Source organism: Jaculus jaculus, chromosome 8, assembly GCF_020740685.1.
Source record: "Jaculus jaculus isolate mJacJac1 chromosome 8, mJacJac1.mat.Y.cur, whole genome shotgun sequence".
NCBI lineage: Eukaryota > Metazoa > Chordata > Mammalia > Rodentia > Dipodidae > Jaculus > Jaculus jaculus.
The window spans coordinates 58,278,237-58,416,604 of NC_059109.1; the positions used below are offsets into that span (position 1 = coordinate 58,278,237).

The 138,368-nt window shown below is 42.9% G+C and overlaps 1 protein-coding gene, 1 non-coding gene and 2 pseudogenes across 2 annotated transcripts; 2 read left to right on the plus strand and 2 right to left on the minus strand.

Moving 5' to 3' along the window:
- Positions 1-11,074: 11,074 nt before the first annotated feature.
- On the minus strand, positions 11,075-118,748 carry Rtf1 (RTF1 homolog, Paf1/RNA polymerase II complex component). Its single transcript, XM_004660899.3, has 18 exons — positions 118,536-118,748; positions 82,341-82,451; positions 75,469-75,616; positions 71,647-71,851; positions 47,910-48,024; positions 46,342-46,453; positions 31,558-31,693; positions 30,626-30,803; positions 25,493-25,575; positions 23,800-23,887; positions 23,597-23,704; positions 22,637-22,714; positions 22,012-22,133; positions 21,821-21,878; positions 18,678-18,755; positions 17,805-17,900; positions 13,614-13,725; positions 11,075-13,361 (listed from the first exon to the last, which is right to left on the minus strand). Exons 1-18 carry the CDS (start codon positions 118,746-118,748, stop codon positions 13,255-13,257), a joined length of 2,148 nt encoding a protein of 715 aa, XP_004660956.1. The 3' UTR covers positions 11,075-13,254.
- Positions 70,640-70,746, minus strand: LOC123463126. The gene has a single exon (XR_006638736.1). It is a non-coding gene; the product is annotated as a U6 spliceosomal RNA (small nuclear RNA).
- LOC105944183 lies at positions 77,113-77,563 on the plus strand (annotated as a pseudogene).
- LOC105944184 lies at positions 88,566-96,296 on the plus strand (annotated as a pseudogene).
- Positions 118,749-138,368: the final 19,620 nt, after the last annotated feature.

The following is a 138,368-nucleotide window of genomic DNA, read 5'->3' on the forward strand; positions in this document are numbered from 1 at the left end:
TCTAAAATTTAACTAAACAATGTACACATTTAATGAAAAACAGCACAGAGTATTTATGCAAGAGTATGACAACCAGATCTTCTAACAAAGTCACTGTCCCTTAGGATGTGTGGTGCCCCACACCCTCCCTTAATCCTGTTAACTAGTAGATTAAGATTTCTGGTCTGTTGAGGGTTCCAAGTCAGCTTGTGGGCAAGTGAGACCCTTCCCTAAAATTCAACAGAACAGGAAACAAAGTTACTATAAATCAAGAAGCAACAAATATCAAGCCCAAAATATAGCTTATTTAAGAACGTCAAATCTGACCATCCATCAGATTTAACATATAATTTATCCTGATATGGAATGTGCAATTAGTACTTCCAGTTCAGGTCTATACACCAGGCTTATTTGGTTGGTACTGACCTGGTGTAACCCCAGTTACCTTTTAGGATGATTTTGGTCTCAGTTATGCTGCACTCCTGCTTGGATCCCTTATTTTTGTTGCTCCAAAATTGTTTTAGATATTCAAGGGTTTTTTTGTGCTTCCAAATGAATTTTAGGATTGTTTTTTCAATATTCATGAGGAATGCCATTGGAATTTTGATGGGGTTTGCATTAAATGTGTAGATTGATTTTTGGTAAGATTGCCATTTTCACAATGTTGAGTCTTCCAATCCAAGAACAAGGGACAACTTTCTATTTCCCAGTGTCTTCTGCAATTTCTTTTTTGAGTACCTTAATGTTTTAATTGTAGAAACCCTTTACTTCTATGGTGGTTTGATTCAGGTTTCCCCCATAAACTTAGGTATTCTGAATGCTAGGTTCCCAGATGATGGAGATTTGGGAATTGATGCCTGCTGGAGGTGGCATATCATTGGGGGCAGGCTCATGGGTGTTATAGCCAGTTTCCCCATGCCAGTGTTTGGCACACTCTCTTGTTCTTGTTGTCCACCTTATGTGGGCCAGGGGTTGATGTCCACCCTCTGCTCATGCCATCATTTTCCCTGCCATCATGGAGCTTCCCCCTTGAGCCTGTAAGCCAAAATAAATCTCTTTTTTTCCCACAAGCTGCTCTTGGTTGGGTGATTTCTACCAGTAATGTGAACCTGACTGCAACAGTAAAGTGGACCGAGAGTGGGATTGCTGCTAGACACCTGACTGTGTGGCTTTGGCCTTTTGGAGCTGATTTTCAAGAGGACTATGGGAGGATTTGAAACCTTGGCCTAAGAGATGCCTTGCAGTGCTGTAAATACAGTTTATGGACTATTCTGGTCAGAGTTGAAAGACCTGAATGCAGTAAGAACTATGGACTGTGAGGTTTGGCTTATGAGTGTGAAAAAGAGTTTTGCCTGGACTGGGCTAGCAGTTTGTGTGAAAAGCTTGCTGTTATGCGCATGTCCTGAGAAGTTGTGTAGGGTTGCTTTGTGTAGAAATGAACTGGTGTGGGCAAAGGGATATGGCACAGAAAGAAAAATCTTAGGGTGGACTGTTGCCCATTCAGCTACAATTGAGAGATTACAACCATTAAGATTGAGCCAGCTGACCTGCACTGGGGCAACAGAAAGAATGTACACTCTTTTGAAGGGGCCTGAGTGCTTAATGAGTGTCCTGTTCTTCAAAGTCTGCTTTATTCACCCCTGGATTAACAAATTGGCACCCTACCTGGTATTGTGGAGTATAAGAAATGCTGGAAAGAGGGTCATTGAGTTTGCAACACAGTCTTGTGTTTTGGAAATAGCCATGGGCAATGTGAAACAGGTTTGCTGGATTCCTGCATGGAGACCACATGGGCCTATGAGATGAACTGTGTATTGCAGTGGAGACCCAGTGGAGATGCCAGGACCATGAGATGGCTGTGAAGGAAAGCTGCCAGTCCTGATGAAGTTTTCAGGACTGTGAGTAGCCTAGCTGGAGGGGCAGAATTGGGATACTAGAGACTTGTTGCTGGTTAGAATTATTGGTCTTGGAAATTTGTCACTGGCTAGGGTTGTTGGACTTGGAGCTACAGAGTTTGGTGTTTTCCTTGGTTGTTTTAAATCTTGTATTGGCTAAATGTTTCTTTGCTATGCCCAATGCCATCTTTTACAGCGTGAATGCTTATTCTGTGCCATTGTGGGTTTTTTGAGGTTATGTTTTGGTATTATGGCTCAGTTAAAAGATCTTAGACTATGGGAATGTATGAACATCACTGGAATTGATAAAAACTAGGGGACTTTTAAAGTTGGACTGAATGCATTGTATTTTACATCATGTATAGATATCAGTTTATGGGGGCCAGGGGCGGAATGTGGTTTGATTCAGGTGTCCCCCATAAACTTAGGTATTCTGAATGCTAGGTTCCCAGCTGATGGATATTTGGGAATTAATGCCTGCTGGAGGTGGTGTATTGTTGGGGGCAGACTTATGGATGTTATAGCCAGTTTCCCCTTGCCAGTGTTTGGCACGCTCTCCTGTTCCTGTTGTCCACCTTATGTTGCTCAGGGGGTGATGTCCACCTCTGCTCATGCCATCATTTTCTCTGCCATCATGGAGCTATCCCCTTGAGCGTGTAAGCCAAAATAAATCTCTTTTTTCCCACAAGCTGCTCTTGGTTGGGTGATTTCTACAAGTAATGCAAACCTGACTGCAACAATTTCTTTTGTTAGGTTTATTCTAAGATACTTTTTTTTTTTGGTTTTCTGAGGTAGGGTCTCACTCTAGCCCAGGCTGACCTGGAATTCACTATGGAGTCTCAGGGTGGCCTTGAACTCACGGCAATCCTCCTACCTCTGCATCCCGAGTGCTGGGATTAAAGGCGTGCGCCACCATGCCCGGCTTAAGATACTTTTTTTTGATGCAATTATGAATGAGAGTGATTCTCTGATTTCATCCTCTGTGTGTTTTTTGTTAGCATATAGGAAGTGTACTGATTTTTTTGTGTTTATTTTGTATCCTGCTATATGGCCATAAGTGTTTATCAGCTCTAACAGTTTGCTGGCAGAATATTTAGGGTCCTCTATGTATAGAATCATATCATCTGCAAATAATGATGGCTTGATTTCTTCCTTTCCCATTGATATCTGTTTTATGTGTGTCTCCTGCTTTATTGCTATCGCTAAGACATCTAGTACTATATTAAATAAAAATGGGGACAGTGGACATCTTTGTTTTTTTTCTAAATATAGTGGAAGATCTTCAAGTTTTTCTCCATTTAGTATTAAGGCTGAAGGTTTGTCATGAAGGGAACAGAAAGTTGGGGGGGGACTTAATAGGATGGTATTGTATATATGTAAGTAGAACAGATTAATGGGGCTGAAAAGGTCTAAGTGAAGGCAGGGGAAGAGAATGAGTCAAGGAAAGGTGGAGGGAGGGGTAATCAAAATCTAAGAGGATATAAATAAATCATATGGAAACCTATTTTTTTGGCAATGGAACACTCAGAAGCCATAGTTGTTACAAGAAAATTTTCAGTTCCTGGGATGGGATACCTTCCAGTGAGTTGTTGGCCAGGGAGGTTCCTGATGCCCCCAAAACATTACAGCCCATTGCCGAGGCTCTTTGTTTCCCACCAGGAATATATAGTAAGACCCTATTGGTAAAACTCCACATACTTGGACTGCAGAGTCACTGAAAAATCCTGCTGGAGCTGAGCTGAAAACCTCCTCCATGGAGACCAGCTGATAGAAAGCTGGAAAAAAGTTGCTGAATGCAGTTCACTGGGAGAGAGAGAGAGAAAGAGAGAGAGAGCGAGGGAGCGAGGGAGTGGGAGAGAGGAGAGAGAGATTGAGAGAGAGGCATCACCAGTGAAGATACACAACAGTGGACATTGCAAGTCTAAAATTTGGCCAGCCAGGCCCAATGAGCCAACAGCTGCAATAATGCCATGTCTGTTATGGGGGAAACCAACTACTCTCTAATTGGACTGGAGGCCCGCTCCATGGGAAGGTATATATCCCTGATACTGACAACCTACAACAAGGGTAGTCATGAGCCTTAGGATTGTAATGTCTGCTGGTGTCTGGCTAAGTGTGTATACTATGCTTACCAAACTACCCAGTAAGCACTTCTCTTGTTGTTCATACCTATCTCACTTTTGGTTATAGAAACTTCTCTTTCCAGATGGCAGTGACCTTGGATGACTCTAAAGGCACCATGGTGCTAAGAAGTGACAGTGGAGGGCTCAGCACTGAAATATCTCTATCACACCTTCCAAAGCTCAGGGTCCATTGTGGAAGAGGTGGCAGAAAGAATGTAAGAGCCAAAGAAGGGTAAGACTCCTTACAATATGATCCTCCAGACACAAAATGGCCTGGATATCCATGACATCACAGTGCCTGATACCACCTACAGAAGACCATCATAACAGGAGGAAAAGATGATGACATCAAAATAAAAGAAAGACTTATTGAGAGGGGGAGGGCCTATGATAGTAGAATTGCAAAGGGGAAAGTGGGTGGAGGGATGGAATTACCATGGGATATTGCTTATAATCATGGAAGTTGTCAATAAAAAATATCCTTTATTATGTTGAGATATGTTCCTTCTATTCCCAGTTTGTGTAAGCCTTTTATCATGAAGGCATGTTGGATTGTGTCAAATGTATCCAATGAGATGATCATGTGGTTTTTGTCCTTCAATCCATTTATATAATGTATTACATGTATTCGATTTGTGTATGTTGAACCATCCCTGCATCTGTGGGATAAAGCCTACTTGGTTAGAGTGTATGATCTTTTTGACATATTCTTATATTCTGTTTGCCATTATTTTTTTCCCCGAGGTAGGGTCTCGCTGTAGCCCAGGCTGTCCTGGAATTCACTATGGAGTCTCAGGGTGGCCTCTAACTCATGGCACTCCTCTCATCTCTGCCTTCTCGAGTGCTGGGATTAAAGGCGTGCGCCACCATGCCCAGGTTTTTGTTGAGAATATTTGCATCTATGTTCATGAGGGAGATTGGTTCTGTAATTTTCTTTTTTTGTTCTGTCTTTGTCTGGTTTTGGTATCAGGGTGATGCTGGCTTCATAGAAGAAGTTTGGTAGGACTCCTTCCTTTTCTATTTTATGGAAAAGTTTGAGAAGCATTGGTATTAGTTCTTCCATGAAGGCCTGCGGGGCTCCTTCCCAGTCAGGTAGTGCCGAGGGAAGGACCAGGCCTACTGGTTCTTCCCTAGGGGTTGAGAAGGATGATGAGCATCGGACGACTCAGACCTCTCCTGGCCACTGGAGAAAAACCACACTGAGTCGGGAGTCTTTCCGATGCAGGAACTCACAGAAACAACTCGCTTTATTACTCTGAACAGTTGCCTATATCATGTTGGGGACAAAGGTGGGGATTTTAGGATGGGGGAAGAGGTAAGGGCCAATAGTAAACTGTAACTATTGAAATGGTAATTACAATTGCCACGCGGAGGTGGCAGGCCAGAAGCCATTAGGCATCTTGCTGAGTCCCAGCTGGCCAGAGACAGGTCGCCAAACTTTAGCTAGACTCAGCAAGTCCCACTAGGTCTCATGCCTGGGCCTTTCAGAGCACAACAAAGGCCTGATAAAAATCACCAGTGAATCCATCTGGGCCTGGATTTGTTTTTTAGTTGGAGGATTTTTTTTTTTTAAGAGGGGGAGTTTTTTTTTGTTGTTGTTGTTTTTGTTTCTCTGAGGCAGGGTCTCATTCCAGCTCAGGCTGACCTGGAATTCACTATGTAGTCTCAGGGTGGTCTCGAACTCACAGCAATCCTAGTTGGAGGATTTTTGATAACTGCTTGGATCTCCATACTTTTTATAGATCTACTTAAGTGGTTAATCTCATCTTGGTTTAATTTTGGTAGGTCATATAAATCAAGGAAATCATCCATTTCTTTCAGATTTTCAAACATTGGAGTATATGTTCTTATAGTATGTCTATATGGTTTTTAAATTTTTTCTGCTATCTGTGGTGATGGTGCCTTTTTCATTCCTATTTTGTTAAGTTGTATTTCTTGTCTATTTCTTTTGGTCAAATTTGCTAAGGGTTTATCAATCTTGTTCATCTCTTCAAAGAACCAACTTTTTTTTTTTTTTTTTTTGAGGTAGGGTCTCGCTCTAGCCAAGGCTGACCTGGAATTTGCTATATAGTCTCAGGGTGGTCTCAAACTCATGGCGATCCGCCTACCTCTGCCTCCCGAGTGCTGGGATTAAAGGTGTGCCACCACGGCTGGCTCAAAGAACCAACTCTATTTCATTGACTCTGTGTGTTTTTTGGTTTCTATTTCATTAATTTTTGCCCTAATTTTTATTATTTTTTCCCATCTACTGATTTGTAGCTTGCCTTGTTCTTTTTTCCAGGCATTACGATGAAGCATTAAGTTGTTTAATTGCACCTTTCTAATTTCTTAATATAGGCACTTAAAGCTATAAATTTCCCTCTTAGGACTGCCTTCATTGTGTTCTAAAGGTTTTGGTATGTTGTGTTCTCATTATCATTTGATTTTATGAATCTTAACCAGTAAGCCATTTCTCCAGCCCTGTTTTTGGTTTTCTGAGGATCTCGCTCTAGCCCAGGCTGACCTGGAACTCACTATGTAGTTTCAGGGTGGACTTGAACCCATGCCAATCCTTCTACCTCTGCCTCCCAAGTGCTGGGATTAAAGGTATTCATCTCCTTGCCTGGCAGACAGAATAATAGGTGCACCAGAGCTTCTAGCTTCTGTAAATGAGCTAGACATGTGCTATCTTGTGCATCTGGCTGTACATGGTACTGGGGAAACTCGGGTCATTATGCTTTGCAGGCAAGTGCCTTAACTACTGAGCAATCCCTCCAGCCCAGTATGTGTCATTTCTTTACACTAGGGGTAACCATGGGGATAATAACTCTCTTGAATCTCTTTATTATTCATTTCTTATTTGAATTTCTGTCTTTGCTTTTGTACTTTTCCTCTGCTATTCTTCCTTGAGCTATAACCACTTACAATCTCTTAACTTTATTCCATGTGTAGGCTTAGGGCTGATGTATTATGCCTCCCACATGAGTGTTTTTTCTAAGCCCTTTTTTAAAAAAAATTTGTTCTATGTTTATTTATTTATTTATTTGAAAGTGACAGACAGAGAGAGAGAGAGAGAGAATGGGCACGCAAGGACCACCAGCCACTGCAAACGAACTCCAGATGCGTGTGCCCCCTTTGCATCTGGCTAACGTGGGTCCTGGGGAATCAAGCCTCGAACTGGGGTCCTTAGGCTTCACAGACAAGTGCTTAACCGCATGGGCTTTTAGACCCTGTCTTCCAGTATGTGTGAAACTGCTCCAGCTTTTTCCTATATCCCATTTTTCCCTAAATAAACTTCATAAATTATGGTTTTTCCCTAAATAAACTCAATAATTCTTTTGTTGTTGTTTTTGTTTTTGAGGTAGGGTCTTGCTCTAGCCCAAGCTGACCTGAGTTCACTGTGTAGTCTCAGGCTGGCCTCGAACTCAGTAATCCTCCTACCTTTGCCTCTGGAGTGCTGGGATTAAAGGCATGCACCATCACACCTAGCAATAACTTATCCTTGTTTAGTTCAATTTTTAAATCGATTTTTTGTTAAAATAGGATAAGGACCCAAAAACTGGAGTTCACAAGTCTGGAAGACCCTTCCTGAACCACCATATCCTTCATCAACATAGTAAATAGGCAAGTTAAGCAAAACTTATTTTAGAAAAGTGAAGTAAAAGTAAATCCACATAGAGACTTGGGAGTTTATTGAAACCTTGGGGATGTAAATTAGGCACTGAGTTGGGACAAGCCATACTGATTAAGTTTATATGTATATCGAGGACCCTGATTGGTTGGCTGGTCAAGACAGTGTAGGTTCAGCTGGGCATGGTGCTACATGCCTTTAATCCCAGCACTGGGGAGGCAGAGGTAGGAGGATCACCATGAATTCGAGGCCAGCCTTGAACTACTGAGTGAGTTCCATGTCAGCCTGGGCTAGTGAGACCCTACCTCAAAAAAAAAAAAAAAAAAAAAAGAAGAGAGAGAGAGAGAGAGAGACAGTGTAGTTTCAGAATGGGCCCCAGGCTGGAAAAGCTTACAAAAAATTCTTTTGAAGGGCGGAGATAGCTTAGTTAAGGCACTTGTCTTCAAAGCCTAAGGACCAAGGTTTGTTTCCACAGTACTCATGTAAGCCAGATACACAAGGTGGTGCATATGCCTGGAATTTGTCTGTAGTGGCTAGAAGCCATGGCATGCCCATTCTCTTTCTCTGTAACAAATAAAAATAAAATACTGGGCTTGAGGAATGGCTTAGTGGTTAAGGCACTTGCCTGCAAAGCCAAAGGATCTTGGTTCCATTCCCCAGGACCCACATAAGCCAGATGCACAATGTGGCGCATGCATCTGGAGTTTGTTTGCAGTGGCTGGAGCCCCTGGCGTGCCCATTCTCTCTTTCTCTCTCAAATAAATAAAAACACAAATTTTTAAGTCTTAGGAGAAAGAAAACAGGGAGTACAACAGAGCTGCCCCAGGTTGCCACTTTGATGAGTCAGGTTTAGGTCCAGACTAGAATAATTTTCTACTCTCTCCAAGACAGGCTGATGTCTGGTCTTTTGGGCTTGTGTTTCTAGCTAACTACCTACAAAAGGCTAGTTTGCGCCTAATCTCTACCAGTACTGGGGTGAAACCCAGGACTTTGGGCAGGCTAGGCAAGCTTTCTACTGTTGAGCTACATTCTTGGACCTCATATATGTTTTTTCTTTCTTGGAGATAGCGTCTTAAAATCTAGGCTGGCCTCAAACTCACTATATAGCTGAGTATGACTTTGAATTTCTGATCCTCTTTCTTCCAACACCCCAGTGCTGGGATTACAGGCCTGTACCACCACACAGGGTTAATGCAAGGTTGGGCACTAAACCTAGAGCTTCATGCATGTTAGCTAGACAAGCATTCTATCAACTGAGCTACAGCAGGCCCCTCACTTTTTTTCCTTAAGGCAGGGTCTCAGTCTGGTCCAGGCTGACCTGGAATTCACTATGTAGTCTCAGGGTGGCCTTGAACTCATGGTGATCCTCCTAGCTCTGTCTCCCAAGTGCCATGTCTGGCTAGCCTCTCCCTGCAATCTTTTTGCCTCCTAAACCTCTACAGTGCTGGGTTTACAGTCCAGCTCAGATTGCCCTTTTCAACGATGGACTACCTGTGTATCACATGGAAACTTGATCCTTGATGAAGCTGGACTCTTCCCCCTTCAAGTAGGGAGGGCTGCACAGACTGCAAGCCCTAAGATGTGCTCCTGTTTCGATGGCTGAGATCTACACCAGGCTAATAAAATTCCACTCCAGGCTCTAGTGACCCAAAACTGGGGCTGACTGGGCAGCCTTACAGAAAAGGCAGGCCGTAGTGAACCCTCTTAGGGCTGCTGCATAGCTCCACAATACTCCAGTGACCACTTTTAGTCCGAGAAATGCATTAATTCTGAGTCCAATGACTTCCTGGCCTGTTAGAGTGACTTGGCCATAGGAACCCATAGTTACCCAAAGAACAGGCTCATCATATGGGAAGATGGGGAGAGGAAGTTGACTACCTCCCACCTCTCCTCTCCCCATGCACCAGACTGTCTTCCAGAGTTAGGCAGCAAGTGCCTACCCTATAGCATCCAGATGCTGAGAGCTAGTAAGGTTGATTGCCTGCTCAGAATCTCTGATTTAGAAAGCCCACTGTACCCAACAGCTAGGCAGTGGATGATAAACTAGATCCATCTGTAGACTAAATCCCAGGGACCAACCTTTCCAACCTCAGGGAGGCTTGCACCTGGTTCCTAACATCGCACCATCTTTCGCCACCCTGTGTCTCAGAGGATGATGAGTCTTTTTTTTTTTTTTGGTTTTCCAAGGTAGGGTCTCACTCTAGCCCAGGCTGACCTAGAATTCACTATGGACCTATGGAGTCTCAGGGTGGCCTCGAACTCATGGCAATCCTCCTACCTCTGCCTCCCGAGTGCTGGGATTATAGGCATGTGCCACCACACCCGGCTATGATGAGTCTTCTTGCTGCCTAGTTACACTACTACCAGCAAGAATCATCACCGTGGGGAGGACACACAGATCTCACCCCGTGGGGCAAACTAGAGGTGATGAATTATTTTAAGTCCCTGGACTCCTGCTTCAGTTACATAAGCAGAGACAAGAAGCAGTACCTAGGCTATGCGAAAGCTACTAAGACCAGGTTCTCGTCAGGCTTAGGCTGCACAGTAAGCACCTACCTGTTTCAGCTAAAGCTTGTTGTTGTCGGTCAGGACAGCTGGAAGTCACCAGGACAAGTGGAGGTCCCCTTGAGACAAGTATCATACTTTCCTTGTAGAGCCAGGCTGCAGAGCTGGGAGAAGAGGAATAGGAACAAGACAGGCTCTCCAGGATTTTTTTTTTTTTTTTTCTTAAGAATATCTTACTTATTTGAAAGAGGGAAAGAGGATGGAGGGAGGGAGGGAGAGGAAGAGGGAGAGGGAAGAGAGAGAGAGAAGAGAATGGGTGCGCCAGAGCCCACAGCCACTGCAAACGAACTCCAGACACATGCGTCACCATGTGCATCTGGCTTACGTCAGTCCTGGGGAACCGAACCTAGGTCCTTTGGCTTTGCAGGCAAGCATCTTAACCACTAAGCCATCTCTTCAGCCCAAACAAAGCTTTAAGAGGTGCCATTTAGGATGCAAGCTTTGGACTAAATTTAATCCCTTGTTAAAATGCTGTTTATTTACAAACATCAGTACAGCTTGAGTGACAAGTCAGGACTTCACAGAAAGAAATAAAAGCATTGCCTGGAAGGAGCAGGAAACACTCCCCACCCCTCTTAGAAGACAGACATCAGACCAATATACAGCATGAACTAGGCATATGGACATTGGCTCTCTCACTTCTTGGGACTGAAAAACATGTAAAATGGCCTTGGGTGCTGCACCCTGCAACAGTGAAACTATGCTGGGGTGGTAAGAGTGGCCACTGAAGCTGTTAACCAGCACAAGAAATGCTGAGGCCTGTCTCAGCTGAGATCCCAATTATCAGTTAACTTTCAGTCTTCTTTGGTTGGCTTTTCTCCCTGCTCTGTGCTTGAACATCTCAGCATGAAGGTTTCAGCAGCTGCAGTTCAAGAGGTAGTGGCAAAGTGGCTACAGTGTGATGCAGTTTTAATAAAAACTTTATTACACAGTCATAATGTAATTGACACTTCTTCAAACCCAAATAATACAGATCTACATGGTGAATCAGAATGACTCCAGCAAGTTATATGGATTCTATGATTTTATGTCTTTTAAGACAAGAAGAAAAACAAAACAAAACAAAAAGTCCAAGTTTGACAAGGAGAGGTCTCAGCAGGTCTCTCCAAGACTCTGGCAGAGTCCAGGCGGTGTTTAACAGTCTGTGATTCCACATTTACACAACAGTCTATAAAGAGCTTCGGTCAATAGACTATTCAAGTATATATGATTGTACTGAGTATGTGACCATTCCTTTGCCCAACCAAACTGCCACCGCTACAACAGGGCTGTTACAGTCACTTTTTACCAATTTTACAAGTCACAAAACCACCTGTTGCTTTTTTTTTTTTTTTTTTTTTTGGTTTTTTGAGGAGGAGTCTCACTCTAGCTCAGGCTGACCTGGAATTCACTATGTAGTCTCAGGGTGGCCTTGAACTCATGGTGATCCTCCTACCTCTGCCTCCCGAGTACTGGGATTAAAGGCGTGCGCCACCACGCCCGGCCCTGTTGCTGTCTTGTTAAAAGTAAAAAATGTAAACTAATTTAAAGCAACTGAGGCTTTACTCAATCCAGAAGAGTTATTAAATTCATTTTTAATGTTTAAATACAACTTAATTCAATGGTTTCCCATCACCCCCTTCCTTATACAAAAGTAAAGTGAAGAAGTACAGAGCAGAGCTTCTCAGTTCCTCTCCTCTTATGGAATCAGCAGCTCTCAGCTGTCTTTAGCTTAGTTCTTGGTGTATGTATAGTCAGTTGTACTTTGTTCTGAAAAGATTTGTTAAATGCCACTTTTATTTACACTTGGAGCTTTACACCTGAGAATGATTATCAAGCAGTCAGCTTATCTTTTCCCAAACATTTCATAACGACATACACACCTCTTTGCTGGCTTTAGCTGCACAACAGTGTATATGCTTACTGCACATATATATGCACACACGCGCACACACACACACACACACAATTGCACATGCTGGTAACATTTGCAACCTAAATATTTTTGTTCACTCTCCACATTCATGTTGAATAATTTTTCTTAAAAACAAATCGTTATTCTTGTCAAAACATCAAAATAGTCACTAGGAAGAAACAGGTACACTTGGTGGGAACAAGACACACTATGTTCAGCCAGGAAGCTTTGGGCTGTGTCCACAGGGGGAGCAAGACACACTTTGGCTGCCCGCTGCCCTCCCTGGGACCTGCCGTGGGCTTCCCATCCACCTGCCAGGACACAGCCTACAGGGCAAGGGAGCTAAACTGGCATTTTCCCTGGGGCAAAGCAGTGACCGGGAAGAAGGGTATAGGGAAGTCACACAGCTACAAGCAGTCAGGCCTGTTTAGTAAGAAGAATCACATTTAATGAGTTTCTTCAGTTTCAGATGCTCCAGTACAGCTGAAAAAAATCTGAAACAGCTATAGACCCATGACAGACTGATACAAAGAGTACTGCGTTTTAAAAAAAAGGATAAAAAACCCACACTTACACACACATACATACACACACTCTCTCAAATTAGACCCCCTCCCTCCCCATAAATGTACACTTTTTGGAAACTAAACTGGTTTTGAAAATGTCTCTTCCACAGAGATGGGAAGAAGATAAAGATGAGGAGAGGAAAGAAGATTGCAAGTCCCCACTCCCTCTGCAAGGGTTCGGTAGGTGCCGAATGTCCAATAGTTGGGCCCAAGACAGTCTGAAGAGGACATTGCCCAGTGCTGCTGCTATGGCCACTAGGGGCTCCAGCAAGAATCCCAGCTCCATGGTAATACTGAATGCGTGCAGAGTGGCCAAACTGTGCTGGTTAAAAAAACAAAAACAAAAACAAAAACAAAACAAAAACCTGCAAACACAAATCTGAAGACATGAAAAGACCGTGACAACCCAGATCCACTTTGGGTGGACCCTTGGGGTTGCTGGGAAATGGTGCAGACAAAGAAGGTCTATACAGCAAATGGTTTATATTACAGATGACTGGCAGTTTAGAGTCTCTTCCCAGTTCTACTGCTGCTCCAGCCCAAAGAGGGCAACTCAAAGGAAAAGAGGAAAGGCGGGACGCTGATGGGGCATGCAGGGTCAGAAGCAGCAGGATCAGTGTGTTCAAATAAGTCCCCGTCGTTTTTTGTAGTCTTCCAAGTTCAGAGATCTCCTTGGCGCTCCATCCTTGGCTGGTGGGGCCTTAGAGGTGATGGCCAAAGCTTTTGACTCTGTGGGGAAAAGGAAAAAATCAGCAAATTAAAGACATAAACAATCCTTCTTCTAGTCCTGGGTTTCACTCCTTCAGGCACCCTTACAGGCTGCAGACATCTCTCTCTCAAGGCATGCCTGTAGCCTCTCTGACCATAGTCTCTAACAGTATTGGTAAGTGGGCACCCCTTTCTTTCCTACTATCAGGCCTCCAAGCTGAGTGTGTCATGGATCCACATGGTCTTAAGTCACCCTCTCCCCCCCTCACATACCTGAGCTGGGAACCTGCAAGTCAATCTTCACATCAAAATCATGTACTTTGAACAAGTCTTCTGAGAGGTCACTGGCTGACTTAGAATTCAAATCTTTATCCTTTCCCTGACCCTGCAATGAAAAAAGGTAACTAACTATAAGAACATAAATGAAAGTAGATTTCATGAAACAGCAATAACTAATGGTCAAAGCTCTTGCCTAAATCCATTAGTTTCCCATTAAGTCCTTTGTTTTTTTGATTTTTGTTTTTCAAGGCAGGTCTCACTCTAGCCCAGGCTGACCTGGAATTCACTATGTAGTGTCAGGGTGGCCTTGAACTCACAGCGATCCTCCTACCTCTGCCTCCCAAGTGCTGGGATTAGAGGTGTATGCCACCATGCCTTTTCTTATGGTACTGATGGATAGAACCCAGGTCCTTGAGCATACTAGGCAAGCACTCTGCTCACTAAGCTCCATCTCTAGCCCTAAGGCCTCTTTCAGTCTTTCTCTCAGGAAAGAAACCAGGCATAGACTAATGCACTTGCTCTCTTGATGCCTTCCTTAGCTTTAAAAAGGAGAAGGAAGTATCATGTTTGCAATATATGAGAAGGAAGGGAATGCCTAAGACAATAGATGACCTCTCATCCAAGATTTCAGGTATACCTGATACAGACAGGAAGACACCTAAGGCACAAAAATGCATCTCTCTCTCCCCCTTTCTGAGATAGGGTCTCATGTATCCTAAGTTGGTACTGAACTCACTATATATAATCAAGAGTGACTTTGAGGGCTGGAGGGATGGCTTAGCAGTTAGGGCATTTGACCGCAAAGCCAAAGGACCCAGGTTTGATTCCCCAGGACCAATGGCAGCCAGATGCACATGCATCTGGAGTTCATTTACAGTGGCTGGAGGCCCTGGCTTGCCCATTGTCTCTCTCTTTCTTTCTCTGTCAAATAAATAAATAAATAAATAAACAAACAAACAAACAAACAAACAAACAGAATGATTTTGAATTTCTGATGTTGTTTTCACTTACTGAGTGCTGGGATACCACCCTGCCTAATTTGCACAGTGCTAGAGATTGAACCCACGACTCCATGCATGCTAGGCAAGCACTCTTAACATCTCCAGTCCCTACGTATTTATTTATTTATATATTTTATTTTAGAGAGAGAGAGAGCAAGACACAGGGGAGATTGAGAGAGAACTGGTGCAGCAGGGCCTCAGCCACTAAAATCGAACTCCAGACACTTGCGCCACCTAGTGGGCATGTGTAACCTTGTGCTTACCTCGCCGTTGTATTTCTGGCTTACGTGGGATCTGGAGAGTAGAACATGGGTCCTTAAGCAGGCAAGTGCCTTAACTGCTCAGCCATCTCTCCAGCCTTTTTTGTTTGTTTGTTTTTGTTTTACCCAGGTAGTGTCTCACTCTAACTCAGGCTGACCTGGAATTCACTATGTAACAGTCTCAGGGTGGCCTCGAACTCAGTGATCCTACTTCCTTGGCCTCCCAAGTGCTGGGATTAAAGGTGTGTACCACCATGCCCGGCTTTTTTTTTTTTTTTAATTGACAGGGTCTTTCTTGTGTAGCTCTGGTTGGCCACCAAACTTACTATGTAGTCAGGGTTGGCATTGAACTTATGATCCTCTCTAGCCTCCACATCCCGAACGCTAAGATTATAGGTGTGGGCCATCATATCTGTAATCCTAGCACTCAAGTGAAGCAGAGGAAGGGGTGTCTGCAGATTTGAGGACAGCTCGGGTTACACAGTGAGATCATTAAGAAAACAAAATGATGGCTGGAGAGATGACTTAGCAATTAAGGTACTCGTTCACAAAGCCTAAGGACCCAGGTTCAATTCCCTAGAACCCAAATGCATATGGTAGCACATGCATCTGGAGTTTGTTTGCAGTGGCTAGAGACCCTAGTATGCCCATTCTTTCTCCTTCTCATAAATAAATAAGCCAAAATGAGGTGGGTGTGGTGGTGCACACTTTCATTTATTATATTTTAGAGAGACCAAGGGTGGGGAATGGACACGTGTGCCACCTAGTGGGCATGTGCGACCTGGCATATAAGCATCTGGCTTATATAGGATCTGGAACATGGATCCTTAGGCTTTGCAGGCAAGCACCTTAGCTGCTAAGCCATCTCTCTGGCCTGATGCACACTTTTTAAAAAATTTTTTTTTGTTCATTTTTATTTATTTATTTAAGAGTGACAGAGAGAGAAAGAGGCAGATAGAGAGAGAGAGAGCGAGTGAGAGAGAATGGGCGCGCCAGGGCTTGCAGCCACTGCAAATGAACTCCAGACGCGTGCGCCCCCTTGTGCATCTGGCTAACGTGGCTCCTGGAGAACCAAGCCTTGAACCCAGGTCTTTAGGCTTCATAGGCAAGCGCTTAACCACTAAGCCATCTCTCCAGCCCCACACTTTATTTTTTAAAAATAGTTTTGAGGTAGGGTTTCAGTCTAGCTCAGGCTGACCTGGAACTCACTACGTCGTCCCAGGGTATCCTCAAACTCATGGTGCTCCTCCTACCTCTGCCTCTGGAGTACTGGGATTAAAGGTATGTGCTACCACACCTAGATCCTGGTGCACAATTTTAAGCACAGCACTCCAGAGACAGAGGTAGGAGGATTGCTGTGAGTTTGAGGCCACCCTGAGATGACGTAGTGAATTCTAAGTCAGCCTGGGCTAGAGTAATAAGCTATCTCAAATATACATATTGTGGTGGTTTGATCCAGGTCTCCCCCATAAACTTAGGTGTTCTGAATGCTAGGTTCCCAGCTGATGGGGATTTGGGAATTAATGCCTCTTGCAGAGAGTGTATTGTTGAAGGCGGGTTTATGAGTGTTATAGCCAATTTCCCCTTGCCAGTGTTTGGCGCATTCTTGTGTTTTAGAAATGGCCATGGTCAGTGTGAAGCAGGTTTGCTGGCTGCCTGCCTGCATGGAGACCCCATGGGGCCATTAGGATGAACTGTGGATTACAGTGGAGACCCAATGGAGATGCCAGGACCATGGCTGCTAAGGAAAGCTGTCAGCCCCAGATGAAGTTTTCCAGGACTGTGAGTAGCCTAACTGGAGGGGTGGAATTGGAGCTCCAGAGACTTGTTGCTGGTTAGAATTATCTGACTTGGAGATTTGTCACTGGTTTGAGTTATTGGGACTTAGAGCTACAGAGTCTGGTGTTTGCCCTGTTTAAATCATGTATTGCTTGAATGTTCCTCTGCTATGCCCAATGCTTTCTTTTGCAGTGTGAATGTTTATTCTGTGCCATTGTGGATTTTGGGGGGATTTTTTTTTTTGGTATTATGGCTCAGTTAAAAGATCTTGAACTATGGGAACATATAAACATCATTGGAATTGATAAAAATTATGGGGGCTTTTAAAGTTGGATGAATGCATTGCATTTTACATCATGGATGGTTAACAGTTTATGGGCCAGGGATGGAATGTGGTGGCTTGATTCAGGTGTCTCCCATAAACTTAGGTGTTCCAAATGCTAGGTTCCCAGCTGATGGAGATTTGGGAATTAATGCTTCTTGCAGGTAGTATATTGTTGGGGGCAGGTTTATGGGTATTGTAGTCAGTTTCCCCATGCCAGTGTTTGGTACACTCTCCTGTCCTTATTGTCCACCTGATGCTGATCAGGGGGTGATGTCCACCCTCTGCTCATGCCATCATTTTCCCTGTCATCATGGAGCTTCCCCTTCCAGCCTGTAAGCCAACATAAACCTCTTTTTTCCCACAAGCTGCTCTGGGTTGTGTGATTTCTACCAGCAATGTGAACCTGACTGTAACACATACATATATTCATACATACATACATACTTATATACATAAAAATGTAGTGCAGAAGTATAGAGGGCAGTGATCTAAAGACACAGCTAACATCGAGGTAAGTGATTGGTGGGTTTAGATTTAGGTTGTCTCATCAAATCAAAATTCAGTACCAAGTAGGGCATGGGCATGGTGGCTCACACCTATAATTCCAGCACTTGGGAGGCTGAGTAGGGAGGTTTGTTGGGAGTTCTGAGTTCCAGGGAAGGTATCTGTGAATCGGTAAATAATGGAGAAAGGTCTGCCAAGCATAACTGCATGTTCCTCCCTGTAGAATCATCAGGCCCAAACCAGAACCAGGTCAGGAACGACTCAGGGTCCCAGCCAGCTGATCAGCTCCATGGCCAGAGAGTCGCACTGTACTTGCCTTGCTCATTTCCTTTGGAGCATCTGGTAACACTCCAGAACCATATTTCGCGTTTAGCTGGGCCAAGATGGCAGCTTGAACAGCTGGGTCTCTGGACTGGGAGAAAAAAAAATTTTTTAAGAAGCTGTTCAACATTTACAGGGTTTACTGCCAGATTTTCCTCAATTTACTACCACTAATATAAATACCACAGTAGATCCATCAGCAGCTCACTGGAAGTTTCCTCAAAGCAACAGAAAAGAGCAATTAAAAGCTTCAAAACTAATCTCATGCCAGCACAGGATAGACTGAGCTTCTCTACAATGAAAATCCAGAATACACAATGGTGCCTCACATGGGAAATCTGCATCTGACTTCATGTGTAGTCAGAACAAAGACACACTAAAAATATGATCAAAAATTAACTTCAGGTGAAGTGTATATTTAAGTATATATGAAACAAATGAGATTCCTTTGTAGACTTGGGTCTCATCCTCAAGATGTATTTGCAAATATTCTAAAATCCAAAACAATTCAAACTGTGACAGACTTTTCTGGTTGCAAACATTCTGGACAAATGCTGCTCAAGGTGTGCTAACGTCTGCTACACTGAAATCTCAGCCTGGCACAGAGGGCTGGTTTCTAGGTTCCTAAAAGTTCATGCCACCGTGGCACACAGGGCTAAATCTAGAGGCTTCCACAAGTCCATGCCAGGTTTTCACTACCTATAGCAAGAGAAAAAAAGAAAGTACCCAGACCCAAGAGCTCGAGGCAAGCAAATCTCAGCTAGAAAAGCCTTATTTTTAACTTCTTTATTAATTTCCTAATGGAATTCATTTTATGTCCTAGAATCTAGGTCCCAACTAGGCACGTCCTCTTTAGGCACTAACTCACATTAGAAACGATGGTAGGTTTGCACTGCCGCCTGGTGAAAGGATCCATTTGCTGGTTTTTCATATTGTGGCTTTCGGCCTAAAACAGAAAGGATACATCAGACCTTTTCCCTCCTCTCATTCATCCTAAGATGACAGAAATAACGTCACCGCAAGAGTTTAGAACTCTTCAGGAACACAAGAGCAGAGGCTAAAGGTGCAGCTCAGTGACTGAGCGCTTGTGTAGCATGCAACCCCAGCGCTGCAAACAGTAACAAAATAACACCCACCCACCCAGATGAGGCGACAACTAAACTCAGAAGCCAATAAAAATGAATGCAGGAAGTTGGGGGAGGATCACTGTGATTTCGAGGCCACCCTGAGACTACATAGTGAATTCCAGGTCAGACTGGGCTACAGCAAGACCCTACCTTGAAAAACAAACAAAATGAAACAAACCAAAACAAAAAAAGAGGGCTGGAGAGATGACTAGGTGGTTAAGGCCTGCAAAGCCAAAGCACCCAGGTTCAATTCCCCAGGACCCACATAAACCAGATGCACAAGGTAGTGAATACCTCTGGAGTTCGTTTGCAGTGGTTGGAGGCTCTAGCATGCCTGTCTCTCTCTCTCCCTCTCTGCCTCTTTCTCTCTAATAAATAAATAAATAAAATAAAAAATAAATGAATGAATGAAATGCGTGTGTGTGCAGCAGAGAGACTACACGTATTCTAAGTATACATGTTAGATGAGTAATTTCTTTGGATAGAGGACCTCACATAGCAAGAATAAGCCCAAACTATTTATGTTGCCAGTGATGACCTTGAACTTTGGATCCTCCTTCCAAGTGTTAGGATCACAGGAGTGCGCCACCACTCCCAGCTTCATGTGGTGCTGAAGATCAAACTTGGAGCTTTGTGCATGGTTGAAAAGCACTACTGAGTTATACTCCCAGACCCTATTTTAATAGTTTAAAATCTAAGCTTAGGCAACATGCAGGAAATATTTAATGTTTTATTTATTTAATCTGTGTGCACATGTGTAAAGGTCAGAAGACAATTTTGGATTTCAATCTTTCAGGTACTGTGGTGCTTTAATTCAAGTGTTCCCCATAAACTTAGGTGTTCTGAATGCTAGGTTCCCAGATGATGGAGATTTGGGAATTAATGCCTTCTGAAGGGAGTGGAGTGTTGGGGGCAGGCTTATGGGTGTTATAGCCAGCCCCCCTTGCCACTGTTTGGCACACTCTCCTGTTGCTATGGTTCACCTCATGCTGGCCAGGAGGTGAGGTCCACCCTTTGCTCATGTTGTTGTTTTCCCCTGCCATTGTGGAGCTTCCCCCTTGAGCCTGTAAGCCAAAATAACGACCCCCCTCCCCAAGCTGCTCTTGGTTGGTTGACTTCTACTGGCAGTGCGAACCTGACTGCAACAGGTACCATACTAAAAGAGGCTGGACCTCTCGTTTGCCTGGCACTTCCAAGGAGGTAGACTCATTTGCTGGCCAGTAAGCTCCAGGGATCCATTGGTCTCCTCCTCCACAGTGCTGGGATTTCAGAGGACACTGAGCCTGATTTCTGTGTTGTTTTGATCTAGGTAGGTCTTACTTTAGCCTCAGCCTCACTCTGTAGCTCTAGGCTGAATTTACAGAGCTCTTCTTACTTCAGTCTCCTGAGTGCTGGATTAAAGGGGTATACTACCAAACCTGGCATGTTTAAAAAATTTAATTTGAGCCAGGCGTGGTGGCACACGCCTCTAATCCCAGCACTTGGGAGGCAGAGGTAGGAGGATCGATGTTAATTCTAGGCCACTCTGAGACTACATAGTGAAATCCAGGTCAGCCTAGGTCTCTAGAGCAAGACCCTACCTCAAAAAACCAAAATTAGTGTGTATTTTGTGAGTATTCATGTGTTTGAGTGTGTCACATCAAGTGTGTGGAGGTCAGAGAACACTTTCAGGATGGTCCTCACCTTCCACCTCTTTTTTTTTTTTTTTGGTTTTTCAAGGTAGGGTCTCACTGTGGTCCAGGCTGACCTGGAATTAACTCTGTCATCTCAGGGTGGCCTTGAACTCATGGCAATCCTCCTACCTCTGCCTCCCGAGTGCTGGGATTGAAGGCATGCACCACCACGCCCGGCTTCCACCTCAATTTTGAGGCAAGGTCTATGTGAAATCTCCCGTCTCTGCTTCCCTTCCTCATCCGAGGTAATTTGGGATCACAGAAGCCCGCCACAGCTTCCAGATTTTAACACAGTCTGGGGTTCTGAACTCAGGTACTCAGAGTTGTACAGCAGAGTGCTTTACCGACTGAGTCACCTCCACGGCCTACCCCTAGGCTTGTGTTCTTTATGCTTACATAGCACAAGTACTTTACTGACTTTTATCTCCCTAGCCCCACTTTTATTTAATTAATTAAGCAACCAATCAACTAATTAATTAATTTGTGTGTGTTTGTGTGTGTGTATGGGCATGCCAGAATTTCTTGCTGTTGCAAACACCAGATAAACTGATGTGCCACTTAAAAGAAAATTTTTTTAATTAAAAAGTTTGCTGGTCATGGTGGCGCACACCTTTAATCCCAGCACTCAGGAGGCAGAGGTAGGAGGATCACTATGAATTCGAGACCACCCTAAGACTAAATAGTGAGAGGTAGGGTCTCATCACTCTAGCCCAAGCTGACCTGGAAGTAACTCTCTACTTTCAGGGTAGCCTTGAACTTATAGTGATCTTCCTACCTCTGCCTTCTGAGGGCTGGGATTAAAGGCATGCACCACCATGCCCAGGTAAAAAACATTATTTATTTATTTATTTATTTATAAGAAAGACACAGAGAAAAAGAGAGCACACACGTGCACACCAGGGCCTCTAGCTATCATGTCCAGCTGGATCTGGCCTTTTGAAGGTATTGGGGAATTGAAATTGGGCAGGCAAGCTTTATAAGCAAGTATCTTTAATCACTAAGCCACCTCCCCAAGCTCCAAATGATATTTTATTTTTTGAGGTAGGGCTTCACTCTAGCCCAGGCTGGCCTTAAACTTGCAATGTAACTGAGCCTGGCCTTGAACTCCTGACCCTCCTGCCTCCAACTTCTAAGGCATGTATCATTGTGCCTGGCTTCATATTATTTTGTAGAATTGTTTTCTGTGACCTAGATAAAGTTGTCTTACTCACCACCAAGGCCTTCTCAGACTCCACAATGTTCCACTCCCGATTCCGCTGGTTGATGTAACTAAAAGGTGAGTAAAAAGGATGATTCAGTGGACTGAAAGGCCACAGAAATCTGTGGAGTCTGAAAGCTCAGTGTGTACAAGGCTACAGGCTGACCTGATGATTCTGGGCAATGTTAGGCTCAGTAACATTACCTTATAGCAGATATATTTTTGGTCCGCTGGCGGTCCAAGGCCTCTGCCCGCTCCTCTAGCTCATTCAGCTGGTCTTGGATTTGTTTGGCCTTGTCCTGATCTCCCATGTCCTCAGCCATGGCCTGAACACAGAGAGAAATGTGAGCTGTTGCCTCTACCTCCCAAGTGCTGGGATTACAGGTGTGTGCCAACATGCCCAGCCAAGATGTGCTTTATTATTTTTATTTTTATCATAGTAGCAACACTTTCCCATGGAGCTACCTGGTTCAGGGTCCCTGGTGACAATGACATGTGACATTAACATTAGAACCCAGGTCATATGACTAAACTAGCATGGTTCACCATTCTATGTAAAGAATGGAAAATAACCTGCCATAGGGATACAGCAGCATTTTATTAGACATGAAACACAAGTGACTCATAAAAAAAGGGAAAATATAGCTGCATTTACAGAAAGAAAAGTTGTCAAGGAACACTGCCTGGGTGTCAAGAATACCTTGTGGTACCTATAATTAAGCCCAGAACTTTCTTCCAATCCTGCCACCACTATCTTGACAGAGGATGGACAAGTTTCATTTCCCTAGCTCTAGAGAACAGGCAAAGAGACTTGAGCACAAATACTCACCTTTTCCTTTAGCAGCTGAGTCTTCTTCATAGCATAATTTGGTGGCGCTTTTCTGAACCTTTCTTTCTCTTTCACAATCTGTGCAGAGAGGAGATGTCAGTATCAGCAGTGAAGTATTCCTAAACTGATTTTTTCTGGTTTTTCAAGGTAGGGTCTCACTCTGGCTCAGGCTGACCTGGAATTCACTATGTAGTTTCAGGGTGGCCTTGAACTCATGATGATCCTCCTTCCTCTGCCTCCCGAGTGCTGGGATTAAAGGTGTGCGCCGCCATGCCTGGCTCCTAAACTACTTTTGTACACAGGCTAGGTGAGATCATTTTGGAGGCAAGCAGCTAGTTAAAGGGAATGCTCTTCCTCTAGCAGTGTCACGCCCAGAGAGCAAGTGAGTTCCTTTCAAGGGACATTACACTGCTTCTACGTTCATGGAGATTCTTCTTGGACAGCCTGAAGGAACATGCAACAATAAATAGCTGAAGCCCAAAGGCCAGGTAATGTAAGGCTAGCCACTGTCCAAGAGAATAGAAATCAAAGAATTTCACCAAAATGTTTTTTCTTTTTTTGGGTTTTTCTGAGGTAGGGTCTCATTCTAGCCCAGGCTGACTTGGAATTCACTATGTAGTCTCAGGGTGGCCTCAAACTCTTGGCCAACCCCCTACCTCTGCCTCCTGAGTGCTGGGATTAAAGGCATGTGCCACTATACCTGGCTGAATCTTACCAAAATGTTTTACAGAAAAAACAGCTCTGTAAAGTCTAAGAGAGTAACATTCCTGAACCCTGACTCCCCAAGTGTGCAATGTCATGTGATGATGAAAATGTACAGAGGAAAACTATAAATGATAATATCAGTATTTCCTAGATTCATGTTTTGGTAAGTGTTAAGATATGGGGAATGAAAAGAATAGTAATAATCTTCTCTAAACGTGGTATGTTGGTGAACCTCCAGAGTCTGAAGTTTCTTACCTCTTCAATGTCTTGATCATTGAACTTATAATTGAGAGCTTCTTTAATAGACAATTCCTTTTTATTGATTTCATCGAGAGTGGGCAACTGCATGCCAGCTGAAAACATCTGAACCAAAATGGGACAGAAAAGTTGTCAGTAAGGGATTTAAGAAAGAGACTCACTGTTCAGAAAGAATTGCTGGGCAGTTTCCTGCCACTTACTGCTTCTTTCCACTTCATAAATTCACTTTCAGTGAATTCTTGGTTTGAGACGAACTCCAGGCGGAACACTCGCTGGTCATTGCCATGCCTACATAAAAAAGAGAGATATCTCCAAGAATGTGCTTGTTGACCACAGGACCATCTTAGCAACCTTACCAGACTGTGTACTACTTAACTACATGTTTCTCAATCCTGGCTACCCTTCGAAATCATCTAGGAAGACAGAAAAATTCTAATGCTAAGGTACCAACCTAGATCCACTGAGTGAGCACTTCTGGGAATAAGACCCAGGTAAAAACAAACCGCCAGGCTGTTTTAAGGGGCAGCCAGGAGTGAGCTCACCAAGCTAGCACAGCAAATCAAGGGACTTGGGGCAATGCTTTAAAAGTTAAGTGACAATAAAATCCACCAGTCAGACAACATCAGGAATATGCAACATTATACAGTTATCAGACTGACAAACTATTCTCTGAAAAGGAAGAACAATGTTTCTAGTGACCACCGTCTTTGTAAAGTTAAGGGACTGTGCCATTCTCGTAGGGATTCTCTAGACACTCTAGCCCCATTGACTCTTGTTAAATAAACCAGGAGTTGATGGGGTTAGGATGTGGTCAGGGAATGGAGAGATGGTGGTGACCAACTGAGGCCTGGGGGCAGCCATGTGTGATACCAGGTAGCTGCCATGTGATGATCCTGGTAAACTACTTGTATTCCTTCCTACATAGGTGTTGGCAGGGGAAGGGATCTAAGGATGCTTTGTTCTCTCCTTTGTCCTGATAAGTAGAACACTGTCTGACACACAGTATACATTCAGTAAATATCTGTTGAAGGAATGGTACTTCTGTTTTACTGAAGAGGAAACAAAGTCCAGAAAGATGAAGCTAGTTAAATAGAGAGAGCTGGGACCAGAGAGAACAAGCTTCCTTAGTATCCTCAAAAGAAGCACTCACTAGTTTTGGCAGAAGGGTCTGTGAGAGCCCAGTATCTCCTTCAGTGTCCTACCACATCATACCCCATGTTAACATGTGATTTCCCCTATAGGCAAAGACAACACAAGCTTCCCTTTGAGTACCTTGTAAGGGCCACATAGTGCTCACTATTACAAGAAATATCACACAATGACCAAAAGACTGTTTATCTGAAGAGGGAGCCAAAGTTGCCATAAAAATGCTCTTAAAGCTGGTTGTGGTGGGCACACTCTTATAATCCCAGCCCTTGGGAGGCCAAGACAGGAGGATTGAGTTTGAGGGCAGTCTGGGTTACAAAACAAGAGCATGCCTCAAAAGAGAAGAGACAGAGAATCAGAGAGATAGTCAATTGTTTATTTATATATATATATTTTGAGACAAGGTCTCAGTACACAGCCCTGGGTGGTGTGGAACTTACTATATAGACCAGGCTGGCCTTAAGCTTACAGTGATACTCTTGCCTCTGCTTCCTGAGTGCTGCGATTATAGGCGTGCACCCAGCTTAGAAAGTGTCTCTTAGGGCTGGAGGAATGGCTTAGGGGTTAAGGCGTTTACCTGCAAAGTCAAAGGACCCAGGTTCGATTCCCCAGGACCCATGTAAGTCAGATGCACAAAGTTGTGCATGCATCTGGGGTTCGTTTGTAGTGGCTAAAGGCCCTGGCACACCCATTCTCTCTATCTGCTTCTTCCCTCCCTCTCCCTCAAAAAAAAAAAAAGTCTCTTACCTTAGCTGTAGCCCTTTGTTTGTTCTGGTGCCACCCAGCTGGTAAACTTTGGCAGTTTCTACCACACCTGTGATTTCAGCCACCTAAGTGAAAGAAGAGACCAAGTCAAAACAGACTTTTCCAGAGCTTTCTACACTGTTCTTTTGCTTCTGTGAGTTGTGCAAGAGGGGCCCCAGAGTACCTGACTCAACCTTAGGAGTCAGATGGCTCAGGACAGTAATTGCTATGCTCAGGCTAAGCAAACTTCAGAAAAAGGCAGTTAGTGTGGCAGGGCCCATTAGAAAATTTTGTTCATGTTACTGAGGGGTGCACTTTGGACTTTAAAGATCACTTCATTTTCTTGGTGTTGAGGGTTGAACCTACAGCCCCCACGTGTGCTAGGAATGTGTTCTACCACTGACCCATATCCCCAGTATGCCAGCCCCTGCTTGCCCCAACACATTTTGTTTCCAGGTAGGGTCTCACTCTAGCCAAGCTAACCTGGAACTTACTCTGTAACTGCAATCCTACCAACTCAGCCTCTCAAGTGCTGAGATTAAAGGCATGCATCACCATGCCTCCTGCCTTGTTCCCTACCCCAGCACAGGTTTTTTTTTTTTGTTTTTGCTCAACACTCAGCTTTATTCACTTATTTATACATATAACAACTCTAAACTACCCACTTTTTGCTTTGTCAAAAAAATGAAAAATCTAGGAGCACTGACTGATTCCTCTTTAGGAGAAAAGGGTTATATGTACAGCTACGGAGAGTTACACTTCCTCCCTTACATACAAACAAAATAAAAAAGTGCTTCATTGATCAAAAAGGGCTAAGGTAGGATTTTATTATTTTGGCCAGACTGTTATTAAACTCCAAGATTCAGATGATGAGTCTAGCTCAGTCTCTCAAGACCCAAGACTTCACTGAATCTGAATTTTGAGCTCAATTTCTTTTTGTTGCTATTTATTGAGACTCAACTGTAGTCTAGGCTGGCCTCAAACTTGAAATCCTTTTGCCTCAGCCTCCTCCTTAGTGCTAGGATTATAAGCATGGCATGTAGCACCATGCCTGGCTTCTAGGACAAATTTTTGTTTGTTTGTTTTTCGAGGTAGGGTCTCACTCTAGCTCAGGCTGACCTGGAATTCACTATGTAATCTCAGGATGGCCTCGAACTCATGGCAATCCTCCTACCTCTGCCTCCTGAGTGCTGGAATTAAGGACAATTTTTTTTTAAATTTATTTTTATTTATTTATTTTACAGAGAAAGAGGGGGAGAGAGAGAGAGAGAGAATGGGTGCACCAGGGACCCCAGCCACTGCAAATGAACTCCAGATGCATGCGCCCCCTTGTATATCTGGCTAACGCGGGTCCTGGGGAAATTGAACCTGGGTCCTTTGGCTTTGCAGGCAAATGCTTTAACTGCTAAACTATCCCTCCAGCCCAAGGACAATTTTTATTAACCAAATGTCAAGACTATGGAGATTAGCTTCATGGCTACTAGTTCTCATATGAGGAGATAAATATATTAAAACCACATAACTGGGGCGGAACAGATGGCTCGGCAGTTAAGCACTTGCTTGTGAAGCCTAAGAACCCCAGTTTGAGGCTCAATTCCCCAGGACCCATGTAAGCCAGATGCATAAGGTAGTGCATGCATTTGGAGTTTGCTTGCAGTGACTGGAGGCCCTGGTGCGCCCATTCTCTCTCCCTCTCAAATAAATAAATGAAAATTAAAATGTTTAAGGGGCTGGAGAGATAGCTTAGCAGTTAAGGTGCATGCCTGTGAAGCCTAGGGACCCAGGTTCAATTTTCCAGGTCCCACATAAGCCAGATGCACAGGGGTCTAGAGTTTGTTCACAGTGGCTAGAGGCCCTGGCGTGCCCATTCTCACACTCTATCTCTTTCTCTCTAATAAATAAATAAAAAGAAATCTTTAAAAAAATTGTTTAAAACCAGGCAACTTAGAACAAAAACAAAAAGCAACAGAAGAATAAAATGGTAACACATATCTGCAATCCTATCTCATAGAAGATTTGAGGGAGGAACATAGTGAATTCAAAGACAGTGTGGGCTCAATAGTAAAATCCTGTCTCAAAACAAACAAACAAACAAAACAAAACAAAAAAAATAAAACTGGGTGTGATGGTGGCCAGCTTTAATCATAGCACTTGGGAGGCAGGAGGGCTGCTATGGGTCTGAGGCTACCCTGACACTACATGGTGAATTCCAGGTCAGGCTGAACTAGAGTGCGAGACTCAACCTGGGGTCAGGGGAAATCCCCACACTTGCAGGCTAAGGTAGAAGGACTGCTGTGAGTTCAAGACCAGCCTAGGGCTACAGAGTGAATTCCAGGCCAGCATGGACTAGAGTAAGACTCTGCCTCTCCCCTCCCAAAACCCCCCCACAATACTACCAACAACAAAACCAACCAAACACACACACACAAAAGTTAACCAAAAAAGAAAAGGAAAGGAGGGCTGGAGATGGTTTAGCAGTTAAGCTGCTTGCCTGCAAAGCCAAAGGACTCATGTAAACTAGATGTACAAGGTGGCGCATGTGTCTGGAGGCTGTGGCGTGCCCATTTTCTCTCTCTGCCTCTTTCTCTTGCTGTTAAATGAATAAATAATAAAATAAGATTTAAAAAAAAGGAGAAAAAAAAAGGCTGGGCCAGACGTAGTGACGCACACCTTTAATCCCAGCACTCAGGAGGCAGAGGTAGCAGGATCACCTTGAGTTCAATGCCACCCTGAGATTACATAGTGAATTCCAGGTCAGACTGGGCTAGAGTGAGATACTACCTAAAAACAAAACAAAACAAAAAAACTAGCCTGGCGTGGTGGTGCATGCTTTTAATCTCAGCACTCAGGAGGCAGAGGTAAGAGAATCACTGTGAGTTCGAGGCTACCTTGAGACTGCACATTGAATTCCAGGTCACCCTGAGCTAGAGTGAGAGAGACCCTACCTAGAAAAACAAAAATAGAAAGAAAGCAGGGTGTGGCGGCACAGGCCTCTATTCCTTGCACTTGGGAAGCTAAGGTATGTCCATGAGTTCAAGGCCAGCCTGGGCTAGAGTAAGACTTTATCTCAAAAACAAAAAACAAACAAAACATTGAAACAGCTATGTTCTAGAACCCAACAACTATGCTGGAACCCAATATATAGTTGGAGTCATTTTAATTTTTTAAATATTTATTTGAGGGAAAAAAAGAGTATGGGTGTACCAGAGCCTCTAGCTACTGCAAAGAAACTCCAGACACAAGTGCTATTCTGTGCATCTGGCTTATGTGGGTACTAGGGAATTGAACTTGGGTCCCTAGGCTTACAGGCAAGTGCCTTAACCACTAAGCCATCCCTCCAGCCCTCATTTTATTTTTTAACTTCCATGAGTCTATAGGTGATCTGGCATATAACATGGGAAAATTTTATTTTTCTTCTTTTTATTCCAAGGGAGGGTCTCACTTCAGCTCAGCCTGACCCGGAACTCATGCTGTAGTCTCAGGCTGCTCTAATTCATAGCCATCTCCTAACTCTGCCTTTGGAGTGCTGGGATTAAAGGCGTGTGCCACCATGCCCAGCTTCTATTTATTTATTTATTTACTGTTCTTTTTCAAAGTAGGGTCTTACTCTAGCCAAGGCTGACCTGGAATTCACTGTATATTCTCAGGGTGGCCTCGAACTCACGGTGATCCTCCTACCTCTGCCTCCTGAGTGCTGGGATTAAAGACGTGCACCACCACGCCTGGCTTTATTTTCTTTTCTTTGAGAGAGAAAGAGACAGAAAGAAGCAGATAGAAAATGGGCACTCGAGGACCTCTAGTCCTTCATATGAACTCCAGATGCATGCACTGCCTGTGCATCTGGCTTACTTGGGTCCTGGGGAATCGAACCTGTGTCCTTTGGCTTTGCAGGCAAGCACCTTAACAACTAAACCATCTCTCCATCCCCCAGCTTCTCCCCCCCACCAAATGTATTTATTTATTTGAGAGAGATAGAATGGGCACACCAGGGCCTCTAGCCACTGCAAATGAATTTCATAACCATGCGTCATCATGTGCATCTGGCTAATGTGGGTCCTGGGGAAACCGTACCAGGGTCCTTTGGCTTTGCAGGCAAACACTTTAACTGCTAAGCCATCCCTCCAGCCCCCAGCTTCTTTTTATAATAATTTTTTTTTTGGTTAGTCTACGTGGGATATGCATGTGTACATGTCCTCACAGCACCCTAAATGCTTGCCTGAGGAGACAACAGTAAACCATCCTACTGCTCTTCTGCTTAGTCTTGTTTTGAGCCATAGTCTCCTTTTTACTAATTCCAGGGGCCCCAAAGATTCTCAGATTTTGCTTCGCTGACTGACAGGGGTTATGGATGCATGTGGCCATGGCCCAGCCGTTTTATGCAGGAACTGGAGATTTGAACTCAGGCCTGAAGAAAGCGCACTTAGCTGCAGAACCATCTCTCTAGCCCTAATTTATTTATTTCAAGTACTGTCGTAAGGCTAGTGGTTTTGCTCTGTTAACGCACATGACTTAATATACTGTTGCCCTTACTTCAACCCCTAAGCCCGTGGCTGTTTTAGGTCATAGCCTGAAAAGCCCAAAACTGTGAGCCAAAACTATCACTGGGCATGCTGGCACATGCCTTTAATCCCAGCATTCAGGAGGCAGAGGTAGGAGGATCGTAGTGAGTTCAAGGCCACCCTGAGACTACAGAGGTAATTCCAGGTCAGCCTGGACCAGAGTGAGACCCTACCTCAAAAAACAAAATAAAAAACAAAACAAAAAACAAAAAACTATTATCCCTGGGTAGCCTATATACTTGTTCTTAGAGCAGACTGCCTTAAATTATGGCACTATTGCCTCCCAACTGCTGGGATTACAGGTCTGTGCCACCATACCTGGCTTTTTTTGTGGTTTGTGAGACAGGGTCTCAATTCTGTAGACCAGGCAAGCCTCAAACTCACAAACCTCCTGCTTTGGCTTTCCAAGAACACTTCTGAACCCTTAATCTGAGCTAACTCTATAAGCTGACTGCCAGAGGTACCTGCTATAGTAAGGAAAGCTGACTAATACAGTGAAGAATAACACTGTTCAGTAGTACCAGGAAGAATCACTATGTTTGAAATATGGAGAACTGGGCAAGAAATAAACACCAACCCGGTAAACTGGCTTGCTATTGTGGTTTCCAATGCCAATCCGTACAAAACATCCCGTAACAGTTTTAGCAAAAAAGGGCATGTGACACCAACGTTCTAGCTTATGCCGTGATAATCGAACCCGATTCAACTCCTCAGGTAAGGAGACTGGTTGTGATTTTGGAGGGATCTCTTCTTTCCTGTAAGAAATAAGGGAACATAGGCTGGAGAGAAGACTTAATGGTTAAGGCACCTGTCTACAAAATCTAAGGACCCAGTTTCGATTCCCCAGAACCCACATAAGTCAGATACAGAAGGTGGTACATAGAGCTGGAGTTCATTTGAAGTGGCCAGAGGCCTGGGTACATCCATTTTCATTCTCTCTCATAAATACTTTTTTTTGATTTTTCGAGGTAGGGTCTCACTCTAGCCCAGACTGACCTGGAATTCACTATGGAGTCTCAGGGTGGCCTCGAACTCACAGCAATCCTCCTATCTCTGCCTCCCAAGTGCTGGGATTAAAGGAGTGCACCACCACGCCCGGCATAAATATATATATTTTTTAAAGTGGGAACAGTCAGAAGTATTCATAAAAACATAATTAAGTAAATAAAACCAAATTCTCACAACTTAGTCTAATAGGAGAAATAAATAAAAGAGTATATTCATAGCCAGCAGTGTAAACTGTCTTGGCTGCAGTTCAGTCCCACATGAGAAAACTTGTGGAAGCTACAAGCCAATCTGTGGCAACAAGAAGTCAGTTCCTACTGCCAGGCCTTGGTGAAATGTCCGGGGCTGTAGACAAGGAGCCAGACACAGGAAATAAATGTGTTGCAGAACTCAGTGCAGCAATTCAGGATATTTACCAAACCAACAGTCATGGCCCAAACAAGTCAATCTTGAAACCTACAGCCCACCAATGCTGCCTATTAGACTAAACTGGAGGTAGCTTACTCTTCTTCTTCATCAGATGAAGACGTTCGGGATGAGCGGTCTGACTTTTCACTGGACTTGTCGTCCTCCTCCTCCTCTTCATCATCAGAGTAGACCTCACTGGTTTTCAATGGCTGTTTTTTAGCGAGGAGCTCAGCTAGAAAGGGGAAATGTTTACCTAAGTATTCTGAATGAGAAGCCAAATCATCTATCATCTTTGAAAAGAACACGGAAGAAGGCCGGGTGTGGTGATGCACGCCTTTAATCCCAGCACTCGGGAGGCAGAGGTAGGAGGATCACCATGAGTTCGAGGCCACCCTGAGACTCTATAGTGCATTCCAGGTCAGCCTGAGCTAGAGTGAGACCCTACCTCGAAAAAACAAAAAACAAAAAAAAAACATGGAAGCAGGGATTACAGAAATGGTTCAGTGCTTCAAGGGACTTGCTTGCAAAGCCCAAGAGCTTGGGTTCGATTTGCAGATCCCACATAAAGATGCAAAGTGACACATGTGTCAAGTTTGTTTGCAGCAGCAGGAGGTCTCCTCTCTCTCAAATTATTTTAAAAAAGAAGTCAGAAGCTTACTTAAGTAGACAGTTATCTTCTCTCTCTCTTTTTTCTTTTGAGGTAGGGTCTCACTCTAGCCCTGGCTGACCTGGAATTCACTATGGAGACTCAGGGTAGCCTTGAACTCACGGCAATCCTCCTACCTCTGCCTCCTAAGTGCTGATCAAAGGCGTGTGCCACCACACCCGGCAACAGTTATCTTCTCTAGACTAGTCTGTGACATCCTGGCCACTCTTGAGTTAAACCATGGTTAAAATCAGTCAGGACCAAATTTCATGCTTCACAGACCCAACATAGACTGGAACAGTTATCAATAGCAGTGATAGCTTCTACCTCCTCCTCTGCCCTGTACTAGCAGCAGATGATCCTAGGTAGGGCTCCATGCATGCTAGGTAAGTACTCGACTAATGAGCTATGTTCTTAGTCTTCACTGTCCTTCAGTGTACTCAAGGTGCTTTCAACAAAGGCAGGAAAAAAGGGGCAAAGCTACGCCAGACCTGTGGCAAACGCTTTTTATCTCAGCACTCGGGAGGCAAAGGTAAGAGGATTGCCATGAGTTTGAGGCCACCCTGAGACTGCATAATGAATTCTAGGTCAGCCTGGGCTCAAGAAAGAGATCCTCCCCTCAACCGCCCTCACACACAAAAAGTGGGGGGAGCTCATTATTATTATCTTTGCTTTGCTTATTTTTCTTGATTTTTCAAGGGAAGGTCTCTCTCTCTCTCTCTCTCTCTCTCTCTCTCTCTAGCCCAGGCTGACCTGGAATGCACTATATAGTCTCAGGGTAGCCTGGAACTACACACACACACATATACACACATAAAGCTGGGGGCTGGAGAGATGGCTTAGCGGTTAAGTGCTTGTCTGTGAAGCCTACGGACCCCGGTTTGAGGCTCGATTCCCCAGGACTCATGTTGCCAGATGCACAAGGAGGCATGCGCATATGGAGTTCATTTGCAGTGGCCGGAGGCCCTGGTGTGCCCATTCTCTCTCTCTCTCTTTCTCTCTATCTGCCTCTTTCTCTCTCTGCCTGTTGCTCTCAAATAAATAAGTAAAAATGAACAAAAAACCCCACAAAACCTGGGTGTGGTGGTGCACACCTTTAATCTCAGCACTCAGGGAGGCGGAGGTAGGAAGATTGTTGTGAGTTTGAGACCACCCTGAGACTACATAGTAAATTCCAGGTCAGCCTATGCTAGAGACCCAACCAACCTCGAAAAACAAACAAACAACAAACCCCAATAAACCCAGGGTTTGGGGTTCAAGGACTTTCCTGGACTCCTAGCACACTGTTATACTTGGCGACTCCGGCCAGACAGTCTTGAGAAGGAAAATTATGATTACTATATTCTGGGAGAAAATGGAAATCACCTTTTCCAACGAGAAGCATGACTTGGGTATTTCTGCTGCTTCTCTCCACTTGAGAACCACTGTCTGTGGCTAAGCTTGGGAGCAGGTTCAGCTGAGCTGAGGGGGAGGGGCCTTGTGGCCACAAGGAGGCTCTGGAACCAAAGGCCCCAGGCCAGAATGTCTTCTAGGACTTTTTTCTTCTTTCTTCCATTACCAGCCACTGTGCCAAGACACATGGGGGGTGGGGGGGTGGGAGAGTGGAGGTCCGGCTCCTGAGATACTGGCCTCTGCCCAGTTCAATCGGAGACGCAAAGTGACACCTCTGGGAGGCTGTCAGCCTGAACAAGGGGACTCTGGCCGCCCAAACGATGGGGAGATTGAAACTGCCTCAGCCTAGACCAGAGCCTAGGCACTAGGCTGGAAAGGTCTTTTTTCAATAGGCCTGGGTCCAGGTCACATGCCTCCTCCTCTGAGGCCAGTGGCTGTGTCAACTGGGTGTGAGCTCTCTCTCAGGAAATACAGAGACACAATGGGAAAGACATGCCTGATGATACTTGCGAACTGCTGTGATTTTTCTGCTAAAGTGCTCTATGACAAATGTATCTTTACCATTTATTCATCCAGGTATCATAATTTTAATTTGAACTATACCTGATATTTTCTCTTTTGTTTAGGCTTTAAACAGACTTTTTGTTTGTTTTTTGTTGTTGTTGTTTTTCAGGGTAGGGTTTCACTCTAGCTCTGGCTGACCTGTAATAACTCACTATGTACTTTCAGGGTGGCCTTGAACTCATTAAATCCTCTTACCTCTGCCTCCCAAGTGTGCCACCACGCCGGGCCTAAGATATTAGTTATAGATACCTTTTGGTTTTACATTTGATTTCAAGGGTTTTTTTTGGGGGGGGGGGTCTTTAAAAATCAGATTTAGGCAAAACCCCACCTTGAAAAAAACAACAAAACAAAAAAATCAGATTTAACTAAAGCCTACAGTGAGCTAAAATTTTATATGAACAGGCCATAATTTGTCACATGATATCATAAGTATAACTACTGAGTTTATGCTCGAGGTCAACTCCAACTTACACAGAGGAGTTTTTTCTTTTTTTTTTTTTTTGGTTTTTTGAGGTAGGGTCTCACTGTAGCTCAGGCTGACCTGGAATTCACTATGTAGTCTCGAGGTGGCCCCAAACTCATAGTGATCCTTCTGCCTCTGCCTCCCCAAGTGCTGGGATTAAAGGCATGTGCTGCCACGCCCAGTTTACACAGAGGATTACTGAAAACAACAAAATCCTTTCTAAGATGGTGGCTTTGTTTGTTTGTTTTCAAAGTAGGGTGACCTTGAACTAATGGCAATCCTACGGGATTAAAGGCATATGGCACCATGGCCGGCTTTAAAATTTTTTAGACAGAGAATGGATGCACCAGAAAGAACTCCATAAGTACGTGCCACCTTGGGCACCTGGCTTATTGTGTGGATCCTGGGGAATTGAACCTGAGTCCTTTGGCTTTGCAGGCAAATGCCTTAACTGCTAAGCCATCTCTCCAGCCCAACTTAAAAAAAAAAAATATCAGGGGAGGGCTAATAAAATCTAAGAGGAGGGCTGGAGAGATGGCTTAGCTGTTAAGCGCTTGCCTGTGAAGCCTAAGAACCCCGATTCAAGGCTCAATTCCCCAGGACCCACGTTAGCCAGATACACGAGGAGGCAAACACATCTGGGGTTCATCTGCAGTGTCTGGAGGCCCTGGTGCATCCATTCTCTCTCTCTATCTGCCTCTTTCTCTCTGTCACTCTAAAATAAATAAAATAAAATAAAATCTAAGAGGATATAAATAAATCATATGGAAACCTACTTTTATGGCCAATGGAACACTCAGGAGCCGTAGATTGTTGCCAGAAAATTTTCAGTGCCAGACATGGGATACCTTCCAGTGAGTTGTTGGCCAGGGAGGTCCCTGATGCCCCTAAAACATTACAGGCCATTGCCGAGGCCCTTGATTTCCCACCAGGAAGAGATTGTAAGACCCTATTGCTGAAGACTCCACACATTTGAGCTGCAAGGTCACTGAGGAACCCTGCTGGAATTGAGCTGAAAATTTCCTCCATGTCGACCAGCTGACAGAAAGGTGGGAAAAGCCACACTGCATGCAGCTCAATGGGAGAGAGAGAAATCTCCAGTGAAGATACTCAGCAGTGGACAATGCAAGCCTTAAATTTGGCCAGCTAGGCCAAATGAGCCAAAGGGTGTAATAGCGGCATGTCTGTTATGGGGGAAAACAACTGGTCTGTTATGGGAGAAACCAACTGCTCTATAATCTGACTGGAGGCCCGCTCCATGGGACGGACTATATTCCTGATACTGAAAACCTACAACAGGGGTAGTCATGAGCCCTAGGGGTGTAAATGTCTGCTGCTGTCTGGCTAAATGTATATACTATGCTCATCAAACTGCCCAGTAAGCACTTCTCTTAATGTTCATACCCTTATATTAATGCTACTCTGACTTTTTTGTTAGAGAACTTTCTCTTTACAGATGGCAGTGACCTTGGGATGACTCAGAAGGCATCATGGTGCAAAAAAGAAGTGACAGAAGAGTGTTCAGCACTGCAATATCTCTATCACACCTTCCAAGCATCAGAGTCCACTACGGAAGAGGTGGCGGAAATAATGAAAGAGCCAAAGGAACAGCAAGACTCCTTACAACATGCTCCTCCAGACACAAAATGGCCTGGATATCCATGACCTCACAGTGCATGGCACTACCTACACAAGACCATCATAGTAGGAGGAAAAGATGACAACATCAAAATAAAAAAGACTGATTGAAAATGGGAGGGGATATTATGGAAAATGGAGTTTCAAAGGGGAAAGTGGGGGAAGGGAAGGAATTACCATGGGATATTATTATCATGGAAGATGTTAATTATAAAAAATATATAAATATATATTTCATGGAATTTATTAACAGAAGATGTCTCAAATCAATGGGTTATATAAAATTTATAGGTATATACACTGGTATTATAAGACAAGCCTGGCTGCCATTTTTCTTACATTTCATTTAAAATGTAGAGACTTTCGATGACACAAGAATATGAAAATTCTAAGTTTTTCTGCTACGGCTATTTCTCTACAAATTTCCAATAATAAGATGGTTAATTCTTTGAAGCTACTTTACTTGCTTCTTTGTCAGTGGGTAATAAGATTAATCAATTTGGTATAGATTTTCTTAATAGTCTTATAAGAAAGATGGTTAATTGGGGATGAAAGAGATGGCTTCCCAGTTAAGGTGTTTGACTGCAAAGCCAAAGGATCCTGGTTCGATTCTCCAGAACACATGTAAGCCAGATACACAAGGGGGTGCATGAATCTGGAGTTCGTTTGCAGTGACTGGAGGCCCTAGTGTGCCCACTGTCTCCCTCTCTCTCTGCATCTTTCTCTCTCAAGTATAAATAAATAAAATGTTTTAAAAAAGAAAGATGGTTAATTATGGGTCAAGATGAGACGATTAAAGGAACTGGGAAGGGATTTTTCAATGTTGGACATAAAATGCTTGCTAGAAATGCTTTCTTGATTGAAACTTAGATAAGAATGTCAAAATATGTGGGTGAAGGTGTGCGTAAGTGGAAAGGATACAGGAGATCTAACAAGACCAGATTTGCCTAAAGTTAATTTCCTTTTACTGGGAACAAAAAGCTAATTTTCAGGTTAAAATTAAAATTAAGGATTTTTTTTTTCAATTGTTTACAGAGGCTCTGAAAGTTAGGGACACAAACTTAATGAAAATTCTATTATATTAGACACAGGTGATGTCCTATGCCAGGTGGGTCACAAAGTCATGATTACAGATGTAATTCACATTCTTTGGAGGTCTAACCAGGTTAGACATAGACAAGACCCTATCACCTTGTGTATTATAAGTGAGTAAAATAAATTTCCTTGGTAAAACCAACTTCAGAGTAAGACAAGGAATGTTAGGATGCTTAGCTCTCTTATCTGTTATTTCCTTTTGCTCTTGCTTACTGTTATTTAACATGGCACGCTGGACTCTGGAAAAAGGGATGGCGTCCTCTTTATCTCAGACCCCATGCAAGTTTAAGCCATGTGTCCCCAGACCATGCCTGGAGACAAAATGGCCAATTGTCTCAAACAAGGAAAAGGGAAAAACAAACAACATATAACTTTGGCTCTCTTTATAGTTTCTCCCTTTTCAACACTTAAAGTCATATCTGTTACATGAAATTTCTCACTAAACAAATAGGTAAACTGTCAAGGTATTTGATCAGGTTACAAACTCTTTACATAAGACAAACATCAGACTTACCTAAAAGATAACAGGTATGATAAAAAGGCATCAAAGTAAATGATTTCTCTTGTCTCTCTCTAATATCAACAAAGGGTAGGATCTCTATATTTATGGTAATAAAACCAGAGACTACCTTCAATATATAACAACAACCCTCTAGCCCCAAACATTCACAGATGGGGCGGGCGTGGGCAGATCCTAGACCCACACAGAGGAGAAAAGGGAAGGGGGGTCCCAGGAACTGCCCCTCCCCAGTAGAGTTTTAAGCCACCAAGACAAAAGGGCAGAAATCTCTGCACTTGAGCTTAGTATGACCAGTGGCAAACCTTATATGCCATGATGGAAGGCACATGCACAGGACTGGGGGAAAGGCCCAGAGGAACCTGAGCTTGGAAGCTGGCCTTGTGGGGTGAGCATGGATATTCTATCTTGGACCTTCCTTGCTCAAAGAGGCACTAAGAATGAGCTATGTGTGCCTCCACCACCCGGCTCTTTTTCTTTGGGTTTTCTGAGGTAAGATTTCACTCTAGCTGAGGCTGACCTGGAATTCACTATGTAGTCTCAGGGTGGCCTCAAACTCAGGTGATCCTTCTGCCTCTTCTGGGATTAAAGGTGCATGCCACCACGCCTGGCTGTGTTCCTTTTTGATTGGTGGGAAAACTTTTAGCCAGATGCTGGTACATACCTCATCCCAGCATTCAGGAGGCTGAAATAGGAGGATGACCATGAGTTTGAGTCCACCCTGAATTCCAGGTCACCCTAGGCTACAGCGAGACCTTACCTCAAGAGAAAAACTAATTTCTTCTTCCAAATCTGGCTGGAGGGATGCCCTCCTTCAGCAAGAAGATTTGAGAAAGGATGGGGCATAACCTGACTCGAGATTCTTCTTTCACTTTACTCCACTTTGTTTCAGGTGGGACAACCGGCTTCCAAGTTACCTCAAAAGTCTCTACTACCCTGTCTCCTTTAAAACTGGGCTCATTTAGATAATACAAGGAGAACAGGAATTGCCCATTTCTCTTCTCTAGAGACTAAAGGAGACAATCAGAAAATATACTAATGTAACTCCAGATACTATGGAGGAGGGAATTCTTAAAGATGAATTTTGTTTTTATTTGGTTTTTTTAAGGTAGGGTCTCAAACTCACGGGCGATTCTCCTACCTCTGCCTCCCAAGTGCTGGGATTAGAGGTGTGCGCCACCATGCCCGGCAATGAAAAATTTTTAATTAATTAATTTATTTGGCAGAGAAAGAGGGAAAGAGAGAGAACAGGCATGCCAGGGCCTCCAGCCACTGCAAATGAACTCCAGATGCATGTGCCCTCTAGTGCATCTGGCAAACGTGGGATCTGGGGAATTGAACTTGGATCCTTTGGCTTTGCAGGCAAATGCCTTAACTACTAAGCCATACCTTCAGCCCCTAAAGATAAATGGCACACGCCTTTAAACCCAGCACTGGGGAGACAGAGATAGAAGTGGTGCCGTGAATCCAAGGCCACCCAAGTCTACATAGTGAATTTCAGGTCAGCCTGTGCTAGAGCAAAACTCTACCTTGAAAAACAAAAACAAAAACAACAACAACAAAAAAATTGAACTTAGTCAATACCTGATATTCATAAGAAATTACAAAAATTGGGAGCTGAACCAGGTAAGAACTTAAAACAGTTGTTCCAGGTGGCAACTTCTGTTTATTATAATTAGGAAGCTGAGAAAAAAGAAGAAATCAGAAAGGGAGATAAGGAAAAATAAGGATAGACATCACCAAGAGATCATAATGGTAATGAAGGTTGCTTGGGGAAGGGCCCCTTCAGTGAAACATTTAACTGGATAAAGTCTAAAATATGTTTCTTTGATGCCCAGGTTTTAACCAGTAGAGAAAATTAGTTTTATGGTTAAGACTCCACTCATTAAAACTGTTACTAATTTGTTCATGGTTTAAGGGTTTGGTTTTAGCCAGGACAGTGACACACGCCTTTAATCTCAGCATTTGGGAGGCAGAGATAGGAGGATTGCCATGATTTCGAGGCCACCCTGAGACTACATAGTGAATTAGAATTAGAATTAGCCTGAGATAGAGTGAGACCCTACCTTGAACCCCACTCCTGCCAAAAAAAGACCCTCAGTAATGTAAACTAGGTTCTTCTATTTGTCAATTTTTTTTTCTTGGCTTTTAGAGGTAGGGTCTCACTCTACCTCAGGCTGATCTGGAATTCACTATGTAGTCTCAGGGTGGCCTCAAACTCATGGTGATCCTCCTACCTCAGCCTCCCAAGTGCTGGGATTAAAGGCCTGTGCCACCATTCCCGGCTTAAGGCTTCACTCATTAACATCTTACTTATGCTAATTTGTTATGATTCGAGGGTTATAAAAACTGACTTTAAGGCTCTCAATAAAATAAATTAGGTTTCTCCATTTGTCCAGGTTTTAACTATTGGAGAAACTGAGTCTTAAGATAAAGATTCATGTGTTTCCAAAGATGAGGTACTCATATGTAAAGACATTGAAACTTTAAAGAGAGCTCCAGTTTTAATTATGCTAATTCTAACAAGTGGTCATCACTACATTTAATCACTTAGGTCTAAGTGATTTCAGTCACTATTGCCTTTATCCCCATTATGTAAAATATGTTGGGATAGCTTGCCTATGCTTTATCAATTTTAAGTCATGGGTAAGACATAAAATTGTTTTATGGTAATAAGAATTCTTATTATGGACTGGAGAGATGGCTTAGTGGTTAAGGCAATTGCCTGCAAAGCCAAAAGACTCAGGTTCGATTCCCCAGGACCCACGTGAGCCAGATGAACAAGGTGGTGCATTTGTCTGGAGTTCATTTGTAGTGACTAGAGGCCCTGGCACACCCATTCTCTCTCTCCCCTTCTCTCTCTTCCTCTCCTCACCTCTGTCTTAAATAAAAATTAAAAAAAAAAATTCTTATTATACCTAAGATCATTTGCTTACAAAGATTCAGCTAAAAACACTGTTTTGGCTAATAGTGATTTTTCTTTCAAAACATATTTGTCAAGGCTTAGCTGTTTGGCTCAACAATGACAAGATTCTGTTCTGTTATATGTAAGTCTCATTTCTGGCATCTCAAGTCCAATGCTTATAACAAACATAATTCTTATGACATATTCCTTGCTTTACAGTATAGCCACAGTCTCAAACAATGGTCCTCATCTGAGAGAAATAATTTCAAGCTCTGTGACTCTGTTTACAACATTCCTTGGGTAATTGTACAGGTATCTGGACTAATCAAAGATGTTTTCAAACAGGTGCCAAGACTTTATATTGTCTTGCCTTTTTGCTGACAATTTGTAGGTTAAATTAGTTGGTTTAGATATATATTATTTTCAAGGGTAATAGGTTCTGTCTGTATTTACAGCTATTAGATATTTAAAGGGCAAGATGTGCCTACTTTCTATGCTTCAGATATGACCTATGCTGCCATAGGACAACTAAACTTAAAAAGGTTAGACAAGCCAGGTATGGTGGTGCATGCCTTTAATCCCAGCACTTGGGAGGCATAGGTAGGAGGATCACCATGAGTTCAAGGCCACCCTGACACTATATCATGAATTCCAGATCAGCCTGAGCTAGAGTAAGACCCTGGGGGTGGGGGGAAGAAGGTTGGACAAAATGACTTAAAGCTCTCATGCCATTCTTTTCTTTTTTAACATATATTTTATTTTTATTTATTTGACACAGAGAGAGTGAATGAGTGAGAGTGGGTATGCCAGGGCCTCCAGCTACTGCAAACTCCAGATGCATGTGCCCCCTTGTGCATCAGGCTTACATGGGACCTGGGGAATAGAACCTGGGTCCTTTGGCTTTGCAAGCAAGCACCTTAACCACTAAGCTATCCCTCTAGCCCTCTTGTGCCATTCTTTAACTAGATCTGTTTTAGCAATCAAATTGCAATATACGTACACACATCCAAGTTGTAGCTTCCTTTCTAAGTGTATTATTAACCTATGTAGAAGCCAAAGCCAAATGGATTCACCAGAGCTAAAAAGGCTAACATTTTCGTCCCTGCTCTCAGGTCATGAGGCCACTGGAGATGATGGGACACTGCTATACTGGCCTCCTGGTAAGTCTCCTGTCTTCCTGATCTGGTAGGATTTGCAGATCATGAAAAGAAAAAATCGGTGTGCAGTCTGAAAACGAAGAGTCACAACTGAGGAAAAATCAGTCCTGGCTTCTTAAAGAAGGAAACGTACTCGTCCAGCACAGCCCTGACTCATCCTAAAAGATAACACCAGTGTTGGAGAAGCTATAGGGCTACTTGGGGCCCCTAAAGTCTCCTTTGGAGAGCCATTAGTGACCTCCAAAATTAATGCGTGATTAAATTTTGGCAACCTGCTTGGTCTTAAAACACTCAGAGAGAAATGTATAACCAAAGACAAAGGGAAACCTTAAATATTATATGAATGGACTATTATTAAGTACCATAACAAAAGCTTTACAAAAAGGTAAACAAACAAGGCCTTAAGGCATATCGGCCTCTAATAGTTCTAATTCTACAATAAGGAAAAATAACCATAGATGTTGCCGGGTGTGGTGGCGCACACCTTTAATCCCAGCACTCGGGAGGCAGGGGTAGGAGGCCTGTCATGTGTTAAAGGCTACCTGAGACTACATAGTGAATTCCAGGTCAGCCTAAGCGACAGTGAGATCCTACCTCAAAAAATAAAACAAAAAACCAACCATAGATGTCAAAATGGCTACTTTCAAATCAAATATATATATGGATGACTCTGACCAAGGGTCGTTTAATTCAGAAGACTTCCTTACACTGGGAACAATGGCGAATCTCTTCTAACTTATTCCAGAACATCATTAAATAAGTCCTGAGTTCCTTATACTGGGAACAATGGTGAATCTCTTCTAACTTATTCCAGAACATCATTAAATAAGTCCTGAGGCCCACAATATATTGTACAGTCCTTAATGGCACCCAGTGGTTCTATATTACCAATCTTTGGTCCTGGCAAATTAGGACAAATTAAAAAAGGGTACACTCTGGAAGACTATTATACAAAATATGGTATTTGCAGCACTGTCAAGGTTAAATGTTATATATATATTCCTAGCAACTCTGCTAACATCTCTTCTGTTTTACAAGACATATAGAAAAAGATTCAGCCATACCAAACACTACTGTGCCAATTTAATGAACAACTCTGGAAAGAAATCTCAGCTAGCTCGTGCTCAGAGGTCCTGAGACAATCTGACTACATTTACCTGAGTTCCCTTTAATGCTCCCCAAGACTAGAAGTCCACAAGAAGGACAACCGTAAAGTGACCAGTCTGTTGTGTGCTCACTTCTTATTAATTCCTTTCTTTTATTCTTTCTCCCCAACATCTTCAAAGACGATCTTCCTAGACTCCACTAATACACTTCCTGAGTCCTTTAGAATAGTTCCCCTCTCTAAGAGAGACACTTTAACTGCCATATTTCTACACTCCCGTTCAGCAGGAAGTAGTTCAAGATCTGATGTCATCGGCCCCTGTTCTATAACAGCAGTTATAGTGTCTTCTCATGAGAGAGGTGGATACCTTTATGGTGACTGGCCAGGTCTTTCATAGGATTTAAACATTTTGGTTGATTAAGTTCAGCCCCTGGAACTCTTCCTGAGACAGTCTTGAGCCCTAACCAACCAGCTATCCCTCTGGTTCACCTGAGCTGGAAGATAGCCCACTACCATGAGGTTATAAATATTTTTGCAAGGGAAGGGCAGCCTCTCTGACAACTTGGAAACTTTTAGCTGTTGGTGAGTTTTCCCCTCAGCTTAGCACCGTAAGCTCCGTCCTGGCCCAAGCCTAGCAGGAGGGGCCCCTAGCCCTTACTCTCCACATGGGCTCCTTTGCCCCCTCTAGCTCCCTACATGGCAGGAGCTCCTTTAACTTTCTTTTTGTGCTTTTTTTCCAGGCCTTCCACATGGGTTCTCTAGACACATGGGTGCCTTCTCTTGGCTCTGTACTTCCCTCAATAAATATAATAATTTTTTAAAAAATGATTATATAATTCAATATGTTGATTCAAATGATTAAATTACTATTTTTAGGTGATTCAGAGATAGCTCAGTGGTTAAAGGTGTTTGTCTGTAAAGTCTGACGGCCTTAGTTTGATTTCCCAGTATCGATGTAAGCTTGATGCATGAAGTGGCTCATCCATCTGGAGTTAACTATTTGCATTGACAAGAGGTTCTAGCACATCCTTTTCCTGCTTGCATAATACATACATAAAAATATTTTTAAAAATTACTTTTTCTTCTTCTTCTTCTTCTTCTTTTTTTCTTTTTCTGAGTTAGGGTCTTTCTGTAGCCCAGGCTGACCTGGAATTCACTATGTAGTGTTAGGGTGGCTTCAAACTCATGTTGATCCTCCTACCTCTGCCTCCCGAGTGCTGGGATTAAAGTCGTGTATCACCATGCCCAGCTAAACATTACTAATTTTAAATAAAAAAAAAATTGAACACCAACTATTTATTTGATCATGAGAGATTCACTACTACAATTGTTTAGGCATGATAATAGCACAAAAATTAGGTTTAAAACAAGAGTCAGGGTGGAGAGATAGCTCAGCAGTTAAGGTGCTTGCCTGTGAAGCCTCAGGATCTAGGGTTGATTACCCAGTACCTACATAAGCCAGATACTCATGGATGCATGTGTCTGGAGTTCATTGGCAGTGGCTAGAGGCCGTGGTGCCCCCATTCTCTCTCACTCTCTAATAAATAGAATTTTTAAAAATTTTTGGTAATTAAAAAAAACCCATTTATTTATTTATTTATTTGACAGACAAAGGGGGTGGGGGGAGAATGAGTAGGTGTTCCAGGGCCTCCAGACACTGCAAACAAACTCTAGACATGTGCCTTCCCTGTGCATCTGGCTAACGTGGGTCCTGGGAAATCGAAATTGGGTCCTTTAGTTTTAAAGGCAAACGCCTTAACTGCTAAGCCATCCCTCCAGCCCCATTTTTGGTATTTTTTTTTTTTTTTTTTATGAGAGAGAGAAATGGCACACAAGGACCTCTAGTAGCTGCAATTGAACTCCAGACGTGTGAGCCATCTTGTGTGCATGTGAAACCTTGTGTGCTTGTGCCATTTTGTGTCTGGCTCATGTGGGATCTAGAGACTTCAACATGGGTCCTTAGGCTTTGCAGGTAAGCACCGTAACTAAGCCATCTCTCTAGCCCCTAAGACATTTTGGTTTATAAAAAAGAGTTGTGCCAGGCATGATGGCACACACCTTTAATGCCAGCACTTGGGAGGCAGAAGTAGGAGCTTACTGTGAGTTCCAGGTCAACCTGAGACTACATACAGCAAGATCTTACCTTAAGAAAGAACTTAAGGGGCTGGAGAGATGGCTTAGCGGTTAAGCGCTTGCCTGTGAAGCCTAAGGACCCCGGTTCGAGGCTCGATTCCCCAGGACCCACGTTAGCCAGATGCACAAGGGGGCGCACGCATCTGGAGTTCGTTTGCAGTGGCTGGAGGCCCTGGCGCACCAATTCTCTCTCTCTCTCTGCCTCTTCCTCTGTCTGTCACTTTCAAATAAATAAATAAACATAAAAAAAAAAAACCAAAAAAAAACTTAAGCCGGGCGTGGTGGCGCGCGCCTTTAATCCCAGCACTCGGGAGGCAGAGGTAGGAGGATTGCCATGAGTTCAAGGCCACCCTGAGACTACAGAGTTAATTCCAGGTCAGCCTGGACCAGAGTGAGACCCTACCTCGAAAAACCAAAAAAAAAAAGAACTTAAAAAAAAAAAAAAAAAACACAACAACAACAAGGGCTGGAAAGATGCCTTAGCAGTTAAGGCACTTCCCTGTGAACTCAGGATTGATTCCCTAGTACCCACATAAGCCAGATGCACAAGATGGTGCATGCATCTGGACTTCATTTTCAGTGGCTAGAGGCCCTGGCACACCCATTCTCTCTCTGCTGCTCTCAAATAAATAAATAAATAAAAACAAATAAACAAAAAACTATAAAGAAAAAAAAATAATGAAAGAGAGAATAAAAAAAGAGTCATGAGCTAGATATGGTGGCACACACCTGTAATCCCAGCATTTGGGAGTTGGAGGCAGGAGGATCAGAAGTTCAAAATCATACTCAGCCACACAGTGAGTTCAAAAGAGGACTGGCCTGCTACAAACAAACAAGCAAAAACAAAACTGTACTGGAGCTGGGGTTGTGGTTTAGAAGTATAGGGCTTACCTTACATGCATGATACTCTGGGTTCCAACCCTAATACTCACAAAAATAAGTAACATAAAAGTCCTTGTCTGTAAGTGACACATGCTTATTTGTACTAAGCTGGGTCAAAATCATCTGATAGAAAAAAGGATTAAGGGGAGAGATGGCTTAACGGTTAAGGCACTTGCCTGCAAAGCCAAAGGACTCAGGTTTGATTGCCCGCGACCCGTGTAAACCAGATGCATAAGGTGGCACATGCATGTGGAATTCGTTTGCAGTGGCTTAAGACCCTAGTGTGCTCATTCTCTCTCTCTTTCCCTCCCTCCCTCTGTATCTACCAAATAAATAAATAAATTAAATTTAAAAAAAAAGAATCATTAATTTCCACCACTTACCTGTTCTGTTCTTCCGCTTTTCTCGCTCAGCTTTCAGCTCCTCCATGGCTTGAGATTTCTTATCTAGTTTCTCATCTCGTTTGGAACGCCGTTCTTTGTTGTGGGATGTTACCTTGAAAGAGAAAGGGATGTAGAGTGGCCTTTTTACTAACTGCTCAGAGTCTCTATATGCAACAATGAATACATTCAGTCCATGTGAACAGCTGGCTGTACAAACTTAAAAAGTTGTATAAGAGAAACAACTGGGTGTGGTGGCACACACCTTTAATCCCAGCATTCAGGAGGCCAATGTAGAAGGACTTATGAGTTTAAGGACAGCCTGAGACTACATAGTAAATTCTAGCAAGCTGCTACCTCGAAAAAAGAAAAAAAAAAAAAAAACCTAGCTAAATGAATAAATAAAAGAGAAGCATACTTTTGTGGAAAAAGAAGGTACAGCAGTAAAACCAGGCCTTGTGTTATCTGCTTAAAAGCAAGTTCAAGGGCTGGAGAGATGGCTTAGCAGTTAAGGCATTTGCCTTCAAAGCCAAAGGACCCAGGTTCAACTCCCAGGACCCACGTAAACCAGACGCACAAGGTGGCACATGTGTCTGGAGTTTGTTTGCAGTGGCTGGAGGCCCTGGTGTGCCCATTCTCTTCCTCTCTTTCTCGCTTGTACTCTCAAAAAAAAAAAAAAAAAAATTCAAAGTCATTCTTGGCTACATAATGTATTCAAAGCCAGCCTGGGATACATAACAGACATTAAAAACATCTAGAAAACACCAAAACAGGGCTGGAGAGATGGCTTAGTGGTTAAGGCACTTGCCTATGAAGCCTAAGGACACAGGTTCAATTTCCCAGTACCCACATATACCAGATGCAAAGGGTGGCACACGTAACATGTGACTGGAGTTCATTTGCAGTAGTTGGAGACCCTGGCAAGCTCATTCTATTTCCTTCTTCCTCTGTCTCCCAAATAGAAAAATAAAATATATATTAAAAAAACTGGCAAGTTCAAGAACTATAGGATTGAACTAACACCCTAGATTATGATCTAACATTGTTGATAGGTCACGATGAGTGCAGATGACTCATGTTCCCCACTACATTTATACCAAGTCTAGGATGTCATACACCTGAGTAAACATAACTAAGCTGGTTATCTGAGATAAGAACTTTATTGACTTAACCAGCGTATTCAGCCAGTGGTGAAGTAACATCTCCAGAGACTAATTAAACCAACAGGGCACAGACAGCTTGAAATGGTCTTGCACTAATTAACCAATCTAGGCTGATTAATACACACCTACTCGTTACATAAACACACATAACCTAAAAAACAAACAAAAAAAAAAAACACACACATAACCTAGCCAGGCGAGGTGGCACATCCCCTTAATCCCAGCAGTCAGGAGGCAGAAGTACGAGGACCACCATGAGTTCAAGGCCATTCTGAAACTACATAGTGAATTCCAGGTCAGTCTGAGCTACGGCGAAAGCCTACCTTGAAAAAACTAAAAATAGAAAAGAAAAGTGCACACAACCTAAACAGGTACACTGTGATTAAGAAAGACCACTGAGTGTCTTACCTGAGATTCTTGAATCTGTGTCAGCTTTTTCTTTTCCTGTTCCTCTTCTTGCTTTTTCTTTTTTTCTTTCTTTTCTTTCTTTTTGGCTGTCTTTAGTTTTTTCTTAATTTCAAACCTGGTTAAAAGATATTTGCTTGGTTTTTAAAAAGCAATAAAATAGATGTAAAAATGCTTTCTACTAGATAGGAGGCAAAAAAGAGGAGGGAAAGGAATTAAATATTTGGGATATGAGACCCTAATTTAAGATAACAATAGCAACAAAATATCTAAACACCAAAATGCAAAATATATTTTGGCTTCTTGAAATTCCAATGCAAGATCTTGTAAGAACATTAAGAATGTTCCATGGGAAGTTGGAGAGATGTCTCAGTGGTTAAAGTGATGGCCCACAAAGCCAAAGGACCCAAGTTTGATTCCCCAGGACCCATGTAAGCCAGATGCACGAGGCAGCACATGTGTCTGGAGTTCCTTTGCAGCAGCTAGATAGACGCCCTGGCTGGATTACAGGTTTGGGTTACCACACTCAATTTATGTGTTGTTAGGTATTGAACCCAGGGCTTTAGGTATGCTTCACAAACACTTTGCCAACTGAACTAGATCCCCATCCCAATGTACTCTTTTCAATTAAAAAAAATTTAAACTTATTTATGAGGGTTGGAGAGATGGCTTAGCAGTTAAGGCACCTGCCTTCAAAGCTAAAGGACCTCAGTTCAATTCCCCAGGACCCATGTAAGCCAAGGTGATGCATGCTTCTGGAATTTTTTGCAGTGGCTGGAGGTCCTGGCATGCCCATTCTCTCTCCCTGTGTCTTTTTCTCTCAAATAAATAAAAATAATAAAGTATTTATAAAAAAGAAAAGAGAGCCGGGCGTGGTGGCGCACGCCTTTAATCCCAGCACTCGGGAGGCAGAGGTAGGAGGATCGCCATGAGTTCAAGGCCACCCTGAGACTACAGAGTTAATTCCAGGTCAGCCTGGACCAGAGTGAGACCCTACCTCGAAAAACCAAAACAAAAAAAAAAAAAAAAAGAAAAGAGAAGCCGGGCGTGGTGGCACACGCCTTTCATCCCAGCACCCGGGAGGCAGAAGTGGGAGGATCACCATGAGTTCGAGGCCACCCTGAGACTACATAGTGAATTCCAGGTCAGCCTGGGCTACAGTGACACCCTACCTAAAAAAAAAAAAAAAAAAAAAAAAAGAGAGAGAGAGAAATAAAGAGAATGTGTGTGAAGAAATGAGTAGGGTTCTTTGCCACTGCAGACAAATCCAGATGCATGTGCTACACAAATAAAAAAAAAATTCTAGTAACAACCTATGGCTTCTGGGTGTTGCACTGTCCAAAAACGTAGTTTGCATATGAGTTATTCATACCTTCTTAGATTTTGAATAGCCCTCCCCCCATCTTTCCTTTACTTAATCTCTTCCCCTGACCTCACTTAGGCCTTTCCACACCCATTAAACTGTTATTCTACTTACATATATACAGTATCATCCTATTACGTCCCCTCTCACTCCCTTTCTAGTTTATTGGCCTGTTACTGAATTTTATTCCAACTCACATAGAAGCCCAATCATTTGTAGCTAAGATCCACATATGAGAGAGAACATGTGACGTTTGGCTTTCTGGGCCTGGATTACCTCAGTAGTATAATTCTTTCCAGATCTATCCATTTTCCTGAAAATTTCATTTTTTCTTTACTGCTGAGTAGCAATCCATTGTATAAATGTATCATATACATGGTTGAGCAAGCATCTCTACAGTAGTAAGATGAGTCCTCAGGATATAGGCCTAGGAGAGGCATAGCTGGGTCATATGGAAAATCCACTTTTAGCTGTCTCAGGAACCTCGACACTGATTTCTACAATGGCTGGAGCAGATTGTATTCCCACCAACAGTAGAAGAGTTCCTCTTTTTCTGCATTCTTACCAACATTTATTGTCATTTGTTTTCATGATAGTAGCCATTTTGACAGGAATGAGATGGAATCTCAAAGTAGGTTTAATTTGCATTTCCCTGGTAATGGGGATGTAAAGCCTTTTTTTTTAAACATGTGTATATGTCATCTGTATTTCTTCTTTTGAAAACTCTCTATTTAGGTCCATAGCCTATTTTTTAATTGGGTTGTTTGATTTCTTAGTAGTTTTTTGTATATCCTAGATGTTAATCCTCTGTCAGATATTTCATAGCCCATTTTTTAATTGGGTTGTTTGATTTCTTATTATTTAGTTTTTTGAGTTCTTTGTATATTCTGGATATTAATCCTTTGTCAGATGTATAGCTGGCAAAGATTTTTCTTCCATTCTGTAGGTTGCCTCTTTGCTCTATTCAGTGTCCTTTGCCATACAAAAGCTTTGTAATTTAATGGAGTCCCAGCAGTTGATCTGTGTGGTTTTATTTCCTGAGCAATTGGGGTTATATTCAGAAAGTCATTGCCAATACCAACATGTTGAAGGATTTCCCCTGCTTTTTCCTCTAGCAATTTCAGAATTTCAGGTCTGATATTAAGGTCTTTAATCCATTTGGACTTTAGTCTTATGAATAGAGAGACATAAGGATGTATTTTCATCCTTCAACAGATACATATCCAGTTTTCCCAGCAGCATTTGGTGAAGAGGTCATGTTTTCTCCAATGAGTATTCTGATATTTTTGTCAAAGATCAGGTGGCTGTAGGTACCTGGGTCCTCTGTTGTGTTCCACTGACATATATGTGTCTTTGTGCCAGTACCATGCTGTTTTTGTTACTATGGCTCTGTAATATAGGTTAAAATCAGGTATGGTAATACCATAAGCCTTATTTTGTTGCTCTAAATTGTTTTAGATATTTGAGATTTTTTTGTGTGCTTCCAAATGTATTTTAGAATTGTTTTTTCTATTTGCATGAAGAATGCCATTGGAATTCTGATGGGGACTGCATTAAATTGTGTAGATTGCTTTTGGTAAGATTGCCATTTTCACACTATTGATTCTTCCAACTCAAGAACAAAGGATGTCTTTCCATTTCCTAGTGTCTTCTGCAACTTTGGTCTTGAGTGTTTTAAAGTTTTCATTGTAGAGATCCTTCACTTCCTTGGTTAGGTTTATTCCAAGGTAGTGTGTGTGTGTGTGTGTGTGTGTGTGTGTGTGTGTGTGTGTATGTATGTATGTATGTGTATGTATGTATTTTTTTGATGCAATTGTGAAAGGGAGTGGGTCTCTGATTTTATCCTGTTTTTGTTGTTAGCATATAGGAAGGCTAGTGGATTCTGTGTGTTTATTTTGTATCCTGCTACATTGCCAAAAGTGTTTATTGGCTCCAACAGTTTGCTGGTAGTCTTTAGGATCCTTTATGTATAGAATCATATCATCTGCAAATACTAATTTGATCTCCTCCTTTCCAGTTTGTATCCCTTTTATGTGTGTCTTTTGCCTTATTGCTACAGCTAAGATTTCTAGTACTACATTAAATAAAAGTGGGGACACTGGAAACCCTTTTCTTGTTCCTGATTTTAGTGGAAAAGCTTTAAGTTTTTCTCCATTTAGTAATATGTTGGCTGCAAGTTTGTCAAAAATGGTCTGTATTATGTTGAGATGTTTCTTCTTTTTACAAAAATATTTTATTTTTATTTATTTATTTATTGCAAACAGAGAGGGTGTGAGAGAGAGAGACAAGAGAGTGAGAACGGTCATGCCAGAGCCTCTAGCCACTGCAAACTAACTCCAGATGCATGTGCCACCATGTGCATCTAGATTATGTGGGACCTGGAGAATCGAACCTGGGTCAATAGGCTTCACAGGCAAGTGTCATAATTGCTAAGCCATCCCTCCAGCCCTATGTTGAGACATGTATCTTCTATTCCTAGTTTCTGTAGGACATTCATCATGAAGGGATATTGGATTTTGTCAAATGATTTTTCTGCATCTATTGAGATGATCATGTAACTTTTGTCCTTCAATCCATTTATATAATATATTACATTTATCGATTTTTGTATGTTGAGACATCCCTATATCTCTGGGATAAAGCCTACTTGGTCAGGGTGGATGATCTTTCTGATATATTCTTGTATTCTGTTTGCCAATTTTTTTTTTTTTTTGCATCTATGTTCATGAGAGAGATTGATGTCTGTAATTTTCTAATTTTCTTTCCTTTTATTTCTTATTTCAGTTTTTGGTTTTTCGAGGTAGGGTCTCACTCTAGCCCAGGCTGGATTCACTATGTAGTCTCAGGGTGGCCTCAAACTCACAGCTATCCTCCTACCTCTGCCTCCCAAGTGCTGGGATTAAAGGTGTGTACCACCATGCCCAGCTTGTAATGTTCGTTTTTTGTTTTTTTTTGATTAGTTTTGGTATCAGGATGATGCTGGCTTTGTAGGAGTTTGGTAGGATTCCTTCTTTTTATGTTATGGAAAAGTTTGAAAACCATTGGTTTTAGTTCTTCCATGAAGTTCTGGTAAAATTCACCAGTCAATCCATCTGGGCCTGGACTTTTTTAGTTGGGAGATTTTTTTTTTTTTAAATAACTGCTTGGATCTCCATACTTGTTATAGGTCTCTGTAAGTAGTTAATCTCATCTTGATTTAATTTAGGTAGGTCATATAAATCAAGGAAATCATCCATTTCTTTCAGATTTTCAAATGTAGTGGAGTATATGTTCTTATAGTATGTCCCTATGATTTTTAAAATTTCTCTGGTATCAGTTGTGATAGTCCATTTTTCATCTTTAATTTTATTGTGTCTCCTCTCTGTTTCCTTTGGTCAAATTTACTAGGGGTTTATCAATCTTGTTTATTCTTTCAAAGAATCAACTCTTTGTTTTACTAATTTTTTGATTTTTGGGTTTCTATTTTATTAGTTTCTGCCCTAATCTTTATTATTTCTTCCCATCTACTGATTTTCAGTTTGCCTTGTTCTTCTTTTTCCAAGGCCTTAAGTGAAGCATTAATTTGTTTATTCCTTTAGCCTTCTTTAGTTGTGGAATGTCCTTATTTCTCCATCTATATGAATGGATAGCTTTGCAGGGTAAAGTAACCTTGGTTGACAGTTGTTATCTTTCAGAACTTAGAATATATCACTCCATTCCCTTCTGGCTTTTAAATTTTGTGTTGAGTAATCTGCTGTGATCCTGATGGGCTTGCCTTTGTAGGTAACTTGATTTTTCTGTCTAACTGCTTCCAATATATTTTCTTTGCTTTGTGTGTTTTGGAGTTTAATTATAATATGATGGTGGGAGGTCTTTCTTGATTTTGTCTGTTTGGCATTCTATAGGCTTCCAGTATTTGTATTAGCATCACTTTCCCTATTCGGGGGAAGTTTTCTTCTATGATTTTGTTAAAAATACCTGTTTTGCCTTTGGAGTAAATTTCTTCTTCCACTATGCTCTGAATTCTTATGTTTGATCTCTTCATAATGTCTTCTTAAAAGTCCCATTTATGCCTTCCTATTAGTTTGTCTTTCTCTTTGTTGGACTGTATTAGATCTGCCACCTGGTCTTCTAATTTTGATATTCTGTTCTCTCCTTGATCCAGCCTACTGGTGAGTCTTCCTACAGAGTTTTCTATTTGACTTACTCTATTTTTCATTGCTAGTATTTCTGATTGGTATTTTAAAAATCATTTCTATTTCCTTACTCATGTCTTGTATTGACATGAGTCCTTATTTCATTAAGTTGGTTTCCTGTGTTCTCTTGGGATTCCTTCAGGAGTTGGTTTTCTTCTCTGATTTCTTTGAGTATAGATATAATCATTTTTTTGGAAATCTTTGTCAGGCATTTCATTTAAAGTAGTCTCACTAGCAGTCATTTCTGATGAATTTATAATTTTTGGTAGGAATGTACTGTCTTGATTTTTTGTTTTTCTTGAATTATAATGTAAAGATTTTTGCATCTTGATTTAATTTAATGCTTGAGTTTTTTACTTATCTGCACTGTTCTTAGCTGACTTTATGTATCTTCAGTGTAGGAGTGTCAGGTGTAGCTTTTATTCTCCATGAGAAACCACAGAAGTGACCCTAGGCGTTGAGTTTGCTATTCAAGTATTATAGTACACTTGGTGAAGAAAATTAATGGCAAATTCTAAAATTCAACTCAGCAATGCAGACACTCAATCAAAACCAGCACAGAGTATTTATACAATTGTGGTGATTAAACTAAACAGATAATTTAGTAAAGCCAAAGTCCCTAGGTTTGTGTTTTCCCACACCCTTAATCCTGTCAACAAAGAGGTTGAGATTTCTTTCTTTTTTTTTGGTTTTTCGAGGTAGGGTTTCATTCTAGCCCAGGCTGACCAGTAATTCACTATGTAGTCTTAGGGAGGCCTCGAACTCACGGCAATCCTCCTACCTCTGCCCCTCAAGTGCTTGGATTAAAGGCATGTGCCACCACGCTTGGCGTGAGGTTGGGATTTCTAATCTGAAATGGGTTCCAAGTCAGTCTAGGGCCAGTAGTCCCTGCTTCCCATAGTGAATGTAATATATAACTTTTCCTGACATGGAGAGAGATTAGCACTTCCAGTGCAGGACTATATATCTGGCCTTGTGTAAGTAGGCCCTGTTACCTTTTGGGATGGCTTCCAATCTCACCAATGTTGAGTGTCTACCTTGATCTCTCTTGGTGCCAGGTGGCTGGGTAAATGAGTTCTCCAGACTTTCACAGCCCTGACAGTTTGGGGATGGGAGACTTTGCAGGGTGCCTGGAATTGTAGCAGAGCTGTGTGGCTGGTCCCATTTGTATCTCCTTCACCAGATGCTCAGCTGGTCTCTGCTTTTCTCCTTCAGGTTTCTTGCCTTTGCAAGGAGGCTGATGCTAATGGAAAATCTGCTCATTTTGTTTTACTCCTGCTGCTTTTCTCCGCTGGCCGGCTGGGTGGGCTGTCAGGCTCATGGATTAGGGCTACTGGCACCTCTGCGGGATTCTGGCCAGTTTGCTCTTTTCTTGAAGATCTTGGTCTCTTCTGCTTTTCTGCTGTGGTTGATAATAACTTATATACCTATATGTTTTAGTAGAAGAGTGTTTTGTTTTTGTTGTTTGTTTGTTTTGTTTTGTTTTTGGTTTTTCAAGGTAGGGTTTACCTCTGGTCTAGGCTGACCTGGAATTCACTCTGTATTCTCAGGGTGGCCTCAAACTCATGGCGATTCTCCTACCTCTGCCTCCCAAGTGCTGAGATTAAAGGCATGTGCCACCATGCCCAGCTAGAAGAGTATATTTTGCTGTGTTCCTGTTTATTCCCCTCCTTAGGCTGCCTTGGTGTGGCTACTATGCCATCTTACCCGAAGTCCACAATCTCTAGGTTCTGACCATTCTGAACGATCATCCCCCTTTCGCCCAAGCTGCAATTTGCTTAGCACAGAGCAATTCAGATTTTGAGCACGTATTTTAGTATTTTGGCCGGGCATGCCTTTAATCCTAGCACTTGTTGAGTTTTAGATCAACCTAGACTACTTAGTGAATTCCAGGTGAGCCTGGGTTACAGCGAGACCCTACCTTTGAAACAAAACAAAACAAAAAATTTGGACAGTTAAGACAGTAACTTATAATCTTTTTGTTGTTGTTGTTTTTTCGAGGTAGGGTCTCGCTGTAGCCCAGGCTCACGTGGAATACACTATGTAGTCTCAGGTTGGCCTCGAACTCATAGTGATCCTCCTACCTCTGCCTCCCAAGTGTTGGGATTAAAGGTGTGCACCACCATGCCTGGCTTTTTTATTTTTTTTTTAATTTAATCTACTACTGCCACTAGAGAAGTCAGTGGATTTATGATCCAGAATTATGTGGATGTTTTGGGTTGGATAGGGGACTCTTAAGGGATTATTCAGTTATATGACTTGAGAATAGGGGTTCTAGTTTGTTCACACCTTCTGTCATGATGACATGAATACATCTTTCTGTGGGACAAACCCACAGTAGAGTACTATAACATAGTACTCTAATAATTTTTTTGAGACAGGGTATAATTCTGTTTACTTTGATTTTAGTATCTTTTTAAATTTTGCTCTTATTTTTATTCATTTATTTGAGCAAGAGAAAGAAAGAAAAAGAGGCAGGTAGACAGAGAAAGGGCCTGTTAGGGCTTCTAGCTATTGCAAACGAACTCCAGATTCATTCACCACCTTGTGCATCTGGCTTACATGGGTACTGGGAAATCAAACCCAGGGTCCTTAGGCTTCGCAGGCAAGTACCTTAACCACTAAGCCATCTCTCCAGCCCAATTTTTGTATCTTTTTATAAGTATATATATTTGTAAAGGAAGGAAGGGAGAGAGAGAGAGAGAGAGAGAGAGAGAGAGAGGGAGGGAGGGAGGAGGAGGGGCATGCTAGGACCTCGTTTTTTTTTTTTTTTAATATTTTTGTTTATTTTTATTTATTTGAAAGCAACAGAGAGAGAGAGAGAGAGAAAAGAGGCAGATAGAGAGACAGAATGGGCACGCCAGAGCCTCCGGCCACTGCAAACATACTCCAGACGCATGTGCCCCCTGTGCATCTGGCTAACGTGGGTCCTGGAGAATCGAGCCTCAAACCGGGATCCTTAGGCTTCACAGGCAAGCGCTTAACCGCTAAGCCATCTCTCCAGCCCATGCTAGGACCTCTTGTGGCTGCAAATGAATTCCAGATGTATATGCCACTTGACCCATGTGATTTGATTCAGGTGTCCCCCATAAACTTAGGTGTTCTGAATGCTAGGTTCCCAGCTGATGGAGATGTAGGAATTAAAGCCTCCTGGAGGCTGAGTATTATTGGAGGTGGGCTTATGGTATTATAAGTTTCCCCATGCCAGTGTTTGGCCCACTCTCCTGTTGCTGTTATATACCTGATGTGGCCCAGGAGGTGATGTTTACCCTCTGCTCATGCCATCATTTACCCCTGCCATCATGGAGCTTCCCCCTCAAGTCTATAGACCAAAATATACCCTTTTTACCCACAAGCTGCTCTTATCAAGTGTTTTCTGCCAGCAATGTGAACCTGACTGCAACAGTGCATCTGTCTTTATGTAAGTACTGGGTAACTGAACCTAAGCCTAAGAAAGCACCTTTAACCACTGAGCTATCTCTGCAGACCCCAGATTTTTATATCTTTATTACTTACAAAGTAGTCCTTTTAAGAATTTTTTAAAAATTTTTATTTATTTGACAGCAACAGACAGAGAAAGAGGCAGATAGAGAGAGAATGGGCGTGCCAGGGCCTCCAGCCACTGCAAACGAACTCCAGACACGTGTGGCCCCTTGTGCATCTGGCTAATGTGTAATGTGGGTCCTGGGGAAACAAGCCTCAAACCGGGGTCCCTAGACTTCATAGGCAAGCGCTTAACCACTAAGCCATCTCTCCAGCCCTCCTTTTAGGAATTTGATTGTTGAAGTCCTCATTTTCAGTGAAATGGAAGGAACATGCTTATACTAGAATCTACACTGGAGTTTTGTCCAATTTGTCTCCTTTGTCGTTTTTGTTGCTTTAGGTTTTTCAAGGTAGGATTTTTATCTTAGCCCAGGCTGACCTAGAATTCACTATGTAGTCTCAGGGTAGCCTTGAAATCATGGTGATCCTTCTATCTCTGCTCTGAATTGCTTGGATTAAAGGTGCACACCACCGCACTTGCTTTTTTTTTTTTTAACGAGAAAGAGAGAAATTGGGAGTGCCAGGGCCTCCAGCCACTGCAATCCAACTCTAGATGCATGTACCACCTAGTGTGCATGTGCAGCCTTGCACTTGTATCACCTTGTGCATCCCATGTGGGATCTGGAGACTCGAATGTGGGTCCATAGGCTTCATAGGCAAGCCCTTTAATCACCAAACCATCTGTCCAGCCCTGGCTTTTGTTTTTGAAACAGGTTAATTACTAGGTTATGAATATAGTTATAAGGAAGAGTAAGACTCTACCTCAAAAAACCAAAATATGTGTGTGTGTATAAGGAAAATTTTGGTTCCCTTAAATTTGGTAGGACATAAAATTGGTCAAGAACAACTAATTTAGAGGCTGGAGAGATTGCTCCATGTAAAAGCACTTGTTTGCACAGCCTACAGACTTTTATCCCCTTGTAACTTACTGTTTAATGCACTTTGGAAATTGTCTTGTTGATATTTTAAATGTAGTTTTTAGGCCATTCACCTACCTATTTGAAGAGTCTACATGTTCCGTGTTCATTAACTGTTTTTAGAAGGAGAATTCTAATTCTTTCTCTGGAGTGGTTAAAGGTACTTGTTTGCAAAGCCTGATGGTCCAGGTTTCATTCCCCAGTACTCATGTAAAGTCCGATGCACAAAGATGGTGCATCCATCTGGAGTTTGCTTGGAGTAGCAAGAGGCCCTGGAGCACCCATCCCTTCCCTCTCTCTTTGCTTATATAAAATATATATATATTAAAAACAAATTCTTGGCTTAGTGGGAGGGCCATTAGTTGACACGGCGGAAGCCCATGTGGGTCCAGCCTCCCTCCTTGGTGGACAGTGACAGCAACTGAGTGTGAGGAGGGGCCTCAGCTTTTCCTAGTTGTTCTTTTCCAGGATCTGTCTGGTGGTCAGCATGACCCGTGGAAATCAATGAGAACTTGCCCACCAGAAAAATAGCATGGTGGTGCACGCCTTTAATCCCAGCACTTGGGAGACAGAGGTAGGAAGATTGCCATGAGTTCGAGGCCACCCTGAGACTACATAGTTAATTCTAGGTCAACCTGGGCCAAAGTGAAATCCTTCCTTAAAAAATAAAAACGGGGACTGGAGAGATGGCTTAGCGGTTAAGCACTTGCCTGTGAAGCCTAAGGACCCTGGTTTGAGGCTCAATTCCCAGGACCCACATTAGCCAGATGCACAAGGGGGCACGCAAGTCTGGAGTTTGTTTGCAATGGCTGGAGGCCCTGGCGCGCCCATTCTCTCTGTAGCCCTCAAATAAATAAATAAAAATAAACAAAAATTAAAAAATAAAAATGGGGGGGGAGGGAATGAATAAAAAGAAAAAAACCTCAGGAAATTAGCAAGGGAAAAAGAAAAGAGGATAGCTTGAATACCTCTCAGAGAAAGCACAGACTGAGATCATACAACAAAAGCAGAAGGCAGCCAATAAGATGTCTATGCAGATGGGAGAAAAATGATAACATACTCTTCAGAAAACATGGGTGCTATTGCCAGTAGGGTGCATCATAAACTTTAAGATCAGAATTTCTCAGTGACTAATCACTACATGAGTTATAACTTAAAAATGGTCTATCTTGAACTTTATTTTTTAGCTTAATGTGCTGTTTTAGGACCACATTCTTTTTAAAATGTGGGTACTGGAGAATGCTGCGGAATGGAACCTGGGTCCTTGGGCTTTGCTAAGCCATCTCTCCAGGCCCTAGAACCATTCTTTAATGAATAAAATACTAACCATGTATATGAACAATAAATAAAATTCTTTCTCTAATATTCCAACTATCTTGTTTTCTGTTCCCATTTTGGGACCACTCATTACCCTTGAGATGGTCTGTGATACTGGCTTTTCACAGTTCAGAGATGCAAACATTTTACAAATAATTCTTTACCATCTAGCAGCTCCAGTAAAGTTTGTTCTGTTTGTTCCAACAATGATAACCTAAGGAGCATTCAAACTCAAAACAAATGTGTGCTGCTTGCTGCTGACTGAAAGCCCAATATTCTTGTCTAGGACAACTCATCATACTTAATATGTTCTCCAGAAGAACAAACAGGCTCCCTGAGGCAATGGAATTAATTGCTGTCAAAGAAAATGCTTTGGTTTCCTTTCCTCTCCATGATATTAGGCAAAAAAGAAAGGATCCTAGGTCTGATGACTCTATTATTTTCCAAGACAAAAGCCAAGGTTTTTTTTTTTGTTGTTGTTGTTGTTTTTGTTTTTTTGGTTTTTTATTTTTCAAGGTAGGGTCTCACTGTAGCACAGCTGACCTAGAATTCACTATTTGGTCTCAGGGTGGCCTCAAACTCATGCCTCCCCAGTACGGGATTAAAGGTGTGCACCACCATGCCCAACTAAAAGCCAAGTTTTTAAAAAATATATTTTATTTATTTATTTATTTATTTGATAGAAAGAAGGGGGGGATAGCACGCCAAGGCCTCCAGCCACTGCAAACAAACTCCAGATGCATGTGGCCCCTTGTGCACCTGTAAAAGCTCAAGTTTTCAAATTTCATTTTTGAAAAATATTTATTTTTATTTTTAATTTACTTGAGAGAGAAAGAATGGGTGAATCAGGGCCTTTAGCTGCTGCAAATGAATGCCAAACTCACATGCCACTTTGTGCATCTGGCTTATGTGAATTCTGAGGAGTCAAACCTGGTTCCTTAGGCTTCATAGCCTTAACCACTAAGCTATCTCCCAGCCTGGCTTTACTTACTTAATTTATTTTTTTTAAATTTATTTATTTGAGAGCGACAGACACAGAGAGAAAGACAGATAGAGGGAGAGAGAGAGAATGGGCGCGCCAGGGCTTCCAGCCTCTGCAAACGAACTCCAGATGCATGCGCCCCCTTGTGCATCTGGCTAACGTGGGACCTGGGGAACTGAGCCTCGAACCAGGGTCCTTAGGCTTCACAGGCAAGCGCTTAACCGCTAAGCCATGTCTCCAGCCTGACTTAATTTATTTTTTGAGGTAGGGTCCTGGCTGACCTGGAACTCACAGCAATCCTCCTACCTCTGCCTCCCCTCCCAAGTGCTGGGATTAAAGGCATGTGCCACCATGCCCTACCCAAGTTTATTTTTACTTAGAAATTCTACTAGGAAATAAGGAAGAACTTTTGTCATTTAAAATATGACAAATCCCAGAAAGCTGAAGCACTTCTGATTACCAAGAAATACCTAACATCCCAGCTTTTCATTCTGGTGGTACTGGAGATAGAACCTGAGGTCTTATGGAACGTACTTCTGAGCTACATTCACAGCCCAACATTTCAGGGTGGTTTTTTTTTTTTTTTTTTTTTTTTTTTGAGATAGTTTTACTCTGTAGGTCACACTGGCCTCCAACATGCAGCAATTCTCCATCCTCTGTCTCCCAAGTGTTGGAATTGCAGGTACATGCCACCTTATGTGGCCCATACCACTTTCATTAACAAGCAGATTTGAGCAGGGTGAGGGGATGCACACCCTTAATCCCAGCACTTGGGAGGCAGAGGTAGGAGGATCACCCTGAGTCTGAGGTCACCCTGAGGGTACATATTAAATTCCAGGTCACCTGGGCTAGAGCAAAACCTTACTTAGAAAAACAAAAACAAGTAGATTTACATTCTATTCTACAGCTGGGCATGGTGGCGCATGCATGCCTTTCGCATGCCTTTCGTCCCAGCACCCGGGAGGCAGAGGTAGGGGGATCACTGTGAGTTCTAAGATACCCAGAGATTACACAGTGAATTCTAGGTAAGCCTGGACTAAAATGAGACCCTACCTTAAAAAATACCTACAATCAAGACAAACTTGAGATACCCTCAATAGTAGCAGTAGTCAATCATGCATTCATATTTTCTCTTTCTCTCTCCCTTCTTTCCTCCTTTCTCCTTTTCCTTCCTTCCTTCCTACCTCCCTCCTTTCTCCTTTTCTTCCTTCCCTCCCTCCCTCTTTTCTTTCTTTCTCTCTTTCTCTCTCTCTTTCTTTCTTCCTCCCTCCCTCCCTCCCTCCCTCCCTCTCCCTCCCTCTCCCTCCCTCTCCCTCCCTCTCCCTCTCCCTCTCCCTCCCTCCCTCCCTCCCTCCCTCCCTCCCTCCCTCCCTCTCTCTCTCTCTCTCTCTCTCTCTTTCTTTCTTTCTTTCTTTCTTTCTTTCTTTCTTTCTTTCATTTTGACAGAGAGAGTGAGAGAGAATGGGCATGCCAGGACCTCTAGCCACTACAGGCCAACTCCAGACACATGTGCCAGCATTTGGCTTATGTGAGTACTGAAGAATCAAACCTGGGTCCTCAAGCTTCACAGGCAAGTGCCTTAACTGCTAAGCCATGTCTCCAGCACCTTCATGTATTTTTTTTTTTTTATTATTTTTAGTTTTTTGAGACAGGGTCTTACATTATAGTCCAGCCTGGCCTTGAACTCACTGCAATCCTCCAGCTTCACCCTCCCAAATCCTGGGAATAAAGGAACGAGTCACCAACCAGCAATGTACTGACCTTTATCAAGACAAAAGCAATCTGTAATTCTCTCAAGAGTATTATTATAGTGTCTGTGTTACAGAACAGATAAAGTAATGGGAAGATGATGTTGCCACTTTTTTCAAACTATCTTTTTTTTAATGTATGTATGTGTTTCTATGTGTTTGTGATAAAGTCAGAGGACAAGCTTGGGTGTCATTCTCAGGAATGGAGTCCACCTCTTCTCATTGGTCTAGGGCTCACCAATTAGGCTACACTGGCTTGTCAGTGAGCTCCACGGAACCTCCTTGTCTCCATCTCCCCAGAACTGGGATTACAGGTGTCAACCACCATGCTTGAAATTTCCACATGAGTTTTGGGGATTGAATTCAGCTTGAAATCTAGTTCTACCATTATGATGATTAATCTCAATTTCTATTTGATTGGTCTAGAATACCTAGGAGACAAATTTTTGGGCATATCTGTGAAAAATTTTAGAGATTAGGTAAATCAAAATAAGAAGACCCACCCTAACTATGGGCAGCACAAATCTAAGTTCTGGGGTCCCATGTTGAGTAAAAAGGAGAAAATGAGCTAAGCATCAGTATTCCTTCTCTGCTTCCTGACTCTGGGTGTAATGTGAGCAGCTGTGCCTTCCCTGCCACGGCACTGGAAGCCAAAATAAAGCCTGCCTCCCCAAGCCACTACTTGTCGGGCATTTGGTTACAGCAATGAGAACAGTGATTAACACAACCAACTCACCCATGAAATAACTTCAAACAAGTATCTTCTTTCCTTCATCCCATAAATATTTAGGATTTATCTATATACTTGTTAGTCACTATTTTAGGTACCAGGAATAGGCAGTAAACAAAACAGTCTCTCACAGAGCTTATTTTATTGATGTCTTTTAGCTGAAATGTCTGCTTCTCTAGCAAGGCATAGGTAACTTAATAAGGTTGTGGTAAAGATTAAATAACACATGTATAAGTATCTTATCAAATACAACATGCTATGGTTATAAGACAGAAAAAGCAAGCTAGAACTGAGCTGGAAGCTTCCTTCTGTTGGCTAGATGTCATAGTGCTGAAAGTTGCTAAGCAGTCTGCTAGAGGGGAAAAAAAACCATCAAGTTCCCAATGGCAGACCCTGTGAGGTACAGCCAGAAAGAAAGTGCATACCAGTGCAATAGCTGTATGACTGTTATAAGAGTTAAGCAGCTGCCTTCTGATTGGATTTGAGTTTATTCCTGGTAGTATAAACCTAGTCAAAAGCCTGTGGGCTGGGAAGGCACAGACCTTGGGAGAGAAGATACTATTTTTGTTTGGCTAAATGTATATGCTGTGCCCATTCAAATCGCTCTCTAGTTCTGTTTATGAGCTAGTGGATCACTGTGAGTTTGAGACTAGCCTGGAGCTAGAGTTCCCGGTCAGTCTGCCTTGAAAAAATAACAACAACAACCAAAAAAATGTTTATAGTCAAAGATTGGTGTTGCCCGCAGCTTTGGTGAGAGCAGTCTCTGCAGTGGGAAGACTAAATACTCATCAAAATACTAGTGTCTGGAGAGTGCTCAGCCCTAAATGGGTCACCTACATCATCACTTCCAAGGCTCAAGGCTCAGGGAACATTGCAGAAGAGGAGACAGAAAGAACGTTAAAAACAGGAGGATGGGGAAGAATGCTGTGGAACGCTGTCTTTTGGACATGACATGGCCACTGCACTCATGAACTCACAGTGGCTGTCATCACCTGCACAAGAATGGCACAAGATTGGGCTGATCAACACTCTGTCATGGGTGGTTGAGGAGTTGGCGGCCCGCATCCCTCCTTAAGGAGTTACTGACTGCTGGGGGAAGGGGAAGCCATTGTCTCCAGTAGTGCTGCCACTGGTAAGCCATCTGTGCTCTGGTAACACCCCCACCCCATCCTCATGCAAGAAAACCTAATTAAACCCAGAAGATCACAGAAAACAAATAAAAGAAAGCAGAAAAAAGATATCAAAGTGTAAATGGGACTAACTGGGAAGAAGGGGTTCAGTAGAAGAGGGAGGGGGACAAGAAAAAATAATGAGGGCAATGATAAGGAAAATGCATTATGTGCATGTATAAAAATTGTCCATAATAAAATTGCACACTGATTCTCTTTCACTCTCTCTCTCTCTCTCTCTTGCTTTCTTACATTTAAAAAAAGAAAAAAAAGGCCAGTCTGGTGGGCTTGCCTCAAAAAAAAGTCTTGCTGGAGAGATGGCTTAGTTGTTCAGGTGCTTACCTGCAAAGCCAAAGAACCTCGGTTCAATTCCCCAGTACCCACATAAGCCAGATGCACAAGGTGGTGCATGCATCTGGAGTTTGTTCGCAGTGGCTGGAAGCCTGGTGTACCCATCCCCTCTCTCTCTCACTCTGCCCCTTTCCCTCTCTTGAATAAATAAATAAAAATAAAAATATTTAAAAAATATAGTACGTGGGTGATGACAGCTCAATCACAGCCTGCTTGCCTAACATGCATGAAGCCACAGATTCAATCCCCAGTAGAGGAGACTGAGACAGGGGAGAGTGCTCCAAGAGAGGACTCCCATCATTCACATCTCTTCAATGTCAGGATGGTGGTGAATTCTAGCTGATCAGGAGGCTGCAGCAGGAGGACTGCAAGTTCAACCTTTACATGAACTACATTTCAAAATAAAAAGGGGTTAGGAGATTGCTCAATGGATAAAGTACTTGCTGCTCAATCTTGAGTCCATGAGTTTGGTCCCTAGACTCTATGTAAAAAGCTGTATGTACAGGGTGTGGTGGTGCACACCTTTAATCCCAGCACTTGGAAGGTGGAGGAAGGAGCATTGCCATGAGTTGGAGGCCAGCTTGAGACTACATAGTGAATTCTGGTTCAGCCTGTGCTAGAGTGAGACCCTACCTCAAAACAACAACAACAAACCTAAAGAATAAAACATAAAAAGCTGGAAGCTATAGAGCTTCTGTAAGCCCAGTGCACCGAAAGGGCTGAATGTGACATGGGAGGGTGAGACAGGAGACTTTCCCAGACTGACTGCATAGGAAAAGCAGTAGTGAACAACGAGAGACCTTGCCTCAAATAGTGGATGGTGAGGACTGGCCTAAAAGTTGTCCTTGTCTTTTTAATTTTTAAAAATGTGAAGCCAGGATAAAGAAGTTATCCTCAGGGTAAGATGGCTACATAGGGATCACACCAATCCAGCCTAGGAAGGGATTTAAGCAAAACCACAGCAAGACACTCTTCGTCTGAAAAGTGAAGGTGTAGGGGTTTTTATTGACCACAGCTGAGAATAAGAGAGACCAAGATCTATCAGAAGGAAGGAAACCTGCCAGAATCCCACGGAGATGCTGGCAGACCTGGACCTGATCTGGCAGATCTGCGCACCAGCCAAGTGTACCCAGCTACAGGAGCAGAGACCAAACAAGGGAATTTTCCAACCTCATAAGCCTCCTTGCGAAGTCAAGAAACCTGAAGGGGAAATAGCACAGATGTGCTGAGGAGCTGCTGAAGGGGACACAGGCGGGACCAGCTGAGCAGTTCCAGTACAACTCCAGGCTTCCTGCACTCTCCCATCCCCCAACCAATAGCACCAAGAACCTTGAGAACTCATTCAGCTCCCAGCAGCAGGGCATCCAGCACAGCTGATCAGAGCACCAGATTCACAGCACAACACAGAGGGATCAAGGTGGACACTTAGCATTGGTGAGATTGGAAGCCACCCCAAAAGATAACGAAGCCGACTGACAAAAAAGCAGGTACATAGGCCTGCACTGGACTAATCTCTCTTTCCATTTCAGGGCAGGTTATGGGTTACATATTCATGGCTGGCATTACTATTCTCACTTGAGCTGTATTTGGGGGTGGACTTGTTGCTTTTGATGCTTTCAGATTCATTCTTAGGGCCTTTGTCTTTTTCTTCTGTCGTCATTGGGGGCGGGGTCTGATTCACACCCAGGCTGACCTGGAACCCTTTCAGAACAGACATAACTTCCCAGCTGACAGGATTAAAGGTATACATAGAGCAGACTGGATGAAAAGGAAGGATCCTTCCATTTATTGCCTCCAGAAAACTCACCTCTCAATAAAAGATAGACACTGTCTTAGGGTGAAAGGATGGAAACAGTACTTCAAGCAAATGGGCCTAGGAAACAAGCAGGGGTTTCTATCCTAATATCTGACAGGACAGGCTTCAACATTACTGAGGAAAGATAAAGAAGGTCACTTTATACTGAGTAAAGGAGCACTCCAACAGGAGGACATTACAATCATAAACATGGGGGCTCCCAATTTCAGGAAACAAATGCTATTAGAACTAAGGTCACAGACAACACTAAACACAGTTGTAGTGGATGTGTTCAACACCCCACTCTAATCAATTGACAGGTCATCCTGGCCAAAAATAAACAGAGATACATCTGGATTAAATGAGGTCATAATGGACCTAACAGATATCTACAAAACGTTTCATCCAAATGCTGCAGAATACACACTCTTTTCAGCAGCACACAGAACATTCTCTAAAATCCACCATATATTAGAACACAAAGCAAACCTTAACAAATACAGGAAAATTGAAAAAAATCCCTTGTACACTATCTGACAACAATGGGATTAACCAGCAAATCAGCAACAAGAAAACCTACTGAGCATCCAGAAATTCATGGAGACTAAACAGTACACTATTGAATGATGAATGGGTCATTGAAGAAATAAAAAAAGGAAATTAACAAATTCATAGAATCAAATGATAAACAGAATACAACAAGCTAAAAGCTTTAGGACACAATGAAAGCAGTCCTAAGAGGGAAATAGAAGGAACATATCTACATAATAAAAGCTATCTATAACAAACCTATAGCCAACATAATTATTAAATGGGGAAAAATTTGAAGCGTTTCCACTAAATTAAGGAACAAGATAAGGGTGTCCACGTTTCCACTTTCATCTAGTGTAGTACAGGAAGTTCTAACTATAGCAATGAGGCAATAGACACTCATAACAGAGATACAAGTTAGAAAGGAAGAGATCAAGTTATCACTATTTGCAGATAATATAATTCTATACATAAAAGACACTAAAAAAAGGAAGGGAAGGGGATACTTAATAGGATAATATTATATATATGTAAGTAGAAGAATAGATTAATGGAGGTGAAAAGGCCCCAAAGTGAGGTCAGGGGAAGAGATTAAGTAAAAGAAAGGTGGAGGGAGAGTTAATCAAAATCTAAGAGGATATAAATAAATCATATGGAATCCTACTTTTTTGAACAATGGAACACACAGGAGCCATAGATTATTGCTAGAAAATCTTCAGTGGTAGGCATGGATACCTTTCAGTGACTTGTTGGCCAGGGAGGTCCCTGATGTCCCCAAAATATTATAGGCCATTGCCGAGTCCCTTGGTTTCCCACAGGAATAGATGGTAAGACCCTATCGCTGAAGACTCCACATACTTGGGCTGCAAGGCCACTGAGAGATCCTGCTGGAACTGAGCTGATAACCCCCTCCATGTAGACCAGCTGACAGAAAGCTGGAAAAAGCCATCCATTCTGCATGCAGTTCAATGGGAGAAAGAGAAATCACCAGTGAAGATACTCAACAGTGGACACTGCAAACTTTATATTTTGCCAGCCAGGCCAATGGGTGCAATAGCAGAGTGTCTGTCATGGTGGAAACCAACTGCCCTCTAATTGGACTGGAGGCCCACTCCATGGGAGGGAATACATCCCTGATACTGAAAACTTAAAACGGGTAGTCATGAACCCTAGGGGTGTAACATCTGCTGCTGTCTGGCTAAATGTATATACTATGCTTATCAAACTGCCCAGTAAGCACTTCTCTTAATATTCATACCCTTATATTAATGCTACTCTCACTTTTGGTAGAGAATCTTCTCTTTTCATATGGCAGTGACCTTGGGACGACTCTGAAGGCATCATGGTGCTGGAAAGAAGTGACTGGAGTGCTCAGTACTGCAATATTTCTATCATACCTTCCAAGGCTAAGGGTCCAATGTGGAAGAGGCAGCAGAAAGAATGTAAAAGCCAAAGGAAGGGTAGGACTCCTTACAATGTGCTCCCCCACACACACAAAATGGGCTGAATATCCATGACCTCACAGTGCCTGACACTACCTACACAAGACCATCGTAAGAGGCAGAAAAGATCATGACATCAAAATAAAAGAGACTGAGATGGGGAAAGGATGTGATGGAGAATGGAATTTCAAAGGGGAAAGTGGGGGGAGGGATATTTTTTATAATCATTGCAGTTGTTAATAAAAATTTGAAGAAAAAAAAAGACACTAAAGACTCTACCAGCAAAGTGTTAGAGCTGATAAACACTTTTAGCAACGTAGCAGAACACAAAATAAGCACACAGAAATGAGTAGCTTTCCTATACACTAACAACATGTAGAGAATGAAATAGGGAATCTCTCCTATTCACAATTGCCTCAAAAAAAAAAAAAAAAAAAAGGTACCTTGGAATAAACCTAACCAAGGAAGTGAAGGATCTTTACAATGAAAGCTATAAAACACTCAAGCAAGAAGTTGAAGAAGACACTAGGAAATGGAAAGACATCCCCTGTTCTTGGATTGGAAGAATCAATAGTGAAAATGGCAATCTTACCAAAAGAAATCTACACATTTAATATAATCCCCATTAAAATTCCAATGGAATTCTACAAAGAAATAGAAAAAAGAATCCTAAAATTCATTTGGAAGTACAAAAAACCTCAAATAGCCAAAACAATTTTGAGCAACAAAAATAAGGCTGGCAGTCACCATACATAATTTTAACCTATTTAAAGCCACAGTAACAAAAACAGCATGGTACTGGCACAAAGACAGACATGCAGATCAATGGAACAGAATAGATGACCCAGATGTAAGTCCAGATAGCTATATCTATCTGATATTTGACAAAAATGTCAAAATATTCATTGGAGAAAAGGCAGCCTCTTTAACAAGTGGTGCTGGGAAAACTGGATATCTATATGTATAAGGATGAAAATTGATCCTTGTCTTTCTTCAAGCATAACAATCAAGTCCAAATAGATCAGGGACCTTAATTTCAGACTTGAAACTCTGAAACTACTAGAGCAAAAACTAGGGAAAACCCTTCAACATATTGCCACAGGCAATGCATTTCTGAATATAACCCCAATTGCTCAGGAAATAAAACCATTAACCATTGGGATCTCATGAAATTACAAAGCTTTTGTACAGCAAAAGACACTGTGAATAGAGCAGACAACCTACAGAATGGGAGAAAATCTTTGCCAGCTATACATCTGATAGAGGATTAATATTTAGAATATACAAAGAACTCAAAAAACAAAACAATAAGAAATCAAACAACCCAATTAAAAAATGGGCTATGAAGTGTGGGGGGTGGGGAGGGAGGGAATTACCCTGGGATTTTTTTTTATAATCATGGAAAATGCAAATAAAAATTAAAAAAAAAATGGGCTATGGAGCTGGGTGTAGTGGGAGGCAGAGGTAGGAGGACTACTGTGAGTTCAAGGCCACCCTAAGACTACATAGTGAATTCCAGGTCAGCCTAAGCTAAAATGAGACCCTGCTTCAAATAAAATGGCAGGGGACAGGCATGGAACTAAATAGAGAGTTCTCAAAAGAAATATACAGATGGCATATAAACCTCTAAAAAAGTGTTCTACATCCCTAGCCATGAGGGAAATGCACATTAAAACTACTTTGAGGGCTAGAGAGGTAGCTTAGTAGTTAAGGCACTTGCCTGGAAGTCTAGGGACCCAAGTTCGACTCTCCAGGTCCCATGAAAGCCAGATGCACAAGGTGGCACATGTATCTGGAGTTCGTTTGCAGTGGCTAGAGGCCCTGGCGTGTCCATTCTCTCTCTCTCTCTGATAAATAAATAAAAATAAAATCTTTAAAAACAAAATAACTTGAGATTCCATTTCACTCCTGTCAGAATGGCTACCATCAAGAAAAGAAATGACAATAAATGTTGGAGAGGATATGGAAAAAGGGGAATCCTTCTACACAGTTGGTGGGAATGTAATCTCATACAGCCATTGTGGAAAATCCATGTGGAGGACCTTGAGACAGGTAAAAATTAATTTACCATATGATCCAGCTATAGCACTCCTAAGTATATATCCTAATGACTCTTCTCACTACCTTAAAGATACTTGCACAACCATGTTTACTGCTGCTCTATTCACAATAGCTAGGAAATGGAACCAGCCTAGATGTCCATTGACAGATGAATGGATATTAAAGATGTGGCACATTTACACAATGGAGTTCTATTCAGCAGTAAAGAAAAAATGAAATTATGAAATTTGCTGGGAAATGGATGGGATGAATCTGGAAAGGATTATGATAATAAGTGAGGTAACCCAAGCCCAGAAAACCAAACATTGCATGTTCTCTCATACGTGGATACTAGCTACAAATGAGGCCAGTAAGCTAAAAAAAGGATATAAGGGAGAAAGGAGAGGGAATGACTTTAGGGGATGGTATTGTATATTTATAAGTAGAAGAACAGATTATAAGGAGTGAACTGGCCCAAGTGAGGCCAGGGGAAGAAACTGAGTAAGAAGGGTGGGGAGGGGAAGGGTAAATCAAAATTCAAGGTATTATGAATAAGACATATGAAAGCCTATTTTTTTGGATAATGCCACATCCAGAAGCCATAGATTGCTACTAGAACATATTTAGTGCCAGGGATGAGATACCTTCACAAATTTGCATGCCATCCTTGAGCAGAGGCCATGCTAATCTTCTCTGTATCATTCTAATTTTAGTGCATGAGCTGTTGAAGCAAGCACAAGTTGTTCTCTTGACTTCCACATGTGTGCTATAGCACATGCATGCCTGTACTTACATGAGTACACACACACACCAAAAAAGAAAAAGAGAGCAGACAATATAGTTCACACGACACAAAATAATACAACAACATGAATAATGAATGTACACTAGTAAAGCTGATGACACGGAGTGAGCAATAAATGTGATCCTAAATGTAAATCAGTATTTGGTTCTCATTATGTTAATAATTGCATTTCCAACTGTCAGTTTCAAAAAAACAAACAAAACAAACAAACAAACAAACAAAAAAAAAACCCAGACTTTTTTCAACTTAAAATGGGGTTGGATCTCAGTATGTTGAAAATATTGTAAGCTGAAAATTCATGTATTAGACCTAACCTACAAACATTATAGCTTATCCTACCCCACCTTAAACATTCTGAAAATTGTCAAATGTGATGACATACACCTTTTTTTTTTTCCTCTGATACATGTGCCACCATGTATAGCTGGCTTATGTGGGTACTGGGGAATTGAACCTGGGTCATTAGGCTTCACAGGCAAGTGCCTTAACCACTAAACCATGCACATGCCTTTAATCCCAGTACTTGGGAGGCCAAGGTAGGAGAATTCTTGTGAGTTTGAGGCCAGGCTGAGACTACATCGTGAATTCCAGGTCAGCCTGAGCTAGAGCAAGACCCTGCCACGAAAAATGAAAACAAAAAATATTCCTGAAAATCTTATTGTGTGGTTGGGCAAAATCATCTTATACAAATAAAGCTTGCTGTAAAATAAAAAAGTGTTGAGTATCTCAAGTGATTTACTGAAAACCATGCTGAAAATATAAAATACAATGAATACATAGGTACAGTTTCATACCATGATAAAGTAAAATAGCAGTGTAGCTAGAACCTTACCTTCTTTTCAACACCTCTCTTTTCTCTATGCGGTTGAATAGTTCTTGCTCTCGTTCCTTCTCTGTCATCTGCTCCAGCCGGGCCCTATCCTCCTCATCTCCCATGAGGTCCTCTCCATAGCCATCATGGAATTCTTCATCCTCTGACGAAGAGTCAGAGTCTGAACTAGACGAGGAGCTGTTGCTGTCAGAATCAGACACTTCCCCTGCAACAGAGCCCAGAACAGGGTCATATTAAGCTACAGTGATCTGGGTTTGACAACCACTACTCCTTGGCTCTCCCAGATAAAAAGGCACACGGCCATTTCAACTCCCTTGACACTACTCTACCTTTGGACAGTGCAAACACAGATTAAAGAAATTCAGGCTGGAAAAAATATCCACTGTGGTGGTGTTCTTTTTTTTTGGGAGACAAAGTCTTGCTGTATAGTGAAAATGACCTTGGACTTAAGATTCTCCTGCCATTGCCTCCTAAATTATGAGTTTACAGGCCACCACACTAGGCTTTGAAATCAACTGTATTATTTTATTTGTTTGCAAGCAGAGAGAGAAAGAAGAGAGATAGAATGAACACACCAGGGCCTCTAGCCACTGCAAATGAACTCCAGATGCATGTGCCACTATGCATCTGGCTTTATGTGGTTACTGGGGAATCATACCCAGGTCATTAGGCTTTACAGGCAAGCACTTAATTGCTGAGCCATCTCAACTTTGTTATTGTGAAGAAAAACAAAACAAAACAAAAAAGACCTAGACAAACAAGCTGCATGAACAGTCAGTCTGACTCTCATAATTCTTCATTTAGATTCACTTGTTAACATTGCCAATGTAAGTTAATGAGCTCATAATTACCCCTAAATATTTCTCCTTAAGATTTCTTTAAAAAAATTTTATTTATTGGAGAAAGAGGTGGATAGATATAGATAGATAGATTGAAAGGCAGACAGACAGACAAAACAGACACAGAGAAAGAAAGAATTGGTGCATCAGGGCCAATAACCACTACAAATGAACTCCAGACGCATGTGCCATCTTGTGCATCTGGCTTATGTGCATCCTGGGGGAATCGAGCCTGGGTCCTTAGGCTTTGCAGACAAATGCCTTAACCACTAAGTCATCTCTCCAGCCCCTCCTTAAAATTTTCAATCAATTATACAATTATCAAGTTTAGAAAACTATTGATGCAATTCTATTACCTAACATACAGCAATTACTTAAATTTCAACAATTGAGCTGATATTGTTCTTAATGGTCATTTCCAGCTAGAATCATGCTGGTTGCTACATCTGTCCAATACCCTTTAATGTAAATCAGCTTTTTACTTTTAGAAAATTAATTTTCTTCTGTGTTGGGGTGCCTCAAATTCCTGGCCTCTTTGTTTCCCACCAGGAATAGATGGTAAGACCCTATTACTGAAGACTCCACATACTTGGACTGCAAGGTCACTGAGAAATCCTGCTGGAACTGAGCTGATAGCCTCCTCCATGTGGACCAGCTGACAGAAAGCTGGAAGAAACCATTCTACATGTAGTTCAATGGGAGAAAGAGATACCACCAGTGAAGATACTCACCAGTGGACACTGCAAACCTTATAATTGGTCAACTAGGCCAAATGAGCCAACAGGTGCAATAGTGGCATGTCTGTCATGGTGGAAACCAACTGCCCTCCAATTGGACTGGAGGCCCGCTCCATATATCCCTGATACTGAAAACTTAAAACAAGGGTAGTCATGAGCCCTGGGGGTATAGCATCTGCTGATGTCTGGAAAAATGTATATACTATGCTTATCAAACTGTCCAGTAAGCACTTCTCTTAATATTCATACCCTTATATTAATGCTATTCTCACTCTGGGTAGAGAATCTTCTCTTTTCAGATAGCAGTGACCTTGGGATGACTCAGAAGGTATCACAGTGCTGGAAAGAAGTGACTGGAGTACTGAATAACAACTCGATCACATCTTCCAAGGCTCAGGGTCTAATGTGGAAGAGGTGGCAGAAAGAATGTAAGAGCCAAAGGAAGGGTAGGACTCCTTACAACATGCTCTTCCAGACACAAAATGGCCTGCATATCCATGACCTCACTGTGCCTGACACTACCTACACAAGACCATCATAAAGGAGGAAAAGAGCATGTCATCAAAATAAAAGAGAGACTTATTGAAATGGGGAGGGGATATGATGGAGAATGGAATTTTAAAGGGAAAAGGGGGGAAGGGGGAGGGAGGGTATTACCAGGGGATATTTTTTATAATAATAGAAAATGTTAATAAAAATTGAGAAAAAAAAATTGGCCTCATGTGCAAAGGCTTTATCCACTGCACCAGCTCTCCAGCTGCAACAATGGATTTTGAAAGGACAAAGAGTGACATATGGAAAGACCGATATAACTATCTTTGACAGAACAGGACTTCAATGTCATCTTTGGCTATATAGTGAGTTCAAGGCTAACCTGAACAAATGAGACTCTACAAGCTAAAAGATAGTACAGCCAGGAGTAGCAGCATACACTGGTAAACTCAGCACTCAGGAGTCTGAGTCAGGAAGATAACCAGCTAGCCTGAGCTATATAATACAATATCTCAAAATAAACAAAAAGCAATGTCAAAAAGGCTATGTGATTACTGGATATTAAGTTAAATCAACAATTTCATAAGAATTTACTTGGCTCAATTAATGTTAATATTCATATAAGCAAAGACCAATTTTGTACTAGTTTACATAAAATTCTAATTTTTTCCAGAAAATTTAAAGTTTATCATTCTAGTTCCATACTAAGTTCAGTTGATAAACTAGTGTTAACAATAAAACCTGAATTGTCTTAATGAAAGAATATTTTCTGGGCTGGAGATATGGTTAAAGTGCTTGCTGCAAAGCATAAGGACCATGGCTCAATTCCCTAGTTCCCACTAAAGCAAGATGCACAAGGTAGTACGTGTGTCTGCAGTTTCTTCTTCTTTGTAGTGTTGCCCATTCTTTTTTTTTTTTTTTTTGCTTTGTTTTTTGAGATAGGGTCTCACTCTAGCTTAGGCTGACCTGAAATTCACTATGGAGTCTCAGGGTGGCCTTGAACTCACAGCAATCCTCCTACCTCTGCCTCTTGAGTGCTAGGATTAAAGGCATGTGCCACCACACACAGCAAGTGTAGCCTATTTTCTCTCTCTCTTGTTTTGTTTTTTTGAGGTAGTCTTGCTCTAGCCTAGGCTGACCTGGAATTCACTAAGTAGTCTTAGGGTGGCTTTGAACTCATGGCAATCCACCTACCTCTGCCTCCTAAATGCTGGGATTAAAGGCATGCACTACCATGTCCTGCCCTAAAGATTATTTTCTATGGAATTTTGTGTTTCAAGGATTTCCCTTCTTAGACCATGAATTACACAGAAAAAAGGAAGACATATCTTAGTGGTTAAGGCATTTGCCTGCAAAGCTAAAGGACCCAGGTTTGGTTCCTCAGGACCTATGCAAGCCAGATGTACAAGGTGGCACATATCTATAGAGGTAAACCCATTCTCTATCTATCTGCCTTTTTCTCTCTCTCAAATAATATTTAAAAAGAAGAAGAAGGCATGCAGGACAAAATGAGTAGAGAATAAAGCAGGGATTCATGGATCCCACATGGATATTAGCAATCTCACCGACCCTTTGGAATTACATACATAGTCTTGCTTCATTCCGGTTCTCAAGGGTCATGGTCATTGAAAAAGCTAAGGACCACTGGTCTAAATGGTTCTTGGTGGCCAAACTGTGGTGTGGGCCGCTGCATGTCCAACCAGACAAGGTTGGAACTCATACTCCATGTTCCCCAGGTTGGATGCTGGGCTCACCTTCCTCAGGGGCTGAGCTCTCAGCTGAACTGTCTTTGTCTGAACTGCCAGAAGAGGCAGTTTTGTTGGTTTGTTTCTTCATGGTTCCTTTCTTCTCTATTTTTCTGGCTTTTCCTTTCTTCTTATTTTTATTGCTCCCAAATGTCCACTATAAGGAGAAAAGAAAAAGGAAACTGAAATAGGACTAAGTACTTTACTGGGAAAACTTGTGAAAGAGTTGAGTCTCTAGCTGGGGGTGGGGGTGGCACATGCCTGTAATCCCAACATGCTTGAGGGTGAGGCAGGGGGATGGGTTGCATAGTGAAATACTGGCTCACAAATAAAATCAAGTGTAATAGAGAAAAGGGATTGTCATATTTTCTGTGGCAAAGATGACAGTAATTGCTAAGGGATAAAATGTTGGGTTTCAGTACACATTTAGTGCTTAGAAAAGGAACCTTGTACCCAGAAGAAAAATGCAAAAAGCACAGAAGAAAGGATGAGGGACGCTTTTGAGCATGAAGGAGACAGAAAGTTAAGCTCAACTTTCAAGCATGCATGTATATCTTCTTTAAATATCTATACATGGGCTGGAGAGATGGCTCAGCAGGTAAGGCACTACCCTGCAAAGCATAGGACCCAAGTTGAATTCCCCAGTACCAACTAAAAGCCAGATGCAACATGCATCTGTAGTTTGTTTGCAGTAGCTAGAGGACCTGGCACACCCATTCTCTCTCTTTCAAGTAAATAAAAAATAAAAATCTGGATATACTGTAACAGTTTTTACATTAGATAATTAGCAGGAGATCTAGACGTCTAAATTTAAGTAACCAACAATTTATATCAGTAATTAACAGGTGGCACACACTTGTAATCCCAGCACTGAGAAGGCCAAGGTAAGGATTGTAACAAGTTTAAGGTCAGCCTGGGCTAAATAGAGACACTCTGCTCAAAAAAAAAAAAAACCCAAAACAGCAAAGAAATAATTAATTACAGGGCCCAAATAATCATGTCCACCAAATATTTCAGCTATAAAGCTGAATAATCATATAACTTTTATTTATTTATTTGATAAGAGTGAAAGAAAGAGGCAGATAGAGAGAGAGAATGAGTGTGCCAGGGCCTCCAGCCACTGTAAACAAACTACAGAAGCATGCGCCACCTAGAGTCTGGTTAATGTGGGTACTGGGAAATCAAGCCTGGGTCCTTAGGCTTCACAGGCAAGTGACATCTCTCCAGTTCCACACAGTTGTATTTAAACTTCACAAATATGGGAGTGTGGTGGCACAAAGCTGTAATCCCAAGCACAAGGGAGATTGAGGTAGGAGAATCAGGAGCTCAAGGTCACCCAAAACTACACAGTCAATTCAAGGCTAGCCTGGGCTACATAAGACTCTGTTCTCAAAAACAAGGGATGGGGAGTTTGCTCAGTGGCTAAAAATGTTTGCTTGCAAAGCTTGTCAGATAGGGTTCAATTACCTAAGACCCACATAAAGCCTTGAACTCACAGGGATCCTCCTACCTCTGCCTCCCAAGAGCTGGGATTAAAGGCGTGTGCCACCACGCCCAGATATTTGATTTTAATTTATTTATTTGAAAGAGAGAAAGAGGCTCAGGGAACATCACAGCAGAGAGTAGAAAGAACGTAAGAGTAAGAGGATGGGGATGAGCACCGGGGACCCGGGCCGCGGGCGCCGCCGGGCACTGGTGTCGCGCCTCGTGTCCTTCAGGCTGCCCTGCCCGTCTCTGAGTAGTGAAGAGAATGTGAAACTGTTCGGGAAGTGCAACAATCCAAATGGGCATGGGCACATTTATAAAGATTGATCCTGTTACAGGAATGGTTATGAACTTGACTGACCTCAAAAAATACATGGAGGAGGCAATCATGGAGCCCCTGGATCACAAGAACCTGGACCTGGATGTGCCGTACTTCGCAGATGTTATAAGCACGACAGAAAACGTAGCTGTATATATCTGGGAAAACCTTCAGAAATTCCTTCCTGGGGGAGTTCTTTATAAAGTTAAAGTGTATGAAACTGAAAATAATATTGTTGTGTATAAAGGACAGTTGGTTTTAGGGGTTAACACTGTGGAAAGATTAAATTTAATATTTTAAAAAGATCTTTGTTCTCTAGCATATTAAGCAGTCACCATGTAATTGTGTCTTTACATTGTGTTCTGTAGTGCCTAATCTAGTGAACTGACTGTAATACCTGCTATTGTATATTTATACGTTTTTAAAAATCAAAAAAAAAAAAAAAGAGTAAGAGGATGGGGATGTGTGCTATGGAACCCAGTCATGTCATGGCTGCTGTACTCATAATCATGCACTCACAGCAGCTGTGGTTTCCTACATAAGACTGGGTGCATCAACATTCTGTCATGAATGGTGGTCATGATGCTGAAATCCCATCCCTCCAAGAGGAGCTAATGACAGTTCATGGGTGCTGGGAGAGGGAGAATCATGGTCGGCAGTGGCTTGTCCACTGGTAAGCTGTCCATGTTCTAGTGAATAACCCCTACACCAAGCAAAACTAATAAAACCCAGTGGGACAAAACAAAAAATAAATAAATAAAATAAAGTTAAAACAAACAAAAACCACTACTTTTTTTTCAATAAAGTTCTGTGATATTAAAAGGCCACCCTGAAACTACATAATGAATTCCAGGTCAGCTTGAGCTAGAATGAGACCCTACCTGCAAAAAAAAAAAAAAAAAAGAAGGAAGAAGAAGAAGAAGAAGAATTTTAGCTGGGCATGGTGGCTGGCGCATGCCTTTAATCCCAGCACTTGGAGGCAGAGGTAGGAGGATTGCTGAGAGTTCCAGGCCATCCTAAGAATACAGAGTGAATTCCAGGTCAGCCTAAGCTAAAGAGAGACCCTACCCTAGAAAAACAAAACAAAATTAAAAAAGAAAAACAACTTTAAGGGCTGGAGAAATGGCTTAGCGGTTTAGGTGCTTGCTGGCAAAGCCAAAGGATCAAGGTTCGATTCCCCAGGACCTACATAAGCCAAGTGTACAAGGTGGTACATGCATCTGGAGTTCGTTTGCAATGGCTAGAAGCCCTAGTGTGCCCATTCTCCCTCTTAAATAAATAAATAGATTGATAGATAGACAGGCAGACATACAAAAAGATAGATTAAAAATAAAATATTTTTAAAAAACACCAAATACCTTTATCACATTCAGGTTTAGCCAAAAGAAAACAGAGAAAAGCTCCCTTTAAGCTTTCTTTCATGCTTAGCCTTGTCTTTTCCGCTCAGCTCTGGCTGTTGCAGACTGAAGCAGATAGATAGAAGGATGAGCAAGCCGGAGAGCTTCCTATCTCTTGAGCTGGATTAACTTGTGGGACTTCACATGTAGATAGCTTTTTTAAAAAATTTTTTTGTTTATTTTTATTTATTTGAGAGCGACAGACAAAGAGAGAAAGAGGCAGAGAGAGAGAGAGAGAGAAAGAGAGAGAGAGAATGGGCGCGCCAGGGCCTCCAGCCACTGCAAACAAACTCCAGACGTGTGCGCCCCCTTGTGCATCTGGCTAACGTGGGTCCTGGGGAATCGAGCCTCGAACCCAGGTCCCTAGGCTTCACAGGCAAGCGCTTAACCACTAAGCTATCTCTCCAGCCCTAGATAGCTTTTAATATCATAACCCCTGTCCCCTTCCAAGCCCAGAATTTGACTGTATTGCACATAGGAAACTCAAACATATAGGCAAAAATAGAACTAGCCATTCTTACAGACATACATGACTCGTGGCAGCTCAACCTTTCATTCACAACTTCTTCACTTTTCCATTGTGTAAGAGTACAAAGTGCCAAGACACTGTTTGGGAAAAGTGGGTCATGGACATTTTTCTAACCAAGAAACAAACACACTGAGTATTATATTTGTGGTTGTGCTATTTCTTGTAACAAGCAACAGATATACATAACTGACTGTAGTAGAAAATTGATAGATTTTAGCCTAGTTGAGTAAGAAATGGAACATTCTGGACTATTTTGGAGGCTTTCAAACTGGCCTCAAAAATTATCTTCCTTGAGCAATTGAAACTATAAATAGGAAACTTCAGGTTTTCTTGTTTGTGTTAAATATTTTCTTTATGAGAGAGAGAGAGAAAGGCAACTAGAGAAAGAGATAATGGGCTTGCCAGGGCCTCTAGCAAAGTAACTGCAGATGCACGTACCACATTGTATATCTGGTTCTATGTGAGTACTAAAGATTCAAACCTGGGTCCTTTGGCTTTGCCAACAAGCGCCTTAAGCACTAAACCATCACTCCAGCCCAGCCTTTATTTACTTTTACTTTTTATTTATTTATTTAGTGGTAGGGTCTCTAGCCCAGGCTGACCTGGAATTTGCTATGTAGTCTTAGGCTGGTATCCAACTCACAGCTATCTTCCTACTTGTCTCCAGAGTAACACGTGTGCTACCATGCCCTGTTAAATGTAGAAAGTTTATGTTTAAGACATTTAGTAGTGTGCGATGTTGGAAGGATGAAGATTATTCCTTAAAGGATAAAATAAAAATATAAAATAGAGTAAAGCTACTTTTTTTGTTGTTTATGATTTTTGAGGTAAGGTCTTGATCTAGAGCCCAGGCTGACCAAGAATTCACTATGTAGTCTCAGGCTGCCCTCAAACTTACAGCTGTCTCCTACCTCTGCTTCCCAAGTGCTGGGATTAAAGATATGTACACACTGTAGTCCATGTTGACCTGGAATTTACTGTGTAGTCTCAGGGTGGCCTTGAACTCACAGCAATTCTCCTACCTCTGCCTCCCAAATGCTGGGATTAAAGGCGTGTGCCACCACGCCCGGCTCTTGTTTTCTATTTTGAGGTGGGGTCTTACTCTAGCCCAGGTTGCCTCCAACTCACAGTCTGCCTTCCTCGTGCTATGATTAATGGCATGTGCCACCTTGCCCAGGGTAGTAAAACTCTTTTTTAAAAAATATTTTATTTATTTACTTGAGGAGGAGGTAAAAAAGAGAGAGAGAGAGAGAAAAAAAAACAGCTAGAAAGAGAAAAAACAACCTTCTTAAAAATATTTATTTATTTGAGATATAGAGAGACAAGATAGAGAGAGAACAGGTGTGCCAGGGCCTCTAGCTACTGCAAAAAACTCCAGATACAGACCTGGAAAGATGGCTTAGTGGTTAAGATACTTGCCTGCAAAGCCTACAGACCCTGGTTCCATTCCCCGGTACCCATGTAAAGCCATATACATATACATGGTGGTACATGCATCTAGACTGAGTTTGCCAAGGCTAGAGACCCTGGTGCACCTATTATCTCCCTCCCTTTCCCCTCTCTATCAAATAAATAAATATAGTTTTTGAAATAAGAACTCCAGACACATGTGCCACCTTGTGCATCTGACTTATATATCCTTATGCTTCCCAGGCAAGTGCCTTAGCTGCTAAGCCATTATTCCAGCCCTAAAATTCTTTTTTTTTTGGCAAGCTAAACAGGCTGATTCTTTTGTTCTCTGCCCCTCCCCCCACAAATGAGAGAACGCACGCACGTGAGAATTGGTGTGCCAGGGCCTCCAGTCATGGTAATTGAATTCCAGATACATGCGTCATCTGGTGCGCATGTTTGACCTTATGCATGTGTCTCCTTGTGCATCTAGCTTACATGGGATCTGGAGAGTCAAACATGGGTTCTTTTTTTTATTTAAAAATATTTTATTAATTTATTTATTTGAAAGAGGCAGATACATAGAGAGAGAACGGGTGCTCCAGGGCCTTCAGCTGCTACAAACAAACCCCAGACACATGAGCCACCTTGTGCATCTGGCTTACATGGGATCTGGGGAATCAAACTTGGGCCCTCAGGCTTAGCAGGCAAGCACCTTAAGTGCTAAGCCATCTCTCTCCAGCACCTAAAATCCTTTGGTTTTTTTTTTTGGTGTATTTCTGTTGTTGTTGTTGTTTGTTTTTTGAGGTAGGGTCTCCCTCTAGCTCAGTTTCTCTCTCTTTTTTTTTAAAATTTTGTTTATTTTTATTTCTTTATTTGAGAGCAACAAAGAGAGAGAGAGAAAGAATAGGTGGGCCAGGACCTCCAGCCATGGCAAACAAACTCCAGATGCATACACCCCTTGTGCATCTGGCTAACATGGGTCCTGGGGAATCAAGCCTCGAACCAGGGTCCTCTGCCTTCACAGGCAAGCGCTTAACTGCTAAGCCATCTCACCAGCCCCACTTTTTTTTTTTTTTTTTTTTTGATACAGGTTCTCATGTAGCTAAGGTTAAGGCACTTGTCTTCAAAGTCTAAGGACCCAGGTTCAATTCCCCAGTACCCATGTAAGCCAGATGCACATGGTGGCACATGTGTGTGAAGTGTGTCTGCAGAGGCTAGAGACCCTGGTGTGCCCATTCTCTCTTTCTTCCTCTGTACAATAAATTAAAAATAATAATAAATAAAACAAAATTTGACTATTAAAAAAAGAAACAGGGCTGGAGAGATGGCTTAGCAGTTAAGTGCTTGCCTGTGAAGCCTAAGGACCCTGGTTCGAGGCTCGGTTCCCCAGGTCCCACGTTAGCCAGATGCACAAGGGGGCACACGTGTCTGGAGTTCGTTTGCAGAGGCTGGAAGCCCTGGCGCGCCCATTCTCTCTCTTTCCCTCTATCGTTCTCTCTGTGTCTGTCACTCTCAAATAAATAAATAAAAATTTAAAAAAATAAAATAAAATAAAAAAAGAAACAAATTAAAGAATGGCTACTAGGTAACTAGCAGTACAACAAATATGTCAATTTAAAGTTTTGTTTATACAATTTTCTTTTCCTACTAAGTTCTAGTTGACCACACACTGTGGGGCTTAATTAAAGGAAATGGAACTGCCAGGCATCACTAAGTCAGGGTCCCTCATCAAACATCTGCCACTCTCCTCCACACCTACCTCATCATCACTGTCCGACGTCTCTGAGTCTGACGAGGCTGCAGGCTGACTCACAGGAGGCTCCTTCTCCTCAGAGTCACTGCGCTTCCGCTTTGCCAGGGACAAGAGTTCCTAGTCAGGCAGAAATAGTCAAATCAGTTTTGTTTAACAGACCAAGAATTTTTAAAAAATGCCCACCCTCCCTGGATCTCGTCTATCTTTGTGCTTCCAACTGAAGTAACTAACTATGAGGACAACACATCAACAGAAAGCTAAAAGGCAGTATTCCTGGGTGCAAAACTTGTTTTTAACATGTCTCTTCCATCATGGGAAATGAAACAGGAAAAGGAACTGGGGAATCTAATCTCAAGTATTATTTATCTGTACCGACTGATAAGAACTATGCTAGGGCCACCAGGTGTGGTGGCGCACGCCTTTAATGCCAGCACTTGGGAGGCAGAGGTAGGAGAATTGCCATGAGTTCAGGGCCATCCTGAGACTACATAGTTAATTCCAGCCAGGTCAGCCTGAGCTAGAGTAAGACCCTACCTCGAAAAACCAAAAAAAAAAAAAATTGTTCCTATAGTTTACAAAGTATGTCATTCATATATATATATATATATATATATGCATGTATGTATATATATGTATATGTATATTTTGATGTAGAGTCTCACTCAAGCCCAGGCTGATCTGGAATTCACTATGTAGTTTCAGGGTGGCCTCGAACTCACAACAGTCCTCCTACCTCTGCCTCCCGAGTCTGGGACCTTTAGTATCTTGAATACTTAAACCAGAAAAAGCAGTGTGTGTAAGGTAGGAGCATGCACTTCTGAAGTATAATCCGGGACCTGACAAGTAGGAAGTATGCTGGCCAGAACACTGAGTTGACAATCCCAACACTTATATTTACTACCTCTGCCTTGTTCTGGTGATTTATATGAGATCAGAAGGGTATGATTGCTCTGTCACATGGCTTCTCATATTATTTCTCCCCTACTCAGTCTAGTTACTCACAGGACAAACCCTCTACTAATACCAATAGCAACTGGCAATTCTTACAAAATGCCAGGCATTTTCCCCTCAAATCTGGTATTTACGCTTCACAACAACCCAGAGTAAGTATTGTTACCAATGCCATTTAGAGGTAAAGAGTAAAGAAGCCATCTCCCCAGCCCAATAAAAATGTGACTTTTTTTTTTTTTTTGGCTTTTTTTAAGATAAAGGAAGCCAGGTGTGGTGACACATGCCTTTAATCCTAGCACTGGAGAGGCAGAGGTAGGAGGATTGTCATAAATATGAGGCCACCCTGAGGCTACCTAGTGAATTCCAGATCAGCCTCAGCTACAGTGAGACCCTACCTTGAAAAACCAAAAGATAAATGGCCGGGCATGAAAAAGCAGGGAAAGGAATTTTTCTGATCCAGGGTCTGACAAGTTGGAAGTATGCTGAACTAGTCTTAATCATTTTTCCCTTATGCCAAGAAAGAAAAGGTACAGCTGATAAATACTAATGGTAACATTCCTTAATGAAGATGGTATAAAGTAGACTGGAGAGATGGCTTAGTGGTTAAAACCACTTGCTTGCAAAGTCTGACAGGCTGGGTTTGATTATCCAGTACCTACATGAAGCCAGAAGCTAAGTGACGCACACATCTGGAATTTGTTTGTAGCAGTAAGAGGCCCTGGAGTGTCCATTCCCTATCTCTCATTCTCTCTCTCAAATAAATTAACAAAAACATTTAAAAAAAAATGGTGCAGGGCTGGAGAGATGGTTCAGTGGTTAAGGCGTTTGCCTGAAAAGCCTGATGACCCAGGGCTTGATTCAATACCCATGTAAAGCCAGGTGCACAAAATGCATCTGGAGTTCATTTGTAGTGGCTGGCGGCACTGGCGCTCCCCTTCTTTCTCTCTCTCTGCAAATAAACTTAAAAATACAATTTTTAGAAAAGAAAGTGCTTGTATGCCTTTAATCCCTGTACTTGGGAGGCAAAGTAGGAGGATCACTGAGTTTGAGGCACCCTGAAACTACACACTGAATTCCAGGACACCCTGAGCTACAGTGAGACCCTACCTCAGAACCCCCCCCCCAAAAAAAAAGGTTCCAAAATAGACTTAAAATAATAGGCTGCTATAAAGTATCTGCTTTCTCCTGCCAGTCTCCTTCTATTTTAGGAGTACCCTCCTTCCTTGGCTAGAATGAGAAAATGACCTTCTCAGATTAAGCAGCTGACACCTTCTTCAAAAGCCAATCATGAGATGTCACTCTTCTCCTTTCACTAGCATATCAGCTTCCTGAAAAGGCTCAGAATCACAGAACACTCCCGTTTCACACCAGAACAGTAACTCTCATATAAGAGTTTGTTCTAGGGCTGGAGAGATGGCTTAGCAGTTGAAGCACTTGCCTGCAAAGACCCAGGTTCGATTCCACAGTACCCACACAAGCCAGATGCACGGGGTGGTGCATGCATCTGGAGTTTGCAGTGGCTGAAGGCCCCAGTGTGACCATTCTTTCTATCTGCCCCCCCCAAATAAATATAAAGAATATCAAGGGGGAAAAAAGCTGGGCGTGGTGGCGCATGCCTTTAATCCCAGCACTCGGGAGGCAGAGGTAGGAGGATCGCAGTGAGTTCAAGACCACCCTGAGATCAGCATGGGCTAGAGTGGGACCCTACCTTGAAAAACAAAAACAAAAACAAACAAACAAACAAAAAATTGTTCTAGCTTCTCTTTTCACATGGTGATGACCATTGGGTGACTCAAAAATCAGCACAGTGCTGAGAAGTGACAGTGGAGTGTTAGCATAGAGACATTTCTATCATACCATCCAATGCTCAGTGTCCATTGAGGAAGAGGTAGTGGAAAGAATATAAGAGGCAAAGGAAGGGAGGATTGCTTACAATGCACTTTTCCAGACACAAAATGGCCATGATATTCATGACCTTGCAGTGCCTGACCTACCTACAGAAGACCATCATAACAGGAAGGACAAGATGATGACATCAAACTAGAAAATGAATTAATTGGAAGGGGGAGGGGATCTGATGGAGGGTGGATGTGAAAGGGAAAATTAGGGATGGGAATTATCATGGTTTATTGTTTACACTTACAGAAGCTGTCAATAAAAAGTGAAAAGAAGGAAAAGTTTGTTCTACACCAAATGCACAGGATACAATATTCATGGTTATGGATTTTTTCAAGCCCAATGTATAAATTACATAAATGTATTTATTCTTACCCTGTATTTTTTGTTGTTGTTGAGGTAAAGTCTCACTCTAGACCAGGATGACCTGGATTTCACTATGTAATCTTAGGTTGGCCTTGAACTCACAGCGATCCTCCTACCTCCTGAGTGCTGGGATTAAAGTATGCACCTACTATGCCCTCCCTTTATATTATTTTATTTATTTATGAGAAAGAAGTAGATAGAGAATGGGCATACCAGGGCCTCTAGCCACTGAAAATGTACTCCAAACGCATGTGTCACTTAGTGCATCTGGCTTTATGTGGGCACTTGAGGAATAAAACCTGGGCTATCAGACTTTGCAGGCAAGCGCCTTAACAGTTTAGCCATCCTCCTGTCCTATTTTATTCTTTTAAATGCATGGTTCTGTGAGTTTGGTAGATACATACAGTTTAACATTACCACAACTAATATAAAGGATAGTCTCATCAGCCCTCTAAATTTCTTTATCATCCTTCTACCTCTCTGTTCCCTGGCAACTACAGACCTGTTTTGTTCCCTTACAAATCTTCCTATAAACACTGTTCCAAGAATAGAATCACAGAGTCCATGTAGATTTTAAATATGAATTTGTTCATATTCATTTGACATTCATCCAAATTGTAGCATGCATCAAGTTTGTAGTTTGTCCCTTTTTATTACTAATCTGTATTACACTGTGTGGATGTGCCAGTGTTAATCTACTCGTCGGCTGAAACCCACTTTGAGTTGTTCCCATTTGAGGGCAATTTTACATTCATAGTTTTTATTTTACTTGGGGAAATACCTAAGAGTCAGATTGCTGGTCTTATGTGATAATTTGTTGATGACCTTTCTATTACTCTTATCCCCCTGTTACCTAATGCAAATTTACAAACTTAGAAAAACTTTGAGCACTGGGCATGGCGTGCACACCTTTAATCCCAGCACTCAGAGGATCGCTGAGTTTAGTGCCAGCCTGAGACTACATAGTGAATTCCAGGTCAGCCTTGTCTACAGCGAGACTCTAACTTGGGAGGAAAAGGACTTTTAGCAAGAATTTCTTCATGGATCCCTAAAGGTTCATTATTTCCTAGAACTCCTGTGGGGTTTTTTTTTTTTTTTCTTTTTCATTCAACATAAGGTCTCACTCTAGCCCAAGCTGACCTGGTTACTCTGTAGTCCCAGGCTGGCCTCAAACTCATAGCAATTCTCTTAATCTCTGCCTCCCAAGGGCTGGAATTCCAGGAGTGCACCACAATACCAGGTTCTATGGTTTTTTGATGTTGTTGAAACAAGGTCTCATTATGTAGCCCACGCTATCCTGGAACTTCTATATACCCCAAGTTTACCTCAAACTCATAATCTTCCAACCTCAGCCTTCTGAGTGCTAGGATTACAGGCATGTACCACCATGACTGGCTATAGAAATCCTGTTCATTGTTGGTTTTTTTTTTGTTTTTTTTTTTTGTTGTTGTTGTTTTGTTTTGTTTTTCGAGGTAGGGTCTCACTCTGGCTCAGGCTGACCTGGAATTCACTATGTAGTCTCAGGGTGGCCTCGAACTCTCGGCAATCCTCCTACCTCTGCCTCCCGAGTGCTGGGATTAAAGGCGTGCGCCACCACGCCCGGCTTTGTTTTTTCTTTTTTTGAGGCAGGGTCTCTCTCTCTCTAGCCCAGGAGATCTGGAACTCACTCTGAAACCCAAGCTGGCCTTAAATTCACAGCTAATCATACCTCAAATGAGTACTGGGATTAAAGGCATGAGCCATCACACCTGGCTTTAGAATTCCTATTTGAAGGAGAAATGCTTCCCCCAGAGTGGGAAGTCCCTCTCAGAGGGGAGGTTTTATCATAAGAAGCTCCGGGAAGAATGGTATTCTCCTCCCCTCCCACCTGGCGGCCACTGCTGCTTGCAGTTTGCTGTATTCCCATGTGGACTGAAGAGCAGCATCTCTAGAACACCTCCAGGCCTTCAGTGTGGGATTGGGATGGCTGAGGCATCCAGCCTCATGGACTGAGCAGCTACCAGGTGCCTTGACTCTCAGGCCTGTAATCTGCTGTTGTTGGATTGCCGTGAATTAATCCAATAAATTCCCTTTTAATACAATTCATTCTATCAGTTCTGTTCTTCCAGAGAAACCTGACTAATACAAATTGTGGTACCAGAAGTGGTTCTGGAGAAACAGAATTTAAGGGTGGATTTCCCTAATGGGCTTGGTGCTCTCTGGAGCTGGTTCTCCAACTTCAGTGCCACTACAGGGTCTACTGGTAACAAGAACACTTTTACTGGTAATCAGGAGGCCACTAATGATCCACGGTATGAACTAATAATAATAATAATCCATGGTGTGAACTCCATGAGGTAAGATGTAGTTGGTGATCCTGAGTCATATCTTGTAAAGAGCAAGGAATTTAGTGACTCTGTATCTAGAATTTTTGAATATTTGTGGAAAAGTAAGACGCATGATGATGCTGGATGGTTCCTTCTAGCATCTCTGGATAAAACATTGAAAGAAAAGCAGAAGCTCAGAAAGGAAATTGCCAAGCTTAAGACTCACATACATGATCTGAAGGTTTCAAAGGGAGCCCTGGAGGAGAGTCTCCTCTAGCCAGAACAGGGCTCAAATTGCAGAAAATCAAACCCAAACTCTCATTGTAAGATTGGCTGACTTGCGACATAAACTCAATTCCCAGTCTCAGTCTATCGGAAGTGAGGGCACTGATTGGAAAAGAGTGGGACCCTATGACTTGGGATGGGGTTGTGTGGGAAGACCCTGAAGAATCTGGGGACCCTGAGCTGTCAAATTTCAAAGAAATTGTTGTGCATGAGAATGTTGCCTCCCCTCTTTTAGGGGCAGTTGCATCCCCAACCCACCCCTACACTCTGAAGTCTTGCCTTCTCCACCCTTGCCTGGGGGAATTAACCCCTTTTTTTTTTTTTTTGTCTGAGGAACCAGCAATGACCCTCCCTGCAGGAGGTGCTGATGCTTCTCAGTGCCCACCCATCTTCGCCTCTAGGCCTATAACAAGGTGGAAGGCTAGGTATGCCCCTAAAGGTGAGTTAGAAAGCTGATTCAAGAGGAGGTGAGATAAACCCCTAAAGAACTTCACAGGCTTTCTAACTTGTACAGGCAGAAGCATGGGAATATGCATGGGAATGGATTTTAAGGGTGTGGAATGATGGTGGAAGGAATATAAGATTAGATCAGGCTGAATCTATTGAAATGGGCCCACTGAGCAGAGATTTTAAACACTGCAGCTCAAGCAGTTGAAAGAGGTGCCAAGAGTTTATTTGACTGCAGTATGGATCCAAAGATGGTCTACTGTGAGTGAGCTTGAGCTGCCTGATATCCCTTGGCTTAACAGTGATGAAAGGATTAAAAGGCTCAGAGAACTTGGAATGCTGGAGTGGATTTGCCATGTAAACTCATTTTTGCCCCCACAATGGGAACATCCAGAAGATGTGCTCTTCACTAAGACTATAAGAAACAGGTTTGTGAGGGGAGCACCAGCATACTTAAAGTCCCCCATCATTGGTCTTTTATGTAAAGAAGACATCACAGTGGGAGCCACAGTTGCTGCATTAGGTGACTTAGATGCAATGAGTTTAAGTTGGATCTCCGAGTAACAAGGGCCAAGTGGCAGCGCTGACTCACCAAAGGCAAGGTGAGTATGTTTACTGTAATGGAAAGCATAGGCAAAACAATGCTTGTAACAGTATGACTTGTGTAGACCTTTGGTAGGGGCTAACTAATCATGATGTTCCCCAGAGTAAAACAGATGAACTTATTAAGTTCCTGCTTGATCTGTGCAAGCAGAAAAGTTCTAGAGTAAAGGAACTAAAGGCTACTTTGAATTATAGCAACAGAGAAACAAGGCATCTTAACCAGTTTCCAGATCCTGAGCCCCTTGATTGAAGAGGTGGCTGGGTCCCCTTGAGGAAGAACGCTCCCACAACCCCCATGTAAGGGTCCGAGAATCGCTGAAGAAAGACCCCAGACTCAAATAGTATGTAAAAGCAAGGAGTGTTTATTCTGCACAATCAGCCAGCATGTGGGGATCAACCATTCATACAACATGGCAACCCTGAGAGGAGCACGCAGGCCCCTTTTAAGCACAGCTAGGGGAATTTTAGGAGGGTTAGGTTATCTTCTAATGTGATTGGCTGTGGCCCAGATTTTACCATCCTTGTGAAGGACTCAGGAACCAGAGGGATGCCATGACAGGCTTCAGAGTCACCAGTAGGCCTAGGTTTCTGTTTCCCAGCAAGGTTTAAATAAGAATTTAACAGTTACTGAAAAAAGATCACAAATTATTTATGCCATACATTTCCATAGTCATGAGACAAGCTGCTTAAATTCCTCAAACACACATAGCCAATCACAATAAAGGTTACCTAATCTGCTTGAAATTCCCCTAGCTCCTGCCCACCAGCTCTGCCCCCCAGCATCCTAAGCCTATCAGAAAAATACAAATGCAGTTACTACTTAAATCTACCAATCATGTAACCATTCCCCTACTTCTTTTTCAAATCTCTATAAAAAAAAACCTGCCCCCCTGCTGCTCAGGGCTCTTGTACGGATCCACTGCATTGGTGAAGTCAAGAGCCCGAGCTTAAGCCCAAAATAAAGCTCCTTGCCTTTGCATACGTGTTTGGTTCTCCTTGGTGGTCACTGGGGGCGCCGAGAACTGGGCATAACACTTGGACATGTATGTTTTAGCAACTTTGTAGGAACTGACTCAGCCCTGGAGCCCAATATCTCGGGCAAGTCCTTTTTTGTATTCATAGTCCAGAGGTATTGCAGGAACTGACTCAGGCCTCTGGGTGGCTATCTTCCCCAGCCACATGTGAGGGTTGCTGTTGATTAACAGCCCTGTTTGTGGTTTTTCCCAGAAGACTTGTCTACCTCTCCGGGAAACTGAAACTTAGGCCTAGTTTGTAAACTGAAGCAAATTTGATCCTCTCACCCAAAAGTTTTTATGTTAAGCTTAGTCCTGTCCTTCCTCAGAGGGACCTGCGGCTTTTTGCGAGGGTAACTGTACACTGGCCTACTGGACACTGGCTCTGAATTGACATTGATTCCAGGAGACCCCATAAAGCACCATGGCCCTCTAGTTAAAGTAGGTGCTTACGGAGGTCAGGTGATCAATGGAGTTTTGGCGAATGTTAGACTGACAGTGGGTCCAGTGGGCCCCAGAACTCACCCTATGGGTATTTCCCCAGTCTCAGAATGCATAATTGGGATATACTTAGGAGTTGGCAGGACCCCCACATTGATTCTCTGGGCCTATTTGGATTTTGGAGACAGCACTTTCCTCACTTGGGTGTGTTACTCCGTCCCATATACCAAATGACTCGGAAAGCTACTAGTTTTCAGTAGGGCCCAGAACAAGAGCAACCACTTCAACAGGTCCAGGCTGCTCTGCCCCTTGGGCCATATGATCCAGCAGATCTGATGGTACTTGAGGTATCAGTGGTGAACAGGGATGCCGTTTGGAGCATTTGGCAGGACCCCATAGGTGAATCACAGTGGAGGCCCTTGGGATTCTGCAGCAAGGCCCTGCTGTCAGACAATTATTCTCCTTTTGAGAGACAGCTCTTGGCCTGCTATTGGGCCTTAGTAGAAACTGAATGCTTGACAATGGGCCATCAAGTTACTATGAGCTCCCCATTATGAGCTAGGTGTTATCTGACCCGTTAGGCCATAAAGTTGGACATGCACAGCAGCAGTCCATCATCAAGAGGAAGTGGTATATCCAGCTGGAGCAGGCCCAAATGCCTATGGTTGCTACTCCTGTTACAATGCCTTATGGCCCTAAGCATGCACCTATGACATCATGGGGTGTGCCCTATGATCAACTGACTGCAGAACAGAAGACTAGGACATGGTTTACAGATGGTTCAGCATGTTATGCAGGCACCTCCTAGAAGTGGACAGCTGCAGCATTACAGCCACTTTCTGGGACAACTCTGAAGGACTGTGGAGAAGGGAAGTCTTCCCAACGGGCAGAACTTCGGGCAGTGCATGTGGTTGTGCATTTTTCTTGGAAGGAAAAATGGCCAGATGTGTGGTTATACATTATTCATGGGCTGTGGCCAACGGTTTGGCTGGATGGTCTGGGGACTTGGAAGGAGCACAGTTAAAAAATTGGTGAGAAGGACATGTGGGGAAGGTGTATGTGGCTAGAACTCTCTGAATGGGCAAAGGATATAAAGACACTTGTGTCCCATGTTAATACTCATCAGAAGGTGACCTCATCAGAGGATGACTTCAATAATCAAGTAGATAAGCTGACCCATTCTCTAGATAGTGGTCAACCTCTTTCCTCAGCCACCCGTCATTGCCCAATGGGCTCATGGACAAAGTGGCCATGGTGGCAGAGATGCAGGCTATGCATGGGCCCAGCAACATGGACTTCCACTAAGGCTGACCTGGGTACAACTGCTGCTTAATGCCAAATATACCAGCAGCAGAGACCAACTGTGAGCCCCCGATATGGTAGCAAAACTCAGGGTGATCAGCCAACAACTTGGTGGCAAGTTGACTGCATTGGACCACTTCCATCATGGAAAGGGCAGCGTTTTGTCCTTACAGGAATAGACACTTATTCTGGGTATGCATTTGCCTTTCCTGCACATAGTGCTTCTGCCAAAACTACCATCCATGGGCTTACAGAATGCTTTATCCACCGTCCACACAGCATTGCTTCTGACCAAGGAACTCACTTCACAGCCAAGGAAGTACAGCAGTGGCTTCATGATCATGGAATTCTTTGGCCTTACCATGTGCTCCACCACCCTGAAGCAGCTGGCTTGATAGACGGTGGAATGGCCTTTTAAAGAAACAGATACAGTGCCAACTAGGTGGCAATAGCTTGGAGGGCTGGGGGAGTGTCCTCCAGCAGGCTGTATATGCTCTGAATCAGCATCCTATATATGGCGCTGCTTCTCCTGTAGCCCGGATTCACAGGTCCAGGACTCAAGGGGTGGAAATGGGAATGGTCCCATTTACCATCACCCCAAATGACCCATTAGCTAAATTTTTGCTTCCTGCTCTCACAACCTTACGTTCTGCTGGCCTAGAAGCCTTGGTTCCAGAGGCGGGGAGTGCTTTTGCCAGGAGGCACAAAAAACATTCCCTTGAACTGGAAGGTAAGACTTCTCCCTGGCTACTTTGGGCTCCTGATGCCCTTGAGTGAACAGGCTGAGAAAGGAGTTACAGTAGTAGCAGGGGTGACTGATCCAGACTACCAGTGTGAAATTGGGCTGCTCCTCCACAATACAGGTAAGGAACAGTATGTCTGGAGTGCAGGAGATCCTTTAGGGCATCTCATGGTATTACCATGCCCTATTATCAAAGTCAATGGACAACTGCAACAACCCAATCAAGGCAGTGTGATAAATGGCCGATCCTTCAGGAATGAGGGTATGGGTCACCCCTCCAGGTAAAGAACCAAGACCTGCTGAGGTGCTTGCTGAAGGTGGAAGAAATATAGAATGGGTAGTAGTAGGAGGCAGTTACTAATACCAGCTAAGGCCTTATGACCAATTATAGAAACGAGGACTGTAATTGCCATGAGTGTTTCTGTCCTACCTTGCTAAGAATGTCTGTACTCATCTATACCAATATTAAGATGCTTTTGTTCTTCCACTATTTCTGTATTAGGTAATTATACTGATTAAGATCATACTGCTAGTTAGACACTGTTGAATGTATATTTGATTATTATATTAGAGACTGAATGTTCCTCCTGGAACCTTATTTTGTATGGGGGGCGGGTGATTGTGCATTTCTGGTTGTAGGAGGGACAGCTATATCATGTTAGGCAGAGTTATGACCTTGTACTGTCATCATCTGGAAATTAAGTATGATATAAGGAGATATGGTTTGGTGTCAAGTTGACAAGGGGTGGACTTGTGATGAAGTGTGTGTCAACTTGGTCTATTTAGGAATCCACAAACATTCCTCATAAGTGGGTTTCTGGGGTTGCTTCCAGGAAGGAATAACTGAAGGAGGAATCCTTCCCCCAGAGTGGGAAGTCCCTCTCAGAGGGGAGTTTTTATCAAAAGAAGCTCAGGAAAAAAAGGTATTCTCCTCCCCTCCCACCTGGCTGCCGGTGCTGTTTGTTACTTGCTGTTTACTTTTTTGCTGCATTCCAGTGTGGACTGAGCAGCTACCAGGTTCCTTGACTCCTGGGCCTGTAATCTGCTGTTGTTGGACTGTCAAAAGATGATCCAATAAATTCCCTTTTAACACAATTCATTCTATCAGTTCTGTTCCTTTAGAGAACCCTAACTAATACAGCATGTTTCCAATGAACTCATGTTCATGTCTTACTTGATGGTATCAAGGAGGATAGAAACTTAACTTGACTAGGGTATGTAGAAGTGGAGCTTCATGACTGAGTCCTGGTAGCTTCTTTTTTTTAATGGTTGTCAACTTCCATAATTATAGACAATAAACCATGTTAATTCCCTCCCTACTACTTTCCCCTTTACAACTCCTCTCCATCGTATCCTCTCCCTCTCTCCATCAGTCTCTATTTTGATGCCATCGTCTTTTCCTCCTATTATGAGGGTCTTGTGTATGCAGTGTCAGGCACTGCGAGGTCATGGATAACCAGGTGTTTGTGTCTGGAAGAGTGCATTATGAAGAGTCCTGCCCTTCCTTTGGCTCTTCCATTCTTTCTGCCAATTCTTCCACAATGGACCATGAGCCTTGGAAGGTGTGACAGAGATGTTTCAGTGCTGAGCCCTCTGTTACTCTTCGCAGCACTGTGGTACCTTTTGAGTCATTCTGGTACCTTCTTAAGTAGAGAGACACAAATACTAGAGTGTCCATGTGCTTCCAGTGTGATATGATACAGCCAGAACCAGTGCCATGCTGTTTGGACTCCCAGCCTCCAAAACTGTGAGCTAAGTAAACTGTTTGTCTTTACGAAGTAACCTGTATTACTTTAGCTATTATGTTCAGTGGATATTCAGTAAAAGTTACTGAAACTGGGCTGGAAAGATGACTCAGCACTTAGAGGTCCTTGTTTGTAAAACCTCTCTCCCCAGGTTTAAAAAAAAAGTGTAAAAAGATTAGGTCTGGGGATACACCTCAAGATAGAGTGCTTGCCTAGCCCCTGCATTACAAAAAGTTGTAACTGGAGACAGGTGTGGTGGCATATACCTGTAATACCAGCATTTGGGATGCTGAGGCAATCTAGGCCAGCCTGGGGGCTACAGAGGAAGACCCTACATCAACAAATCAAAAACAGGGCTGGAGATAGTGCTCAATCACTAGAGTGCCTTCCTAGCATATACCGCATTCTGTGTTAGGTTCCCAGCACGGCATAAAGCCAGGCATGATGGCACTTTCATTTAACCCTAGCAGCCAGGAGGTGGAAACAGGAGGATCAAAAGCCCAAGGACATTCTCAGCAACATAGTGAGGCCAGCCGGGGCTATACGAGACCCTGCTCAAAAAACAACAAAAGTGAGCCAAGCATTTGAGAGGCAGAGGCAGGTGGAGCACCATGTGTGTGACGCCACCCTGAGACTCCACAGTGAATTCCAGGTCAGCCTGGACTAGGAGGGAGACTCTACCTCGAAAAAGCCAAAACCAAAACAAAAGAAAAAGAAAAAACAGAAACAAATCAAAAAGGGTCTATGGGCTGGTGCCTGGAAGGTGTGGGCCCCTTGCGATGTGGGGTGTGGGTTGGACCCCCTGGGCTCTGAGCTGCAGCACCCCGGGCTGGATGAGCTATTCACCCGCGGCGGCCACTATGGACCTTCCTGGGGTGCCAGGTGGGCTCTTCAGCCCTGTGCCCAGGCAGGGCGCCCGAGTTGCTGGCGGTGTTCAGACTGCTGAGCGACAAGGAGCACGAGCTGCGCGAGACTGGGCACTTGCTGCACGATGAAAATGAAAACTTGAAGAAGCTTGCAGAAAGTGAAATAGCATTGTGTCCAAAACAGCCCAGTTGAAGCATCAGATCACCTTCCTTTCAGTTCCCTTAGAAGAACCAGATGAAGGGGATTTGATCTTGGAGATCACTGCAGGAGCCAGGAGGCAATGTTGTTTACATCCTAGATGTTTGACATGTGTCAGCAATATGCAGCCTTTAAAAGATGGTACTTTTGAGATCCTGGACTATTTCCCAAGTGAACTAGGTGGTCTTAGGCACGCTTCTGCCAGCACTGGGGGTTTAGAAGCATATAAGCACATGAAATTTGAAGGAGGGGTACACAGGGTACACAAAGAGTACCAAAGACAGAGAAGCAAGGCCGCATGCACACCAGCACTATGACCGTGGCCAATTACCTCAATCTACTGAGATTAACCTTGTGATTAACCCTAAAGACTTGAGAACTGACATTAAGAGAGCAAGTGGAGCTGGGCCAGCATGTCAACACCACAGACAGCACGGTCCACACAGCGCATCTCCCAACAGGTGTTATTTCAGAATGCCAACAAGAGAGGTCACAACAAAAAAAATGAAGAAGTGGCTATGAAAAAGTTACGTGCAAAACTATACAGCATGCATCTGGAGGGAGAAACAAGTAAAAGATCCAACTCTAGAAAGATCCAGGTTAGAACTAGAGGAAGGTCAGAAAAAATAAGAACATACAATTTTCCACAGAACCGGGTCACAAATCACAGAATCAACAAATCGCTGTATGATCTTGAAACCTTCATACAAGGTGACTGTCTTCCGGATGAACTTATACAGTCACTGAAGGACTATGCTGACTATGAATCTTTAGTAAAAGTTATTTCCAGAAAAGACTGATGTGTTAGTAACCTTTCTCTCTACAGGCTGGGGACATGTTACAGCACATCACATTGTGTGTATGTATTTGCCAGTGTTCTCTTGAACATAGGTTACTACAGCTACAAGTGGTAAGCTTACACTCAAGTCAGGTTACTGATGGAGATACTAGTATACTAGTAAAATGCACCATAGAATCATGACTCCTGTGATTCTTGGATGCTCTGTCCAAAAAGAAAAAGGGAGCTGGAAAGATGGCTTAATGGTTAAGGTATTTACCTGCAAAGCCAAAAGGACACTGGTTCAAGTCTCCAGGACCCACATAAGCTAGATGCAAAGGGGGCACCATGTCTGGAGTTTGTTTGCAGGGGCTGGACCCTGGCATGCCCATTCTCTCTCTCTCAAAATAAATAAATAAATAAATAAATAAATAATATTTTTTAAAAAAAGGAAAAGGAAAATAGAAGCCGGGCATGATGGCACACACCTTTAATCCCTGCACTTGGGAAGCTGAGGTAGGAGGATCACTGTGAGTCCGAGGCTACCCTGAGATTACATAGTGAATTCCAGGTCAGCCTGGACTAGAGTGAAACCCTACCACAAAAAAAAAAAAGAAAAAAAAAAGACTACGACGACAACAGAGGAAAATAGCCAGGCTTGGTGCCACATGCCTTTAATTCCAGAAATAGGGTGGTAGGGGTAGAAGGATTGTTATGAGTTTGAGGCCAGCCTGAAACTATACAGTGAATTCTAGGCCATCCTGGGCTAGAGCAAGACCCTACCTCAAAAAGAAAGAAAGGGAGGGAGGGAGGGAAAAATAGTCTTATGTAAAGTGTTGAATGAATGATCAAAAGTTTGGTTTAACTCGTGAAAATTTTCAAATATAAAACAAATTTGGTAGCAAATACTACATGAAGACCCTGTAAAGAGACAGAAGCTGTGTCATTAAATCAACTGGTAGTGTAATTAGGATAAAAGGACAGTTGAACCCACTGAAACAGAGATGGTGGCCTAGCAGAGAAGAGTTCTCATTGAACGCACACCCTTACAAGAGGCTCCCTCTCCCCAAGATGGACTTGGGCCTACAGGAGAGGACTGGCCCAACCCATTCTTTGCTGGCAAGGCTCCTGGATTGTCTTGGGTCAAGGCTGGTATGCAGCTGGTAGAGCAGGCCGTACAAGCACAGAACCTCAGCCTTTGGGGCCTGCCAATCACGAAGCCTCCTGTCCAGACAGGAACAGGTCTGCTTAGCGATGAGCGTCAGAGGATTTCTGTGAGCTCTCTAGAGAATCAGAACCAACATGATGTGTAAGCAGAAATTCATTGCAAGTAGTGACTTACTTGACTAAGACAAATGTGCAGAATCTGCAGTGAGAACTGATGGTTCAGTTCCACTCCAGAAGCCATCTGCTGGAGAATTTCCTCTTGCCTGGAGGAGGCTGGTATTGCCTTCTAGTCAAACCTTCAATTGATGTACAAACCCACCGACATCCAAAACACCAGAAACATTTAAAATAATGTGTTACCAAATATGTGGGTAACTTGTTTCCAGTTTGACAAAATGAATCATGGGCCCAAGAGTGCCCCTAGCGGCTGAGCCCTAAAATTGAAGAGAGCCTCATGCTCACCATGGTTCTCCCCCTGACTAACAAGCTTCACAGGGTGCTGGCTGGTAAAGAGGTGCAGATGTTTCAGGAGTCTGAATGTCCCTACACCCTGCCATGGTCAGTGTGACATCCTTGCCAGTGACATGGTTAGGTCCCAGGAGTTCCCCTTGTGAACGACTACGTCCCTGACAGAAGAGGCTTCATGTAGTATGTGGCTGGCTCACCCTTTTCCCCTGAGAGCAGCGAAGAAGCCAAGCCCTCCTGAAACAATACATGACAGCCCTGCTAGGTGTTGGGGTGGAGGCTGAGGCAGGAGAATTGCATGAGTCCAAGGCCAGTCGGCTAGAGTGAGACTTTATCTAAAAAAAACAAGAAGGTGGCTGGAGAGATGGCTTAGTGGTTAAGCACATGCCTGTGAAGCCTAAGGACCCCGGTTCGAGGCTCAATTCCCCAGGACCCACGTTAGCCAGATGCATAAGGGAGTGCACGCGTCTGGAGTTCGTTTGCAGTGGCTGGAAGCCCTGGCGCGCCTCTTCTCTCTCTCTCTCTCTCTCTCTCTCTCTCTGCCTCTTTCTCTCTCTCTGAGAGAGATAACCATGGGTGTCAAATAAATAAATTAAAAAAAAATATTAAAAAAAAAACAAGAAGGGGGGCTGGAAAGATGGCTTAGCAGTTAAGGCGCTTGCTTGCAAAGCCTGATAACCTGGATTTGATTCCCCAGTACCCATGTAAGCAAGATGTATAAAGTGGCACATGTATCGGGGGTTCATTTGCAGTGGCAGGAGGCCCTGGCATGCCCATATACACACAGTTTTTCCCCTTGCAAAAAAAAAAAATAAATAAATATATATATATATACACACACACACACACACACACACACATTTTAAAAGGATCATGTGACTAAAGTTTGTGAGGTTTTATAGCTAATTAGCATGCTAAACTCTTTTTTTTTTTTTCACTCAATTCCACAAACATTACCTACCAGCTAGCATTACTACTACTGTGGTTTGTCCAGGACTGACCTTGTTTTAGCACTGAAGGTACTGCATTCAAAGACACATCTCATTCCAGGCTAATAGGGATTGTCACCCTGCTACCAATGACGCAGGATTTTGGGATTCTGGAGGGGTCTCCTAAGTTTATGAATCCCAAGTTTGGGTCCTGTCCTATTTTTAACAAAGAATTGATACAAATGGACTCAAGAAGGATAAATTATGAATAGTTTATTTAGGGAAAAATCACAAATTGTGGGGTTTAAGGGAAATTGGAATCTAGAAAGGTTAGAGCAAAGATATAAGCACATGGAAAGTAGGAAACATGGACTCATGTGGGAAACACGGCATAGTCTATGAGATTCATTTAAGAGAAACTGAATCCCAGCACTCAGGAGGCAGAGGTAGGAGGATCACCATGAGTTCGAGGCCACCCTAAGACTACATAGTGAATTTCAAGTCAGCTTGGGCTAGAGTGAGACCCTACTTTTAACTACCCCCCCCCCCAAAAAAAGCCAGGTGTGGTGGTGCACGCTTTTAATTCCAGCACTCGGAAGGCAGAGGTAGGAGGATCACTGAGTTTGAGGCCACCCTGAGACTACACAGAGAATTCTAGGTCAGCCTGGGTTAGACTGAAACCTTACCTTGAAACCTTGCCCCCCCTCAAAAAAGAAAAAAGAACCAAAAGAGAGAGAGAGAAACACGGCGAGAAAGAGCTAGGGCAGAGCTATAAAGAGGTGGAAGATAAAACCTAAGTGGCTTATGTAGGGAGATTTAGAAGAGAGACACACAGCATCTGCCCAGAGCTTCCCCATGGAAGAAAGCTAAGCGGGCAAATGATGGTGGCTTAAGGAAAAATAGCAGGTGGAAAAAAAATCAAAGCAGATACCAAGAAATTCAGATGAGAAATGAGAAGAGTTACACCACGGGGGCTGGAGAGATGGCTTAGCGGTTAAGGCATCTGCCTGCAAAGCCAAAGGATCCAGGTTCTTCTCTCCAGGACCCACATTAGCCAGATGCACAAAGGGGCACATGTGTCTGGAGTTCGTTTGCAGTGGCTGGAGACCCAGTCACACCCATTCTGTCTATCTCTCTCTCTGCTTATAAATTAATTAATTTTAAAAAAGAGTTACACCCATGGTTATCCAAAGTTTAGAGAAATTACACAGGTAGCAGTTCTAAAAGAGATATCCTTGTGGTAGATGTAGAGTGTAAAGGAAATACACACATGGTAGATTTAGAGACAAGAGGAAAATCATACATGTAATTAAAGTGAGATGTTATCCCAATGTATGAAGCAGAGGCAAACAGAAAATTACCCAGACCAAGAGTCCTCTGCCTCCCCACACCCAGCCATGGGGGATCCAGGCGCATGTGTATCCCTATGACCAGAGCAGAGAGGGACAAGAGAGTTCAAATAAAGGATGGGAACAGCCTTTAGAGTTGATTGAAAATGTATTATTTCAGCAAATTCAGGTATATAAAGAGTAAGACCCAAATGTTTTGTAGATTTGAAGGGGCAGACTCCAGGGCCAGTCCACCTGGGCAGTGAATGGTGCCCATCTACATAGCATGCTAGACTGGACAGCAGCAGAGCACTGCAGCTGTAGTAGATGAATCTGTATCAGAAATTCATGCCAATTCATTCAGGCGAGGTGGTATTGGTTCTTTCTGGGCCTCTGTTCATAACTGAAACTGCCTAAAAGAAGCTAACTTTCTCCTATTTCTCCTGCACTTACCCATCATAGTCTGAGTGCTCGGCAGATAGTAGTGAAGAAAAAAGATGTATGTCTTTGACTTCATGGAATTTAAAATCAAGTATAGGAAACAGGCCATAAGATGATAAACAAAGAAGGGGCTGGAGAGATGGCTTAGCATTAAGGCACTTGCCTGGGAAGCCTAAGGACCCAGGTTCGATACCCCAGTACCCATGTAAGCCAGATGAGCAAAGTGGCATATGTAGCAGACAGCTTCAGGTTCACTGAGATAAACTTCCAGACCAGGAACAGTTATGGAGGAAAAGATATTTATTGAAGCTTACAGATCCAGGGGAAGTTCCATAAATGGCAGAAGCTGGCCTGCCTTCACAGGACCAAGCAGAGAGAGAGAAAAGCACAAGCCAAAAAGCCAAAAGCCACATAGCATAGCACACTTCAGGAACTCCAGCTAGGCACACTTTACGTATCTTTAGATTGAAATCTGAAACCCACCACCACACCTTAAAATACACCCAGTGATGGGCTGGAGAAATGGCTTAGCGGTTAAGCACTTGCCTGTGAAGCCTAAGGACCCTGGTTCGAGGCTCGATTCCCCAGGACCCACGTTAGCCAGATGCACAAGGGGGCGCAGACGTATGGAGTTCATTTGCAGTGGCTGGAGGCCCTGGCGCACCCATTCTCTCTCTCTATCTGCCTCTTTCTGTCTCTGTCACTCTCAAATAAATAAATAAAAATGAACAAAAAAAAATTTAATAAAAAAAAATTTAATAAAAAAAAAATACACCCATGACACCGCCTCCAGGTGGTGCAGATGCAAACTACAAAGTAATAAAACACTGAATATATTGGGGGCCATCTTTTCAAGCTACTACAGCATATGCATCTGGAATTCACCTGCAGTGGCTGGAGGCCCTGGTGCGCCCATTCTCTCTATTTACCTATTCTTCTCTTGCTCAAAAAACTAACTAATGAACTAAATAAATAAATAAAAATTAAAAAAAAAAAAGCTGGGTATGGTGGGAGGCAGAAGTAGGAGGATCGCGGTGAGTTCGAGGCAACCCTGAGACCACACAGTGAATTCCAGGTCAGCCTGGACTAGAGTGAGACTCTACTAAAAAAAAAAAAAAAAAAAAAGGATAGGATAGCATAATATCCACATCAAAGCAGCTTAGGGAGGGAAATAAACAGCAAAATACACTCTTCTACCGAAAAGTGAAGGTGTGTAAGTTATCATCAACCATAGCAGAGAAGCAGGAAAAAAAAGATAAACGGGCCTCTCTGTAGCAGGGAGAGTAGGGGAGGCTTCTCTGAAGGCTGAGGTTAGAAACTCTGGGCAAGGAAAGGAGGGTGCCGTGCTCTACACAGAGGACTCCACATGGAACTGTTAAGGCCCTGAAGTTGGTGACTATGTGGCTCAAAGCAACTGAAAGAGAAACTGACTGATGCTTAGTAAGCTTAACAACTTCATCCTGAGGTTTGCAAAGTAGACTGAGGAGGAGGGATTTTGTCTGAAGGCAGCAGGACTCCAGTGGATAGCTTTAAGCCGAGGAGTAACCCTATCTATCCAATGAGAATTTTAAAAAAGCACCCTGCCTGGTAGGTGAATAGGGCAGAGGGGCCTGGGTGGAAGGGCACAGAAGAGTGAGTCAGAGGATCACACTACAGTGTCAGCAGAGTAGATGGAGGCCTGAAGAAGGCAAGTAGTGCAGAGATGAAGAGAAATGGGGAGGGCTGGAGAGATGGCTTAGCATTAAGGCGACTGCCTGCAAAGCTTAAGGACCTGGGTTTGATACTCCAGGTCCCACGTAAGCCAGATACACAAGGTGGTGCATGGCTAGAGGCCCTGGTGCACCCATTCTCTCTCTCTCTGTCTTGTCTCAAATAAGTAAAAATAAATATTAAAAAAAGGAGACCCAAGAGATATTAAGGAAAGAGCTGTAATCCACGTAATTTATGTCTAACACATTGTTATCTTTTCATATAAACATTACTGGTAGAAAGACATGATTCAAGCAGCCAATGCCGTTTATTTATTTATTTTTCTGAGATAGGGTCTTATTCTAACCCAGGCTAACCTGGAATTCACTCTGTAGCTCTGGAGCTCCAGGCAGTGATCCTCCTACTTCAGTCTCAAGTGCTGAGATTAAAGGTGGGCACTACCACATCCTTCTTGCTTTTTCAAGGTAGGGTATCAATCACTCCAGCCCAGGATGACCTGGAATTCACTATGTACTCTCAGGGTGGCTTCAAACTCTTGGAGATCCTATCTCTGCCCCCCAAGTGCTGGGATTAAAGGTGTGTGCCACCACACCTGGCAAGCTTGGTTATTTTTAAATTTATTTTAAAAATATTTATTTATGAGAGTGAATGGGCATGTCAGGGCCTCCTATCTCTGCAAACAAACTCCAGACATACAAGCAACTTTGTGCACCTGGCTTTATACAGGTACTGGGAAATTGAACCTATACCTACAAGTGTCTTTAGCTGCCATCTTTCCAACCCCAATGCTAGTTATTTTTTAAGAGTAAGGAAGGGAAACCAGGTGTGATGCAACACACCTATCATTCCTCATTTGGGAGGCCAAGGCAGCAGCATTCCAAGCTCCAAGCCAACCAGGGCAACATGGCAATTTTGGGTGGGACTTTAACAGCCCCCACCCCCCACACACAGACCAGATGTGGCAACTCATGCCTATAATTCCAGCACTTGGGAGACTGAAATAGAAGGATAACTGTGAGTAGGAGGCAAAAATAAAAAAGGGAGCCACCGAGCTGGAGAGATGGCTTAGTGGCTAAGCGCTTGCCTGTGAAGCCTAAGGACCCTGGTTCGAGGCTCGATTTCCCAGGACCCATGTTAGCCAGCTGCACCAGGGGGTGCATGAGTCTGGAGTTCATTTGCAGTGGCTGGAGGCCCTGGTGCGCCCATTCTCTCTCTCTCTCTCTCTGCCTCTTTCTCTGTCACTCTCAATAAAAATAAAAAAAAGGGGGGGAGCCACTATATATATGGAAGGAGGAGACCATGTGTGCACTGTAATAACTATTTCAATAAGCATGTACTATTTTAATTAATTAATTAATTAATTTGACAGGGGGTGGAGAGAGAGAGTGCACATGGGAGCATCAGGGCCTCCAGCCATGCAAACCAACTACAGATGCATGCATACCCTTGTGCATCTGACTAATGTGGGTCCTGGGGAATCCCTCCAGCCCCATGTACTATTTTAAATAATAATTATAACAAACATATAACCTTCAGAGGCATGGGGATGCAGCTCAGTTGGTAGAATGCTTACCTAGCACAAAGCCATGGAGCCGATCTCCAGTACCACATAAACCAGGGATGGTGATTCAAACCTAATCCCAGCATTGAGGAGGTGGAGATACTATCAGAAGTTGAGGTCATCCTTGGCTACATAGCAAGTGTTGACTGAAGCCACCTGGCCTGTATGACATCTTGTTTCAACAAATAAGCAAAATGCCAGTCTTAGATAATAATTCCAAAACAGCACAATAAATCCTTTTAACTGCACATTAGTAGCACTAAATGTGGCAACTTTCCCCCAGATTTCCAGCAAAGTCACTACAATTATATGTAAAATTGGACTGGGGAGACGGTTCAGCAGTTGAGGCACTTACCTGCAAAGCCTAACAATCTAGGTTTGATTCCCCAGTACTCACAAGCACAAAGTGGCATATGTGTCTGGAGTTTGTTTACAGAGGCTGGAGGCCCTGGCATGCCCAATCTCTCTGTCTCCTTTGTGTCTGTCTCTCTCTGCTTACAAATAAATAATAAAATTATATATAAAATTACTGAGCTCTAGAAATGACCAAAACAGAGAGGACTGTCATAGTAGGCTGGGAATCAAGAAAAGAGGGTATGTCATTGGCCAGCTGTTTTTTTCCCCTTTTATTCCACCTGGGCTCTCAGCTGATAAGATAGCATTATGTGGGCTGGAGAGATGGCGTAGCGGTTAAGTGCTTGCCTATGAAGCCTAAGGACCCCGGTTCGAGGCTCGGTTCCCCAGGTCCCACGTTAGCCAGATGCACAAGGGGGCGCACGCGTCTGGAGTTCGTTTGCAGAGGCTGGAAGCCCTGGCGCACCCATTCTCTCTCTCTCCCTCTACCTGTCTTTCTCTCTGTCTGTCGCTCTCAAATAAATAAATAAATTAATTAAATTAAAAAAAAAAGATAGCATTATGTGAAGTCAGGGTTTGTCTTCACTCCTCAATTAATCTTCTCTGGAAACATCCTTACATATAGACATGACCAGATGTGTGTCTCACCAAACTCCCCGGTGATTCTGATTATTTTTTAAAATATTTTTTGGTTTAGTTTTATTTATTTACTTGAGAGCGACAGATAGAAAAAGAGGCAGAGAGAGAGAGAGGGAGGGACAAAGAAAGAATGGGCGCGCCAGGGCCTCCAGCCATTGCAAATGAACTCCATATGCGTGCACCCCCTTGTGCATCTGGCTAACATGGGTTCTGGGGAATCGAGCCTCAAACCGGGGTCCTGAAGCTTCACAGGCAAGCGCTTAACCACTAAGCCATCGCTCCAGCCCTTTTCTTTATTTTATGATTTTGGTTATTTGTTTGAGAGGGTCTCATGCAGCCCAAGCTGGCTTTGAACTCACTATGTAGCCAAATATGACCTTGAATTCCTTAATCTTCCTGCTTTTGCCTCCAAGTGCTTGGATTATAGGTATATGTCACCAGGTTAGGGTAATCTTAGAGAATTCTAAATCCAGTCAGGTTGGCAATGCAGATGCTGACCTGGAATTAACTCTGTAGTCTCAGGGTGGCCTTGAACTCACAGTGATCCTCCTACCTCTGCCTCCCAAGTGCTGTCTTTTGTTTATACAATGTTGACAGTAGTAGCATAAGGTAGGCCAACACTCTACCACTGAGCTACATTCCTAGCCCTTGATTTTCTCAGACAAGGTTTCACATGTATCTCCGGGTGCTTACTGAGTATCCTCCTCTAGTTCCAGAGGGCTGGGATTCCAGGCACACGTGTCATTATGCTTGGTACTGTCTCCTCTTCTTTTCCCAGCATCAATCAATTATCAAGTCCTCACAATACTCTGGTCATGGAAACTCCTTGCTAGAAGCTCCTTTTTGCAGTTGGTGTCGACTATTAAGAGGCTCAAAACTCATCAAAGTGCTGAGAATAGGTGGCTGTGGAGCACTAAAGGAGATATCTACATCACACCCTCCAAGGCTCAAGAAACATTTACAAGGGGAAGACTGTAAGAGCCAGAGTATGGGGAAAAGTCCTGTGGAATTCTGTCATGCAGACATGACATGGCCATTGTACTCATGACCTCATAGCAACTGTTGTTACGTGCGTGAGACCTGAACAATATGGACTCATCAACACTCTGTCATGGATGATGAAAAAGGGTACAAAGTCCTCGACTGTCCTTGAGGAGTTAGTAGCAGTTAATGGTTATTGGAGGAGCAGGGGACATGTTCTTCAGTGGTGTAGCCACTGATAAACTGCATGCATTCTGGTAAATAATCCCCCACTCAAGCTCATGTAGGTAACCCTAATTAAACTCAGTGAGACAGATACACACATGAAAAATAAGATCAAAGTAAAAGAGGGATTAGCTGGGAAGAAGGCTTTTAGTGATATAGACAGGGAATGGGGACAAGAGAAAGTAATGAAAGAGGGTTATACTCAAACTACGTTACATACGTCTCTCTGTGTGTATGTGTGTGTGTTTCATAAATAAATAAATTTTTGATTTTTAAAAGAGTTTCTGCTTAGCATCCATAAAGTACTGCATTCAATACCCAATACAGCATAAACTGGGCATAGTGGCACATACCCTAATTGTAACACTAGGAAGAAAGTCTGAGGCCAGCCTGGGCTACGTGGGACACTGTCTCAAAAAAATTTCTTTTAGCCAGGTGTGATAATGCACACCTTTAATCCCAGCACTTGGGAGGCAAAGGTAGGAGGATCACTCTGAGTTCAAGGCCAGACTACATAGTGCATTCCAGATCAGCCTAGATTAGAGTGAGACCCTAACTTAAAAAAAAAAGCAAAAACAGGGCTGGAGAGATGGCTTAGCGGTTAAGCGCTTGCCTGTGAAGCCTAAGGACCCCGGTTCGAGGCTCGGTTCCCCAGGTCCCACGTTAGCCAGATGCACAAGGGGGCGTGGAGTTCGTTGGCAGAGGCTGGAAGCCCTGGCGCGCCCATTCTCTCTCTCTCCCTCTATCTGTCTTTCTCTCTGTGTCTGTCGCTCTCAAATAAATAAATAAATAAATAAATAAAATAAAAAAAATTTAAAAAAAAAAGCAAAAACAAAAACAAAAAATCAGAAAGATAAACAATCTCTACCCTTGAGGGAACAATCAAAAAACCCAACAGAACCTATGTCTAACATAGGTCTTGTGTTTTTCTGAAAAGCTTTACTAACAAAGCTTCTCCGAACCATTTTTAAAGAAAAGGTTAAGTGATAATAGTAAATGAGTTGTATCAAGCTATAGGTAACATTATGATACAATTTGAAACTTTACAAGTTGGGGGCTGGGATGATGGTTCAGCAGTTAAAGGCACTTGCTTGCTAAGCCTGCTAGCCTGGGTTCAATTCCCAAGCCACCCACATAAACCAGACTCAAAAACTGGTATCCCTACAGGGCTGGAGAAATAACTTAGCAATTAAGGTGCTTGCCTGCAAAGCCAAAGGACCCAAGGTCAATTCCTCAGTACCCACGAAAAGCCAGATGAACAAGGTGGCACACGCGTCTGGAGTTCATTTGCAGTGGCCAGAGGCCCTGGCGCACACACTCTCTCCTAAATAGTTTTTAAAATATTTTATTTTTATTTATTTGAGAAAAAGACAGAGGGGGGGGGAGGGAGAGAATGGGCACACTAGGGCCTCCAGCCACTGCAAACAAACTTCAGATGCATGTGCCATCTTGTGCATCTGGCTTACGATGTGTCCTGGGGAATTGAGCCAAGGTCCTTTGGCTTTGCAGGCAAGTGCTTTAACCACACTAACCCATCTCTTCAGCTCTAAAATAGTTTTTAAAAGCCCTAAAATAGCCTTCAAAAAAGCAGCACAAGTGCCTGGTATTCATTTGCAGTGGCAAGGGGTCCTGGCAAGTCCATGTGTGTGCATGCATGCACACGCACAAAAATAAGACAGTGGAAATTGAACATTATAAAAGTATCAGAAGCCAGGTGTGGTGGCACATGCCTTTAATCCCAGCACTAGGGAGGCAGAGGTAGGAGGATCGCCATGAGTTCAAGGCCACCCTGGGACTACAGAGTGAATTCTAGGTCAGCCTGAGCTAGAGTGAGACCCTACTTCGGAAAAAAAAAGGGGGGGGGCTGGAGGGATGGCTTAGCGGTTAAGGCGTTTGCCTGCAAAGCCAAAAGACACAGGTTCAATTCCCCAGGACCCAAATAAGCCAAATACACAAGGTGGCACATGCATTTGGAGTTCGTTTGCAGCGGCTAGAGGATCTGGCGTGCCCATTCTCTCTCTCTCTGCCTAATAAATAAATCAATAAATGTTTAAAAACATAAGGGCTAGAGAGATGGCTCAACAGTTAAGGTGCTTGCCTGCAAAGCCTAAGGACCCAGGTTTGATTTCCCAGCACCCATGTATGCCAGATGTTTGCAGCGGCTAAAGGCCCCGGTGTGCCCATTCTCTCTCTTTCTCAAATAAACAAATAAATGAAAATTTAAAGCCAGGCATGGTGGTGCATGCCTCTAATCACAGCCCTTGGAAGGCAGAGGTAGGAGGATTGCAGTGAGTTTGAGGCCACCCTGAGATTACAGTGAATTCCAGGTTAGCCTGGGTTAGTGTGAGACCCTACCTCTAAACCCCCCCCACACACACACACACAAAATTTTTTTTAAAATAAATGAAAACTTTACAAGTTAACAATGGCACTCATAGATTCACTATCGCTTTCCAAATCTGTCTCTAATGTAGAAGATTACTAATGAGAAGCACAACTTTTAGATTTCCCAGGTTTTAGGGGGAACTCTAGAAGACAATTTACAATAATACCTTTTGCACATCTGCTCAACAGACGACCTAGAAAATATTCAGGGGGTGCTCTGTTCCTACAGCCAATGCTTTTGTTGTTTTATTACTGATGTTGGAACACAAGACCATATGGAGGCTAGGTCAGCACTCTTCCTTTCAACTCTATCTCAAGTCTTCTGTTTACTATTTTATTTTGAGCCAAGATTAAGTTGACTTGGCTGGTCTTCAGAAGCTCACACTGTAGCAGAGAAAGGCCACGGATTTGTGAAACTTCTGCCTAAGCCTGAGTAGAGTATCTGGAATAAAGACCTGTGCCATGTTTGAAGACAAATTTAATTATTTCCACTTCAAGTTAATGAGCAGGAAAAAAAAAGAAGACAACAAAATCATTTCAAATAAGAAAAGAACCCCCAGACACAAAATGGCCTGGATATCCATGACCTCAGAGTGCCTGACACTACCTGTACAAGACCATCATAAGAGGAGGAAAAGATCATGACATCAAATAAAAGAGACTGATTGAGAGGGGGAGGGGATATGATGGAGAATGGAGTTCCAAAGGGGAAAGTGGGGGAGGAAGGGTATTACTATGGGATATTTACAGTCATGGAAGTTGTTAATAAAAAAGAAAGAAGAAAGAAAGGGAAAAGAAGACAAAAGAAAAGAAATGAAACTAGGGGCTGGGGGTAGCCAGTGCCTTTAACCCCAGCACTTAGGAGGCAGAAATAGGAAGATGGCTGGGACTTAAGAGGCTACTCTGAGACTACATAGTGAATTCTAGGTCAGCTTGGGCTACCACAAGACCCTACCGCTGATAACCAAACAACAAAAAGAAACAAACAAACTATGGGCTAGAGTGATGGCTTAGTGGTTAAGGTACTTGCCTATAAAGCCTAAGGACCCCGGTTTGATTCTCTAGTACCCACATAAGGCAAATGCACAAGGTGGCACATGTGTCTGGTTTTGTTTGCAAGAGCTAGAGACCCTGGCATGCCCATTCTCTTTCTCTACCTCTCTAACAAATAAATGAAATATTAAAAAAGAAAGCTAGGTGTGGTGGTGCACACCTTTAATCCCAGCACTTGGGAGGCAGAGGTAGAATTGCTGTGAGTTTGAGACCAGCTGAGACTACATAGTGAATTACAGGGTACTTTGTGCTAGAGCGAGACCTTAGGGGTATGAGGGAATTAAAGAAAAAAGAAACAAGCTAGGGGCTTCTCAAAACCTCTCTTGCCTCCTTGGGCAAGAAAGAGCTTTCCCTCCCATAAAGGTCTCCTTCCTAAGCTCCAAGCTACTATAAAATCTTTCTGAAACTTAAAAAGAAAAAAATAAGTACTTGAGTGGCAGAGATAGGAGGAGTGCTGTGAGTTCGAGGCCACGCTGTGCCTACATAGTGAATTCCAGATCAGCCTTGGCTAGAGCAAGACCCTACCTTGGGGAGGAAAAAAAAAAAAAAGACAGGCTAGAGAGTTGACTCAGTGGTTAAAAAGACAATTACTTACAAAGTCTGAAGGCCTGTGTTTGATTCCCCAGTACCCATGTAAGGCCAGATGCACTAAGTAGTAAAGCCAGATGCACTAAGTAACACATGTGTCTGGAGTTAGTTTGCAGTAACAGGAGGCCCTGGTGTGCCCATACTCACTCTTTCTCTCTGCCTATTTCTGTCTATCCGTCTGTCTGTCTGTCTGTCTCTCTCTCTCTCAAATAAACAAATAATTTTTTTTTAGGGTTTTTTTTTGGTTGTTTTATGAGGTAGGGTCTCACTCTAGCCCAGGGTGACCTGGAATTCACTACACTCTGTATTTTTAGGGTGGCCTTGAATTCACAGCAATCCTACCTCTGCCTCCCCGAGTACTGGAATTAAAGGCGTGCGCCACCACGCCCAGCTATTAAATAATGTTTTTTTTAAAAAAAAAAAAAAAGAAAGAAAAAAAGGAAGGGAGGAAAGGAGAGAGAGAAGGAAGGGAAAGAGGAAGGGAGGGGACAATAAGCCAAGTGTGACTGCTCCTGCCTGTAACTCCAGCACTTGGAAGGAAACCTGGATCTAGAAAGAGATCATGTCTCAAAATAACAACAGGGGAAACTATAAGACATCCTCATGTGTATATAGCTCTCTCTCTCTCTCTCTCTCTCTCTTTTTTTTTTTTTTTGGAAAAGGTACAGCAGAGACAGACAGACACTTGCTAGGCAGTCCAGTGTTCCGGCTTTGAAATCTTGGGCCTCTCCTGCTTTAGGCTACTGAGTGCTAGGGTTACATTACAGTTATGTACTACCATGCCTGGCTAGGGCAGAGTAAAAGCACCAATGGCAAGTATCATGCAATTTAAAGGTGGTAAATGAGGAGTGTGCTCAACTAAAGATTAGGGTCACTATCAGGTCACATGCTAAAAGAAATTCTTCCAAGGCTGGGGGTATAGCTCTGTGGTGGAGAGTGTGATTGCCTAGCGTGCATTAAAGCCCTGGGTTAAATCCTCAGCACTACATAAATTTGATGCCTTGGGTTTGATTCATAGCATTGCAAGAAAAAAAATTCAAATTTGGGAGCTAGAGATATAACTCAGTTGGTAGAGTGCTTGCCTAACATGCATGAAAGCCCTAGGTTAAATCCCCAGCACCATTATAAACCGGGTATAGAGCACACACCTGAAATCTGAGCATTAAGAGATGGAGGCAGGGCTGGGCGTGGTGGCACATGCCTTTAATCCCAGAACTCGGGTGGCAGAGGTAGGACTGCCATGAGTTCGAGGCCACCCTGAGATTACCTAGGACATCATTCCACGTCAGCCTGAGCTAGAAACCCTACCTCAAAAAAAAAAAAAAAAAAAAAAAAAGAAAGAAAGAAAGGAAGGAAGGAAGGGAGAAAAGAGATGAAAGCAGGTTCAGGATCATTCTTGGCTCAGTTTCATAGGGAGTTCCCAGTTCAGCCTGGGCTACGTGAGGCCCTGTCTCAAACACACACACATAGACACATACACACACCCTCAACAAAAAGAGGTAGGCCTCAATACAAAACATTTCTAGTGATTGGGTGTAGCTTAGTGGTAAAACATGTACTTGGCATGTATAAAGCCCTGGGTTCAATCCCAGTAGCAGCAAACAACAAAAATACAAAAAACATCCCATCAATTTAAATAGTTTCAGAGATTTAGGTGAGCCAACAGCTTTGCCACTTTAAACATTCCTGTCAACTTCTATTGATTACATATTCCCTTAACCTGCATACACTATGGCAGACTCATAGGCAGACATTTTTTCCCACTACCTGCAGTGCCTTACTAAAAAAATTAAATTGCATATGAGCAGTGGTCTCAGTCATGAACATAAATAGTTACCTAGGCTAATCCAGTAACAAATGCAGAATCTGCTGAGAGTGGTGGTGCACATCTGTGGTGGTTTGATTCAGGTGTCCCCCATAAACTTAGGTGTTCTGAATGCTAGGTTCCCAGCTGATGGATATTTGGGAATTAATGCCTCCTGGAGGGAGTGGATTGTTGGGGGCGGGCTTATGGGTATTAAAGCCAGTTTCCCCTTGCCAGTGTTTGGCACACCCTCCTGTTGCTGTGTCCCACCTTATGTTAGCCAGGGGGTGATGTCCACCCTCTGCTCATGCCATCGTTTTCCCCTGCCATCATGGAGCTTCCCCTCGAGCCTGTAAGCCAAAATAAATCTCTTTTTCCCAGAAGCTACTCTTGTTGGGTGATTTCTACCAGCAATGCGAACCGGACTGCAACAGTAAAGTGGTACCGAGGAGTGGGATTGCTGCTAGACACCTGACTGTGTGGCTTTGGCCTTTTGGAGCTGGTTTTCAAGAGGAATGTGGAAGGAGTTGAAACCTTGGCCTAAGAGATACCTTACAGTGCTGTAAGTACAGCTTGATGGACTATTCTGCTCTGAGCTGCAAGACCTGAATGCAGTAAGAACTATGGACTGTGAGGTTTGGCTTATGAGGGTAAGAAAGAGCTTTGCCTGGACTGGGCTAGCAGTTTGTGTGAGAAGCCTGCTCCTGTGCCCATGTCCTGAGAAGTTGTGCAGGGTTGCTTTGCGTAGAAATGAACTGGTGCAAGCAGAGGGATATGGCACAGAAAGAAAAATCTTTGGGTGAACTGTTGCCCATTCAGCTGCAACTGAAAGATTACAACCTCTGAGATTGGGCTAGCTGACCAGCACTGGGGCAACAAGAAGAATGTAGACTCTTTTGAAGGGGCCTGAGTGCTCAATGAGTCCTGTTCTTCAAAGTCTGCTTTAATCCCCCCCTGGATTAACAAATTGGCACCCTACCTGGTATTGTTGAGTATAAGAAATGCTGGAAAGAGGGTCATTGAGTTTGCAATACTGTCTTGTGTTTTGGAAATGGCCATGGGCAGTGTGAAGCAGGTTTGCTGGTTGCCTGCAGAGAGACCCCAAGGGGCCATGAGGATGAACCGTGGGTTGCAGGGGAGACCCAGTGGAGATGCCGGGACCATGAGATGGCTGCCAAGGAGCTGCTGGCCCCGATGAAGTTCTCAGGACTGTGAGTAGCCTAGCTGGAGGGGCGGAATTGGAATGCCAGAGACTTGTTGCTGATTAGAATTATTGGACTTGAAGATTTGTCACTGGCTAGAGTTGCTAGACTTGAAGCTATAGAGTTTGTTTGTTCCAGTTCTTTAAATCTTGTATTGGTTGAATGTTTCTTTGCTATGCCCAATGCCATCTTTTGCAGTGTGAATATTTATTCTGTGCCATTATGGGTTTTTTGAGGTTATTTTTTGGTATTACGGCTCACTTAAAAGATCTTGAACTATGGGGATGTATGAACATCATTGGAATTGATAAAAAAACTATGGGGACTTTTAAAGTCAGACTGAATGCATTGTATTTTACATCATGTATGGATATCAGTTTATGGGGGCCAGGGGCGGAATGTGGTGTTTTGATTCAGGTGTCCCCCATAAACTTAGGTGTTCTGAATGCTAGGTTCCCAGCTGATGGATATTTGGGAGTTAATGCCTCCTGGAGGGAGTAGATTGTTGGGGGCGGGCTTATGGGTATTAAAGCCAGTTTCCCCTTGCCAGTGTTTGGCACACCCTCCTGTTGCTGTGGTCCACCTTATGTTGGCCAGAGGGTGATGTCCACCCTCTGCTCATGCCACCGTTTTTCCCTGCCATCGTGGATCTTCCCCTTGAGCCTGTAAGCCAAAATAAATCTTTTTCCCAGAAGCTGCTCTTGGTTGGGTGATTCCTACCAGCAATGTGAACCGGACTGCAACAACATCTTTAGTCCCAGCACTTGTGAGACAGAAGTAGGAGGATCGCTGTAAGTTCAAGGCCACCCTGAGACTACGTAGTGAATTCCAGGTCAGCTGGGCTAGAGCAAGACCCTATCTTGAAAATCCAAAAGAAAATTTGAGTTGATTGGAGGCATTATAGTTAATTCTGACATAATAACTTACAAGTTTTGGAAGTTTTGGAAAACTTAGGATCAAAGACCTCCTTACAAACTGTGTACTACTCTCATACTAGGTACTTAAAGATTTGTAATGGCTTGTTCTTCACAGAAGGACCGTACAACAGTAAAGTCAATGCCAAACTCCCAATGAAAATGCAGAATTAGGGGGCTGAGGAAAAGGCCTAATGGTTAAAAGCACTTGTTTGCAAATCCTGCTGGTTCAGGTTGTTTCCCCCAGCACTCACATAAAGCTGAATGCAAAGTGGCACGTGTGTCTGGAATTCATTTGCAGAGGCAAGAGACTCTGGTACACCCAGACCCACACACTTGTATGAGGGTGTGCACATACACACACATGTAAAAATTTAAAAAAAAAAGGGAGAGAAAAGAAAACTCAGAATTAGATGGAGAGGGCTTAGAGGCTAAGCACTTGCCTGTGAAGCCTAAGGATCCCAGTTTGAGGCTTGATTCCCCAAGACCCATGTAAGCCAAATGCACAAGGTGACGCATGCATCTGGAGTTCGTTTGTAGTGGCTAGAGGCCCTGATGCACCCATTCATTATTCTCATTCTCTCTCTCTCTCCCCCCATCTTTCTCTCTGTCTGTCGCTCTCAAGTAAGTAAAAAATAATAATTAGATGGAGAAGCCCAAGGCAACTTGGTCAGGAAAGGACTAGAATACACTGGTTATGGTGTGAAGATATCCTTAAGAACTTAAAAATCAGTTGACTGAATTTCTGCGAAATGCTCAAAGTGAAAACATTCAGAGGACAGATCTTTTTGATTACTTTGAGAACCTAACACAGTGCTAAACAGGCAGACAGAAGGCCCTGTTAGGATATGCAAGGAAAGAACTTTTGATGTAGTTCCATCTAATAATAGGTACTCGAAGGGAAGTTGAAACTGCTGTTAAAATATATTCAGGGGCTGGAGAGATGGCTGAGCGGTTAAGCGCTTGCCTGTGAAGCCTAAGGACCCCGGTTCGAGGCTCGGTTCCCCAGGTCCCACGTTAGCCAGATACACAAGGGGGCACACGCGTCTGGAGTTCGTTTGCAGAGGCTGGAAGCCCTGGCGCGCCCATTCTCTCTCTCTCCCTCTATCTGTCTTTCTCTCTGTGTCTGTCGCTCTCAAATAAATAAATAAATTTAAAAATATATATATATATTCAGTACTCTTTACAAATTTCACTCATTTCTTTTTTTTTTCCTGCATGTTTGCTCATAAACCTGTATATGGAGGAAAGATATCAACAGAATGCCTTCTTAAATTGCTTTCCACCTTATTCTTTGAGACAAAATATCAGATTCATTGATTCAGTTGGTCTAGCTAGGCAGCAACTCCTAAGGATTCCTGTCTCTACATCCCTAGCACTGGGATTACAGGAACAAGCCAATATGCCCTGCATTACACATGGGTATCTTAACTCAAGTTCTCATGCTTGTACAACTAACACTTTACCTATTGCACCATCTCTCCAGCCCACATTCATTTCTCTTTACAGATATTTAGGAGTGGATTTAAATTCCCTTTCAGTTCCCACTTTGGAAAAGATCTTTGTGGATCAGGTGGAAGCACCAGTGGAAACACTCCACTCATTCATCAGAATTCTATGGAAGATCATTAAGAACAGAATGATTTGCAACTTAGTTCACTCCTCTTTAGAACAGATATCTAAGGGTACCTTACCAAGCCTCCTAAACAATCATTTTAATTGCTTTACAGATATTCTCTATTCAGTATATTTTATAAACATGAATTCTAGAAACATGGAAAATGGCCATGATACATTATTCTGAATCCAGATGTGGTGACTCACGGCTATAATCCCAACTGAGGAGGCTAACGCAGGAGGGTTGCAGGTTCCAGCCCAGGCTGTGCTACATAGCAGGAACCTTTCTCAAAATCCAAACTATTAAAAAGGGGGCAGGAGGTGGAGAGATGGTTCAGCAGTTAAAGGTGCTTACTTCCAAAGCCTGATAACCTGGGTTCAGTAACCCCATAAAGCTAGATGCACAAGGTAGTGCATGCTTCTGGAAGTTCATTTACAGTGACAGTAGGCCCCAGCATGTCCATACCCACTCTCTTTACTGTCTCTCTCAAATAAATAAATAAATAAATAAATAAATAAATAAAATATTTTTAAAACTCAAACTATTATGATCAGGGTACATTGCATATATGTATGGAGGTTGTCAATAAAAAGTTAAAAAGAACAAACTAAAACAAGCACCGAAAACCCCAACATTTAAAAAAAAAGTTATTCTCATTTTGCAGTATAAAAAGGATAAAGACTGAACCAGACCTTTAACTCCAGCACTGCGGAGGCAGAGGTAAGAGGATCGCTGTGAGTTCAAGGCCACCCTGAGACTACACAGTGAATTTTAAAAAGTCAGCCTAGGCTAAAGTGAGACCCTACCTCAAACAAACAAACAAAAAATGGCATAAAGAATAAACTAACTTGGCATAGTAGAGATAATATAGGTCTTATATTTGTGCACATTGAGCAAATTATTTAAGTGTGAAAAGTCCAACTTCATGATTTGAAAATTTGACAATGTAAATATAGCATTTAATTAAGGTATCTAGTTCAACCTAAATACAATGTATGTGGTAGAGCTGGCATTATCTAAAGCATCTACAGTTGTATACTCAAGAACAGTTAAAAAAAAAATTCCTGGTCCCCAGCCAGTCTAAAATTCTATGGAACTTTTACACTAAAAAATATTAACTTTTTAGCCGGGCATGGTGGCGCATGACTGGAATCCCAGCACTTGGGAGGTAGAGGTAGGAGGATGGCCATGAGTTCAAGGACACCCTGAGACTACGTAGTGAATTCCAGGTCAGCCTGGGCTAAAGCGAACCCCTACCAAGATAAAAATAAATAAATAAAATAAAATAAATAAACTTTTGGAGGGGTAGATTTTAGGAGCCTTGCAATAAGAACACTTTCAGTTCTTATTCCCCCAAAAGGTTTTTCCCTGGATAGTCTTCTGCAGGCCTCATTACTTGCCCACCTCACTACCACCACTTTCAAGTCTTTTCTTAGCCAGGTATGGTGACACAGGCCTGTAATGCCAGCACTCCAGAGGTTGAGGCAAGAAGACTGGGACAAGTTTGAGGCCAGCTTGGAGATCCTGTCTTAAGAACAAACAAAAGCCCATACTTTCTTTAAAATCTTACCCGTCCTTTTAAAATTTCTCCCATTTCATGTTCTAATTAGTCCTATAACCTGTGGCCTAGTAAAAAGGACCCCCAAGAAGCAAGTCTTTTCTACAAAACGAATATAGTTTGCAAATATTTGCACCAACATGAATTCTTGCAAACAAATGCCCAATTAAATACACAAGTCTGATGATTTATCTTGATTTTGCAGTTAAAACCAAGGATACATCGCTATAAAGTAACATAAACCCAGTTTAGGAGTTAAATTTCCAGACTCCAAGTTCAGTATGCCCTTTACTCAATTTATAAAGCTACTGTATCTTGCATATTCTTCCTTAGAATCAATCACTTATTCAGGAAACAGAAGAAACCATCTTTGCACCTCTTGGTATCATTAGAGCACTGCTATTAAGGACAGTTTTCGCCATACAGTACTTCCTAGAGTGTGTAAGCAACACCAAGACACTAAGGCCAAAGTTATTTTCAATACTCCCTGGACAGTCTTCAGGTTAAACAGAGATAGAGATAGATAGATAGATAGATAGATGGATGGATGGATGGATGGATGGATGGATGGATGGATGGATGGATGAGAGAGAGAGAGAGACAGAATTCTGAGTTGCTAGGTTGAGAGCCAGAGCCAGAGCCACGTTCCCTCCACGCTGCCCCACAGTTCTCAATTTATAGTATCTGCCGTCTTCCACCTAAGAATATTTCTTTTCGGCCTGACATCCCACTGGGAACCCACCTCAATCACAAACGACACTAGCCTCGTGTCCACAGCTTAGTCTTTCTCAACAAGCACCGCAGAAGCTCTCTGGAACATTTCCGGGTGTTCCTCTTCTCTGCCCACAGCTTAAGTCTAGAAACTTTATCTTCCAGAGTCCACACCTGGTTCTCTCCCGCTTCCCACCGCCCAGTGCTAACCCTTGCATCTCCTCCAAAACCTCCCAACCACCAGGGTTGGCGGGCGATACTTCCTATCTCTCCAGGCCCGGACCTCCTGGCTTACAGCCCGCCGTCCGGACCCGACCCGACCCGACCCGACCCCCGCAGATCGAGGCCCTCTTAGGCACCCCAAAGCCCAAGGCCCATCAGCCCGACCCCGGCCCCGCCTCCTCGCCCAAGGCGCCAAGTCCTCGGGGCTCGGTGCCCAGGCCTGGGCCGGACTCCGAGGGCCTTGAGTACCGCGCGGAGGCCAGGAAGGGGGCCGCAGCAGCGATCAGGACGCCGGGCGGGCCGGGCGCTCGGGCTAGGAGCTCCGGGCCCTGCCGACTCCCGGCTCCGGCGGCTCGGACTCAGCCCGCCCGCTCTGCCGGCCCGCGCCTCCGCGGCCTGCCCTCACCTGATCCAGGTTCTCGTCGCTGCCACTGTCTTCCGTATCCGAGTCGATCACGACACGGCCTTTCCGCTTCTTGACCATGGTGGACCCCCGGGTCCCACGCGGGACGCCGCCCGGACTCCCCTCTCGCTCGCCTGCCAGTGGGACCGCCACAGCCGCTGCCACCGCCGCCGCTGCCGCCGCCGCCGCTCGACCCACACAAAGGCGACCGCGCATGCGCGCTCCGCTCCGCCCCTGGCCCCGCCCCCGCCTGGCGCACGCCGCTCGCCGGCGCCCCGCCCTGCCCCACCCCCGACGCAGCGTGAGAGGAGGCGGCGCGCGGCGGCCGGTGCCCGGCTGCGTGTGCTGCCCGGCGGGCCGGGAAGTTTTGACCGCCTTGCTGCGGTCTGACAAGCGGCGGACTCCTTCCCGGTCAGGGTCTGGACCCTGGGTCGGATCTGGGGGAACTGGGCTGTCCGCGACGGATGGAGAGGGCACGCGACCTCAGAGACCACCTTGTGAAAGACAGGCTCCTGGAGCTTGCTGAGTGCCCAAGTTGAGGAATGGAGCCTGCCTGCCTGCCTGCCTGGTCTGCGCTCGTGATCTCCGAGTTGGGACCCGAAGAATGTTACTGAGATATCCAGAAGACTGGAGGGAAGGGTGTTCCAAGCAATGACAAGTGTGGGCAAAGGCCCGCGATAATAGAGAAAGTTGGGTTCGAGGAACTGATTAGTTTTAGGGAAAGCAGCAGGTGTGCGGCCCCGGAGGGATGCAATGGCCTAATAAACTATATTGAGTTTCATGCTCACTTGGGTTGTCCCTTGTCTTTTTGGCGGCAGAAGATGGTGTCCCCAATAAAAGAAAAAGACAGTCGGAATGGAGAGAAATGACTGGGTTCTGAATTTTTGCAAGGTAGAATCCCCAGGATTTGTAGAATAGTTGGCAGAGGGAAGGAGAGGTCCCAGACTCTGGCTTAGGAAACTGAAGATAAGTGGGCATTTCATTAAGATAGAAAAATACAAGGAAGAGAAGGATTTTTTTTTTTGAAGGAGGGAGTTGGCGTATGTAGGAAATGAATTTAGTTTTATACCTCTTTCTTGAGTTTTAGGTTATCTGATAAACAGGTTAGCACCAGAAATAAACTTTTTGGTAGGATTTAGAATATAGGGTAGGGAGCATAAACAGTAATAATTTGAGGTTGTTTTTAAAACTCTTTAGAGGCTGCCCTGTGTGATGGTGCACGCCTTTAATCCCAGCGCTTGGGAGGCAGAGGTAGAATGATGACTGAGTTCCAAATCAGCCTGGGCTTAAGTGAGACACTACTTCAGAAAGAAAATAGGGAGGCCTCTGGAGGCAGAGGTAGGAGGATTGCTGTAAATTTGAGGACAGCCTAAGTCTACATAGTGAATTCCAGGTCAATCTGGACTAGAGTGAGACCTTGAACAGCCAAAAAAGATGCGGAGGGTCGTGCTGAAAAGATGGCTCAGCATTTGAGTCACTTGCTTACAAAGCCTAATTACCTGGGTTTGAGTCCCCAGTACCCACATAAAGCCTGATGCACAAAGTGGTGCATGCATCAGGAGTTCATTTGCAGCTACTGGAGGCCACAGAGTACCCATCCCCCTTTCCTTGTTAAAATTTTTAAAAATTTATTTATTTGTTTTTTGAGGTAGGATCTCACTCTAGCCCAGGCTGACCTGGAATTTGCTATGTAGTCCCAGGGTGGCCTCAAACTTACAGCATTCCTCCTACCTCTGCCTCCCGAGTACTGGGATTAAATGTGTGCACCACCACACCCAGCAAAATTTATATATATATAGGGTCGGGCATGGTGTAGCACACCTTTAATCTGAGCACTCAGGAGACAGTGGTAGGATGGCTGTGAGTTCAAGGTCAGCTTGAGACTGCATAATGAATTCCAGATTGGCCTGAGCTAGATAGAGCAAGATCCTACCTTGAAAAAATTATATATATATGTATATGTATACATGTATGTATGTATCTCCTAGAGAGATGGCTCAGCTGTTAATAATGGCACTTCCCTACAGAACCTAATAACCTGAATTCGATTCCCTAGTACTCATACAAAGCCAGATGCACAAAGTGGCACATGCATCCGAGTATGGTTGCAGCAGTTGAAGCTTTGGGATGCACATTCTCTCCGTCTTTCTTCTATTTCTGCTTGCAAATAAATAAATAAGTAAAAATATTTTTCAAAAGCAACCAAGGTGGCTGAAGAGATGGCTTAGCAGGTAAGCACTTGCCTGTGAAGCCTAAGGACCCCAGTTCCAGGCTCAATTCCCCTTTAGCCAGATGCACAAGGGGGCGCATGCACCTGGAGTTCGTTTGCAATGGCTGGAGGCCCTGGCGCTCCCATTCTCTCCTCTCTCTCTCTCTCTGCCTCTTTCTCTCTCTTCCTGTCCCTCTCAAATAAATAAACAAAAAATGTATTTTAAAAAGCAACCAAAAGAGACATTTAAAAAATACTTTTTAGCTGGGAGTGGTAGTGTACGCCTTTAATCACAGCACTTGGGAGGCAAAGATAGGAGGATCGCAGAGAGTTCAAGGCTACTTGGGAGTTCGAACCCTGTTTTTCCCTGAGTAGCTGTTAAATTCTTGCTGTGTAGCTCCCTATCCCACTTTTACTCTGTAAGCTTTATTTTCTGTACTAAGTTACATGACACGTCACATGTTTATGTCTCTTGCCGGGTGAGGTTGTGCTACATAGTGAGTCCAAGGTTATCCTGTTTCAGAGAAAAGGAGGAGAGAGAGGGAAGGAAGAGAGTTAAGAGAATTGGGAGAGCTGGAGAGATGGCTTAGTGGTTAAGGTGCTTGCCTAGGAAGACTAAGGGCCCAGATTTGATTCCCCAGTACCCACGTTAGCCAGATAAACGTGGTGGTGCATTCTTCTGGAGTTGATTGCAGTGGTCAGAGGCCCTGGTGTGCCCATTCTTTCTCTCTAACTGCTTCTCCTCTTCCCCCCTCTCACCCACCCCCCACTCTCAACCAAATAATAAAAAATATCTTTTTAAAAAGAGAGGGAAGCCGGATGTAGTGATGCACACATTTAATCCCAGCACTCAGGAGGCAGAGGTAGGAGGATCCCCATGAGTTCAAGGCCACTCTGAGACTACATAATGAATTCCAGGCCAGCCTGAGATAGCATGAAACTCTACCTCAAAAAAGCAAAAAATAAAATAATATAATAAAGAAAAAGAAAAAGAAAAAGAAAAAGCCAGACATGCTAGCACATGCCTTTAATCCCAGCACTCAGAAGGCAGAGGTAGGAGAATTGCCATGAGTTCAAGGCCACCTGAGACTACATAGTGAATTCCAGGTCAGCCTGGGCTATAGTGAAACCCTGCCTTGGAAAAACCAAACAAGCGGCCGGGTGTGGTGGTACATTTAATCCCAGCACTCAGGAGGCAGAGGTAGGAGGATCGCTGAGAGTTCGAGGCCACCCTGAGACTACAGAGTGAATTCCAGGTCAGCCTGAGCTAGAGTGAGACCCTACCAAAAAAAAAAAAAAAAAAAAAAAATCAAGCAAACAAAAAAACATTAGCCAAGTATTCACCCCTTTGATCCTAGCCCTCAAAAGGCAGAGGTAAGAGAATCACAATGAGGTCTGGAGAGATGGCTTAGCGGTTAAACACTTGCCTGTGAAGCCTAAGGACCCTGGTTCAAGGTTTGATTCCCCAGGACCCACATTAGCCAGATACACAAAGGGGCATATGCATCTGGAGTGCCCTTGCAGTGGCTAGAGGCCCTGGCTCACTCGCTCGCTTGCTCTCTGTCACTCTCAAAGAAGTAAATAAATATAAATTTTAAAAATTTTTTTAAAAAAAGAGAATCACAATGAGTTCCAGGCCAGCCTGGGAGTGCAAAGTAAGTTTCATGTCAGCCTGGGTTGGAGCAAAAAAAAAACAACAACAAATAAATAAATAAACAAACAAACAAACCATGGCCATGGCTTAAAATAATAATAAAATAATTTCAACATTCAGTAGGCTGAATCAAGATGACCACATGTTTGAGGCTGTGTGAGATCAGGTCACAAATAAATAATTATGCGAACAGCTCAAACACAAAAGCAAAGCCAGAGCCAAAATGGAAGAGAGTGATTTCTTGAGGTCCTATACCTGGGCAGGGTCTACAGCAGGTAACAGCATAGGCCCGCCCTGACTTACAAGGTTTGCATATCTTAGCTGCCAGAGCCAACCTGAAGTAGCATCATGTTCTGTTATAGTCTGTTTGGCCCAGGTAGCATAGGCACTGCTCCAGCCAGGAGTGCCCCAAGTTTAGTTGCTGAGACTGGCTTACATCCTATGGCCTCACCATCGTAAAAGACAAGAGTTTCCTCTGCAGGAGAGCGGAAAGCTTGAGTGGCAAGCTCCTTAGGGATAGCTCCTGGAAGCTCCTGCCCAAATAACCCCAGCTTCCTACAGCCTGGGGTTCACACCCCTCTCAAGGAGCGGTGGCTATACCGTATGTCCTCCTTTGGGGTTCATACCCCCCCCCAAGGAGCTGTGGCCATACTGTGTGTCCTCCTTTGGCTCTGTGGAGGTCCCCTCAGCTCTGGAAACCTTCCAGAGGATTTTAGTTCCTGCTATGACATCTGGGTTCCAAGATGATGATGACATGGCAGACATAGATGAACCAGATCCAGAATGTTTCTGAATCTATGGTGGGCCCTAAAGACACCAGAGGGGCCAGATTCCAGGGGCTACAGCTGAAGAATTTTCATTTGCTGTATGCACTGACTCTCCAATTTCTAGAAGTGGGCAATGCTGAGGGTGTTTTCCTTCTTCCTTTCTTCTTTTTCTTTTTTTTTCTTCACTCCCTCCCTCTATCCCTCCTTCCTTTCTTTTTTTCCTTCCTTCCTCTTCCCTTTCCCTTTCTCTTTCTTTCTTATTTTCTTTCATTCTTTCTGGTTTTTTGAGATAGGGTCTTGCTCTAGCCCAGGCTGACCTAATAGTTACTCTGTAGTCCCAGGCTGACCTTAAACTCACAGTGATCCTCCTACCTCAGCCTCCTGAGTGCTGGGATTAAAGGTGTACACCACAATACCTGGCCCCTTTTTGAGGCAGGCAGCCCTGTTTGACCTGGAACTCTGTAGTCCAGGCTGGCCTTGAACTCTTGATGATCCTCCTATCTCAGCCTCCTGAGTGCTTGCTGGGTTAAAGTCATGAGCCACCATATTCACATGATTTTTGGTTTTAATCTAAAGCTGTCTCATGTGGCTGGGGCTGGCCTGGAACTCACTATGTAGTAAAGGATGGCTCTTAAATTCCTGATCCTCCTTCCTTCGTTTCCCAAATACTAGCAAGCCCCACTACACCTGACTGGCTTTCTTTCTTTTGGTCCCAGTATGTAGCCACCTTGCAGCAGCCTCTGGCTTCACCCTTCCTTGTGTTAGAATTCTAGGCCTGTGCTACTAGCATTGTGAAACTTAACATCAATTTTGTGGCTGTTGTAGTTTTAATATTTCTTTTCCCTGATGATCAGCAAGTTGGACATTATCACATGTTAACTGAACATTAGAAATCCTGCCTTAACCTCTTGAGTCCTGGGATTACAAGGATATACCGCCACGTTTATACAGGCTATATAGGAAGTTCTAGGCCAGCCTGGAATACATAGCAAAACCCTGTTTCAAAAAACAGAAACATGGGGCTAGAGCCAGTACCCACATAAGCCAGAAACACAAGATGGTACATGTGTCTGGAGTTTGTTTACAGTTCCTAGAGGCCCTGATGTACCAATTCTCTCTCTATCTGCCTCTCTCTATATAATTAAAAAAACAAACAAACAAAAAAACCCAGAACCAGGGCTAGTAAAATGGAGTTAGGGCGCTTGCCTGCAAAGCCTAACAACCCGAGTTTGATTCCCCAGTACCCACATAAACACAGATGCACAAAGTAGCACATGTGTCTGGAGTTCATTTGCAGTGGCAAGAGGCCCTGGTGCACTATTCTGACTGTCTCTCTTCTATCTCTCTCTGCTTGCAAATAAATAAATAAAAATTTTAAAAAAAACAGCAAGCCGGGCAAAATGGTGCAAGCTTTTAATCCCAGCACTCAGAGGACAGAGGTTCAAGGCCAGCCTGAGACTACAGAGTGAATTCCAAGTCTGCCTTGGCTAGAGTGAGACCCTACTTCAAAAAAATAAATAAATAAGGCCAGGCATGGGGGTGCACACCTTTAATCCCAGCACTTGGGAGGCAGAGGTAGGAGGATCGCTGTGAGTTCAAAGCCACCCTGAGACTCCATAGTGAATTCCAGGTCAGCCTGGGCTAGAGTGAGACCCTACCTCGAAAAAAAACCAAAAAACCAAAACAAACAAAATAAATAAATAAATAAGAAAAAGAAAAAAAGAAGGAGAAAGATGTCTGTGTCCTATTTATTTTCTGTTGTGTGTATGTTCTGTGCGTCTAGTATGTGTGCGTGAGTCCAGCTGCAGGACCATGTATGGTCATTGTTCCTGCCTTCCATCGAGTTCTAGAAAGGGTCTTTGTTGTTTGTTGTTGCATAGTCCAAGCAAGCTGGCTCATGGACTTCCAGGAAGTCTGTCTCTATCGTCCTTCTCACCATAAATGCACTGACATTTCAGGTTTGTGCTACTGTGTCCAGCTTTCTGTCATTTCTGGGGAGCTGAACTCAGTCCTCACATTTTCACAGCAAGACCTTTACACACTAAGCCTCTTCCCTAGCCCTAATGATTCCCTTTTTACATGCCATAAAACCCATAGCATTTATTTAGCATTACTAAGGATTAAACCTAGGGCATCCTGCATGCTAGGCAAGTGTTTTATGACTGAACTACATTCCCAGACTTTTACTTTTTAGTGTGAGACAGAGTCTCACTAGGTTGTCTGGTTGGTCTACATTTACCCAGTAGTCTAGGCAGTCCTTGAACGTGTACTCCTGCTTTAGCCATCCTAGTACCTGAGATCACAGGGATCACGGGCCTGTGCCACTAGTTTCTATACCATTTTTTGGAGACAAGGTGTGGAGCTCACTATGTAGTCCAGGGTAAGCTTGAACTCAGAAGTGATCCTCCTGCTTCAGCTTTCTGAGTGCTGGAAGTATAGGTGTGCACAATCATGCCTGGTTTGAGATTTTGATGAAAAAATAACAAGAATTTTCAGAATAAGGGCAAATTGAGATTTGGAGTCCAGGCAAAGAGAAAAGAAATGATTTCTGAAAAATTTACCTCATCAAATAATGGGGGCATGGTGGCATAATTACAGATGCTCTGGTAGTTTGAATGTCTGGTCCTTTAAACTCATCCTTTTTTTATTTTTTTTTTGGTTTTGTGAGGTAGGGTCTCACTCTAGTCCAGGCTGACCTGGAATTTCTTTATGTAATCTCAGGCTGGCTTTGAACCCATGGCATCCTCCTCCTTCTATCTCTGAGTGTGCCATCACACCTGGCTACAGAGAGAATGAGAATGCCAAGGCCTCTAGCCACTACAAAGGAACTCCAGATGCACATGCCACTTTGTGCATCTGGCTTTACTTGGCTACTGGGGAATTGAAGTTGGATCATTAGGCTTTGCAGGCTAGCGCCTTAACCACTGAACCATCTGTCCAGCCCAAGCTCAGTCATCTTTTATTAAACTTCCTACTTGAGCCCCTAGTAGGCAGATTCCTGCTAGAGGGGACATGTCACAGGGGGCAGATATGAGTCCAGTTCTAGAGTGTGTTTGGAGTGGATCTTCATTCCAGCCCAAAGGTGTGTAGAGAGCAGTTTGATCTAGGGCTGTTCTCATTTGTGTTGCTGATGTTAGCAATACCTCTCTGCTTGGATCTGTGAAAGGGTCAAGCTTCTGCCATTGATGGACCTTCCCTGGATCTATAAGCTTGAAATAAATCCCTTCCTCCATAAACTGTGTGTGGTTGGATGTTTGTCCTAGCAATGTGAAACTGACTATAATAGATTCACAGTTAGTTCTGTGCTTTGCTGCCCCAGAAACTTGATTCTGCCTTTTTAGTTGTAGGAATATTTCATGTTAACTAAATTAACAAGAGGAGAAATGAAGTAGGAGGTGGGTGTGGTGGCACATGCCTTTTATCCCAGCACTATGGAGGCAAAGGTAGGAGGATCCCTGTAAGTTCAAGGCCAGCCTGAGACTATATAGTGAATTCCAGGTCAGATTGGGCTAGAGCAAGACCCTACCTTGAAACCCCCACCAAAATAAAAAAAAAAAGAAAGAAAGGAAGGAAGGAAGGAAGAAGAAGAACTGGGTATAGAGGCAGAGGAGGTGGCTCAGTAGGTGAGAACACTTGCCACTTAAGCACAAGGGCCAGAGACCTACTGAGTCTGATTCCCTAGTATCCATGTAAAAAATATCTGGTCATAGGCATGCACATTTGTAACCCCATTTCCCAGGGCTGCACACCAGAGAATTTCTGGAGCTTGCTGGTCAAATATGGCAGCTCCAGGTTGAGAGACTCTTACCGCAAAGAAACACATGGATGAGCAATAGAGGAGGGCATCTGAACTTCTCTGTCCTCCTTCATGTTCATGGACACTCACATCTGCACATATACACATACACCACAAATACATCACATCATATACCACACCACACAAACATGTAAAATCAAAAGTAGATTTAACAGGGCATGATGGGTGGTTACACACCTTTAATCCCAGCATTTGGGAAGCTAAGTCAGGAGGATATCCACGAATTTTCCATGTAGTTTGAACTACAGAGTGAGTTACAAGTTAGCCTAGGTTGGAATGAGACCCTGATTCAAAAAATATGGGGATGGGTGATTGGGAAGATGTCTCAGCATTTGAATAAATGTGCTTTCTTTCAAAGCCAACAGGTTCCAGCTCATTTTACTAGTACCCATGTAAATCCAGAAGCACAAAGTAGCACATGCATTTGTAGTTCCTTTGCAGCAAAAGGCATTAGTGCTCCCCTCTCAAGTAAACTTAAGAGAGAGAGAGAGAGAGAGAGAGAGAGAGAGAGCAGCTAGGCATGGTGGTGCATGCCTTCAATCCTAGCAGAGGAAGGATGGTCACCATGAATTCAAGGCCACTCTGAGACTGAATTCCAGGTCTGCCTGGGCTAGAGTGAGACCCTACCTTGAAAAACTAAACAAAGCCAGGCATCGTGGCAGATGCTTTTAATCTCAGCACTCAGGAGGCAGAGGCAGGAGGCTTGTCATGAGTTCAAGGCCACCCTAACACTACATAGTGAATTCCAGATCAGCCTGGGCCAGAGTGAGTCCCTACTTCAAAAAACCAAAAAAGAAAGAAAGAAAAAAGAAAAAAATAGGTTTGAGGCACAGCATGATGCCACGTGCCTATTATATGGATCCTGGCATGGTGGCACACACCTTCAATCCCAGAACTTGGGAGGCAGAGGTAGGAGGATCACCATGAGTTTGAGGCCACCCTGAGACTACATAGTCCAGCCTGAGCTAGAGTGAGACCCTACCTCAAAAAACTGAAAAAAGAGAGAGAGAGAGAGAGACACAGAGAGAGAGAGAGAGAGAAAGAAAGAAAGAAAGAAAGAAAGAAAGAAAGAAAGAAAGAAAGAAAGAAAGAAAGGAAGAAAGAAAGAAAGAGAGAGAGAGAGAGAGAGAGAGAGAAAGAAAGAATAACTAAATAAACTGGACATGGTGGTGCATGAGTTTAATTCCAGCACTTGGGAGGCAGAGGTAGGAGGATCTCCATGAGTTCAAGGCCACCCTGAGACTACAAAGTCCAGGTCAGCCTGAGCTAGAGTGAGACCCTACCTTGGAAAACCAAATAATAATAATAATAACATTTTTAAATGAATAAATAAAAGCTTGATGAGATCCAAGCCAAATTTTCTTGAATCCTGACCTGCAGGCTAGAGTTGCAGATGGGGGGTGGGAGGCTACATACTTAGAAAGAGCCACAGTATTCAAGTGGACTGCCCATTGAGCAAAATGAATTCCCTCTTTGGTGGGTATTACATACCCATTTAGCCAAACAACAGTTATAGTTTCACCCCTAGGACTTCTGACCTCCCCAGGCATAGGCTTTTGTTAGGTTTTTTTAAGTGCCAGGCTTTTTTTTTTTCTTATGAAGCTGGCCTCAAATTCAATCAGAGCAATTGTTTCCCCCCATAATAGACATGCCACCATTGCACCAGATGGCACATTTATCCTGGCTGACCAGCTGAAAGGCTTGCAGAATCCACTGTTGGTTCAGAACATTTTCTCCCCCAGCAGGCTACATAGGTCTTTCCAGCATCCTGACAGCTAGTCAACAGGGAGAAGGCTTCCAGCTCAGCCCCAGCTTGATTTCTCTATGACCTGCAGCCCAAGCATGTGGAGTCTAAAGCAGTAGGAATTGCCATCTAGCTCAGGTGGGCAACCAAGAGTCTTGGTAATAGCCTATATTTTGGGGCATCAGGGACCTTCCTGACTAGCAACTCACTGGGAAGTATCCCACCCCTGGTCTGACACTGAAATTTTCTTGTAACACTCCATGATTTCTGGTCACAGCATTATCTACCCCCTCAGGGTACTTTTGCCCAAACCCTCTTTTTCTTTCTTTCTTTTTTTTTTTTTTTTTTTTTTTTTACTTAGCAAAGAAGGTTTCCATATGTCTTATACATAACACTTTAATTTTTTAAAAAGATTTTTATTTTTATTTATTTATTAGAGACAGAGAGAGATAGAAAGTGAGTGAGAATGGGCATGCCAGGGCCTCTAGCCACTGCAAATGGAACCCAGACGCATGTGCCACCATGAGCATCTGGCTTACGTGGGACCTGAAGAATCAAACTTGGGTCCTGAGGTTTTGTAGGCAAGCACCATAACCGCTAAGCCATCTCTCCAGCCCCCAACACTTTAATTAAAAAAAAAATTACTTTATTTTTATTTATTTATTTGAGAGAGAGAGAGAGAAGGAGGTATAGAGAAGGAGAGAGAGAATGGGCAAGCCAGGGCCTCCAGCCACTGCAATCAAACTCCAGATACTTGTGCCACCTAGTAGACATGTGCCACCCTGTGCTTGCCTCACCTTTGTGTGTCTGGCTTACATGGGATCTGGAGAGTTGAACATGGGTCCTCGGGCTTTTCAGGCAAGCGCCATATCCGCTAAGCCATCTCTCCATGCCTCTTTTTAAAAATATTTGTTTATTTGAGAGAAAGAGAGAATGGGCATGCCAGGGCCTCTAGCCACTGCAAATGAACTCCAGATGTATGTGCCACCTTATGCAACTGGCTTATGTGGGTACTGGGGAATCAAACCTGAATCCTTAGGCTTCCCAGGCAAGTGCCTTAGGCTGTCACTCCATCCCTGGATGGGAATTCTTTACAGCTTCAAGAGACCCTGGCACATGTACACACCACACACACACACTATGTATGTATATAATTTTTTTTTAGCAGTAAGCCAAGTTTTTTACAGTATTCTGATGAGAGTTTGAAAATGCTAAGTACAGAGAACCTTGTACTTGAAGGCTTGGCTTATGAACTTTCTAAGGGGAAATAAAGATGACAGAAAACTTTGTTAGATCTGGGTACTGGCATAAGTCCTGGCTTATTCTGCTGCTCATGCCCAGAGAACTTAATCAAGGTTAAATTTGTAGTGGAATAATATTTTTTTTGAGGTAGGGTCTTGCTCAATCCCAGACTGACCTGGAATTCACTATGTAGTCTCAGGGTGGCTTTGATCTCATGGTGATCCTCCTACCTCTGCTTCCTGAGTGCTGGGATTAAAGGCATGAGCCACTACATCTGGCACAAATATATAATTTTTTTTGAGGTAGGTCTCACTCTAGCTCATGCTAACCTGGAACTCACTCTATAGTTCCAGGCTGGCCTCAAACTCACAGTGATCCTCCTACCTCTGCGTCCTGAGTGCTAGTGGTGGGATTAAAGGTATGAATCACTATGACTGGTTAATAAATTTTTAAAAATTTTAAAATAATACAAAATTTTTTTTTTTTAGTTTTTTCCTTGAAGGAGGGAGAAAGAGAGAGAGAATGGAGCTACTGGGGAATTGAACCTGGGCCAGCAGACTTTGCAACTGAGCACCTTAACCATTGAGCAATCCTGTAGACCCAATTTTTCTTTTTCTTTTTGATTTTGTTTTCTTGGTTTTTCAAGGTAGGGTCTCATTCTAGTCCAGGCTTACCTGGAATTCACTATGTAGTCTCAGGGTGGCCTCGATCTCATGGTGATCCTCCTACCTCTGCCTCCCAAGTGCTGGGATTAAAGGCGTGCGCCACCACACCCAGCTTTGGCTTTCTTTTTGATTAATTTTTTTTTTTTTTTTTTTTTTTTTTTTTTTTTTAGAGAGAGAGCTAGCGAGAGAGAGAAAGACAGAGAGAAATTTGGCACACCAGGGTTTCAGCCACTACAATCAAACTCCAGATGTTTGTGCCACCTAGTTGGCATGTACAACCTTACCCTTGCCTTACCTTTGTGTGTCTGGCTTACATGGGATCTGGAGAGTGGAACATGGGTCCTTAGGCTTCACAGGTAAGCTCCATAACTGCTAAGCCCTTTTTTTTTCTTTTCTTTTTTTTTTTTTTTTTTGGTTTTTAGAGGTAGAGTCTTATTCTAGCCCAGGATAACCTGGAATTCACTCAGTAGTCTCAGGGTGGCCTTGAACTCATGGCAATCCTTTTACCTCTGCCTGCCAAGTGCTGGAATTAAAGGCATGCACCACCACACCTGGCTTCCCTTTTTTGATTTTTAAATATATATATATATATATACAACCCCTAAACTTACAGACAACAAACCATGGTATTTCCCTCCTCTTCATTCCCCTACTTTCCCCTTCATAACTTTGCTCTCCATCATATTACCTCCCTCTCTCCATTAATCTGTCTTTTAATTTGATGTCATCATGTTTTTCTCCTATTATGAGGGTCTGTGTGGGTGGGTATTGTTAGGCACTGCGAGGTCAAATTCTGTCCAGACAGTTGTATGTAAGAAGTGGTACCCTTCCTTTGGCTCTTACATTTTTTCTGCCACCTCTTCCACAATGGATCCTGAGCCTTGAAGGGTGTGAGATGTTTCAGTGCTGGACATTCCTTCGTCCCTTCTTCTCAGCACTATGTTGCCTTTTGGATCATCCCAGGGGTTGTCACCATCTGAAAAGAGAAGCTTCTGTAACCATAAGTGAGAGTAGCATTAATATATGAGTATGAGCATTAAGTATAGTGCTTTCAGGGCAATTTGGTGAGAGTAATATATGCATTTATCCAGACAAGAGCAGGCATTAAACCACTAAGGCTCATGACCTCCCCTGCCATAGGCTTTTGATTAGCTTTTTAGTACCAGACATGTATTCCTTCCCATAGAGTGGACCTTCAGTCCAATTAGAAAGCAATTCGTTTCCCCCAGAGCCAAAATGCCACTACTGCACTTGTTCAGTCATTTGGCCTGTCTGGCCAAACTTGAGGCCTCCACTGTCCACTGTTTTCACCACTGATGATCTTCTGTTTCCAATAAGACTGCATACAGTGCAGCTTTTTCCAGTTTTCTGTTGGCTGGGCTACAGGGAGAAGGTTTTCTGCTCAGCACCAACTTGATTTCTCAGTGACTTTGCCACTCAGGCAAGTGCAGTCTTCAGCAATAGGGTCTTATCATCTCTTTCTCATGGGGAACCAAGGGCCTTGGGAATAGCGTATAATGTTTTAGAGACAGCAGGGATCTCCCTGGCCAACTCACTGAAAGGTATCCCATCCTTGGCACTGAAAATTTTCTAGTAACAATTTATGGCTTCTGGATGTGCCATTATTCAAGAAAGTAGATTTTCATATGTCTTATTCAGAATATTTTGAATTTTGATTGCCCCCCCCCACCTTTCTTTTATACAATCTCTTTCCCTGACATTACTTAGGCCTGTCTCCTCCCTGTAATCTGTTTTTCTACTTACATATATGCAATACTATCCTCTTAAGTCCTTTCCTCTCCTCCCTCCCTTATAGCCTTTTTCTAGCTTATGGGCCTCTGCTACTGATTTTTGGTTCCAGATCATACACAAGTCTATACATTTGTAGCTAGGATCCACATATAAGAGAGAACATGTGACGTTTGGCTTTCCAGGCCTGGGTTACCTATCTTAGTATAGTCCCTTCCAGATCCATCCATTTCCCTGAGAATTTCATAATTTCATTTTTCTTTACTGCTGAATAGAACTCCATTGTGTAGATGTACTACATCTTTATTATCCATTGTTCTGTGGACGGACATCTAGGCTGGTTCCATTTCCTAGCTATTGTGAATAGAGCAACAATGAACATGGTTATGCAAGTATCTCTAAGGTAGTGAGAAGAGTCATTAGGATATATGCCTAGGAGTGAGATAGCTGGATCATATGGTAAATGTATTCTTAGCTGTCTCAAAAACCTCCACACTGATTTCCATGATGGCTGTACCAGATTACATTCCCACCAACAGTGCAGAAGGGTTCCCCTTTTACCACATCCTTGCCAACATTTATTGTCATTTGTTTTCTTTTCTTTCTTCTTCTTCTTCTTCTTTTTTTTTTTTTTTTTTTTTGAGGTAGGGTTTCACTCTAGCTCAGGCTGACCTGGAATTCACTATGTAGCCTCAAGGTGGCCTCGAACTCATGGCGATCCTCCTACCTCTGCCTTTCGAGTGCTGAGATTAAAGGCGTGCGCCACCACGCCTGGCTCCATTTGTTTTCTTTCTTTCTTTTCTTTTTTTCTTTTTTTTTTGGTTTTTTGAGGTAGGGTTTCGCTGTAGCCCAGGCTGACCTGGAATTCACTATGGAGTCTCAGGGTGGCCTCAAACTCACAGCAATCCTCCCACCTCTGCCTCCCGAGTGCTGGGATTAAAGGCATGCGCCACCACACCCGGCTCCATTTGTTTTCTTGATGGTAGCCATTCTGAGAGAGATGGAATCTCAAAATAGTTTTAATTTGCTTTTCCCTGATGGCTAAGGATGTAGAACACTTTTTTAGATGTTTATATGCCATCTGTAGTTCTTCCAGTGAGAGCTCTCTATTTAGTTCCTTATCCTATTTTTTTACTGGATTGTTTGATTTCTTATTGTTCTGTTTTTTTGAGTTCTTTGTATATTCTGGATATTAATCCTCTATAAGATGTGTATCTGGCAAAGATTTTCTCTCATTCTGTAGGTCTGTTTGCTGTATCCATAGTGTCCTTTGCAGTACAAAGGCTTTGTAATTTCATGAGATCCCAGTAGTTGATTAGTGGTTTTATTTTCTGGTCAATTGGGGTTATATTCATTACCTATGCCAATATGTTGAAGGATTTCTCCTACCTTTTTCTTTAGCAATTTCAGGGTTTCAGATCTGATATTCAGTCCCTGATCCACTTGGATTTGATTCTCATGCATGGAGAAAGACAAAGATCTATTTTCATCTTTCTACATAAAGATATCCAGTTTTCCAAGCACTACTTGTTGAAGAGGCTATATTTTCTTCAATGAATATTTGGCTGTAGCTGCCTGGATTAACATCTGGGACCTCTATTCTGTCCATTGATCTACATGTCTGTCTTTGTGCCAATACCATGATGTTTTTGTTACTATGGCTTTGTAATGTAGCTTAAAATCAGGTATGGTGATACCACCAGCCTTATTTTTGTTGCTCAAAATCATTTTGGCTATTCAAGTTTTTTTGTGTTTCTAAATGAATTTTAGGATTTTTTTTTTTATTCCTGTGAAGAATGCCATTGGAATTTTAATGGGGATTGCATTAACTGTGTAGATTGCTTTTGGTAAGATTGACATTATCACAATATTGATTCTTCCAATCCAAGAAGATGGGATGTCTTTCTATTTCCTTGTGTCTTCTGCAATTTCTCACTTGAGTGTTTTAAATTTCTCATTGTAGAGATCCTTCACTTTCTTGGTTAAGTTTATTCCAAGGTACTTTATTTTATTTTATTTTTTTGAGGCAATTGTGAATGGGAGAGATTCCCTGATTTCATTCTCCGCACATTTGCTGTTAGTATATAGGAAAGCTACTGATTTCCGTGTATTTATCTTGTACCCTGTAGGCTACGTTACCGAAAGTGTTTATCAGCTCTAACAGTTTGCTGCTAGAGTTTTTAGGGTCTTTTATGTATAGAATCATATCATCTGCAAATAGTGATAATTTCATCTCTTCCTTTCCAATTTGTATCCCTTTTATGAGTGTCTCTTGCCTTATTGCTATAGCTAAGACTTTCAGTACTATATTAAATAAAAGTGGGGACAGTGGACACCCTTGATTTTTTCCTGAATTTAGTGGAAAAGCTTCCAGATGTTCAACATTTAGTATTATGTTGGCTGTAAGTTTGTCATAAATAGCTTTTATTATATTGAGATATGTTTCTTCTATTCCCAGTTTCTATAATACTTTTATCATGAAAGGATGTTGGATTTTGTCAAATGCCTTTTCTGCATCTATTGAGATGATCATGTGATTTTTGTCCTTCAGACCATTTATATGATGTGTTACATTTATTGATTTGCATATGTTGAACCATCTATGCATCTCGGGAATAAAGCCAACTTGGTCAGGGTGAATAATCTTTTTGATATATTCTTGTATTGTTTGCCAATATTTTGTTTAGAATTTTTGCATCCATGGTCAAGATTGGTCTGTACTTTTCTTTCTTTTCTTCTTTTATTGTTGTGGTAGGGTTTCACTCTAAGTTGGGGCTAACCTGCAATTCACTATGTAGTCTCAGGGTGGCCTTGAACTCATGGTGATCCTCCTACCTCTGCCTCCCACATGCTGGGATTAAAGGTATGTGCCACCACACCCAGCGAATTTTCTTTTTTTATTCTGTCTTTGCCTGGTTTTGGTATGAGGGTGATGCTGGCTTCATAGGAGAAGTTCAGTAGAATTCCTTCCTTTTCTATTTTATGGAAAAGTTTGAAAAGCATTCATGTTAGTTCTTCCATGAAGGTCTGGTAAAATTCACCAGTGAATCCTACTGGGCCTTGGCTTTTTTTTAGTTGGGAGACTTTTTCATAACTTAATTTTTCTTTACCACTGAGTAGAACTCAATTGTATAAATGTACCATATCTTCATTATCCACTCATCAGTTGAAGGACATCTAGGCTGGTTCCATTTCCCAGCTATTGTGAATTGAGTGACAATAAACATGGTTGAGCAAGTATTTCTAAGGTAATGAGATGAGTCCTTAGGGTGATATGCCTAGGAGTGCTATAGCTGGGTCATATGGTAGATCTGTTTTTAGCTGTTTTAGGAACCTCCACACTGATTTCCACAATGGCTGGACCAGATTGCATTCCCACCAACAGTGTAGAAGGGTTCCTCTTTTTCCACATCCCCACCAGTATTTATGGTCATTTGTTTTCGTGATGGTAGCCAATCTGGTAGGAGTGAGATGGAATCTCAGTGTAGTTGAGTTCTTTGTATATCCCAGATATTAATTCTCTATCAGATGTATAGCTGGCAAAGATTTTTTTCCCATTCTGTAGGTTGCCTCTTTGCTTTATTCACAGCATTCTTTGCTGTACAAAATTTTAGTAATTTCATGAGGTCCCAGTGGCTTAGCAGTTGAGGCACTTGTCTGCTAAGCCTAAGGACCCAGGTTCGATTTCCCAGTGCTCACATAAGCCAAATACCCATGGTGACACATGTGTCTGGAGTATGTTTGCAGTTCCTAGAGGCCATGGCATGCCCATTCTCTCTCTTTTAAACAAACCAACCAACAAACAAATAAAATGATAATTTAAAAAAGGTTGGGATGGGGTAAAGGAAGGAATGTTGAGCTTAAAATACCTTAACGTGGGGCTGAAGAGATGACTCAGCAGTTAAGCTCTTGCCTGAAAAGCCTAAGGACCCAGGTTCAGTTCCCTAGTACCCACATAAAGCCACATCCACTGGGTGGTGTATGTATCTGGAGTTCCTTTGTGGTGGCTGGAGGCCCTGGTGCACACATTCTTTCTCTCTCCTGTCTCTTCCTCTCTCTCTCTCTGCTTAAAAATAAAAAAAAAATTAAACCTTAACATGGGCTGGAGAGATGGATTAACGGTTAAGGCGCTTGCCTACAAATCCTATGGACCCAGGTTCAATTCCCTAGTACCCATGTAATCCAGATGCACAAGAGGCACATGCTCTTTCTCTTGGACTCTCTCTCAATTAAATAAATAAAGATAAAATATTTAAAAATAACAATCTGTACAACATTTAACAAATAACACAAATTTTTTTGCATGCATTCTAGATTGGAAGACATCTGTGAAAAGTCACCGTACATCAGGTTTGTGTTTATAAAATTGTGATCCTCAAGCCAGGTGTAGTGGCACACGCCTTTAGTCCTAGCACTTGGGAGGCATCACTGTGAGTTCAAGGCCACCCTAAGACTACATGGTGAAATCCAGGTCAGCCTGGGCTAGAGTGAGACCTTACCTCAAAAAAAAAAAAAAAAAAAAAAGAAAATTGTAATCTTCTTCATGAAGAAATAAAACTTTAAATGTTACATGATGTAGCAATCAAATTTATATTTTATTTAAGTCTAACCCACCAAATTAAATTTAGCAACATAACCAAGTTTTCCTTTTATTAAGCTCATTGATATTGTTTTGGTTATTTGTTGAAACGTCGTCCTCCCAGTCTTTCATAAAACATAGTACAGTTTTCTTTAAAATTTGTCTTTTCTGATTGAGATGGGGAGGGGATATGATGGAGAATGGAATTTCAAAGGGAAAAGTGGGGGGGGGAAGATAGGGTATTACCATGGGATATTTTTTATAATCATGGAAAATGTTAATAAAAATTGAGAAAAAAATCTCTTTTTTCCTTAGTACTCATCCAAACAAGTTTTAAAGAAAAGTGACCAGGACACCTAAATTTTCTCTTTAAGTGCACCCATTTCAGAAAATAAAACTTTAAGCAAAAAAAATAACAATTATTGATTATTGCCATCACTATTATGGCTAACAAGTGACACAAATTCCCATCTGAAACTTAATTTTCTTTTTTCCTTTTTTTTTTGTTTTTTCTAGGTAGAGTTTTGTTCCAGTCAAGGCTGACCTGAAATTCACAATGTAGTCTCAGGGTGGCCTTGAATTCATGGCAATCCTACCTCTGCCTCTGGACTGCTGGGATTAAAGATGTGTGCCACCATGCCTGGCAACTTTGTCTTTTCTAAGATAATTCACTTAGAAATGAAAGGCAAGTGAGTTTCCTTTAAGTACACTATTTATAAAAGTGTAAACAGTAATAGTTGTCATTTTTCTTAAGTATAGCTGTAGTTTGATGAGGACTGGAGAGATGTCTTAGTGGTTATGGCACTTGTCTACAAAGCCAAAGGACCCAGGTTCTATTCTCCAATACCCATGTAAGCCAGATGCACAAGGTACTGTATGTGTCTCGAGTTTCTTTGCGGTGGCTAGAGGCCCTGGCATAGCCATTCTCTCTGTCTGTCTGCATCTTCCTCTCTCTCTCAAATAAAGAATATAAAAATATTTTGATAATCCATATAGTTATGTAAACCAAATTTTATAAATGCATGATGAATTTTAAGTTGCTGGCAGTGAATCACTGGGCTTGATGGGGACAATAATGCTGTAGGTGACTGAATACTTTTTTTTTTTCAAGGTATGGTCTCACTTTAGCCCAGGCTGACCTGGAATTCACTATGGAGTCTCAGGGTGGCCTCGAACTCATGGTGATCCTCCTACCTCTGCCTCCCAAGTGCTGGGATTAAAGGCATGCGCCACCACACCTGGCTTGACTGAATACTTTTTTGGTACCTTGGCTTTTGATGTTTTACTCTGATGTTCAAGTAGAAAGTATGTGATTTCATTTTATTCACTAAGCTGGTCTACAAGTAAGAAATTTAAAGGGGTGAAGAAAATTCCAAGTTACATGTGAGTAAACAAATGGCTTTACGTAAT

Excerpts from the sequence above, each read along its gene's own strand:
- Rtf1 (XM_004660899.3), bottom strand. The coding sequence starts at position 118,748 with ATGCGCGGTCGCCTTTGTGTGGGTCGAGCGGCGGCGGCGGCAGCGGCG. Across the intron at positions 46,454-47,909 it reads CACAGATTCAAGAATCTCAG|GTAACATCCCACAACAAAGA; the intron begins GTAAGACACTCA and ends TTCTCTTTCAAG. Across the intron at positions 23,705-23,799 it reads TTATGAAGTGGAAAGAAGCA|ATGTTTTCAGCTGGCATGCA; the intron begins GTAAGTGGCAGG and ends ATTTTGGTTCAG.